This window comes from Carica papaya, chromosome 4, assembly GCF_054855325.1.
Source record: "Carica papaya isolate Zhongbai chromosome 4, ASM5485532v1, whole genome shotgun sequence".
Taxonomy (NCBI): Eukaryota; Viridiplantae; Streptophyta; class Magnoliopsida; order Brassicales; family Caricaceae; genus Carica; species Carica papaya.
Window position 1 is genome coordinate 25,018,013 of NC_142312.1, and position 135,949 is coordinate 25,153,961.

A 135,949-nucleotide genomic window follows, 5' to 3' on the forward strand; every position below is an offset into this window, starting at 1 on the left:
GTTGAATTTTCCTTGAAGGTTTCAAAATTCTGTCAGGAAATCTTCTGTTTCCATATTTTTTGATTCAGTCGTGCTGATTTCTCAATTGCTTGAAATGTAAATTTGGAGAGTTAATTGAACAGAATGGCAAACGTTTAGCTTTCTTCTTTAGGTGCATTCGGCTCTTTTTTTTTTTTTTTTTTTTTTCTAAAACTGTTTTATGGTTTATTTAGCATATTACTTACAAGTTCTATATCAATCATAATTTTTGCTGTTTGAAAATCCTGAAGACAAGGGCATTAATGATAGTTTTTGGTTCTTGAAAATTCTGAAGAGACAAATCCAAATGAGAAATAGAATTGTAGGATTGATTTATTTAGTAAATGAGATTTTAAATTATATTTTGATTAAAATATTTCAGTAATAAATTGATAAATTAAACTTAATAAGTGTAACGATTTCGAAATGTCCAAATAAATAAATTATAACTTAAATGCGGAAGTGAAATAAATAATTAAGATTTATATTTTTTATACATAATTTTAAAGTTCTAAATAGTGTTATTGAAATTAATCTTTTGAAGGAAAAACAAAAAAAAATAAAGAAATAAATAGAAAATAAATAAAACTGGTATTCTACTCGCAACCCTCTTTGGATTGGGCTCTGCATTCTGGTCCTTTTGATCTGAAATAGTTAAATAAGGAATGAGCTATACTATCCCAGTAAAAATATCACGCTACTCATCGATATAGAAATGAAGGTTGGTAAAAAACTAAAATAACTAATTGAGCACTTAATTAAACAAATACATTTATTAATAATACAACCATTTACCATCTACTTACCGCAACGAGATTTATAAAAGTAACCTATAGAGACAATAACATAACACTTATCATGATTCCATATGCAATTGGTAATAGGCACACATTATAAATCCATATTCAATAAATCAAACAACAATCTTTCCTTTTATCGGCCTACTGGTATTCATGGGGGTTCATAAGTATGTCTCCGCTACGCGTGAACTCTTTCCTTCAACATTATCAATTAAAGGACTATTCCCATACTCCATCCACTATGAGCGTCAAACCACTAAACTTCAATACCCCGCTCGGTATAAGAATGAAACGGGTTGTCTCCATACTCTGTTCAGTATGAGCGCCAAATTACTAAGTTTCGATACCCCGTGCAGTATAAGACAACGTTCACAGTAGGGTTCCCTATTGTACCTAATCCGTCCACCATCTCTTAAGATATCCAGTAAGGCTGTCGTTTCATCCATTTACTTAATCACACAATTTTTTCATTTTCATTTAGTCTCCATTTTTGAAATCAACTGTAATCACATAACTAAACAAATATGCATAAGGGAATGCAATCATATCTCGATTTTCTAATTTAACATTAGTCACGTAAGGCAGCATTACATGCATTCAAACCATAAAATTGATAAATCAGATAATATCATGCATTTAAACTATAAAGTAAATCAACAGAAATCAATAAAAAATAATTTCTGATTATGTCTCCATTAGTAACTCATAATTAATTATAGATATTTTTTAAGTTTCACGAAATACCATATTATTTAAAATTAAACTTCAATTCCATAATAGAGGATAGAGTGAGGGATTCTTACTCAAATTTGATGCTTGAAAGGCTAAACTGTTGACTGCACCTATTGGCAATCCCCGGATACCCTGAATTTTTCTTCGAAAATTAAAACGCGTTATAAGTATCTACAAATATTCTAAAAAATTAAAAATCAGCCTCAAGGTCCAATTTTAGCCAATTCCAGAATTCCAATACGGCGGCTCCGTCGTGCTCTGGCGATGGCGTTGCCGCGACCGGCGACAGTCTGCCTTATGTCAGTTGTTTTCAACTGAATTCAGCCGATTTTACATCGATCCTTATAAGAAAACTAAGGGGCCTCGGTTGGTCTAAAAAACACAAAAAAAATCAAAACTCACCGACGGCGGGGCTCTCCGGTGCGATGACTCCTCTGGCTCACATTGTGGTTGGGTGTTTTACTCCAGTCAACCTGTAGATAAGGAAACGGTGATCATAATGGTGGAAATATTATGCTGAACGGAAATCGGAAGGGGCCTCATTAGAGGCGTTTTGTAAAATTTTCTACGACGGCGCCGTCGGGATTTACCCGCAGTTTTCGGCCAATCACTAGTCATTTTGCTTCGATTTGGCCATATGGGTGTTTAAAATTGAATTCTGAGCAAATAGGCAATTTTCACCTATTTTGACAGTCGGAAAGGGCTCCAGTGCGGTGGCAGGTAGCGACGGCTCTCTTTCCCGGTGGCTGAGTCTTCTTTTCCGACAAGGGCGACTGGCGGCTAGGGTTAGGGTTTGGTATGAAGAGAGTTATTTATACTCGTCTCCTTTTAATCTGGACCGTCCGATCGCGATTAAATAAGGAGTTAATATGAACCGTTCATCGCGATCCAATCTGGATCGTTCATCCCGATCTAATCTGGACTGTCCGATTATGTTTAAATCTGACCGTCTGATCGAGTTTGGGGAGGAAATGTATTTGGACCGTTCATGCGCGCGGGAACGGATCTGAGCCGTTCGATCGCAGGCACGCGGATCGCCCACGTGGCCTCTCGCGTGGTATCGCATCAGCGCCTGTTGCCACCCGGTGCGTCCGAATTTGTCGGGGCTGCTGACCGGGCATTATACGCGACAAAATTTTTCTAAATTGTATTTCAACCTTCAGTTTTCAATATTTCTTTCAAAACTACATCCATAACCTAAATTTTCTCCAATTTTTCTCAAAATTGTTTTCAATTTCATCATCCATCAAATTTACTTCATTTTTACTCTAAATTAAAATTAAAAAAATTACATTTAAATTAATTTAATTTATATTAAATTTAAACTTAGGCATTACAATAAGTATTTGAAATTGAACTCTCCTGTTATTGTTATTATTAGACCAAAGAATTTTCATATAGTAGTTATCAATTGTTTTATTTAAAGTATAAGGCTTTATAAAACCTCTTTTGATTATTTTGGATTTGAGATACTTTGGGTCTTAAGGAAAATTATAATTTTTACCAGTTGTTCAAAAACAATTGAATAATTATTTTTCTAATATAAATACTGAAAATAATTAACTAAGTTTTGCATAATTTTAACCTTTGTTATTTATTAGTAAAAAATGTCAAAATAATTAATTATAAAAATTTTTTCTCTTAAAAATTTATATAATTTAAGATTGGCCAAGTCAGAAGATAAAACTGTAATTTGTTGTAATACCCAAACTTTTTATTATTTTTTTTTTATTAGAATTATTTTCATTTTATTTTATTTTAATAATTAATTTATTTTGTAATAATTATATGTTTTAATTTAATTTAATTTAATTTAATTTAATAGAAATAAAAATAATAATAATGATAAATGGGGTAAAATTATTTCTAGGATTTAATTGAAATTGATTTTGGAAAAAATGGATAAAAATTTGGATTCTAAGGGTGTTTTTGAAAAGAAAATCTAAAATCGGAGGTCAAAATATAATTTAAAAAAATTACGCCAGGTCAGCAGCCCTAGCCAACCAGGACACGCCGCGTGGCAAGGACGCTGACGCGGGAAGCCACGCGGGACGGAGACACGCTGGCGATCTGCGTGCACGCGATCGGACGGCCTAGATCTGTTCCCGCGCGCACGGACGGCCCAGATCAAAAGCACGCATGGACGGCCCAGATCTCACGCGTGCGGACGGCCCAGATTTGATCACGCACGGACGACCCAGATCGCATCGCGATGGATGGCTCAGATTTATTTCTAATTTAATTGCGATCAGACAACCCAGATTAAATCGTGATGGACGACTCAGATTAAAAAGGGAAGGTTATAAATAATCGCATCCACACCCAACCCCAAACCCTAGTCGCCAGAACCCTCGCTGGAGAAGACGACCTAGCCACCGGAGGAACCAGCCGCCGCTACCCACCGTCGCACTAGAGGATTTTTCGGCCGCCAAACGAGGTAAAATTTCTCTCATTGGCTTGTTTTTCGATGTTGAACCTCCATGTTGCCAAATCGGAGCTAAACCACCGGTCAATTGGCCTGAAAATACCGCCGAAGTCCAGCGGCACCGCCGCAGGTTTCCTCAATTTTTACCTCCGATGAGGCCTTTCTCGGTTCTTGTTCGATGTATATTTTATACCACTGTAACTACCGTCCTTTTCTCTACAGGTTGACCGGAGAAAAACACCAAATCGCGACTCGCACCAGAGGAGCCGCCACACCCGAGAGCTCCGCCGCCAGTAAGTCTTGGTTTTCTATAATTTTTTGGCCCACCGAGGGCTCTAGGAGTGTTTTATCAGAGGAACCAATGCAAGTTTGGTCGAATTCGGCCAGAAACGGTCGACCCGAAGCGGCGGCGCCTTCACCGGAGCACGGCGGAGCCGCTGTGCCAGAATTTCGAAATTGGTCGAAAAGGCCCTGGGTCTGATTTGGAGTTTTTTGGGGACATTTGCAGGTACCGGAAGTGTGTTTGAGTTTTTGGAGAAAAAATTCACGAAATATAGGGACTGCCTGTATTCGCAGTTAGAACCCGATTTCAGACTCCGAAACAAGTAAAGATCTCTCACCCTATTTTCTATTACGGCATTAAAGCTTAATAAATGATAAAATGGTATGCTATGAATTAATAGATATGTATAATTAATTAAGGTTGCTAATGTAGCCCGAATCTGATGTATTTGTCGGTATGTTCTTGTTTGATTTATTTTACAGTTTTGAATGTAGTATGGTGTTTGATGTGTTTATTCTATGGTTTCGTATGCATGAATCACGGTTTCATTTATTATGGTTTGAATTATTGTGAACCCGATGTTGTGTTGCCTTGTTTGGTGTCCATTACTGGTTTACGTATTTATGTTTGATTGAATAATTGAGATTAAGAAAAATGAAAAAAAGTATGTGAATTGATAAATAGATAATGTTGGCAGCCTAACTAGATATCCTGGGAGATAGTGGATGGACAGGGTCCATAGGGAACCCTACCGGGAACGTGGTCTCTCATATCGGACGGGGTATGGAGATTTTATGTATTTTGGCGCCCATACCGGACGAGATATGGGGACGACCCGTTTCACCCTCATACCAAACAGGATATTGAAATTTATGGTTTTGGTGTCCATACTAGACGGAGTATGGGCACGGGCCTAGAATTAAGTTATTAATGTGAATGGTTCACGTATAGCGGAGACCCTCTTTGGATCCCCATGGATACTAGTAGGCTGATAAAAGAGGATATTTGTTGCCTGATGATTGAAATACAAAAGTACGATATGTGTTATGTTACAGAGTGTGCATGATCTTATGATGTTTATGATGTTATTGTTCCTCATAAGTTATTTTCATAAATCTCACCGAGGTAAGTGGACAGTAAAAGTTTTTTTTTTAATTATTGATAAATGAGTTTGTTATAAATTATGCTCTATTGGTCGTTTTTGTTTTCTACCAACTTTTACTTCTGTGACAGTGAGATAGTGTGATATCTTTACTGAGCTAGTGTAGCTCATTCCTTACTTAACCATTTCATATCAGGAAGACTTGGTTCCCGAGCCCGTCCCGCAGGAAGATGACGAGTAGATGTCTAAAGATTTCATAATTTTATTTATAACATTCATATCTAGTATTTACTTTATTTAGTTTATTCTTTTATACGTTTAGTACGTTTGGATTATTGTGTAAGGGATATTAAAGAAAAATTTTTATTCCGCTTCCACAGTTAGAATTTTTCTTATATATATACATTTTTCTTTAAAATTACGGGGCCGTTACATTTGCATTATAATTTCATTGCTTATATTATTTATTTATTTTATTTTTAAAATAATTTAATATTAATCAATTAATTATTAAGAATATATTTATTATTATTCTTAATTTATTAATTAAAATTATTTTTAACTTGTTTCTTAATATATTGAAATATGAGTTAATTATGTTACATTTTTAATTAAAAAATACATTATTATAAAAAATATTAAATATCAAATTATAATAGATAATAAATTTTTTAAAATTAATTTAATAATTTATTTTATTAATTACTATTATATTGATATTATTATTTTAATATAATAATGCTCCTAGTCGGCGGTCAAAGTATTTTCCTATGATGTCAACAGCTTATAAAATTCAATAATAACCTGCACGCTTTCTTATCCCATCTCGCGCGCATATTAATATTACTTCAAAAACCCTAACCCCTGTAAGCTTTTTATTTCTCTCCCGTTCTCCGATCATTCTCGCAAGTCTCTCCTTATTTCAGTCCCGCTTCTGCAAGGTATTGGTCCAATCTTATTGTGTGTTTTAATCGATTTCTTGAACCAAAGACATCATCTCAGTTTTGTTCTTACTTTATTCTTTGTTCCGTTGTATAGCCTCTGTCCAAGTAATATCTGATCAATGGATCCGCAGCCAGAGCCTGTGAGCTATATCTGTGGAGGTACTGTTCATAAAATAAAAAACACTACAAGTTTAAATCAACGAAGCTGAAATCGATATCGTTTGTTTATTGTTTTCGATTATTTTGGCACAACTAAGAGAATTAAGGAAGAGTGTTGGAGAATCTTGATACGCTAAATTTGATCTTTTACGTCTTTTATGGTGATTTAACGTAAAGAAATCACATGACTGTATCGGCTAAGGTTTTGTATATAATATTGCGTTTGTCCTTTTTAATTGTGAATTTTTTTATTGGCTTGAGTTACTCTGTAGATTGCGGGCAAGAGAGCACTTTGAAGCCTGGTGATGTTATACAATGCAGGGAATGTGGTTACCGCATTCTGTACAAGAAGCGGACCCGTAGAAGTGAGTATATTTCTATAATTGATTAATTTAATTTTTTGGTTCTTTGTTTACATCATTTATGTTTTAAAGCTCTCTGGTTCTTAAATTGATCTTTCATATGTAAGCACATGCATAAGCTGTTCTCTCTCCGTGTTTTATAAGTTTCAAGGACATGTTTGTAAATAGTTTTCTATATGTTCCGATTAGATTTTCTTTTTTTTTTTTAGTTTACTAGTGACTATTTGCTTTCCTATGTACCATATATAATTTTTGCATAAAAACTACTATATACGATGATCATTTCAACGTAGCGATGCTGAAATTTACGCTTATAACACTATGGATGAACTTGAGCTCTTTTAGGGAGGTTGCTCTCTTGCTGAAATTTATGTCTATAACACTATGGAAGAACTTGAGGTTTTTTAGGGAGGTTGCTCTCAGGTTCCAGTCAGTGAGAGGGTGAGTTTTGAGAGTGAAAATCAATTTATATAATAATATTTGCGTGGTTGTGTCCAGACCTTTAATCAGAAGTAGTGACTACTCTGTTGGATGGAGTTAACAGCGGATGTTTAATAGAGGCAGCTTCTGAGTGAGGCAAGAAGATCCTTTGAAGATAGTAGCGACTGTGTCCAGCTTCAGTGCATGCCTATAGAGAATTAGTAGCTGGGTAACTCTGGTAGTCAACTAAAAGTGCAGTCTGGTTACCCACTTGGACCAGGTTGGTTGTTAGGTGGGTACCTAAATGGAAGGATGTATTAATGGCCCTTCCTTACCATACATAGTAAGCAGTAGTAAGGTTTGACCTAGGTAGCTGAAGTCAAATCCTTTCCTGTTGTTTTCCTTCCCAGCTCTGTCATAATTCGCGATTTGGATCCTTCTTGTATTTGGTTGTCCTATTCTATTATCTCTCTTTGTTTAGGATCCAAGTGGAGTGGCTAAGAAATTTGAGAGCACTATAACAAAACTTTTATGGTCTGGAGCTGGTGAAGTTTCAAGATTAGATGAGTTCTGCTTACCTCCAAACATGAAGGCAATATGGTTTTTTGAGAATCCATGTTTAAATATGTCTTTTTTGGCCAAATGTTTATTGTACTTTCTGTTGGAATCTTGTTCTTTATGGCATAGGATGAAAAGAATAAATTTCAGTTGCAATGGAATGGTTGACATTCTAAAACTAGGAGTACCACGACTCTTAAGTGTTCTTGAAAAGCCACCGGACTATTTTATGACCTCCATTTTTTTTTCTTTCTTTCAACTAAGTTGGTGTCGTGTGGTTGACCAACCATTGCACCATCCTTTTCAGTTCTACTAGCTGATTTTCTAAGGTCACAACTTTTATCTCTATTGAGCACCTGAGTGAGATTGCTATAATTCTCTCTAATAACCATCTACATTGACAAGGGTTAGGTAAGCCTTCTCTTGAAGAGGTGTTGGCCCTCGAATTCTTTCCCTTGCTTGTTTTTTTTTCTGATTGCCTTCTCTTCCCCATCCATATATGTGTGATTATCCTGCTTGCAAATGATGCCAAGTCATTTTGAAAATTGTTGCAGCTAAGGTAGCAACAGAGGCTGGCTAGGTTGGACAGATGGTCAAGGTGGTTCTTGAACATCTACAGCAGAGATATTTTTTTTAAAATAAAAAGTATGAACTATATATTATCATTGTACCATAAAACCGGGGGTACCGCCCCTATACATAAAATTTTACAATATAGTTAGTGAATTTATGACATGCCCAAAATCCACATCACTAATCATGTCATGCCGTAATAACAAAAACAAAAAATAATGCATTCAACTATCACTCAACCTATACAAATCAGTAGGTTTATCCTCGAAAGCTCTAGAATTTCTTTCATTCCAAAGAATCAACCTATAAATGGTGCTCCATAAACCAAACGCCATCGGACACCGCAACAAAACATGCCTGCAAATTTCTGCATCAGCCATACATAAATAACGTCTGTTGGGAATAAACAGCCCCCGAGCAATTAAGTTATCAATTGTCAATATGCATTCTCTACTTGCTTCCCATGCAAAAAAAGCAACTCTAGGAGGGACATTAGCCTTCCAAATCTGTCTAGAAGGGAGTAATAAGTTCATGACAGTGTTTCTGTTAGTTAAATGCTTGTACTAAGATTTAACAGAGAAAACCCCACTTTTATCCACCTTCTACAGCAGAATTTTATAGAGAGTTCATTCTAAGTTGTTCAGTTAGTAAACGGGAGGTTTGAGAGACGAGGAATTCAAAGGAACGAAAATGTCCCTCCTCTCTTAATGACTATCTCACTTTTTTGAAAAAGTAATTATTCCATCGAATAAAGTTCACTTTGTCATATTTCATATATGCAACTGTCTAGCAAGGATGAGAAGATTCTTTGAAGAAAGTGATGGCTCTCTTAGCCTCAATTTTTGCTTGTCAAAGATTGTCCTTTTGGTGCTGGACTTTAAGGAACTGAGTAAATCTTTATAGCTAACTGCTAGTGACAGGGTAGTTGTTAGGTTAGCTTGTCCTTTTGGAAGGAATGTATTTTATGGATATTCCATGTAATAAGCTAGTAAAGATCTTTCCTTGGGGCCGTCAGTTAAAGTTGTCAGCAGGGAAGTAAAATTGGGTAGGCTTGTATTCCCAACTTACCAAGGGAGCAATGAGAACAAAGGCAAGATGAATATTGTGGCTTGATCTTTATTCAGTCTTTCAATGAAGGAAGTTTATGAATCTGATTGAAATTAGTAGGCAGTGGAAATTTGTGGAAGAGTTAGCAGTGAAGATTTTCTTCTTTAAAGGAAATCATATGAGGGCAGAGGTTTCAGAGGTTTTGCCTTGCAACTTTTCCTTCTCCACTGCTGCCTTTTCTTTGCCTTCTGAACATCGAGGAAGCTGATCAGAATCTGGATGTGTACCTACATTTAATTTCTAATGAGCCTTGGTAGAGGGCACAAGTCATTGGAATCTTCGGTTTAAGGATTAATTTGGTTAAACAGTATGCTAATGGGTTTACTTGGGAGATATTTCTGGTCTTTGCTTGATTTACGTGTTTAAATGTGTCCTTGAATTTGTTAAGACTTTTGATTAATAGGTCTTTTCTGGATGCTAGTTCAATAAATCTTCAGGATTAATTAAAAAAAATTCATTTCATTTCCACACGTGGATATCAGCATCATCTTTATCTTTGTTTCATGAGAAATCTATAATAATTCACGTAAAGATTAGAGTTTGGTATAATGTATATCTGTGTTCTCTTCCGATTTAGAGAACTTAAATGGTTACTGCATCATGTGATCATCAAAATTTTAGTTTGTTGTAATACTTGGAATGATGGATTTCCTTTTGTGCAGTTATTCAGTACGAAGCACGCTGAGAACAGAAGCTTACTATAAAGCAAGCATGTGATTGCAGAAGGTTTAAGCAACAGTTAAATTACAGAAATCATCATATGTATCTTTTGTGACTCTAGTTTGTGTATATGACTTTTCGTCGGTTTAGAATTCAAACATTTTGTGCTGGGAAAGTTAGTTGAATTACCAAAATGACAATCTAGTCTTCTTTAAGTTGACTTGTGGTCTTATCAACTACATTTTGGAATCCAAAGACATTAAATTACAGTCTGAATGAGTCAAAGGCGTCCGTAGGAACGTATGTTAAATGTGGGCAGGCTGACACAACTGGCTGTATAAATCCAACCTGTTACAATTAATCTAGAGTTGTTGTATATAAATGGATCAACAAATTTAGTTTAGTAGGGACCAAATAAGAAACTTAGTTATCCAAGACACATTAAATCAAACTGATACATGTACGTACAAGGTCAAAAAACACGAAAGTACAAACACATGCATGTATTTAGTAGCATTTAATCATACAAGATACAAATTAAAAGCACACCTGTTAAAACACAAATTAAACTAGACCTAGTCTTTTACTTTATTATTACATCAGGGTGGTGAAAGATGATGAGTAGGTAATATAGTAGGGTAAGTAGAAGTCAAGCTCCAAAGGTGGTAACTTCCAAACCCTTGATGGGTGTGGCCATGGGCGCATCGAATTTGCTGAAAAGCTTGTAGGATGAAATTAGGGAAAGCACGGCGTAGAAAGCAACAACCACAAAGGTGATGATGACCGACGCCGTAGCCTTGTGGCAGAACCCACCGAAAGTACCACAGGCTTCACTCCAGGCTATGGCCGTGTCACCCTTGTGAGCCAGGTACACCACCTCTGTTGCCACTGCTCCCGCACCCAGAATTACATACGTTAGCACCTGTACACACAGGCGCGTGTAGACACAAAGTAGTCAGTTCATGAATGCTCAAATTCTTGGTGTAAATTAACGCTGGAGAAATTTGTTAACCTGATCAAGGAAGAAGAGAGTCCAGGCTCGGGGCATGGTGGGAGGGCGAGGCATGGCTGCGATGATAGCTGAGAGAAGGGAGTAGCCTGCGCATATGCCATTTGCATGAACTAAATACCTGCATACTAATACTGAAATTTGTCAAAATATAAAAAAGCAAATTGGATCATTTAATTTTAATCGGACCAAATTGAACTCAACCACTGATCAAATTCATTTCATGATTTGATAATTAACATTTTTTTTTTTCAATTTGATGTATCCAAAAGCTGATTGATTCTTCAGCTGGGTATACCCAAAACAATCAATTTAGATCCTGATTCTCCAATTATGGTTCGGACCCAGCAGGATATATGTGATTATAAGGTTCAATAACTCATCAATTCAAAATTTTAGTAAATCAAACTCCTGTAAGTATTTGTCCTCAATATCATAGTGTATCTTCAATTCTTGCTATGGTAGTTCTGAAATCTAATTAAGTAGGAAAATTTGCTATCAACTGAATTGTTATAATCAATTGACAAAGAATATGTACTTCAAGTGGTATGATATTCTATTTTATGGGTTGTTCTTTAAGTTTGAGTCTTATTTTCATGTCAAAGGATAAAAATAAATAAGAATTAGTTTATGTATATAAGAAAAAGGATTAATAAATTTCAAAGATCTTATTAGGTAATAATCTTTGTGGTAAGCAAAAACTACTATTTCAAAATTGTGTGTAATTTAGGGCACTTGAGGAAATAATGAATTAACATTAGGGTTCATACTTCTAGTTAAAGCTCAGTGATAAAAAATTATAGATCTTGCAACAAAGGCACAGGTAGATATGATCTATCCCTAATCAAATTAAAACTTGACTTTAAATTAAAGGCAAATTAAACCTTCACCTATTTTGAAAAGATAAGAAAAATCTTGATGGTCCGATTTCTGATTTAATTCATACCCTTTCCTTTTTGGGTAATAATTTTCAGTCTATGGTTTGATCATGTAAATAAATTAATGAATTGGGGTTTATTCAAGTTCCATATAAAACAAAACCAACCATGAAAAACAAGAAATTAAGAGTAAACATCCATGAACAGTATAAATTCAATTAAATCAACGAATAATATCATCCATTAATAAGAAAACAACCTGAAAGCGCCAAGGTCAGAGTATGAAACCGACCCAAAATCACTACTCTCAGAGCTCTTAAGCATGACAACCAGCGCAGAAACACATAGAGCCACAGGCACCAACCTCAGCATCGTCTCCGCACTGCGCAACCCACCACTCACCTCCTCCGTCTCGACGCCGCCTGAACCCATCAAAGCAATTGGCGAGCTCCCAACAACACTACCTTTTTCTCTCTTCTCCATGTGATCTATCACCTTACCTTTTATGATCTCTCACATATACACGTATACATACAGTTGATGTGCAGTTTTGTTGTACACAAGGTTTTGGCGATGGTGGTGGTGGGTGATGTCGTTTTAATAATAGGGTTATAGTTGAGGTGGGTGGAGAAGCATTGAATGTGATATTCATGGCTGCAGGCCACACTTCCCTAAGTGCGTACAGATAACTTTTCTATCATCTCTCTCTCTCTCTCTCTTTCGTCTCATTAACTTTAATATTAATGAGCAGGTTTGATTGATCTCTATCAGGCCATGCTTACTGTAAATGTGTTATTGAAGGTGACGGGGTTATTTACAGTAAGCACTAATACACTTATGTCTATCACATATCTCCATTTTTTTCTTTTTTAAGAAAAAGAAAGATGTGATTACGTTATTATCCAGGAACTATGCGTGTGATATATATATATATATATGTACATATTATTTTCTGTCATTGCGTGCTTACATAAATAATTGTTCAATGAATTAGGATGAACTACAACCGATATATATACACATACATATTATATATATATATATATATATATATTGATTGCCAAATTCATTGTCAATTTTCCATCCGCTTTCAATTTGGTTACGTCTTTATTAATTTTGGATATGTGAATTAATTGTGATAATAAAAAATTAAAAAAATGATTATTATAAAATTTTGTTAGTAACCCATTGACTACGGTGCATATATATTTAGGCATTGGCTAAATTTTGTTGATTAAATTATTTAAATGTTTTATTATTAAATTTTATTTAAGAGTTACGATTACTTGTAAGTAATATTTTATTAAAAAATTGAAAGAAAAAGAAAGAGAAACTAGTAAAAAGACTATTTTTAATTTATGTTAGTCTTTATAAATGTTTAAGTATATGAATATATATATATATATAAGTATTAACATAACTCCTAAAATTCTAAATATATAAATTATAATTAAGTTAATATATGAACTATTTAGAAAAATTAAAAAGAAATATATATTATTATATTTGTAATTTATAAATTATTATTTTTAATATTTACTATTTTTTTAAAAAAATTTAAATTTGAAAGTAGTTAAATAGAAGAGGTAATTGGTATAAAATTTTATATGCGTAACATATGTAGATTTATATATTTCTACATCAGCGAGACACCCATTCGAACGAAAAAAAATGGGCAATTATTACATTTCTTTCTATTCCAAAAATGCTCAGCATATATTTTAACCCACACAAAAACTGTATATAAAGCAAAGACTGAGAAATCAACGATAGAAGGTGGTGAAATGAAAACTAATATTTATAGAATTATAAAAGCTGTAATATGATCATTAACATACCCATCAAATTAAGTTTGAGATGACATCTGGAAAAGATATCTCCCGAGTCTCGTACATTATGCATATATTTGTACGTATACACATACATATAGGAGAGAAAAGAGAGCGAGATTGAACCAAGGGTGACTTCCCAGATAACCCTTTTAACGATTAATCAATACTGTCACTTGATAAATTCCTGGCAAGTCATCCTTGGCTCAAGCCCACTCTCAATCTCTTTAATCATTTCTTCCTGTTCTAACTGTATGTATACTATACATGTATTTATAGGTGGAGATCACATACACCCACATATACATATACATATATATATATATATATTCTTGAGTGGGATCTCTAGGCTTTAGCTAACACCACCATTGTTATCATTATATTCCATGCACGAATAAGTAACTACGTACCGATAGAAGATTAGAAGGAATTTTGACCATATTTTGCCTCCCACTAGAAGCTTCCGCACAGTATATTGAAACTCAGCTTCTTCATCACCCAGCATCTCTGTAGGGGAAAAAAGCTGTTTGATCGATTTGCTTCCATGCATTTTCCTATCCACTGGAATAATTAAATAGAAGAGAGAGAGAGAGAGAGAGAGAGAGAGAGAGAGAGAAAGCTTGATTGATAGTTTGGAGAGCGAATAGAATCTTTTATCAGATATGGTTTAAAGTGATATCGTATGTGAAAATACGCAGAAGGGGATCCATCTATTTCTTCTTTCAAACTCATACATATACATACATACATATGTATATATGTATAATGCAGTATAGTCATGCGAAAGTCAACTGTATCGATGGTGGAAATCTTTATCAATCGCTATGGGATGTCATGCAACTGTAGCTTTTAGTATTCCGCAAAAGTCAATCATCATAAGCATGTACAAGCTAACGGAAATTTGAACGCCTTGTAAAAATATGTATATATAACATATAAAAAATAGTAAATAAATTGGAAATTGATGAATTAATTACATGTTAAAGTCTTGAATTTCTTTAAATTACCTTTTATAAATATCAACTTCATAAATTCTAGATTTACTTTCCTATATAAATTTTGAAGAAAACCCTCCCGGTATAAGAATCTAAAATGAGTGTTAATATTAACTAATTTTCTTGTATGAATAGATAATATGTATATATATATATAAGAGTTGGATAATTTTTTTATAATTTCTATATGATTTTTCTACAATTATTTCATTGCTTTATCAAATTGCATTTACATATATATATATATATATATATATGATTAGAAAGCTCTCGTTGAAAACTTTCCATTTGTGTTTGGGTGCATAACATTAGTGTTTGGATTTATTCTGATAAATAAATAAAAATTATGTGATTATGGGTGATATAATTAACTACTTTTTTTGAAATTGAATTGGAAGTATTAGTAAGGTAAGCCCAAATAATTAAAAGAAAACCCGAAGCCTCAGCCCAAAACAAAAAGCCCAGTCACAACCCCCATAGACAAAACGGCGTCGTTGAAAGAAACAGACAAGTATACTTGTTCCATCCAATTAATCACTAATTAATTCCTGATCTCTCTGTGTTTCCTTCTCCTTCTTTTCAAAGCCTTGTCAGCCAAAGCGATTCGTACTCATGCCAAAAGGGCTTGGGCAAGAAATCCAGGAGAACCACCTCATCCGCCATTGTCGAAACCAAGAAAAATCACAGCTAAAGGAAAGATAAAAACCAGTAAAACTCTTCTGTTGCTTGGGATAATGGAGAAGAAATTTTCAAAGTGGTGATGATAAAAATCCACCTCATCTTTCATTTTGCTGACTGAGAACAGTGGAAGAATCAATAATGTCAAATCAGGATTTAAGAAGCTTTTATCTTCAACCTTATTTTCTTGTTTTTGGATAAAGAGGAATCTCTATATTAAAGAGGACAAAAAAAAATATACAGTGCATATGTTAAAATAATAATAATGATATTTACATCAAAGTACTTAAAAATAAAAATATTAAAATATTAACAAATAAATGACTTAAATTAAAAAAATAATATTATATCATTTACAAATAATTATTTATTTCTTTTCTTATACTAGAATAGAAAATCTATATATATAAAAGATATAATATTCAATAAAATATATATGGATCAAAATTAAGACACATACGTTATGACTCTATTAATTTCTATCGTAACGGAAGAAAGAAGACTTTTTACTCGAAGATAATTTGTCTAGTACACACAAGAAATTGACGTGACGTATATATCCTCGCCACAACATTGATAGACATCTCACCAAATCCACAAAAGGAGACCTCCTTTATTCCTTAACAACAGTAAAAGACTAGAAAATTACAGTAGTTGATCAAGAACCTCTTTTAATCAATACTTGGAGGACGAACCCTAATGGAAATGGAACAAGGGTTTTGAAGTCTCTCAAAAAAGTCAAATCCCAAGAGCCTTCCTGAGTTCCAAAACGAAGCCGTATACCTTATCTTGATCAGGCAGAGATTTTGAAACACTCCTTCTCCAAACACCTTTTCACCCAACTAAACAACTTAGGGCATTCTGCTTCTATACTCATCTTCCCAAAACTCTCATACACACCGAACCAACTGTAGAATGGGATGAAAGCCAAATCCACATACCCAAAACTCTCCCCACCAAAATAAGCCTTTTCCCAAAGTTCTCCCTCCAAAACCTCCAAGATTTCTATCAACTCTTTCTCAGCTCCCTCCTGTTCTTCCCCTTTTGCTGTCCAAACCCTCGTCCCACATTCATACACCTGTAAATACAAGTCAAAGCTTGTGAGAAACCAAGCCAGTCAGATGGGTTTTACCAGAAATTAGAAATGAGCAAAGGGCTTTACCTTCTTGTCAATATAGTCAGCCCAGAACCTGCCTTGAGCTCTCTGGTAAGGATCAGAAGGAAGCAAAGGAGGAGCCTTGTCACTCCACACCTCATCTATCTACTGAACCTGTATCAAAGACTCGCAGATGGGTTTACCATTGTGGATGAGAACCGGGATTTTCTTGTGAACCGGGTTCACTTGCAGGAGTAAGGGACTTTTGTTTCTTGGATCCTCTTCCTTGTACTCGTAGTGAATATCCTTCTCAGCCAACGCGATTCTGACTCTCATTCCAAAAGGACTTGGCCAGAAATCCAAGAGAACAACCTCGTCCGCCATTTTTTAAAAACAGAGCTCTTCAAAAAATGAAACTTTCAGTTGGTTGTGATAATGAACATGCAGTGCCAGGTGCTTGTATATATAGCCCAATGCACGTTCTCTTTTTGGTCAAGAATTGTTGTAGATTTATGGTGGAAGTTCTAGGCCATTCGATCTTTATTACGTCACCTTTACGTAGAAGGTTCTGCAGTACTTACGGGCGCCCACAGATAGAATGAACAAATCCGATAGTCTTTATATAGATACAGAAAGAGTATTGTTATATACAGTCCCGCCCTAATTTAATTTAATAACTATTCTCAATTAAATTAATTTTTCATTTACAAAGAATTTTATTTTTCTAAATTCATTTATAATAAAAAGTATACGGAAAAAAAAAATGAGTATGTTTGTGCCACCGGGTGAAAGTGTTAAAAGGTTTCGGCTGGGAATTCATGAAAAATATATTTGGATTTGAATATAAAATAATAATCATATTTATATCAAATCAAATATATTTATATTTGAAACGGAAACGAACTTAAAAATATAGTGGAAGAAAATTATACATCAGATAATAAATTTTTTAAATTAGTACGTAATCTTTTAAAAAAAATTTATTATCTCTATTTCTAATAATATGATATCATAATAGAAAGCACTACGTGAAATTTGAGAATCATAACTGCATATTTATAAGCAAACACGTCTGTTAATTTTTTTTATTCCTAATTTGATCCATTACAAATTAAAAATTATAGATCTAATCTCTACCCAAAAAATAGTTCACACTTTAATTTAATATATTAAAACCCGATACACCTTTAACCATATCAAATCACTTTTAACCGAGTTTAATTAATTTGATAGTTTTTTATACACAATATTTTATACGTATAAGCCAATATGGTATATTAAAACCCAACATGTAAAGTTTTCTTTACTCGAGCCAAAGAATGATGAAGAAAATGAGTTAGGTGGCTTGTTTTGTGACACGTGTTGTGTGCATGTGTATATATATATTTATATATATGTATTAGGTTAAAGATAGAATTGATAAGGTGTATTGAGTGTACTTATATATCTTTTTTTATTGGAGGTATAAATATCTCATTTTTACCCTTTTAAAGTATCTAAAATCAAAGCCATTCAAACCCTACAAAGGTTTTCTCCTTAATCATCATTTGCTCTTCAGCTTCTCTTAATTTTCCTTATTTTTCTTACATTCCCTATTCATTTTTCTTACAAATCCTAATAGGTCTTGTCCTACAATAGTTTTATCATATTTTCTTTCAAAAGGAATGCGATTGGTATGGAGAAAAGCCATAGAAGATATTCAACAAAATTCTACAAGAAACCTTCATTAACTTTATAAACCTGAGGAAGAAAAATGCAGTGAGAAAATAGCAAATTGTTGGTTGTGGGATAAGGAAAAGCGATAACAATCACCGCGTTTACAATAAAACAAATATTGGTTTCCACAATACGTTTGTTTTTATCCAAGAGATCTTTGCTAGAATGGTCGTTGGATTATGTATGAGTTCTCTATTCGAGAGGTATATATATGCAAACTTTTGCTCTTCGGAAAGAAATATAAGTACTTTTCGTAAAGTTTATGGTTTTTATGTTATTATAGGTAGATGATCATGTCATTTGCAAAATCAAAAACAAAAAATTCAAATACTTAGTCTAAAGTAACTATGGATAAAGTTGAAGGATCTAGAGTAGATTAGACAATTCAAAGTGATTAATCTTAACAAGCAAATATAATCGAGTTACGAGAACTAATTCATGAAGAAGATCAATCATAATACTACAATATCTTACCAACACAACATTTTATGTTGAAAATAATAGAAATTACCAACACTAAAATCTCCTATACCACAATAAAAATATATGTAATGACTCGTGCTATTGATGAAGTCACGAGCGTCCATTTATTTTATCAATTAATAGATATCATAACACATTTATATAAAAGGAAAATAAGTTAAAATTTTTATATTTCCATCCCTTGCATCGATAACAAATATCCAAATGTTCAACAAGTTAGTGAGGTGTTGTCTAAATCAAAAACATGATAATAATTATAAGGTTTGAAGGTTAAATTAACACTTCTAAGGATAAAACATAACTCACGTACATATTAGGAAGTTCTTCATTGTTCTTGCTGATCTTGGTCTTACTCTCAATTTTCCTAATCTAAAAAATGGAGAAAGATGAGCTACATAAGTTTAATAACAAAAAACTAGTAATCTAACTGTAAATAGTGTATTAGTATAATTACTTAATTTAATTTAACCATTACTAGGTCCATTTTTAATTATTTATTATAAGCTACATTATATTCTTTCATTCCCATACTCTAGAAAGTTATATATGTGTGAAATTTTGTTTTCTTTCTCAACTCAGATCCTCGAGTCTGAGTACATATAAACTCTATATTCAATTTATCTTACACTATACATACTTTTGATTTATTTGCAAAATAATTAGAGTATTTTACTGCATTGATATATCTAACAGTATAGTTTATGTTCACAGTTCACAATAACATAATTTCACACTTTATCAGTATACAGTAACAGTAGGGTTCATTTTCACAATTCAAAATATAGTATAATTCACAATTTTTATACTTAAACGTAAATATATTATTGTACGATGTAGTTTTAATTGCTGTCATAGGGAGTAATAGGAATTTCCACTATCAAAGGAGATACAGTCACAGTAACAGTAAAACAATACAATATAGTACTTGCAAATTTTTACATCCATAAGATGGGGTTCACCAATTGACCAAATTTCGGGTATACACGCACCCGTCTCTCTATGGATACAATAGCAACAATAGTACAATTGATTTTTCAGTTCATGGAATGAGGTTCACTAATAGACAAAAATTTGGTCACACATGCACACAATCATCCATGAACACAGTAACAATATATGTAATACCCTTAATTAATTTTAATGTAATTAAAATTAAAGTATAAATATAATTTTTTAGTTTTTGAATTTTTATTTAATGTAAAAATGAAGAAAATTAATTGGAGGATGAAATTGAAAACAATTTTGAAAAAAAAAAAGGTTAAAATTTGAGTTATGTAGGTATTTTTGAAAGAAAAATAAGAAACTATGGGTTAAAACATAATTTAAGAAATTTGTGCTACGTAGGATGCCCAGTCAGCAGCCCCGACGAACCAGAGCGTGCCGCATAGCAAGGCGCGCTGACGCGGTGCCACGCGGGAGGTCATGCTGGTGATCTGCGTGTCCGCAATTAGAAGGTCCTGATTTTTTCCCGCGCACACTGATGGTCCAGATCCGTTCCCTCCTCAGACGCGATCGGATAGTCACAATTAAACACAATGAACGATTCAGATCTACTTCATATTTAAACACGATCGAACGGTCCAGATTCACTTCCTATTTAAACGCGATCGGACGGTGCAGATCAAACGTGATGGACGGCCCAAATTAAAAAGAGATGGATATAAATAATTCTTTTCATACCAAACTCTAACCAGCCGCCAGACCCCCTGCCGAAGAAGAAAACCAGTCACCGGGAAGGAAGTCGACCGCCGCTCGCCGCCGTGTTGAAGCCACATCCGATCACCAAAAGAGGTAAAAAAATTTTCATTCGCTCGAAATTATATTTTGAACACCCCAATATCTAAATCGGAGTAAAAAAACCGGTGAATAATCAGAAAACTGCGAGAAAGCTCGGCGACGCCGCCTTGGAAAAAACAAAAATCACCTATGATGTGGCCCTTCCCAATTCCTGTTTCGTGTAATTTTTCTACCATTGTAATCACCATCTCTTTTCTTACAGGTTGACCGAAGTAAAACACCCAACCGCGAAGGTGAGCTGGCGGAGCCACCGCACTGGAGAATCCCGATGTCGGTAAGCTTTGGTTTTTCGACATTTTTCAGCCAACCGAGACCCCTTAACGTATTTTCTCATAGGGACTGGTATAAAACCAGCCGAAATCAGCTGAAAACAACTAACCCGAGGCAAACTACGTTCGTGGATGGCCGTGCTGCAGTTCCGAAATTAGCCAAAAAGGATTTCTAACATTGATTTTAGAGTTTTTTTATGTATTTCTAGGTACTTGAAGCGCGTTTTAATCCCTGAAGGAAAATTCAGGGAACCCGAGGACCGCCAGTAGGCGTAGTAAAAAACTTAGTGTTCGGACACCAATTCGAGTAAGAATCTCTTACCTTATTCTCTGTTATGGAATTGAAGTTTAATTATAAATAATGTGATTTTTTGTACAAATTAAAAAATATTCGTAATTAATTACTAATGGAGCCAGAACCATGTACTTATTACTGTTTACTATATTTAACTGATTGTCTGATTTTACATTTTTCGAATGCATCATAATACACTGAAGTTGGTATGATGATGCGATTATGTTTCCTTCATGCATGTGTTGCTTGTTTTATGTGATTACGGTTAAATTGAGAAACTGAAAATTAAAAGTAAACGTAAAATTGTTTGATTAAGTGGATAGATGAATGACAACCTTACTGGATATCCTGGGAGGTGGTGGATGGACCGGATACATAGGGAACCCTGCTGTGAACGTTGCCTCATACTTGATAGGGTATCGAGGATTGGTAATTTGGCACTCATACCGGACGAGGTATGGGGACGGCCTGTTTCACCGTCATACCAGACAAAATATTGAGAGATAGTATCTTTTGACACTCATACCGGACAGGGTATGGGGACGGCCCATTATTTGAAAATATTGAATAAAGATTCACGTGTAGTGGAAATATCCCTATGGACCTCCATGGATACTAGTAGATTGATAAAAGAGAAAAGTTGTTATTTGAACTGATTGCATATGAGATTATGGTACTATTTATGTTCTTGACTCTATAGATTAATTTTAAAAATCTCACTACGGTAAGCATGCGGTAAATAATTTTATTTATGATAAATAAATTTTACTTAAATTAAGAGCTCATTTAGTTATTTTTTTCAACAAACCTTCATTTCTGTGTCGATGAGTAGCGTGACATTCTTACTGGACTAGTGTAGCTCACTCATTTATTAACAATTTTATATCAAGAGGACTAAGATCCAGAGCTCGATCCACAAGTTTCGAGTAGGATGTTCAATTATTTATTTTCTATTTATTTCTTTGATTTTTCGTTATTTCTTTTAGAATGGTCATTCCCGTAACCCTATTGGGTATCCTGAATTATTGTGTAAGGGATATAAACCCTAATTTATTGTTTTATTTTCGCATTCAATTCATAATTTATTTCCTTTCTAGTTCACGGGCCGTTTTAATATAATTGATTTCCTAGTCATGAGATGGGTTCATTGATCGACCGAATTCTAGTCATACACGCACACACTCTCCGTGAATACAATAATAATAATAGTACAATTAATTTTCCTTCCACGTGATGGAGTTCATTATCAATTCCTTCGATTGAATCTTGTCAACACACACATACACCTCTCCTAAATATATACTCAAACAGGTTTAAATACTTTGACACATTATACCGATTCATGATGTAATGCCCTAATTAATTTTTAATTGTAATTAAATTTAGTGAATAAATATAATTTTTTTATTTTTTTTATTATTATTTAATGTAAAAATAAAAGAAATTAAATTGATGATGAAATTGAAAATAATTTTGAAAAAAATGAGTGAAAATTTGGGTTTTAGGGGTATTTTTGAAAGAAAAATAAGAAACTGGGGGGTCAAACAGCAATTTAAAAAAATTGTACCACGTAGGACGCCGAGTCAGTAGCCCTGACAAATCGGAGCGCGCCGCGTGGCAAGAGACGCTGATGCGATACCATGCGAGAGGCTACACTTGCAATCCGCGTGTCCGCGATCGAAAGGTCCAGATTCGTTCTCGCGCGCACAAATGGTCTGGATCCGTTCCTTCCTCAGATGCGATCGGACAATTACAATTAAATGCGATGAATGGTTCAGATCCACTTCTTATTTAAATGCGATCGGACGGTCTATAACAAATCACGATGGACGGTCCAGATTCACTCTCTATTTAATCGCGATCGGACGGTCCAGATCAAACGTAATGGACGGTTTAGATTAAAAGGAGATAAATATAAATAACTCTTTTCACACCAAACCTTAACCCTAGGTGCCAGACACCCCACCGGAGAAGAAGAGCCAGCCACTGGGAAGGAAGCCGCCGGTCGTCCGTCGCCGTGCCGGAGCCACTTTCGACCGTCAAAAGAGGTAAAAAATTTCTTCTTTGCTCGAAATTCGATTTTAAACACCCCAATGACCAAATTGGAGCAAAAGGACGTGCGTATTGGCCAGAAATCGTGAGCAAAGCCTGGTGGCGCCACCGCAAAAAATTACAAAAAACACCACTGATGAGGCACTTCCCGACTCCTGTTCTGCATAATTCTTCCACCATTATAATCATTGTTTTCTTCTCTACAGATTGATCAAAGCAAAACACTCAACTGCGAGGGTGAGCCGGTGGAGCCACTGCATCAAAGAATCCCACCGTCGATAAGTTTCGATTTTTCGAATTTTTTCGGCCACCTGAGACCCCTTAACGTGTTTTCTCGCAGGGATTAGTACAAAACTGTCCGAATTCAATCGAAAACGGTCGAAAATAGTTAACCCGAGGCAAACCACTGCCGCGGGCGGCGGTGCCTAACATTGATTTTAGATTTTTTGGGATATTTTTAGGTACTTGATGCGCGTTTTAATTCTCGAAGGAAAAATTCAAGGAACCCGGGGACCGCCAATAAGCGCAGTCAAAAGTTTAGCATTTCGGACATCAATTTAAGAAAGAATCATTCACCTTATTCTCTGTTATGGAATTAAAGAGTAATTTTAAATAATATGGTATTTTTTAAAATTTAAAAAATACTCATAATTAATTATAAGTTACTAATGGAGCCAAAACTGGTTATTTACTATTGTTGCTATATTTAACCGATTGCTTGATTTTATAGTTTTCGAATGTATGATGATACCCGATTGATTAATTTTATAGTTTGAATGCATGTATTGTTTGCTTTATGTGATTATGGTTGAATTGAGAAACTAAAAATTAAAGGTAAACGAAAAATATTTTGATTAAGTGAATGGATAAAACGACAGTCTTATTAGATATCCTAGGAGATGGTGGATGGACCGAGTACATAGGAAACCTTACCGTGAACGTTGCCTCATACCGAACGAGATATTGAGGTTTGGTAATTTGGCGCTCATACTGGACGATGTGTGGGGACGACTTGTTTCACCCTCATATCGGACGGGGTATGGGAATGACCTGTTTCACCCTAATATCGAACGGAGTATTAAAGTTTAGTAATTTAGTGCTCATACCAGACGGGTATAAGGACGGCCCATTAATTAAAAATGTTAAAGAAAAATGGTTCACGCGTAGTGGAGACATCTCTATGGACCTCCATGGATACTAATAGGTTGATAAAAGAGAAAATTGTTGTTTCAACTGATTGTATATGAAATTATGACATGTGTTATATTATTGATTTTATAGATTGTTTTTATAAATCTCGCTACGGTAAGTATGCGGTAAATGATTTTATTTATGATAAACGAATTTGCTTAATTAAGATCTCCATTAGTTTTTTTTATGATTTCTACCAACTTTCATTTCTGTGTCGGTGAGTAACGTGATATTCTTACTGAAGTTCTTACACATGACTTTTAAATTTACACTTTATATTAATTCATTTTCTCTTATTTTATTTCCAATATTTCATTGAGATTTACTATTACATATTCACTTTAAGATATGTTTAATTACTTTTAAATTTCTTTCCAATAGATTATGTTTGTTTTATACCCTTTTCATACTTCCAACCATTTACGTTTTAATTTATTTAATTCAATCCGTATTAAATTCTTCAATTCTTGAACTTATTATCTAAATCTTAACTTCACGAAAAGCTTAACACACTTGTATTATCATTCCATTAGAATTTCATATTTCCTAAACATTTTTTATTATCCTTACTTTGTTTACTATTTGCTTGTGTAGTTTTGCCTTGTACATTTATTTATTATAATAGTAAGATGTTTTTTATTATGTATTTGCAACTTGATTCATTAATATATTTTTAGTTTAATTTATTAAATTTATAAAATTTGGATGCCCTTCTCAGCCAAAGCAATTCAGACCCTCATGTCAAAAGGGCTTGGCTAGAAATCCAGGAGAAGCACCTCATCCGCCATTTTTGAACCCAGGAAAGTTGACGGTTGAAGGATTAAAAAAATATTTAGCAGATAAAAATCAGTAAAACTCTTCTGTTGCTTGCGATAACGAAGAAGCAATTTTCGAAGTGGTGATGATCTTCCATTTCTTGTGGGTTTGAGAACAGGTGATTATTTTGCTGACTGAAAATATTGGAAGAATCAATAATGGTTTAGAAAAAGGCCAAGTCAGGAATTGAAGTAGCTTTATGTTCAACCTTATTTTCTTGCTTTTGGATAAAAGGTATTAAGTATGTTAAAAGTTGAAGAAAATAAAAGTACTAAAGAGAAAATAAATTAAAGTGTTAAAGAAAAAATAAATTAAATTATTCAAGAAAAATAAATTAAGATATTAAAAAAATACATCAAGGTGTTAAAAGAAGAAAGAAATTATAATATTAAAGAATAAAAAAACTAAAATATTAAAAGAAAAAATAAATCAAAATACTCAAAAATAAACAAATCAAATTAAAAGATAATATTATATTATTTGTATTTTTTTTTTGTTTTTTTTTTTAAAAAAATATATATATATGCAGCAAAATTATTCTTAAAAAGATACATACATTATGACTACATTAATTTCTATCATATCGGAAGAAAGAAGACTTTTTACTCGAAAAATAATTTGTCTACAACACACAAGAAATTGACATGACATATATATCCCCACCACAACATTGACAGACATCTCACCAAATCCACAAAAGGAGACCTCCTTGATTCCTAAACAACAGTAAAAGACTAGAAAAATACAGTAGTTGATCAAGAACCTCTTTTAATCCATACTTGGAGGATGAACCCTAATGGAAATGGAACAAGGGTTTTGAAGTTTCTCAAAACTCAAATCCCAAGAGCCTTCTTGAGTTCCAAAGCGAAGCCGTATACTTTATCTTGATCAGGCAGAGATTTTGAAACACTCTCCTTCTCCAAACACCTTTTCACCCAACTAAACAACTTAGGGCATTCTGCTTCTATACTCATCTTCCCAAAACTCTCATACACACCGAACCAGGTGTAGAATGGGATGAAAGCCAAATCCACATACCCAAAACTCTCCCCACCAAAATAAGACTTTTCCCCAAGTTCTCCCTCCAAAGTCTTCAAGATTTCTATGAACTTTTTCTTAGCCGCCTCCTGTGCTTCCCCTTTCGTCGTCCAAATCCTCCTCCCACATTCAAACACCTGCAAGTACAACTCAGATCTTGTGAGAAACCATGCCAATCAAACCACTATAAGCGACAAAACTGAAAATAACATACATAATAATTAGAGACATTCAAGGGGTTTTACCTTCTTGTCAATATAGTCAGCCCAGAACCTGGCATGAGCTCTCTGGTAAGGATCAGTGGGAAGCAAAGGAGGACCCTTGTCGCTCCATACCTCATCTATGTACTGAATCTGGATCATAGACTCACAGATGGGTTTACCATTGTGGATGAGAACCGGGATTTTCTTGTGAACCGGGTTCATCTGCAGGAGTAGGGGACTTTTGTTTCTCGTATCCTCTTCCTTGTACTCCCAGTGAATACCCTTCTCGGCGAAAGCGATTCTGACTCTCATTCCAAAAGGGCTTGACCAGAAATCCAAGAGAACAACCTCATCCGCCATTGTTAAAAAACAGAGCTCTTTAAAAATCAAATCTTTAGTTGATTGTGACGATGAACATACAGTGCCAGGTGCTGCTAAATATAGCCCAACGGGCGTTCGCTTGTCAGTAAAATTTTTTCGTAGATTTATAGTGGAAGTTCTAAGCCGTTCGATGTTTAGATAATAGCTTACGTCACCTCTCGTAGAAGATTCTCCAGTATTTAAGTGGGTCCACAAGTAGGATGATAAACCCAGTGTACATGGAAAATATGTAAAACGTGGGAGGGAAATATGATGAGATCAAATAATTTTCAGTGTAGTTGCTAATTATTTATCCCATCATGTACAGGGGTTTCCTTCTGCACCCAAAAGCTGAAAACTTTAGCTAAAATTTTGAACTGTTCCTATTGTGACCTATCATAGGATTCACCCTGCCTGTGTGCCCGAATTCATAATTTAAGATAGACTAGAACATGATCGAGATATGAGTATACTGTATGTACATTTGTTTTCTCAATATTTTCAGAATTCTCATTCCAATAGTTAACTAAACATTCTAATAAAAGTTTCTCTTTGTGATTGTTGGCTCTCAACAAGCAAATGTAATTGAGTTATAACCCTTGTTCAAGAAGAATATCGATCACAACACTCAAATATCTTACCGACACAACGATTTATGTTGACAAGAATGAAACTCTACCAATACTAAACTCATGATCTTGATTTCAACATATATTTCATTTCTTCATATTCACCGCAACACATAATATAAGAGTCCGTTTTTATTCTTTAAATGATCGTATTTATCTATGCATCATCAAACATATATCACTAAGGACTTTTGAAATTAAAAGAAAATAATAGTACACAATTACAAATAAACCAAAACATAAACTTATCACTGCAAAAATAATACAATGGATCCTCTGATGTAATTGACGATGATCATGTTCTTGCAACAACAAAACCATCATCGATAAGTTTGACAAATTACAATATTCAGTATATTGTTCCTTCACTATCTTCATCAAATTCAAAGACTCTCTCCAACTTACTTCAACTCACAAGTAATTGGAATTAAGATTAGTTTAATTACGATATTGATGTGGGGCCTTCAAATATTCATTAATAGTAATTTGTTTTATTAGGAATTTTGTTTTTCTAGTGTTGGATTTAGTTAAATTTGAAGTTTAATTAAATTAGCTTGATGAGAGCATGAAGGATCACCATCTCATCACTCGTGTTATATAATGAATTTTCCATTAAATATATAAAAACAAAACGTGGGTGTGGTGCGTTTAAGAAGCTGGTTATTGTTACAACAACGCAGTAATCCAACAAATTTAAATCTTATTTAATCTCAAAATCAACAGATATAAACACAAACACGAAAGTTGTTGAAAAGAAACAAATTATTTTATCTAATTGTTATAATCAATTTACACAGAAACAGGTTTCTATCAATGATACTCCTTCAGATAAACTCTCCTTAAATGGTATCAAGATTGCGTTATGATTTACGTTCTTGAATATATACTATAATATATGTTTTGTACTAAAACCTACGAGTTTAGTTTATTTTAAATTTAGAAAATATTATTTGTGACAAATTTTTGAATGCACCTATAAGAAATAGGATGACCAACCAATTAGATAGTTCGAGTTAAAAAAAAAAATTTCTGCTTAATATTAATAAATATATATATAATTGAATTAGTTTTGACGAATAAGAAAATTATGTGATCTTTAGTTGATAATTTAACTTGATTGATGTACTTGTTTTAATTGAATTGGAATTATTAGTAAGACAAGGAACTTGTAGATTAAAAGCCTCAGCCCAAAGCAAAACAAACGTGCCCATTTAAACTCGAAATAAACATTCTCAGCCCAGAAATACCAAAAGCCCACTCACAATCCAAGAGGCAAAACGGTATCGTTTAAGGTCTTGACTATTCTTCCTCCTGTTTCCCAGAGAGGAAGAGTGAGGTTTGAAAAAACGAAATAAAACAGGGAAAAGTAAGGAGCAGGTGAAGTGGAGGGCCACAATTGACGGTGAGCTGGTGAAGAAAGAAATTAAATTACTAACCATTAATTAATTTCTGGTCTCTCTGTTTTTCTCTCTCTTTCCCACTTTCCTGTTCTTCTCCTTCACCCCTCCAAACTCTCCTCTCAGTGTCATATACCTTCACTCACCCACACATATGTATAACCCAGTACAAAGTAAGGTTAAAAATAGCCAAAGCTAATTGTCTGAGATCATGGTAGTGAACGACAAATCTGTGTTTACCTTCTTTTCAGCATAATCAGCCAGAACCTAGCTTGGGCTCTTTGGTAAGGATCAGAGGGAAGCAGAGCAGCAGATGGGCCTTGTTCTTAACCAGGTCTCCCTCCTTAAGCTCGTATTTGGATGCCCTTCTCAGCGAAAGCGATTCAGACCCTCATGCCAAAAGGGCTTGGCCAGAAATCCAGGAGAACTACCTCATTCGCCATTGTTGAAGCCAAGAAAGTTCACAGCTAAAGGTTGAATTAAAAAAAAAGATTTAACAGATAAAAACCAGTAAAACTATTCTGTTGCTGGTGATAGTAAGGAAGCAATTTTCAAAGTGGTGATGATAAAAAGCACCTCATCTTCCATTTCTTGTGGGTTTGAGAACAGGTGATTATTTTGCGGACTGAAAATATTGGAAGAATCAATAATGGTTTAGAAAAGGTCAAGTCAGGAGCTTTATGTTCAACCTTGTTTTCTTCTTTTTGGATAAGAGGTAGGTATCACATTTTTCTAAGGTGCATCCGGTAGTATACGATATTTGTACTACCGTATATAGTCTTTTAGAGGAATTGAGTGATTAGGGAATACGTGGGGAATGAGATATGAACATGGGAGGAGACGTGCAAAAAAAAAAAAAATAAAATAAAATAAATAAATAAATATATATATATATATATAAAGATAGATAAAAAAGAGAGTGAAAAAAATTATAGGTAAATGATTACATTATTTTAATATTATTAACAGATTTATAAATATTTTATAAATGAGTGGTACTCCTTGGTGCCTTTTTAATATAATTATATATTTCTTATTTTAAAAAAAACACACCCATTATATCTATACATTTCTAACATACATATGAAAGAAAGATTTTATTCAAATATGATTTGCCTACAACACACAAGAAATTGACGTCACCACAATATTGATAGAAATCTCACCTAATCCACAAAAGGACACCCCTTTATTCCAATACAACAGTAAAAGACTGACAAATAAAGTAGTTGATCCAGAACCTTTTTTAATCAATACTTGGAGGACGAACCCTAATGGAAATGGAACAAGGATTTTGAAGTCTCTCAAAAAACTCAAATCCCAAGAGCCTTCCTGAGTTCCAAAACGAAGCCGTATACCTTATCTTGATCAGGCAGAGATTTTGAAACACTCTCCTTCTCCAAACACCTTTTCACCCAACTAAACAACTTGGGGCATTCTGCCTCTATGCTCATCTTCCCAAAACTTTCATACACACTGAACCAAGTGTAGAATGGGATAAAAGTCAAATCCACATACCCAAAACTTTCCCCACCAAAATAAGGCTTCTCCCCAAGTTCTCCCTCCAAAGTCTTCAAGATTTCTATGAACTCTTTCTTGGCCCCCTCCTGTTCTTCCCCTTTAGTCGTCCAAACTCTCCTCCCAGCTTCATACATCTGCAAATGCAAGTCAAAGCTTATGAGAAACCATACAAGTCAAACCATCATAAGCGACGTAAAAGGAAAACAACATAGGGGTTTTACCTTCTTGTCAACATAGTCAGCCCAGAACCTGGCTTGAGCTCTCTGATAAGGATCAGAGGGAAGCAGAGGAGCCTTGTCGCTCCATACCTCATCTATGTACTGAATCTGGATCAAAGACTCACAGATGGGTTTACCATTGTGGATGAGAACCGGGATTTTCTTGTGTACCGGGTTCATCTGCAGGAGTAAGGGACTCTTGTTTCTCAGATTCTCTTCCTTGTACTCGTAGTGAATACCCTTCTCGGCTAAAGCGATTCTGATTCTCATTCCAAAAGGGCTTGGCCAGAAATCCAAGAGAACAACCTCGTCCGCCATTGTTGTAAAACGGAGCTCCTAAAAGATAAAATCTTTAGTTGATTTGGATAATGAAAATGGGAGTGCCAAGTGCTGGTATATATAGCCTAACGCGCTTTGGTCAAAAAACATTGTAGGTTTATGGTGGAAGTTCTAGGCCCTTCGATGTTTAGATAATTGCTTACGTCACCTTAGGTAGAAGGTTGTACAGTTCTAGGCCCAATATTCCCTTTATATACTTGTAGAAATAGATTTTTGTTCTTGTTAATGGATATTGGGCTGAAAGGAATACGTCGAATGCCTAAACCCGCAGTACACGGGAGACCCAAATACCACGTTTTATTAAATGCATGCAGAGAATGATGAGATACGAGCATACTACTATTACCTTCTCTTAGTTTGCTCAAGGTATAAATACTTTTGTATTTTTTTAGAATTCTCCCATAGTGAGCATGCTTTGTTCTTTTTTAGAAATTTAAGTATTTTTTCGTCTTTCTATCATAGTTTTCTTGATAAATTTTAATAAATAATAAGATTACACATTAAGATACCGATTTCTAATTTCTAACAGTTACATAGAGTCTCTCCCTACAATATTTTACCAATACAATAACTTTATGCTCAATAATAAAACTTTACCAATACTAAAACCACCACAATTGCTATAACTTAACCCATCACATTCGATTTTAATGCAAGATTCTTCATGCTGGAAATCAAAAGTTTGATATGAACCTACTACAACAGCTTGTTCTGATCTAAAATTCTTTATTGAATCAATAAAATGAAACTTGAAATTTTTATTTCAACATACCGTTCACCTTTTTATATTCACCAGCAATATATAACACAAGAGTCTATTTTAGCTTTTAAACAATTATATTTATCTATGCACAATTGAACACAAATCATTAAAGAATTGTAACTGAAAGAAAACAGTAGTATAAAATTACAGATGAATCAAAATATGAACTTACTACTGCAAAATAACACGATGAATCCTTCAATATAATTGATAATGATCACGTTCTTATAGCGACAAAACAATTATCTATTTTTTGATAAATTATTGTAAATCAAATATTTTGCATTCATTATTTTTATAAAATTCAGAGTCTTTATTCAATTTACTTCAACTTACAAGTAAGTTTTATTACTATGTTGATGCGGAGCCTTTAGATATTTGTCAAACTATTTCATCTGCCATGGTTGAAACTGAGAAAGTGTAGAGCCAATTTTTTTTTTTTAAAAAAATTAAATAGATAAAAGGCAATAAAACTATTCTAGTGATGGTGATAATGAAGAAGCAATTTTAGTAGTGGTGATAAAGAAACCACCTCATCTTCCTTTTTTTTTTGTTTGAGAATATATAATTATTTTACTGACTGAAAATATTAAAAAAATCTAATTTAAAAAATTTGAAGGTCAAATTAGGAATTTGGTGTATTAAATAACTTTATTTCAACCTTATTTTCTTATTTTTGGACAAGAGGTGCGTATATACATCCAATATGTACATATTAATTTCTAGCATATCAAAACAAAGAAACTTTTATTCAAAGATAATTTCTCTACGATACACAAGAAATTGACATATATATCATCCCCACAACATTGACAGTCCTCTCACTTAAACTACAAAAAATGAGACTTCTTTATTTCAATATAACAGTAAAAGATTAGACAAATACAGTAGTTGAAGGTCAAATTAGGAATTTGGTGTACTAAGTAACTTTATTTCAACCTTATTTTCTTATTTTTGGACAAGAGGTGCGTATATACATCCAATATGTACATATTAATTTCTAGCATATCAAAACAAAGAAACTTTTATTCAAAGATAATTTCTCTACGATACACAAGAAATTGACATATATATCCTCCCCACAACATTGACAAACCTCTCACCTAAACCACGAAAAAGGAGACTTCTTTATTTCAATATAACGGTAGAAGCTCCTTTAAACAAGAGATGTAGGATGAACCCTAAGAAAATGGAAGAAGGGTTTGAAGTCTCTCAAAAGTCAAATCCCAAGAGCCTTCTTGAGTTCCAAAATGAAGCCGTATACCTTATCTTGATTAGGCAGAGAATTTAAGACACCCTCCTTCTTCAAACACCTTTTCACCCAACTAAATAACTTAGGGAACTCAGCCTCTATGCTCATCTTCCCAAAAGTCTTATACACACTGAACCAAGTGTAGAATGGGATCAAAGCCACATCCACATACTTCTCTCCCCACCCAAGTAAGGTCTCTCTCCGAGCTCTTCCTCTAAAACCTTCAAGATTTCTATGAACTCTTTCTTAGTCGCCTCTTGTTCTTCCTCTTTTGTCGTCCAAATCCTCATCCCACATTCATACACCTGCAAATGCCAGTCAAAGCTTGTGAGAAACCATGCGAGTCAAACCATCAAAAGAGACAAAAATGAATAAAATATAAAATAATTAGAGACATTCAGGAGGTTTTACCTTCTTGTTAATATAGTCAGCCTAGAACCTGGTTTGAGCTCTCTGGTAAGCATCAGAGAGAAACAAAGGAGCCTTGTCGCTCCATACCTCATTTATGTACTGAACCTGAATAAGAGATTCACATATGGGTTTACCATTGTGGATGAGAATCGGAATTTTCTTGTGGACCGAGTTCACCTGTAAGAGTAAAGGACTTTTGTTTCTTGGATCCTTTTTCCTTGTACTCGTAGTATGTAATACCCTTCTCGACTAAAGCGGTTCTAACTCTCATTCCCAAAGGGCTTTGCCAGAAATCCATGAAAACAACCTCGTCTGCCATTGTTGGAAAAAGGAGCTCTTAAAAGATCAAATTTTTAGTTAATTTTGATAATGAAAATGGGAGTGCCAAGTGCTAGTATGTATAGCCAAACGCGCGTTCGGTTTTTGGTCAAGAATTAATGGAAGCTTTAGACCATTCGATGGTTTGATAATAACTTACGTCATTTTACGTAGAAGGTTCATTAGTATTTACATGGCCCTCGTACGTGGGACCCACAAATCTAGTAGTCTCTTATTTATAGATATAGAAATAATATTTGTTATTGTTAATAGATAGTGGCTGACTGGACTGTCAAGAGGACAAAGATGAGATATAAATAAATATTGTGTGCATTTATTTTGTCTAAAGTATAAATAGATCGCATCCGATCCTTTGATTATAAAATCCTAATAGGATTTTCTCTATCATTTCAAATATTCATTAATAATAATTTTAGATTTAGTTAAGTTTGAATAGTTCCTTGTGGCTTTAGTTTTGCTCCAAAAATTCAAAAGAATAAGTTTGATTAAATTAGCCTAACAAGAGCCTGAATGATCACTATCTCATTACTCATATGACATAACTAGACGTAATAAATTTTCCAATAAGTGCATAAAAACAAACAATGCAAACAATCAAAGGAAAAGAAAATATTTTTCTCAAAAACAAACATTAAAAGGAAAATAAACATGGGTGCACTGTGTTTAAGAAGAGTTATTATTATGACAATGCAGTAATCCGATATATTTAAACCTAATTTAATCTCGAGATTACCAGACTTATTTTCAGCAGAACAAGCAGGAAAGCTACTGAAAAGAACAAATTATTTAATCTCACTGTTCTCATCAATCTACATAGTCAACAGGCTTCTATGAACAATTAAGTAGAGATGTTTGATTTTCATCTATATGTAAAACGAATCTTTATTCGGTTTAGGAAAAACTCAAGCAGACTGAACAAGAAGATCCAATACCGATCTCCGATTAGGCATGCTAGGAATGGCTCCCTTCACTTGAACACAAAGAGAAGCAGCTGCAGCTGCATAGGTTAAAAATGGTGCAACAAGTTTGTGATTACATTAAAATATAAAGAAATAAACAAATTGGTGTATAATACAATCTTAAGACGAAAGGAGAATACCAGCAAATCTCAAACATTCCTCTTTCGACTTGCCCTCCACTAGAGCCACAGCAAAAGCTGCTGTAAAAGTGTCACCAGCTCCGGTAGTATCTAGAACTCTTGCTGCTGATATAATAGGTTGCCGAATTGGTTTTTGTCCTTCTACAAATAGAGCTGACCCTTTTGCTCCAAGTTTCACTAGCACTTGCTTAACACCCTGAAAAACAAATATGTTCAATCAAGTTGTAATGTTAAGCAAACTACAAAAATCTTACGGCAGACACCTAGGTTGCCATCGAAATGAACTACTGAGTTACCATGTGATGGCATTTTGCCACAGCTTCACTGATCTGTTCGAAACTCTCAGTTGGCAGTCCAGTCAAGCGGCCAAGTTCAGATTCATTGGGGCTTAAGATGTCAATGAAATTCAACAATTCTTGAGGCACTGGTGCATCCATTCCTCCAGCATCTAAAATTACTGGAACACCAACATTCCTTGCAGCCTAAGGATATGATGGCTTCAGATTGTTTAAAAATAGTCATTAAAAAAAACTATTTAAAGGATATGCCAAACTTTAATCACAGTGAAGCCTAAAATGACAAAGATAAGACTTCCTCGTGGAAAAAGGTCAACTAAACTTCAAATCTGCACATTTTAGCTAATAAGAACACCACATTATTCACTCTCATTATATGCTCTATTAGCTCTTGTTACAGAGTTTTGAGAACCTATCTGGAATGGCATCAACAGAAAAGTCAACATTCTTTGAAATGGTATGAGGACTGTGAAAAATATTGCTTAGTATCCTCTAAGTGCTTAGTCTATTTAACCTTCTAATGATATATGCACCTCAATTTAACCATCATTTTTACAGCTATCCTTAATCTTGTACTTAGTTTTTATCTGACTCTAATGTCAACTTTCCTCTTGGAATTGGAAATGCAAGCCACTGAAAGGTAGGAAACTAGACTGAAAAGCTACGAGGAATGGGGCAAAAAGAAGACAATTTGATGAAGCTCATGCAGAGTAAGGTACCGCCTCTATTCTTTTTTTTTTCTTTTTTTAAAAAAAAAGAAAGATACTGCTCCAAGATGAACTCTGACCACTAGCACAGTTCATTCACAGGATTTATCTCATGGGTGTTTAAGGATGCTTCTCTTAAGTGGTACACTAATAGCCTCTAATGTTAAGCATTGAAACTTAGAGTGGTTTTGGTCCGTCCCTGAAAGTTTGGTTTCATCAATCTACTTTCAAAGGGGATGCACAAAGCAATCAGAATCCTTTTTCCAAATGAAAGTGAAGTGATAATATTGCTCATATATGGTGATGGATTAGGAATATCAGGTGTTAAAATATTATAAAATATTCTCTATACATAATAATATAATTATCTTTTTAACTATTTAAGCGTAATTAAAAAGAAAATAATTAGAATAATTTATATTGATTACCATATATAAATCCGTCTATATGTATACATATCCATGTTTCTCATTTTAATAATAACACAAGAATTATTCACTATTTTTCTTTTTTAATCCTTTACATGATATCAGAGTTAAGATTAGAGTTGAGATTTTAGGAGTCAAATCGCACCGGAGGAAGACAACCACCAATCTCCGGCTAGTTCAAAGTGCAGCCAGCACAGTGGTGCACGCGGGAGAAGCAGAGGAAGCAGTTTGTCGACGGTTTGAGGCTGCATGCGGCGGGATAGCCGAAGGAGAGCATTCTTGTGCGTTTGGGCTCCCATTCGAGGATAGAGGCAACAGAGGAGTTAGGTCGGCCAATTCTATACACGAAACCAGAAGGCCGAAGAGGGAAAAGGCACGGCGGAGCAAATCGCGAGACAACAAGCAATTCTTCGCTCTCTGACGCGATTTGGGGTGTTTCTGCGAGCGCCATTCCGGATTAGGCCTGGCATTGAAGTTCTGTGATGATTTCCGGCTGAAAGGAGAGTGTTTGATGGTTTTAGGCAGCGGCGTGTGTAACTCTAGCAGCAACGGTAGTGGCGCGTGGACTCCGATGGTTGGCAATGAGGTCCTAGTAACATTGTTGATACCCATGCATGAAGAGGTCCTCTATTTTCTCAGATTTTCTGGTATGTTTGTAGTATTTTTCAGGTATCTCTGACTGTTGTGATTTGGGTATTCTAAGTGATATTTTTTTGTAATTCCTGAATTGAAATCAATGATAATATTGTTTGCTATTACTGCCATGAACAAAAACATATAAAGCGATACTGTAAGAAATTACAGAATTACAATTAAAAGACATAAACTGCTAATATTGTTGTTGCTACTACTAGTTCATTTACTAAGAGAACTGTTATAATTTCAGCTGATGAGTATACTAAATTCACTCAATATCAGGAATTTTTGAATAAATTTTCTACTCTTATTGAATTAAAAAAAAAATTGTCTTATCTCCTCCTCAAATAGATGAGTGATTGATTCTGATGCTACAAATCACATGATAGATAAACTTAATATTTTTTTTAGTTTTCGACAACACAAAGTACTTATTTCTATAACTATTACTGATGGGTCAACATATAATATTGTGGGTTCGGGGACCACAAAACCAACAATATCTATTACTCTGTCATCTGTATTAAGTCTACCTAAACTTGACTTCAATATGATTTTTATGAGTAAGTTTACTAAAGATTTGAATTGTTGTATTATATTTTTTCCTGATCACTGTGTTCTTCAATATCTTATGATGAATCAGATTATTGGTAAAGAAAATATGTCAGATGATCTTCACATTCTTAATACTTTGGTACCTCGATCAGTTGTCTGCTCTAGTATTATCTCTCCATTTGAAGCACATTATCAATTGGGACATCCATCTCTACTTGTGTTGAAGAAATTATATTATCAGTTTCATGATGTATCCTCACTGGATTATGAGTTATGTCGGTTTGCAAAACATCATCGTAGTCCATCAGGTACAAGGGTCAATAGACGAGCTGAATCTACTTTTGAGTTAATTCATTCTGGTGTTTGGGGAATTTGCCCTATTCTGTCCAAAACTGGGTTCAAGTATTTCGTTACCTTTGTCGATGACTGTTCTCGCATGACTTAGATATATTTTATGAGAAATCGTTTAAAAGTATTTTCTCACTTTTGCACTTTCTGTGTTGAAATCAATACACAATTCAATGTTTTTGTGCATGTATTGAAGAGTGATAATGTCAAGAAATATATGTCAGATTCATTTTAGAATTATATGACTCAATACAGGATCTTTCATTAATTCTCGTGTGTTGATATACCATCTCAAAATGGGATCGCTGAGAGGAAGAACATATATTTACTTGGACAGCTTGAGTCATCTTATTCCAAACACAAGTCCCTAAACAATTCTGAGCTGATATCGTTTTTACAACTTATTTCTTAATTAATCGTATGTCATCTATGATGCTTGATGGGGATGTTCCTTACAGTCTCATTTTTTTCGAACAAATGTTTGTTTCCAATACAGCATAAGATATTTGGTAGCACCTATTATGTTCGAGATGTGCGATCTACTGTGACAAAATTGGACCCAAAAGCCTTGAAGTGTGTATTTTTGGGGTATTCTCGCCTCTAGAAAGAATACAAGTATTACTCTCTAGATCTCAATAAATATTTGGTATCAACTGATGTGGTTTTTTCAAAGAATATGTCGTTCTTCTCCTCATCGTCCAAGTCTACAAGTTCAGAAGCGAACAACAAGTGGTTCATTTATAACTTCATACCAAGTGCCTTTACTGACCAAACAAATAAAAGTACTCCTTCAGATGTTGTACCTCCACCTCTACTCGAGCAAATTGACGATAATGTTCGTGTGCCTCTAACCTAAGTACCACCACCAATTGTTCATGTTTATTCCATAAGATAACAAGTTGATGATACATGTCCTGTTTCAGATCCGTCATCATCTGATTCTGCCATATAGGACCTTAATCTTTCCATTGGTCTTCATAAAGGTAAATTTCAGTGCAACATTCCTACACCAACTTATCCAATTGCTAATTTTATATTATATCACAATCTGTCTCATTCGTTTAGTACTTTAATTATTTTTATAAATTTAACCTCTATACCCAAAACAGTTAAAGAAGCTCTGAATCACCCTGATTGGCATAATGCTATGCTTGAGGAGATAAATGTTCTTGATGATAATCATACTTGGGATCTAATAGATTTACTCAAAGGAAAAAATGTTGTAGGGTGCAAGTGGGTATTTCCAATCAAAGTGAATGCAGATAGCTCTGTGGCAAAACTTAAAACTCAACTGGTAACGAAATGCTTACTCAAATTTATGGGGTGGACTATTTTGATATATTTTCTCCAGTGGTTAAATTTACCTCTATCCGTTTATTCATATTTATTGCGGCTTTCCGAGATGGGCCCTTACACCAGTTGGATATTAAAAATGTATTTGTTCATGGTGATCTCTTAGAAGAAATGTATATGAAACAACTACCTAAGTTTATTACTCAATGGGAGTATAGGAAAGTCTGTCATTTGAATAAATCTTTGTATGGTCTGAAGCACAGTCCTCGTGCGTGGTTTGACAAATTTAGTGAGGTAGTATGTGAATTCGAATTGAAAAAAAGCAAGTGTGATCATTCAGTTTTCTATATACAATTAACAACTGTTATTATACTTTTTATTGTTTATATTGATAATATAGTGATTACAGGAGATGACCCTGCAAGAATATACTCTCTCAAGTCATTTTTGCATACCAAATTCAATACCAAAGACTTGGGTATTGAAGTAACAAGAAGTAAGAAATGGATTCTGTTATCTCAAAAAAAGTATGTACTTGATCTACTTGCACAAACAAAAAAGTTGGGAGCTAAACCATGCAATACACAAATGGTACAAAATGTACATTTTACTAAAGATGATGGTGATCTTCTTGATGATCCAGAGAAATATAGGCGAGTTGTTAGGAAATTAAATTACTTTACTGTGACTCGTCCAAATATTACATATTCTGTCAGTGTTGTTAACCAATTTATATCGGCACTTACAGTCAAACATTAAGAATTTTGGAACAGATTTTGTGCTACCTAAAAGGTGTCTCGGGGTTTGACATAGTATTCAAAAATAAAGGACACTCACATTAAATGTTTTACAGATGTTGATTGGGCTGAATCTAATATTGATAGGAGGTTTACTATGAGCTATTGTATTTTTGCTAGTAGGAATCTCATATTATGAAAAAATAAGAAGCAAACAGTTGTATCTCGCTCAAGTGCAGAGTCCGAATATAGAGTTATGGTTCAGTCCACATGCGAAATCTTATGGATAAATCATTTATTAGATGAAGTGGGTTTGAAGTCCACATCTCCTACAAAACTCTGGTGCAATAATCAGGCTACACTTCATATTGCCTCAAAATCCTATATATCATGAGAGAACTAAATATATTGACATTGATTGTCACTTTCTCCAAGAAAAGATTCAACAAAATTTTATATCTACTAGTTATGTAAAGACAAGAAAATAATTTAGTGATATATTCACAAAACCTCTGAATGGAAAACAGATTGAATATCTTCGGCATAAGGTGAACATGATTAATATCTATTCTCCAACTTGAGGGAGAGTATTAGAATATTATAAAACATTCTCTATACGTAATAATATGATTATCTTTCTAAATATATACGCGTAATTATAAAGAAAATAATTAGGGTAATTTATGTTGGTTACCATATATGAATCTGTTTACATGTATATATATCCCTACTTCTCATTTCAATAATAACACAAGAATTATTCACTATTTTTCTTCCCTAACCCTTTACATCAAGAAATGTTGTCAAACTCAAAAGGCCTAGAAAATCTGAGGAGATTATGTAATCAATTCACATTAGATAGAAATCATAAAGATGAAAGTAGTATATTGGCAGATTAATCATAGGAAGGGCAATCGTCATCCCTCCAACATTTCAAGTCACTCGTAAGAAACAAAAAGTCTTGAAGTAGGGATGTGAGTAATGCATCTTACTTCACCTAATAAATCAAACACACCTAACTTCTCATGTATTGAAAATCAGAAAGATATTCCTTCAATCTTCAGCTTTTTGTTTTTACCCCGCCTAACAGCCAAACAGGTCAACAACCATTCTTCAAAAATGGATGAATGAAATTTACAAAGATGCACATGCTTTCTTTTTACATAAAGAACAATATTATAGAGAAATAAGGAGAAAAGACATATGGAACAATATCCTTCTACAACATCACAGACACAGAACAAGAAAACAAGCAGATTGAAGTACAAGATAGCTGCACAATAACCTTGGAAAAATAGGTAAAGAGAACCTTTGGAAGATATCATGACCATAAATCCAAATGAAGCTGGAAACACCACTCTGTCTGTAGCAATGAGGAAGATTGAAATGATCTTTGAAGACTGGCATTGTTTTACCAGCACAAAACCCACAAACAAACAAAAATAATCCCTCTCATAACATTGTCTGCCCCTTCTTTCTACCAAACATGCACAGAAGAGGTGATGAAACTTTCAAGCAAAGAGGCAAACCCAACTCCCACCGAAGGTATCAAGGCACCCAGTTCAAAGCCTCCTAGCCACATTGCAGGGAAGATGCAGATGGCTATGGGACCCAGAGTTATGGAAGTATATGATAAGAATACCTGATTAGGTATGCAGGCCTCAAGCAGTCATTACTGTTAACCTGGTTAGAGGCAATAGTTGAAAAGAACATCCTTAGTCCTAGGAGGAGCATTCACCTTCTCAGGAAATAAATATATATAAGATTCATGATCAGTAACTCAAAACCCAAGAAAAGCATTTGGCACTGAAGAAGGAAACAACCACCCCAAGCTTTAGGGTGGTGGAGAAGGGCTCATGCCATATTTTCGATTTGTGCTTTCTCTAATGTAGGCTTCAAATATGCTATGAACATGGCTAAAAGGCACATCACATATCAAGACCCACTAACCTCAAGGACAAGGTGATTTCACCTAGCCCTTTTCTCTTTCCTCTATAACTCCCAGACACCTGGTAATAATCTCATAATCAATCTAACTTCCTAAAAATCCTGCTAGTATCATCAGTTAAGTTCACAGCAGATCGACCTGCAAACTTAAAAACTACTACAAAGCAATCAAAGTCCCCCAAAAATCCAACATAAGAAACATGCAAGGCCCTCTATCTTGTGCAAAGTATTCTCTAAGAACCAAGAACGAGGCTGTAGCTAGCTAAATGGATATTTTAATATTGTAATCAAACTCTTGCTTCTTTATCTGATACCATATACCTTATTTTAAGCAATTAGTGTGTAGCCAGCAAATTTTTTCGGCTTTTACAAGCTTCACATGAGTTACAATCATTTTTGTATGTTAAAAAAGTACTATTACAAATAGTCAGAGAGATATGCAATCACAAAGGACTAATATCCTCCATAAAGAAAGAAAACAAAAGTAAAAGAAATGGAGAAACTATGCTTAAGAGATGGCCGTCAGCTAATCTCTGTACGAAACAGACCATTAATAATCTTTTTAGAAACTTAAGTGCCTTTAACCAAAGGGACACCCAAAAAGACACCTATTCCAAGGAAGGGAAAAATGAGAATCATGGTCTCCAAAAAGGAAACCACAAGAACCATTTAGCCTCTTTTAGCCAATAAAGACAGGCTTCTACCTGAAGAAATGTTCCCAACACATAAACCCCATTGAACTTAGACGAAAACATGCGCACGCACGCACGCACACGCACACGCACGCGCACGCGCATGCCCACCCACACGCCCCCCACAACCGACACCCACCTACCGACCCACGCGCATGCGCATCCACACGCACCCACCCACACGTACACACCCACACACGCGCACACGCACGCACGTGCACACACACGCACACGCACGCACGTGCACACACACGCACACGCACGCACGTGCACACACACGCACACACGCATGCACGTGCGTGCACACACACACACAACTCCCCCTAAGAGCCACTTGATCCAGACCAAATAAAGTTCCTCCAACCTTGCTAGGTCATTCTTAGCCAGGAAAAATGAACACTTGCTGGAGAATAAAGAAATAAGGGAAAAAGAAACTGATATCTATCATGACTTCAGAAAAAACTAATGCAATAATAACAATAACATTATTCCAAATTTTGAACACTAATACAGAAATAACAAAGACATAAAACTCAGAATAACAATTTAATTCAGTACACATTATAAACTCCTTCCATATATTATATAATTGGCCTTTTTTCTAAGGAATTCACAGTTATTTCTTTCAGAAATAAAAAGTATGAAAAGTATTATTCACAAAAGTACCAAAGGGTATCACTCATTTACAAAAATTTACAGTTTAGTTAATATACGAGGAATCCACAGTCATAACAAGTTCAAATGCCACATGATGCATTACATTATTTACAGAGAAGTCATTTCCTTGATTTATTTCCAGACAGCTACAATACTTTGCAAATTAACTCACATTGACACCTGAAAAGATACACAATCAATTGGTTTAATCAGACCCACACTCTCTCCACTATCACATATTTCGATGACCAAACCCGCACAAACATTTATCACTGGCTTCCACCATGGTGGAGTGAAGGATAGAGAAGAAGGGGAAGGTAGGTGATTTTATTTCCCAGCCCCAAGTAAAATACCCAAATCTTTCCAAATCAAACTACATTTCACCCTATGTAACCCGAAATAAAACATCTTACTACATTGCCTATACCTAATTCAGCATAATATAAAGCTCAGAAACTGACCCTAAATGACACCTACAATATGATTAAAATATGAATATAAATTCTGGTAGCATCCTAATAAACTGGGATAGAGGATACAACAAAAAGTAGTACAAAAAATTGGGAAAGCTCTTACCTCCGCAACCTGAATATTGACGGAATCAGGGACCTCTCTCTGGAGCAAAACAATGCCAGCTTTTCTCACAACCTCCAGATCCTCATCAGAGAACTGCTCAGGCCAAGAGCTCATGTTTGCCCCACCAACAATGATAATAGAGTTCTGCCCATCAGACTGTAGCATCACCACAGCATGCCCAGTGGGCACACCAGTCAAACTCTTCACATAATCCATGCGGACACCACAATCACCCTGCAAAGCCTCGGTGATCAGCTTTCCATGGGCATCTTCTCCAACCTGCCCCACAAAGTATGTTGGGTATGAAAGCTTGCCGCCACATGCAGCCTGGTTGGCTCCCTTGCCTCCTGCAAGAGTCTGCCCACTCTTGGCTGAAATAGTCTCACCTTCCTTGGGCAATCTGTCGATTTCCACATAGATATCTGCATTAGCGGATCCGACAACCACCAGTGGTGGTGGATTGTTTGGGTTGTGGGTTATTGGGTTCAAGTTGTTTTTGGATGGATTGACTGAAAATGAAAGAAAAGGGTGTGTAATGGCGGATGCGTTTTGTGGGTTGGTGTTGAAAATGAATTGAAGTGGACTGGTGTTTACTTGCTTTTTTAATCTGAATTGGGTATTTGGGCACCAATTGTTTGATGGTGAAAGGGAAATATTTTTCATCTTTCTTCTGCTCGGTATTAGATCTGTCTGACAATATTTTCGTTATGACAAAAGACCTCCTTTCTTATATTTTTTTTTCCACCGATGAAGTGCAGTGGGAGTCTTCTCAGTTTCGGCTAGCAGCAAGCAAGCCTGGGAATACACGTCAACAGTTATGCAGTTTATTTGTTTGATCCATTTACTGCTGCTTGGATTCAATCTTTTACCCTAGTATTCAAATTAAAAGATTTTAAAGTAAATTTAATCAATTTAATTAATACTATAATGAATTATCTATTATTTTGAACTGATTTTATTTGAGAATTGAATATATCGAGTATGCTTATGAAAAACAAATCTAATTATATGGGTGTCTGTAAAATTAATTTTTTTTCTCTATAATACTAATTAATAGTGGTTTTTTGATCACAATAAGATAAAACTAAAATTTTATTAAAAAAATAATTATGAATCTCATGAAAAAAACGTATGAATTGAGTAATGTGCAAGAGCATTAAAATAAATAAATGAATTTAAGAGATAAAAAGGGAATTAAAATACACACACAAAAAAAACTAATCCAATCCAAAATGATATAAGAAAATACAATGACTTGAATTAAATTAACAATTATGTGCCCGTGATATATTTATAAAATAATTATTTTAATAATATTTAAATTTCTGATTTTTAAATAAAACACAATGGTATTATCCATTAATCGAGGCGATGTTGTCTGCGTGGCCTACACAAAAACCAATTCTATCTACTCTGCCCCCCTTCACGCCACGTGTAAACCCCAAATATTCTGATGGGATCCAACTTACTGGAGGCTGATCGCCGTGCACTGTCCATATCCCCACATGATAACGTCACTGTTGATCATCAATGAAATCAACTGCTCTGATTTTAGAAATCACTTGAATCTTTTCCTTTTTTTTTTTTTTTCAAACCTTGTTAAATTATCTGCTTGAAAATATTCATTCAAGTCGGCCATGGCTTCTCGTAATTTAAGCGTACCAACAGCAACACTCATTTCTTCTTCGACATCGTGCATCGACTCTGGAATCAAATCCAGTTCCTTTGTACTAACAAGATTTCCTCCTCTTCAGAAGCGCGCCAGTCTCTTCTCCTGTATTCGATCAATGGGCTCCTCTGCTTCTTCTCAGAAACCAGATAGCGTCCAAGGTCTCTTTCTCTCTTTTTCTTTTTCTCTACACACATACATATACGTGATAGACTACCTTTCAACTTTTGATGATTGGCCGAATTGTCTCCCTAATTGCTTCTACGACATGTTCGTTGGTGTTTTCTGTGTTTGCTGTGTATAATAATCTAGGCAGGTTAACAATTTAATTTAGTAGAAGTTAGGAACAATATTGAATTTTAATTAACTAGAAGAATCAACGAATTAATCAATTAAGAGTTGCTCCAGGAAGATGATATTTTATCGTTCTGAGAAGAAGGAACTAGTACAAGATAGTGAAGAGAATAGAGCTAACTGAGTGAAAATGAGAGAAGAAATTGCAGGCGGAGGAAAAGAGCAGAGACGAATATTCCGAAGGAGGGAATTCAGTAAATTGTATTGTTCAATCAATTACCACATAGTGTGGCCATATGTAGCTCCTAATCATATGTCTAATTCTGACAACCTTACTTGCAGTCCTATCATAAGATGTTATATACTATATCTGAAACAAAATCATGATTCCAACCAACTCTTGATTATTAGGTAAATTTCTTTACCTCATACTAGAAGGTTTCTGGTGTTCACAACCTAAGTAATGCAGAAGAAAGAACAAATTGTCTGCATTAAAGAAGTTCATGGTCAAAGTGGATTCATATTTATGCAAAGTCGCCTACTATTGAAATGTAATACTACTATTACATTCTACTGTACTTTTAATAATTTTAGAATTTTGGTGTTATTCATATTTACTTTTCTATTCGTATTAGTAATATTATTTTCAAAGTTTATTAGTATTAGTATCTCTTAGTTTATTTGTTAAGCATTTGTAATATGAATTATTTAGGAAGTATTATGAATATTACTTTCAAACTCTATTAGTATTTCGTAGTTTATTAGTTAATAAAAGCATCATTTTAGTGAGTTGGATGAATGAAATGCTTCTCCTTGTGTCACTCCTTTGTTGCTTCAAATAATGCCCAAGGGCTGTTGAAATATCCTTTTCTGCCCAATTATAGTCATTTTCCATTCTTAACCAAAAATCTAAATTGCTAAATCCTATATGGAGTCCTATCAAACATCTAGTGAGTTATACTGAATTTATGATTTGTATAAACTGAGAACATATCTTTACTCTCCGTGTAATTTTAATTTCAAACTTACATCTTGCCCGGTCGGGATTTTTTTTTTGGGCTCTGAACTCATTGTTGTCCAACATTTGAACTGGTATTGAGCTATTAAGGATTTAGTTTCCTTGTACAGATGCTGGCAAGATTGACTATGCTTCTTGGACTGATGATGAATGGAAGAAGCGGCTTACAGGGGAACAGTTCTATATCACCCGACAGAAGGGGACGGAGAGGGCTTTCACTGGGTATGATTCCCAAGTCATATTTATGGGCCAATTATAGGTGTAGCTTGTTAAAGATTTTTTTTGTACGTAAAACTGAACTAGAGGATTGCACCCCAAACAGCTCACTTCATTCATATGTATAAGTGTATTGAAAACGAAAAATTCTGTAGCTCAAAACTGCAGGGGTTGCAGGATCTTGTTTCAGGTTACCAAAAGCACACTTAACTGAATTGAAATTGTATCCTTCTGTTTACCTAGGGATAACTGAGTTGCTTTCTCTATTGATATGTAATGGCAAAATGGCATGCGAGAATTTTGTGGTAGCTTTTGCATCATATATATCTGGGATATTTGGTGCATGGGATTAGTTTATGGCAACAAATTTTTCATCACTGTGGCTCTAAACTATAAGTTTGAGGAAGTGCAAAAAAGCAGTACACTTTCCTTTAGTCCCAGATTAGCAAGCATTTGTAAGGACATTAAAACTCTATGACTGGAGTATTGAACCCATGGTTATCGAAAAATCTTGTCGGGATTGTTTATGGGGTTATGTTCAGGATCAGGCAGATGGTGATTTATGTGGCAATTGTTTGTCTTGCAATGACCATAAACCTGCTAGTGTGGTATGGAGGTATGTGCATGGAATGTGGATGGATCTCATCCGGTAAAGCCCCATAAATTTCTGATTCTTCTGATGGATGCACTCGTACATTTATTTCTTCATCATTCAGCTATGAATCATTTTTCTTAAGCATTTGTTCTTTAACCTATGATTCGACCTGAGTAACCACTGATAGAAAATTTTTAGTTTCTCTACCAATGATTTGTTTGATCTGCTATAACATCCACTATTTCTCTAGGGAATACTGGAACACCAAAACCCCTGGAACATACCATTGCATATGCTGTGACACTCCTCTTTTTGAGTAAGTCATATTTCCTTCCTGTTTACTTATTCTTGTTTATGTTAACTAGGAAACTCCTGCTGCACAACATTACTGTAATCTGATTAATTCTGAACTGTTCTCTAGATCCTCAACCAAATTTGACAGTGGAACTGGCTGGCCATCTTATTATGAACCTGTTGGCAACAATGTGAAGTCTAAGCTGGATCTCTCAATAATTTTCATGCCGCGACAGGAAGTTCTTTGTTCTGTTTGTGATGCTCATCTTGGCCATGTATTTGATGACGGTCCACCGCCGACAGGGAAACGATATTGCATCAACAGGTAATTGTTTTTCCCCTATTTTCTGGCTTCATTTTTTAACTGTTTACTTGAATTTATATTGACTTAATTCTCATTACTAGTGCTGCCCTGAGACTGAAACCGAAATCAAAGTAGCAAAGATTGTCAAGGTTCTTTGAGAGAACCCTTTGATGTTGGATTAGCAGCATTGTACTGGTCCAACCTTTGGGTAGTAAATTCAAGTAATATATAACTGTTGAGAATACCATGATTATCATTTAATCATTAGGGTATCTGAGTGGGTTCTCACATGGTGCCTCCTGATTATTCTTAGTGAACTTGCGTAGCTAGTGATGTGTGAAAAAAAAAAAAAAAAAAATTGTTGTTACAGCCCACTCCAGTCGTATGGGTTCTTTCATAGTTTTGTTCGTATGTTTAGTTTAAAAGAAAAAAAATGAGAAAACGGGGAGAAAAAAGGAGAAGAAAATAGTTGATTTTATTGTGTACCCTATTTTCAAGTAACGTATAAAAAACTTGTATTTTTTAGGGAAACTTGTATGATTATTTCTTAAATGATAAATAATAAATTAGAATTTAGTTTAAAAAATATGTAAGAAAAGAGTATAGATCCCTGGTTGAGTTATTAGGGCTAGGGATATTTTGGGATACTCCAATTATACTTAAAACAACACTTCAAAAAAAAAAAAAAAAAAAAGGGATATGGTATATGGTGGCATAAAAAAGGAGCAAGAAAAGAAAGGTAAAAAATAAATAAATAAATAAATAAAATTTTATTCGTAACTACTAATGCACAATTAGCGAAAGTGTCGAAGTAGCAACAAATTGGACTATTTTTGACTGAATAAATTTTTATGTCAGATGTTATATTACAATATAATTTATAAAAAATATTTTATTTTTTTTGAGATAATAACAACTTAAAAATCAACAACATCAAATAATAAATAATAATTTTTTTCTCCAATTGGGCGACGTCTCCTTTCCCTCTTCCCCTCAGTCATTTGCAAGCTTCCATGGAAACTCAAAAAAAAAAAAAAGGCAGAAGGATTAATATGAATATTTAAAAATAATATAATAATTAATTAGTGTCCAATAAAAAATATTGAATAAATTTTCAAAAAATTAAGGTATTTTAACTTTATATATATATATATATAATTATGAGTTTGAGTGTAAGAATATTTTTTAATAAAAAATTAATTGTATTATTTTTTTTTTCAAAAAAAAAAAAAAAAGAAGACAATTGACAGTATAAGATATGTTTTTCATCAAAAAGCTTAACAGATAAAAATTCACAAACTTACAATAAACACTTTTTTGGGATGATAATTACAGAAAATAATAATAATAATAATAATAATAATAAGAAGAAAGAAAATGGTCCCTCAACTGTCAAGCCTTGAGCCTGGACGACGTGTTGATGCAGTCAAGCCTTTCAACCACACTCTCATGGTCCCTCCATCAACAATGCATGTGCTTTTGATTATTACTTGTTCCCTACCTCAGCATATACTTACATATACACATACATATACATACATATATGTAGATATTAAATATCATAACAAGCCAACACTGACAACAGTTTCCTTCGTACTACAGTTTACATTATGTGCATGTGATGCATTTATCCGTATGTGCATCTATATACACATATATATATATATGTGTGTGTGTGTAGAAAGAGAGAAAAATATTCATTTTATATATATGTTAGCCTCTCGATTATGGAATTAGATAACTTCCATATGTTATGTGTTCTCATATATTCAGAGAGAGAGAGAGAGAACTATATATCCATGCATGTTATAAATGGAGACCTCCCAAAATTAAAAAATATATTTACAGTTTTGCCTCTCCGATATCTGTCGATAAATTTACGTTTCCTCTCTGCTGACATCTATCGTGCATGAAGCAAATGGCTTTACTTTGCATACATATACATATACATATACATATATGTGTGTATATATATATATATATCTTGAGACACAAAAAAGAAAAAAAAAAGAAAGATATGGATAGTAAATTCCAGGAGGAGACAGGGAGAGGAGAGTGGAATGAATATTGCGGCTCAAACTTGCTCTTCAATTTTCCAACATGCCTCTCCCTTCCACTCATGACCGCTGACTTTGACCAAGGGACTTGGTTACACACTCTGGTCTTTATTATTAACACCATAATTTAATTATTAAAAATTCTTAAATTTTATTTAAATATTATAAAATTAAACTATTTTTATGAGCTTACGAACTTGTTGATATGAACTTATTATTTTTTTATAAAATAAAATTTAAATTTAATTTATCAGTAGTATTTCGATATCTAAATAGTAATGAATTTTATCTTAATAATTATATATGTATATATATATGTACATCGGATATTATGTGTATAAAATTTTAAAAAAGAAAGATCTTAAAATTATTTTAAATTATTAAAATTATTTATTATTTTATCTTTAAGCTTAATTTTTTTAAAAAAAATCTTATATTAATCAAATTTCTTCAATCCCAAACTATAGCAGACCTTAAATTTCATTTTTCATATACTTAAATTTAAAATTGTAAAAATTTAGATACCCACAAAGATAATTAGTAAACTACAATAGTTTTAAAAGTAAAATTAGTGATTAATAGTAATATTGAATGAAAATTACAACTTCTTTAGTGGTCACATTCTTCACAGGTTAATTATAATTCAATTAACCAGATAATTTAATAAATAATCATAAAATATATTCTTGATATTAATTGTTAATATCGAATTTTATAGTGACTTGATAATAGAAAATTTTCTTTACTTAGTTATTATATGTCATCTTGATGTCATCTATATTATATCTTCTCATATATTATATTATATTATATTTATATTTATTGTGTTAGATATATTAAAGGATACTTTAGATAATCTGATTTATTAAGCACTATATTATTGTTTTAGAATAACGTGATACATATAGTTCTTGCATTTAAGTGTTTAAAACTGAGATCTCTAATCTAATTGAGAATTATAGATAACTCTTGATGAGATGTAAAACGTGATGATTATTAGATAAAATTTATGCACCATGGCTCAATGAGATGTAAGACCAGGTGTGGTGATCAATGAGGCCAAGTTTTTGGCCTGAGACATCAAGGGTTTGTGTGGCCGAAACTCAGTATGTTCTGAAACCTGTCTTTTTTTCTTCTTGGGATAAAATTTTTGGTCCCTTCAGAAAGACTTGTGCAGCCACAGAACGTTGGCTTTTCTCCACATTTCACCTTTTTGAATTTGTACGGTCAAGACAAGACAAATTCTTTCTGAACATTTAAGCCCAAATTAGTTAAAACCAAAGTAATCTTCTGTTCTTTTCTGAAGATCTTACATATGTGAGCTGTGTTACAGTATATGCATGTATATATATATATATGAGTGTGTGTGTGTAATTTATTTAAAATAGAAAAAAGATTTGGTTAATTAATATGCCTTAAATTCATGGTATCTGCAAGCAGCAACTATATATATATATCTCTGATAAAGTTAAATGGGTTCATGCTAGAATTATTAGATTCAGTTAATACTTCTGAAAATATACTTACCCTGTCTTTTCAAAAAAGAAAAAAGAAAAACCATTAGAGCGACTGATTAATCAGCCTAATATAAAAAAGTATGTGGTGCTTTTTGTCATATCCTTGCCTCAAAGTATGTGGTGCTTTTTGTCATATCCTTGCCTCAAAAAGAGAAATCAATTTCAAAGGACAGGCATAAAGATTTCATGAAAGGCATATGCTTAAAGGCATTGATTGTTGCTCAACTTTGTGAGCCCACATGGTAACCGACCAAATGAAAGCTACAACCCAATCCATTCATATGTAATAATAATAATAATATATATGTACTCTTTCATGTATACATACATATATATATGTATCTAGTCACTTCATCTTCAAACTTGTATAAATTCATCCCACTACTCCTCGTTTTAGTAACCCATCTTTCACTCTCCTAATCGTCCACAGCTTGCTTATCCTTATTTTCTACATATATATATCTGTATGTACACATACACATATATATATATATATTAATTCTCATTTTTCATGTCAACCTTCTGTTATCATTGCTCTAATTTCTTCTGAAACTTCGCAATAATAAACAAAATGGCCAAGGTGCAGGCTGCAAGGATCATAACAGAAGTTGCTCCACCAAAGTTTATCCCGGTGGCCAGGCGGCCGCTGAGGAAAATGTTGACTACCATTATGGAGGAAGAAAAGGATTATACTGACAGCTTATCATCTTTATCTTCTTCATTTTCTGGCTCGTCCGCTGCATCCACGCTGCAGCTTACCAGAAAGATAGAGAGATCATTCCTCCTGAACAAATAGTAGGATAATAATATTAATCAAAATCCCACCTCAGCATTTCTTTTGTCTGCATGAATAAAAGAACCAATGATGAGATTTATATGCTGATCATGGTTTCAGTAGTTGAGCAGATTATGAAGATTAAATAAATAGTATAGGGAGAAACAGCAAAGTGATTATATATGTTGTTTTTGCCTTGCTTCATGTTTGTTTACATTTATTACTTCTTTCTTTTTGTTTGGGTTTGTAAAATTTTTGACCTCTTCAGAGTGTAGAATCGGCAGTTGAATTCCTTTTTTAGCCAGCATTGGCATTATGATTAATTATTTCTCTTCTCCTTTTAGCTTCTTGTATACATCTTTATCTTCTTCTTCTATCTAACCAGATGCAGGTTAATACTCTTAACAACCCAATGTTTCTTTTAAAGTAAAAATATATACATCTCATAAATAGATGATATGTACGCACCATGAGGATAAACAGGAGTATACAGTTCAACTCTAACCCTTAACTTTTTATTGATTGAGGGACATATCATCCATCCATTCAATGACTTGTCCATAATGTAATATTTTTTGTTAAGGTGAATTTCACACAAGTACAAATCTTGGAGTAATTATATATAAGATACTCCTTTTTATTATGGTAGACTGTTTAGGGAATAACGTCAAGTTTACAGAGAAGTTTTCCACCATGCTTAAAGGACCTAGAAAAAACAGAGCATACCCAGAAACCAGAATGACTAGTAGTCATCTCCCACAGTTTATACACCTAAAAAAGCCCCTTAATTTACTGTTATTCAAACTTGCTTCTTAAGCTCCAGAAAAAAGTTATGAACCTTATGCTGATCAGGCAGGTACTTGGCCACGGTCTCCCGCTTCATGCATCTCTCAGCCCATGCCACAAGCTTAGGGCACTCTTCTACAAACCTAAGATTCCCAAAGGTCTCCCATGCATAAAACCAGCTATAGTAGGGGATGAGTGCTATATCCACAATCCCAAAACTCTCTCCTCCAAAATATGTCTTCTCTCCCAATTCTCTTTCCAGCACCATGAACGATTCCATCAGCTCTTTCTTTGCAGTTTCTTGAACATCCCCAGTAGCTTCGCACACCGGCCGCCCAGTCGAGTAGATCTGAATATATATCATCAAAGAATTAATTTTTATATATGGGTACTTTAAAAGACAACTCCTTTACATGCCTTGTTTCAGAAATGTTATAATTTGAAGTCACTGAACTTGAAAACTACTTTTTGGTTCAGTTTCCCCAAGATTTTCTTTTTCTTGGCAATCAGACAATAAGGAAATGGTGGGTAGAAAAATAGAAGAAAGGGTTGAGTAAAGCAATCACCTTTTTGTCAATATAGTCAGCCCAGAACCTTGCATTAGCCCTCTCAAAAGGATCATCAGGTAACAGACGAGATTTATGATTCCAGACCTCATCAATATACTGTATTATGTTGAGTGATTCACACACAGCCTTCCCCTTGTGGATCAAAACAGGAATCTTCTTATGGACAGGGTTCATCTTTAGAAGCAAATCACTCTTGTTTCTCAAATCCTCTTCTCTCCAATCGAATTCCACTCCCTTCTCTGCCAGGGCTATCCTCACCCTCACCCCAAATGGACTCAACCCCAAGTCCAATACCACAACGTCTTCCCCCATTGTTAATACCCTTTTTTGTACGACTCTTAATTTGGACTAGTTTCTCGGTTTGATTTGTGAATAGCAGCTTACACGTTGTGTGTATATATATAGAGCAGAGATATGATTAGAGTTGTGGAAACCATATACGTTAGTGCAATTTTCTTGGAGCATTTTCAGATGCTTGTTGTAAGTGCTTACGCACGTAAAACACATTTTTCTCCGATGTTGTCTTTAGGTTTAGAAGCGGTGTCTTTTGGTAGTGTCTGAACCTTGGGATGTCAGTGCTTGCGTCAGAAGTTGGATTTTGAACAAGGATATGTTTCTTCACGCGATCTTTAAGGATATGTTTCTTCACAACTTTTGACCGTTTGGTATCATTGATTTACACTAAATAACTAATTATTGAAAAGATTTGGGTTTGAATTTAAGTTATTAAGAGCAAAGGCTTTAATCAAATGAATTCCTAATAGTACTGATATAAAATCCAAGCATTTCGGCGTCCATATTTTTTTAACTTCTTAATTTGTCTACACTTGATTCTGCCATTTGGACAGCTTCTAAATTCTCCTGCAAGCTAACCCATTTCCATTTTGATAATTTGACTGGTGACTGATCATTCACAAATACAAAACATTCAGGCAAATTTGGGCAAGTCCAAACCACCACAACACCTCTCCTCTCCTTGTAAAAAAAATACCATAAAGGTAAGTGTCGATTTACATCAAAGGGCTAAAAGGGTAAGCATGCAGGCGTGCCATAAAATGAAGGAATTTGTGCCAAGGTATATAGTTTGATGGAAATCAAAAGGCAAGTATATATGGAACTAGAGAATAATAAGAAGGCAAGAAGGGTACAACCATGTCAATTTTTCAGATGGATAAACTCAATTACATCATATATCCACAAGGTACTATCCGACCACATTTTGATGGAAAAATTGTAATGCATCCATAAAATGAGGGAATTTGTATACTACCAATACTGCAAAAAGAGATATGTTACAAAATGAATAAGATTCCAGACTCTCTCTCTGCCAAAACCCTAAGCCTTGAGGGATGCAATTTTCAGCAATGCTTGAATCTTGAAAATGCTCATCTCAGGACCAACAATCCAGCACCTATGAGTATAACAGTTGCCAAGAAGATCAAACCGACAAAGTATCATGTCCTTGCCAGCAGTTGCTTAAAACTTGGGATGAGATTCCCATGTTCTCTCTCAAGAAATGTAACCTCCTTGATACAACATCAATTAATGATACAGATTATACACCATGGCGCACCAGCAACATTTGTCAGGAGACTGTAGAAAATATAGACAGTAACGGCAATCTTTATGTGCCTAGCCACATGATATCAGTATTAGAATAGTGCATTCATAAATATTGCTTCCATACATACCATTTAAGTCGATCCAGAATGCAGAAAGTCTTGTTTCTCCTGGCTAAATGACCGTAGCTGTTTTATAAGGTTTGCTTTCAGTGATTCTGGTATCTGTGAAGTGAAAGTCGATTTTGCATCTGCTATCAACTTTTTCCTGCATTGCAGTGGCAGAAAAAGAAATCAATAATTTGCGACACCCTTGTTCTTGTTTAAGGGTCATCCCTCTCTTTAGAGAAGAATATTGGGGACCTTCTAGTCCCAGATATTCCAACTAACTTGTAACCATTGTTTTGTAAAGCAGTGATAGTTGGAAATCAGTCATAGGTGACTTGATTTCAGCGCTTTTTCCGTTAAGCTTCAAGGAGATGCACTTAACTTGAAGCCCCCATGATAGTATTATCCCAATCATATGAAAGTAATGAAACAGCCATTTTCTGACAATTCACAAAGTAGTTGTAGAAGGATAATACAGAAACATTCAGACATAATTTACAGTAGTTGTACAAGGGATAATTATCCTAATTCACCAGAAAACAAGCACAAGCATCTGGATCTCACATGCAAATTTGGATTGCATTCCAGGCTACTGGTCATAATATTTACTTGAAAATAGGATTAATCAGGAAGCTCCATAATTACCATTTAGGGGTATATAAACATTATTCTTCCCAATGAGACTAGGAATTTGTAAGTTTTAGGTCTTTCTTCCCGATGAGCAACGTAGCAGATAATGTAAGAGACAACAACCGATTCGAGAGAATGCTATGGATTATAAAAGCTAGGCAAATTTTAAAATTCCTAGTGCTATATCACCTTTCACTCTACAAAAGAAATCCCAGAATCTACTCAAACAATAGTTAACATTAATCTAACTTATTATGATTTATACAACTCATACTCTATACAATATCACATGACCTCTATTACAACCATAACTAAGTTCTATAGGCCATAGGGAGCTTGAACAAAATACTTGAAAAAATTAATAAAGAACCACACCAGAGATCTTAGATCTCAAAAATATCTTTATAATAATCATAAAATTCTGCTTAAAAATTAAGGTAGGTACATTACCTGTGCACACCAAACATAATCAAAACAAGAACTAGGAATCTAGTAAATATAACATAAACTAACTAGCAAGCCTATGATAGAGAATAACTAAATAAGCTCCTACCAAATGAGAAATAATTAACCTACACTAATAATAGACCTATATTTTGATAGTTCCTAAATAAGCTACATACTCAATATTGTCAAATCACCTACTGAATGCACACAGATTAAAGTAAAAAAGAGAGAAAAATAGAACAGAGAATTTTAAGGTGGTTCATCAATGTGCCAACTCCATGAAGCTACCAGCAAAACTTTTCACTATGAAGAACCACCTCTAACAAATAGGATTCTTTCGATATTCAGAAAAGGAAAAAATCTGATTTACAAGAATGCCCACCCTAGGCCCAAAAATATTAGACCGTAGGCCACTTCACCCCTTGCATCATCAACAAACCCGCAATCAACTGCACTGAACCATCTCTTTATCAGGACCTAATTATGAATGGCAAATCTTCCGAATATGAGCCATTACTCAACACTTAATACTATGTAAAGATTATAATTCTAGTATTTCTTAATAGTAAAATATAACTTAGGTAGGACTGGAACATCCAGAAAAGGAACAAAAACAAAACTATGAATTATCAGTATTAGTGGCCAAAAAGAATTTGGTGGTCACTTGAAGTAGGGCCTCTTTCCTCTTTATGGAGTCCAAATCAACTAGAATATTCCAGTCCTCAGCATGGAAAATGTCATTGTTTGTTACAAAATCAGAAGATCCATCATTACGTGAATCATTACAATTAGTAGAAACCATAACATCTTTCGTAGTCTCTTTTACTGACTCAGTGCCCTCACCTACCTTCATTATTTTCCAAGACCATCACTTAAATCTTACTCATTAAATTGTAGGGCCTTTATGATGTGGTTCCAAGATCAAGATCAACTCATTTAGTTTGAAATAAGTAGAATTAGGATTCAAGGCTCATTAGAGAATAACCTTCTGTCTCTAGATTTAAGTACTCCATATTTTTTTCTCTATAATTATTCTCTAGTGATTTTATTGCTGAGTACTGGGTCCAAATAGCAAAGAGTCAACTGACTTTCTAAAATCCTAGGATCTAATCACTATATTTTAGGCTTAAATTCACTCTCTTCTATTAAGATTCACATCAAACAAGTGATATTGACGGACAAAACAGAAACTTCATCTTTGATTTTCCTGAATACAGTTTATTTGCACATGTACATCTAACAAAACCCTCATATAGTCAGTTTCCACCTTTAACCAAAGTACCTCTCAAATATCAATTCACCAACTACCTATTATTTTGGCAAACCACTTGAAATTATCCTCTCTTCTTTTGGAGAAAAGATTATATTTCACATCCTAAAGTTGCTTCGATTAGAAAAAGAAAGTAATAACACAGGGCAGAATTTTTAAGAGCTTATCTCAATATATTAGTATGGAACCAGTTCAAGCATGAGATTGACACCAACTAAGAAAAGCATGGTGGTTATAACACAGTGCAGAATTTTCAGAGCTTATATCAATATCTTAATATGGAACCAGTTCAAGCATGAGAATTACACCAATTAAGAAAACTTTTTTTTAGAATAAAAAGAGATATCATTCCAAAGATACCAAGGGGATACCGCCCAATATACAACAATTACAGCTCAATCAAATGATCCAGAACCAACCACAAATCCTCAAAATCCTGAATATCATGTCCCAAGAATAAAGAACCAAAAAGATGAAACCATCTATCCTTGATGCTGTTAAAATCATTTTCTATCCCCTCCAAGGCTCTTGAATTTCTATCTTTCCACACAACCCACATTAGAGAGAATGGAATCAGCATTAAATATTTTTTTTCTCACACAATCTAGCCCATGCCCACAATTCATCCTTAACCAACCCTGCTATAACCCATTTGATTCCCAACATTCCATAAATAGAAGTCCATAGATCATAAACCGGCGGACACCACAATAATAGATGGTTACAAGATTCAGCATAACATTTGCACATATAACATCTATTAATCATGCATCTCCCCCTCCTCAAGAGCATATCTGTAGTTAAAACACTTCCTCTGCATGCTTCCCATACAAAAAAAGTCAATCTTGGAGGTGCTTTAGTCTTCCATACTTGCTTAAACGGAAAAACAGATTCAGCTTTCATCTTTCCACCCCCAAAGGTGACAATATAAGGATTTCACAGAAAAAATCCCACATTTCTCCATCGTCCACTGTTTATAATCATCCTGGCCACCCACTTTTTATTCAGATAATAAAAGATATAGTTGCTGAACATCATCAATCTCCCAATCATTCAAATTTCTCTTCACCTACACATCCCACCAGCTATGGTCTCCATTTTCCACATACGCCTCCCTTACCGTCATATTTCTGTTCTGTGCAATCTCGAAAATGCTTGAAAATCTGTCTTTAAGTCTAACATTTCCAACCCAAATATCATCCCAAAACCTTATCTTTAAACCATTTCCAACACACCATCTAGTACGTTCCTCAAATGCTTTCCTACCCTAATATATTCTTCCATAAACTACAGCCATGGGCTCTCCCAACCAAACTCCACTCATCTCTCCCACCCTTTGCGCCCCACCTAGCCCCCACCACTTTACACCATAATCTGTCACCTTCCCTACAATTTCTCCATACCCATTTTCCTAACAAAGCATTATTCATTTGAACAATAGATCTCAACCCCAATCCTCCACATTCCATAGGGGTTTTTACCATCTCCCATCTTACTAAATGATATTTCCTTTTACCCATCTCATCACCCCATAAAAATCCGCATTGTATTGTTTCCACCTTTTTTACAACCTTGGATGGAATAGCTAACACCGAAAGATAATAAATCGGTAAATTAGCTGAAGTACCTTTAATTAGCGTCAATCTTCCACCATTTGACAGAAAATTCCTCTTCCAGCCCGCCAGTCTCCTCTCAAAAATCTCCACGACTGTATCCCAAGTTCTAGGGTCTTTATATTTTGCCCCCAAAAGGAAGACCAAGGTATTTCAAAGGCAAATCACCCACTCTACAACCCAGCACATCTGCCAACTGTCTCTCCTCTCTCCTATCCCCAATTTTTACCAATTCCGACTTTGCCATATTAATTTTTAATCCTGAAACCATTTGAAAGCACAGAAGTATACATCGAAGATGAAGCATGGTCTCAATACTTGATTGACAAAAAATGATAGCATCATCCGGAAAAAACAAATGCGATACCTCAATTTTGGCATTCTTTTTGCCAACCAATACCCTTTTTACCATATTAAGTTCCTTAGCCCTTTCCAACAATCTACTAAAAGCTTCCATGACGATAATAAACAACAACGGAGACAGTGGATTACCCTGTCTTATTCCACGGGAAGCCTTAAAAAAGGAAGAAGCTCCCCCATTAACCATCACAGCAAACAAAGTGGTGGAAATGCACTGTTTTGTCCAATTTCCTCCACCGATCTCCAAAACCCAATCTGCCCAACATATAGTCCACAAAATTCCAATTTACATGATCATAAGCTTTTTCCATATCAAGTTTGCACAATATACCTTCCCTTTTGTTACTTACCAATTCATCAACCACTTCATTTGCCACCAAAACAGCATCAAGAATCTGCCTACCTTCAACAAAAGCATTTTAACTCTCTCCAATCACTTTCCCAAGCACCTTTGCCAATAGTTTATATCACAAGACTAAAAGGCCTATAGTCATTTATACTTTTTGCCCCATCAACTTTTGCAATCAAGGAAATAAATGTAGAGTTTAACACTTTGACAAAGGACCCTGAATCATAAGTACGTCCCAAAATTCCTGAAGAAACCTCATGTTAAATCCATCCGGTCCTGGAGCCTTATCTCCATTACACAAACAAAGTGCCTCATGGATTTCCTCCACTGTAAACCTTTGTTCAACATACCTTCTATTTTCCTCATCCAGAGTACTGAATTGAAGGTTATTCAACCCTGGTCTCCATCTAACATCTTCCTTATACAGTTGTTCAAACTGGTCTTTTGCATGCTCTCTCATCTCCCAATTTCCTATTATAATTCTCTCATTGCATACGAATTTTGCAATATAATTTCTTCTTCTGTAATTTGCTAACCCACGGAAATATCTTGTATTCCGGTCTCCCTCTTTTAACCACTTTTCTCTAGACTTTTAACGCCATGAAATTGCCTCAAGATTCAGTTTGTAAGCAACGTTCCTCCTCAATTCCTCTCTTTCAATTCTGTCCTCCTCCCCAACAGTACCGCACTCCTCAAGTTTATCAATTTCAGAAATGCCCATTAACCACTTTTTGAACTCCATATCCAATCTCATATCCTCATCTCTGGCCCATATTTTTATTTCACTTTTAACAGCCTTCAATTTTTCCGAAAATACAAAGCTAGCCTTTCCCTGCACCCCATTCTTCTCCCATACTTCTTTTATCAATTTCCTGCATGTCTCAACTTTTACCACTTGTCAAATCTAAATGGTACGGGGCCCCATTTAATTCCATCTGAGGAAAGACAGGTTGGAAAATGATATGAGATTGGTCTTTCCAGCACTGACTGTTTTGCCCCAGCAATCTTCAACAAAAAAAAAATTGTCTGAAATGAAAAACCTGTCAATTCTTCAACATGATGGATTGCATCACATATTAGTCCATGTCCACTGCCCCCCCCAAAATCAAAGGTAAATCTACCAGATTAAGACTGATGCCTAACATATGGAAGATTAATACGGGGAAATGCGAGCTTGTTTCTCTCTGGGGTGGTGTGGATGCACCAAGCATAATGAGAGTAAGGTCCCATCTTTACCTATGAAATAACTGGGCTTCATGCTGGGTGCAAAGTTTAAAGAGAAATTTGTTTGGGATGTAGCTCAATTTAAGAGAAGACTTATGAGTTTGAAGTGGGGCTTCTTGTCCAAGGCCAGCAGACTTACTTTTGTTAAGATTATTCTTCCCGGTTTGCCTCTAGTTGGCGGCTTGGAATGTGGTTAAACAATCCAGCATAAGTTGGCCTTGGCATCAAGTCCTTGCATGATTGAACAAGTGCTTTGTGGAATTTCATGGCTTCATGAAGTCGTGGTAAGATGATTAGGTCAAAGTTTGGCTGAATAATTGTGGGTGGAGGTGAAATCACCCTAGAGGCCAGTGTTTGAAGGAGGATTGGTAGTACTTAGGAGGTTATTGTTGACAACACTAGTATCAAGGTGTAATCCAGATCGAGAGCTAGGATTTCTGAGTTATGTCTAGTATGGAAATACTTCTCTTGAGGACAAATTTCAAAGTACTTCCTGCTTGGTTAGAAGAAAAGGAGCCTTTGTGCCTAAATGTTATCCAATCACTGCAAGGTAAGTGGTCTAGAAAGTGGATCCTGTTGAGGAACTTGAATGATTGGGAAGATGAATATATCAGGCTACTTGGCTAACTTGCTTCCACCAAATTCATCCTCTTCAAGAAGATGGTCCCATTTAAAACCTTAACTTGAAAGCTTCTTCTCAGCAAAGCCTTTATTACCATACAAGCTCCTCCTGTCCTTCTATATAAGCAAATATGGACGAAGAATTTCTTCCCCCATGTGGTTTTTTTCATGTGGGAGGAGCAGTGAAGATAACCTCGTTAATAAAGGTAAAATTCTTGCAGATACACTCTTTTGGTGTAAAGCAGCTGAAACCAGATGCCCTACTGTGTTGAGGAGTTATTTCACCCAAGGTTATGGTGTATGGTTTTTGACTTCTCCAAAGTGCAATATGTGATGGCAGATTCTTTGAAGGATGAGATATGGGCTTGACATGGCACCTGGGGGGATAAGAGCAGGGAAAGCTAATCTCTCTCATCCCCTTGGCAACCATTTACACTCATTTGGAAGTAGACCAACAAGAGGGCATTGGGGGAAGTTCTTAAATTTGTTGACAAAGTTAGAGACATTTGGTTCCCGAACTTTTTTTTTCTTTTTGGTTATTTTTTAAGGGCAATCTGGTTAATAAGGCAGAAGACTTAGGGAACTCATTGATAATCTGAACAGTTCCTAAATTCTTCTTTCATATTTGGGTTGCACCCCCCTGGTGCCACCCATTTATATACACCCTATATTTTTCCTATTAAAGAAGACTATAATTTTATGGGAATGGTTCAAATAACAAGAAAAACTATAAATGACAACATAAGATTCAAATATGCACTATATTCATTTGCATGCATGAGGTAAACACGTCCTCTAAAAATAAATAACTCAAATATATTGGACATCAATAGTCGGTGGCAGCCATCACAGATCATATGCATGTGTCTCATATAAAGACCAAGAAACTTACTTTAAGTCGCTATCCGTTAGCGAGTTTCCCCCTTCTTGTGTACACAGTTTCTTTCTTGTGCGCATGAAATTGTGAACTTCTTCAGACCAGCCACATGATTGCAAAACCAAATATGCTTCTTTCTGGAGGCTGTTATTTATGGGAAAGGCAGAATGGGAAAAACGAACAAATCAATGAAAAGTTTCAACTGATTGGAATATAATAATGGAAAAATGACGTGGCCAATAATCCAAGCGATATTAACTCAAGAAAATGGATAGCTTTCACTAAATAAAAAAACATATATCAACAAGAAAAAATCTTATGCAGGTATTCAGTTCACGTCCCAAAATTCAAAAGCAGGAGAAGCATCAGATGCACATGTTCCACTGTTCCATCAGAACTGACTGCTTTTCTTATTCTCTTTTCCTTCATTTTTCTTCTAATTTTTTTAGCTTGGATATTGATTGTGCATATTCTATAATGACATCCACATAATATCCTGAAGATCATCTTATTATCTAAATCAGGCCATCATAATCAGGAAGGAATATAACATGAGGGAACAGTTATTCAAGGCCTTAGTTACTCTGACAACATCAAAAGTTTTATTTGATTATCAGTGACAAACTCTGGCTAGCTCCCTTCCAAAACACATGGGAATAAGGATGTACAAGAGATCAGTTCCAGAGATTAGTTCAGGTCAACAGAGGTCAGTTCTTCAATGTTAGACATATCAGCACATATTTCAATAGCAACTGAGTTGAATGTAACATACATCTCTTTCAGTACTTTCCGTTTCTCCTGAGATTGAGCATCCTGTCCGAGCAAAGAGCAAGATCCCAATTCTGATTTTCTCCTGGAACCCGAGAGATCAGATTGGGAATTACCATTCTCCACTTCTTTGTAACAAAATCCACTGCCTATTGTCACACTGCTGCTTGTACCATTACCTTCATGGTGATTTGTTTTTGCTGAATATTTAGTTTGTATACTGCCATTTTCATTAACTAATCCAAATGATGAACTGTTGCCAATGCTGACCTCATCTTTTCTATTTCTGTTGGAGCCATTCTTGTTTATTGTCAAAGATACATCTTTCTCACTTCTCTTTATATGGTGTGAGTCTTTAATATTCCCATTCATGAGTAAGTTTTGACCCTTATGAGCGCCAAGTTTTCCATTAACAGCAGCAGGAACTCTTTTAAAATTAATATTTTGAGAAATATTAAATTTTGTCCGTTGGCTCGAAAGGACTTTTTCTATCCTAGAACCCCCTGATGTATCATTTGTTTTTGTGTTAACTTCTTTTGACCGCAGCCCAGCTTTCTGTGCTTTTGGTATCTCACTTCCACCATCAAAATGCTTAACTCCATTGGAAGCCAGTGCACTACCTGCAGACAATGGCCGCTGGTTGGCACGAGAGAAGAATAGAATGTAAACCTTCTCTGACAATACCTCCTCCTGGGTTGATAGAGATACATAAGAATCATTACAGCAATACCATCGTCCCATTGCATCCTGTATCCATCAGGAATCAAATATCAGGATATATTTAGCATAGCAGCTTTGCCAACCTCTTATATTAAAGAACTTGTTAGCATATCCATGAGATGTATGGGTTTATGCGAAATAATAGAATAATAATAATAAATATGATTTATTGATACTGTAATTTCTATTAGTAAAAACTGAATACTTTTGGAAACCTAAGAACAAACTTCCATAAATTAACTTGACATATAAACACATGGAAAATTGTTAGTAATATGCAAATAGCAACATACATGCAAATTTAGGCACACAGATGATCACATGGCTTCTTAGGTAAATTGCAACTGGCACATGGCTCCAGAAAAATACTAGTGCTACAGATTAATAAAAGGACAGTTGAAGAAGAACCTTTATATAAGCATAATAGTGCCCAGATTCCGGTGAGAATCCCGAGTGGACAATGGTACCAAAAAGGTTATATACTGGTTGTGGGTCCTGCACCAACACAAAGAAAGACAAATGCAGTGATGTTATAAGTGAATGCAGTTAGCAGCTCTGAAACAAAGTTTTGCTCCACAGATTTATAGTCATGAACAAAGTATTACATTTTTCATTCTTGCTACAACTACAAAGGAAAAACAAAAACATACTCTCGGCATATTCAAATAAAAAAAACACCATCAACAACTTTCACAGATAAAACAAGAAATAATATGTTAGCCATTAAACAACAGAAAGCAGAAACAACACCACCAAGGAAAGCAAACAACTCTCTAAATATCCAGTGAGTGTTGGGTGGCAAACTGAATAATATCTGCCATTCTAAAGCATTTATCTTCTGTAGCAATTATCTAAAATACTTTTGACAGGTCAATGTTCAAACAAAAGCCTGACCCATAATAAGGCTCTATCCTCATAACCTCATTAAGCACGGGAATTTGTAACAAGGCTTTCTTTTTTATAGAATTGTACTAGGACTTGGAACCTGAAACTTCACATTGTTTGCTGGGCTCCGTGTAAATATGGAAAGGAATGAAAATCCAACAGTCAACCATACCCCCAAGTCCTAAACTAAGGAAAAATGAGAATATTTTAAATGAACAACCAACATCTTGAGGAGAAAAAAATACAATTAATGTGGCACTGTTATTATTAAACTCAAAAGGAAACATGAGAATACTTCGAAAAGGCAAGCAAGGTATTGAAAGAAAGAATGTCATCAATGTGATATGAATGCCACAGAACTGATGGCGGATCACTGGGTTCTGATATCCAGTAAGTAGCAATATGCATTTATCGTTTCATTACCATCATTATGGTTCAAGATTCTCCTTGATATTATGGTGCCCTGCGGCTTATGCAATCTGATCTATGATTTATAACCTTTTGGGTGTTAGTTGGGTGATGTCGGGTTCGGTTAGGAATGACATTTGGGTGTGGGAAGGTTTCTGTAAAAAAAAAGAGACTAATAAAATTGATCCCTTTGACTGTTTTTTGGGTTATTTGGAAGAAAAGAAATAGTAGGGTATTTGATGGGGTGGTTAGTGACTGGGCAAAGATTAAATATAGATAGTTTCATCTCTTTGGATCCATTTATCTTGGGCAGAATTTGCATAGAGAGGAGGATTTTGGGTATATAATAGATAGCCCAACAGAAATGTAAATATTTTTGTATAAGGGTTGCACCCCCTTTTGGTGCTGTTTATTAATATATTTTCAATCTTGTTATTTTGAAAAAAAAACATTCACCTTGATATAGGTGGCAGTTTAGCCAAGACACTGATATTTTTGGGTTAGTGCACACGCAGAGCTTCAGTATAGTCTTAATTGTGCTTGAATTCAAAAATATTATCACCTAAGAGACAAAAAGAAAAAGATTGTAGGGGAGAAGAATAACAGATCCTGTTGGAATTTCGAATGTAGACATTAAAGAGTCTACTTCTTAAAAAATATAAGAAAATGTAGTAGCTCAAATGAGCTTCCACAGTCAACAGGATGAAAGACTTAGCAGTGATAGAGAAAAAGCAGCAGGATGAATACAGGTTCAAGGGTTCATATGGAACTGGTACAATCCTCACTGAACAGGTAGTGAAGCCCAGAGGGTCCGCTTCATCTTATTAATAAGGGGAACAAGAAACTTTGATGTTCTTCAGTTTCATCTTGGAAAGTGTGGTGGTGATGATGTAAGATTTCCTGCCCAACAGATTTGGAAAGTTAAGGCACCTCCAAGAATTGCTTTCTTTGTTTGGGAAGCTAGTCAGGAATGCATTCTAACCACCGACAAGCTGACGAGAACGGGTAAAATCATGGTTAATGTTTGCTACATGTGCATGAAAATGGCAGAATCTTGTAACCATATCCTTCTTTGGTGTCTAGTGGCTTATAATATTTGGACAATGGTTTATGGACTTCTGTGTATCAACTAGGTGATTAAGGAAAGGTTAGGGATGAACTTTGGACTTGGGTTGGAATTTGTAAGAAGTCAAAAATTGTAAATCTTATACCTTTAACCATTTTATGGGTGGTATGGAAATAGAGCTACAACAAAGTGTTTAAAGGTGTGTGGTGGATTTGTCTAGAATTAAAAATAGGTGGATTCATACTTTTGAGACTCTAATGCCGAGGCATGATCTCTATGGGTGGAATGATTTTGAGAAGGTAATTGATGTTCTAACTGAGTTTGCAAATACTGTGTTGGCACCCCATTGGTGCCTTATACATAATACACATTATTTTTATCTCAAAAAAAATCTAATAATAAGACTAGAACAAAACAAAGAATCAATCAAACACGGAATCAATGAAAACATAAAGAAACTCGTTTATTTGCATGAAGCTTTCCAGGGGGTCATTGACTTTTTACTTGAACTACTATTCTGCAAGGAATAAAATCCTCAGTTTGAGCTCAAAGAAAAAAAAGATTTTTGACTTTTATGGATCATCCAAATAAATTCAAAATTAGATGAAACAAATATCATGTAGTTATAACAGGTTCGTGTAGACGACGGATACTTTTGTCTTTTGCAGATCACAAAATCATTACAGGAAGGACACATTATAATTGTCCACATTCATGCACTATCTTTGGCAAAGTAGTTGCTTCTCGATCATTAAATACTTGCGGAAACAGCAATCTCAAATAGGAGCAATCTTTATGAAATTCGGAACATAAATAAACAAATATCATACCCACGATCTAGAATAATACCAAAAACTGAAAGCGAGAGATTTAAGAAAAGGAGAGAGATCTTTAAAGAGAATAGATACAATCCATTCACCTTCCGCTAAATATTAAGGTGTGCATTTTTTTTTTGTTGAGAAAATGTTATATCTTATATGATACAAAACGTGCCAGTTACAAACATTTCTGAAGGAATTCGCGAGTTACTAAAGCAAGCAATCATGATTACAAACTTTCAATATCACTAGCATAAACATGAGACATCATGCCAAATGAGGCGATTCAACTCAAAGAACAGTAGGCAAGACGAAATAAAGAATGCCAAGGAGAAACGGTTTTCTGATTCTCTATATTAATCCAAATCAGGTGAATCAGTAAAGGGTCTAGAATGCCAGGTAGTATCCATTTGTGCAGTACAGGTTCCAAAATTGTGTTACCATAACAAAATTCTAGAGGTTCTCCATGGATCCTTAAAGAAGCACCAATATTTCGATTCCCATTTTCTACGAGAAAGATGCTACCACAAGAATGACAAATATGCAGAAAAATGCTGAACTTCATATAGTTCTATTTACTGCAAAAGATAAGGACAATCGTAATAGCAGTCGACGTGGCACGCCTAATGGCAGTTACTTCTGAGAAATAATAGTTGACTTATAAGAGTTATTTTTCTTTTAATGATTATGAATTACGTAAAGTCCAAAAGTTTCAGACTATGAATAAGGAAAGTAAATGATCGACAATAAAAAATAATAATAATAATGAGCGTCATATAAAAGCTAAACAAAATGTAAGGTTATCGATTGTAGCAATCAAGATTCCTAACTATAAAGCCTATTAATATTGAACCTATCATATATTCAACACAAAGATGAGGGGTTAACTTCTCCAGCCAAAGTTCTTTCACAATAGTTCCTTTTCTTTTCAATAAAGAAAAAATATTAGTATGGAACTTTTATGTTGCGAGTAGTTCCACATGGTACTTCAATTTATGAGATTGATAAGCATGAGGCTCAATAAAAAAACACGAATTTCAGAAAAGGAAAAACAACACTGACAAGGGGACAAAAGGTCATTGGTTAACTCGTGATTCCCACCAGAATCCCATTATTGATACTACGGAACTTTATGTTGTTAGTAGTTCCTCATGGTACTTCAATTTATGAGATTGATCAAGCATGAGGCTCAATAAAAAAACACGAATTTCTGAAAAGGAAAAACAAAACTGACAAGGGGACAAAAGGTTATTGGTTAACCCGTGATTCCCACCAGAATCCCATTATTGATACTACGGAACTTTTATGCCGTTAGCAGTTCCTCATGGTACTTCAATTTATGAGATCGATCTAGCATTAAACTCAATAGAAACAAAAAATAAATAACTAAGTTCATCTTATTTGTACTGTCATACCTGGCTTGCTTTGGACATGACATTTGAAAGAACCAAAACTTCTTCGAATGCAATAACCTTATCGATCTTCCCGCCAAATATTCCTTCAAATCTCTGCCAACACAATCCAACAATTACTCATTTTCTCAAAATCAACAAATACCAACTCAAAGCAAGTACAACTCTTGATAACAACTTAAGAATTAAAATTAATGAAAATGGATAACACACCTTCAGTTGGATTACAAGGATATTAGGTGCTTGATGTATAGACATTTGCTTCCTTGCTTTCACCAACTTTTTGCAACTAAACAAGAAGAAGATTAACAAAAAACACAGAATTTCAGTGGCAGTTGGTAAAGAATGAAACCAAAATATTAGTGAAAAGACTTACTTATCACATCTATACTTGTTGTTTCCATCTAAAATCTCTGGCTGAAAAAACTTTTGAATTGATTCCTGAAGGGAACTACTATGCATGATTTCTAGACTGATATCCATAATATCATCAACTTTATTGGACAAGGCACCGCAAGACAAGCACTCCACCTGGCTCTGCAATGCACCCCCAAAAATCTCCTTAACGACAGTGTTGTTGCCGTTGAAAGGCTCGGTGCCTTTGCGTCGCAACTTCTTGAGGCGAAGGCATGTGTTGTGGCAGGCATCGATTACATACCGCAGGAACTCATGGGCGTCCTCTTGACGCCCACACTTCAAGTGTTCGGCAAAAATCCTGAGGCAATTGACAATCTTGGCTGGGGAGTCGAGAGCGAGATCAACGCTTAGAGACCGCGCTATCCGTTTCTCCAGTATGCAAAAAGGACAGTCACGTTTCCGCTCCGCATCTGCAGCGGAATCGCCTGCGAAATGCGTTAAACCAGAAGGAAACCGAGAAACAAATTAAGAAACAAAACGCGAAAAAATCAGAAAGTAAAAAAGAAAGGCGAGCATTGAACTTTGAAGCAACGAATTTGTGATAAAAAGAAATTAGAACGAATGAAACAAAGCGAAGGAGATGAAAAGGCAGAACGTACAGAGAGAGGAGTGCTGGTTAGCGAGGCAGAAATTGGCGAGAGGAGGGGTATAAGTGAGGCACTGAAGGACGCTGTTGAGGTAGCAAGAGTTGCCGAGGTTTCTTAACCCTAGAGGGGGACCGTTCTTCCGCTTCTGACTGAGTAAACTCGGCTGCCAACTCATCTGCAGTTGCAGTCCCATCAAAGCTGCATGGACAATAATTCATTGCTCGGCAACGACGACGAGAACGGCGCCGTTGGGGTTCGACAGGCCCTCGACAAGGAGGATCGCATAGCTGTTGTGCTTCGCCGTGGTTGCCTGCTCGTTCTTCTCCTTTGTATATCCTTGAAATTGAATTATTGGACAGTCATTTTGGCATGAATGTTTTTGGGGTGGGGATTTAATTATGAGAGAAGCGAAGGGGCGAAAGAAGAAAGAAAGAAATGGGAGGAACAGGAAGATACTGCAGGAGCAGACCCACACCAGAGTAGCAAATCCCCAAATCCCTTCCTCTTTTTTTTCTTTTTTTTTTTTTTTTTTTTCCTCTTTTCTTTGGGACGAAATTTTGATTTTTGTTTTTAATTAATTATTCACGGTCTATATATATATGTGTAGAGAGAGAGAGAGAGTGAGAGTTTATGACATTCTTGTTTTATAAAATGAAATCCGATTTGGGTTTTAATCATATAAAAACCTAATACGTAAGTATTTTAACAATTAATTTGCTAAATTAACAGTTAATTTTTTTTCTAACTTAATTAAAGAGTTAAGAAGAACAGCACAAACATCTCAAAACCAAACATGATGGTTAATTCAATCTCAGCATTTTGCAATAACCTTTTTTCATTCAACTATCTCAATCTATATAACTCTTACTTGTCACCCTCAAATTTGCATCATCATTTTCTAATTATTACTTTTTCTAAGATTAAAAAACAAAAAATTAGATAAAATTTTTTTAATACTTTATAGTTATGAGAAACTAATTTTTACAAAATATCACTGAAACTTAAATATTGAACCCTACATCTTTATTGTTTATTTTATTTAAAAATATAATAAACTTATATAAAACTTAAATATTAAATTTTACAATTTTAATAAAATTTAAATTCATAATCTTCACATAAAATATAAAGATATTGACTACCATAACACAATGTTATTAATATATTAGTTTTTGGTAAATCCTAGCTCTTAAACTTGTTATTAATTTTCTCTGTTTTTATTTTTAAAAAAATAAAATTGAGCAATCCTGTTTAATTTAAAATAGGCTACTTTTGTTTTAATTTTCAATTTTTCATACTTTGTATCGTAATTCAACAGGTTCGAATATTAATCTTATGAGTAATATATATAAGGGGACCCTTTAAGCACATTCTATTGCATTTCAAATATTAATCTTATGGCAAAATGTTTGTTCATTTCTTTACAAAAGGGTTTAATCTACCCCAAAAAAAATATATATATATAAGGGAAAATAAGGAGTGTTTCTATAACTAAACTCCTCTCTTACAATGTTGGCATCAAAGGAAGTAAGCCACACAAAAATAAGCATCCCAATCTAATATTTGTTTTTAACTTTCCATATTATAAAATTTATAAAAAAAAAAAAAAAAAAAGCTTTAAGAAGTTTACGAGTCCATCTATTACATAAATATTACTTGGTTTTTATTTTCAAAATATGTTTTTTATTCACAAAAATATATATTTCCCAAAATACATCTTTTTCTTTCCTTCTCTATTGATTTTTTATTTATTTAAAATTTTGCCCAAACATAGCCATAGTATTCCTAATACCGGAGTTGAGCGGCTGAAAGATCAGTGAGTCATGAACGTTAATTATATACTTATACGATTCAACTAGTTTAAATCCTATTATCAGGCAACAACTCTCATATCCTCCTCTAATTCTTAGCATAATACTAAACATAACTACAATACTTTTCTACAAAACACCGAAAACAAATTCGCTAATTCAACCATATTTCGTATCATTATTCTCTTTATAATTAACTAACTTGTATAGGATTGAAGACTAAGGGTGACAATGTGCCAAGCCCCACATAACATTATTAGGATTCAATTCAATCAAAAGTCAGCTCTAATTCGGTTAAAATATAACTTCAAAAACCCAAATAAGTCAGGCTCAAATGGTATTGGATTTTTTGTTTCTTAACTACCCTACTTAAAAGTTGATAGCCTAGAGTAATCATAAACAACCAACTTCCAACTTCTAAAACTTCTTAGTTCCCTTTCAACCTGATCTTATTCCGCATTCCTGTTTTTATTATTCGATTCTACTTGTGATAGTCAGACACTCAAGCCTCTTGACGCCTCAATCCTATTCTATTTTAGGGTAATGGAACAATACTTTCATTGACAACAAACAGACAACAGTACAAAAGTTGCCTCATAATTGATAAAGCACGAACGCAAAACAAGACTAGCAATAAATAGAACAGATAAGCCAGCATAAAACAGAGGAAAATTTTGTGAATCCTGAGGAAAACTCAGCCCCTCAAGAAACTACCCATCTGACTACAGGCCATTACGACCTCTCCTCTCCCATGCCCTACCTGTTAAAGCTAACCCCATTTCATGAAACCTTCTATTTTGCAACCATACCTTCAGGACTTAGAAAAATAGACCTGATTAGAAAAATAGACCTGATGGTTCAATTCTGTGCTATAATATAATGCCAACAGAAGTAAAGGCTTAACAGTCAAGTAGACCAGCTTCCAGAATTCATGTTGCACATTGTCACCATCAGATATACCTTGTATCCAAGTCAGTGAAGGGGATTTCAAATGTATCAGTTTCTATCGGAATAATTTCTTTCAAAACAATCATCTGTGTTCTACAGCACCTTGATATTAAATACGCCTTCCAGTAAATTTTTCTTTTTTCTGATGATACAATTGGGATTTTCCATCTTTACAAGTAACTTTCTCTACTTCACTGGCTAACTCAGCTCCACATTAGAACAAGAAAAAACATAAAACCCCAGTACAGAACCAGCTGCAATGACCAAGGTAAATAAATGTCTTATAAAAAAACAATTGATCAAACCGTTAATCAGGGCTTAGGATCTAGTTTTCAAGCAATGTAAATAAAAAACCACAATTAATTAAATTTATAATCACATACCTCATGTTATCTGTTAGGAGTTGCAGGTGGAACCAATGCTACAGATTCAGCATCTTGTGAGTCACTGGAGCCACCTCTAGTAGCTTCCTTTTTCAACTTGTGATTATTATATGCAGCTACACCAGCAATGGCTGCATATGGTTAAAACAAAGTAAGACAAATGCTGAAGCATATTAGGCAAGAATTTTTGCGTTAGTTATGGAGTTAGCATCTTATTATACTAAGAGTAGGTGATTAGCTCCAATAAAATGAAAGAAATGCCTCGAGGGAATAAGATCTAAGGTTAGTGATAAAATGAGAAACAATTCTTATAGAGATACATGAGCATCATAGTAAAGGTTATGAAATTAGTTCTAACTGTAAAATAGCAGACATACAAATTGATAGGACAAAACACTATTGATGAATTTTCAGGTACTTACCAATGGCATAACCAAACAGATTTATTACAGTCAGCTTTGTATCAGCAAACAGAATGGCAGACAGCAAGACAACCACCCAATCCTTGACAACTCCAGCAACTCGAATGGTGAGAGCACTTGTATGGGAGATAACAAGAAAAACCGATAAGTTGAGTGCAAAAGTACAAAGAGAATTGAGTGTTAACACAAGGGGTTGAAAGTTCCATGTCCCCTGTGCTTCCATTTTTGGTTTCTCTAAAAAGATCCATGGTATGAACAAGCAAATCGCACTGCAAAGTAAACAAAACTTCAGTTCATGCTCACATGAGTTCTGTTATGCAGAAGAGAAAAGAGATGCTTTCACAATTATCGTGGGTACATACCTGCAGGGGCTAATATAATACATTACAGATACAGGGTTTAATTTTAAACCCTTCCTCTTAACCAGAATCTCCATGAATATAAGTCTTAGAGCTTCTCCAACAACACCACCCATTTGGTAGACAACTCCAATCCAGCTGATATTGATTTCCCCATAAGAAGCCACCAGAACACCAAAACTTATCACAGACATTATCAAAAGCATTCTGCAGCTCATCATCTCAAGTCCAGCAGCTACTCCGAGAACAAAAACAGCTACTGGCACTGCAAGTCCACCAATAAATTCAGTAATATATCTCTTACTCAAGACATCTAATCTCTAGGAACATTAGAAGACAACGATAATTCTTTATTTTAAAACAAGAGAAGAGAAAAAAAAAAAAAAGAAAAAGGAAGAAAACCTCAATGTTTATATCTCCTCTCACTGACTAATCCAACACCACGATGAATGCCAATTAAAATACCTGGGTATCAGACATAAATCTAATGTCTGGCATACAAGAAAAGAAAAAGGAGAACACATACAAGATACTGAAACGATTTTCTGCAGGATCTAGAAATCTAGCTGAAAAGAAGAAAACTAAAACAGGAACTTACTAATGGCCTTCAACATTTGTGCAAACGCAACAGAAATATACAGATAGGCAGTGTTTCCAAGCCAGAGAGTCATCGCAAACATTGCACCAATAGGAACAACTGATGTAGTATATCTGAGTACACAAATTTGGATTGACATCAGTAAAGACATTTGTAAATAAATAGACATAACCTGATAGAAAATAAGAAGAAATACAAACCAATCTCACAAAAAAAAATGATACTAATGTAGAGGAAGTAATTTTAACCATTGAGTGTGCAACAGCTTGGTTGGTTTGACTAGGGTAAAAAAAGATATGCCAGATTATGAGACATCATTAGTATATCTCCTTATACATAAAACTTGCTTTCAATTCCATCATGTGGATTAGTTCATGACATACCCTTGAATAGTTCAATTAACCCTGTAAAGCTTTTAATCTCATTGTCATTTTTCATTGCCTTCATTGGTAAAGATGCTCTACTGGTGAATGTGTTATACCATTTAGAAGAAGTTGTTCCTGTCATAATACCAAATTCATGGTGCAACTACTGTTTTCTTCTCAGATCAATAAGCATATGCTCGTTATAGATTCATGAAATTGCATTATCTATATCTTCTGGACAACACCCGTTGTGATTTACATCCTACTATATTAAGAAAAAGAATCTTCCAGAACCAAAATCAATCTCTTCAGCACCTGAAGGTTGGTCAACAAACAAAGAAATAACATTTCCATGTTTTAAATGTGTTGAAACATGTCAATGTTAATACTGCTGTTCAAACATTTCCATCACTGAACACACTAAACAAAAGCATTTGTATCTTTGGACATTACAAGTACATATGTGTATCCCGTATATTTGTTCAAATTCACAGTGCAAGATTTGGGAAAAGTGACAAAGGGCCTTTGAAGAACACTTAAACAAAGACCAGGCTATATGATTTTTTTTTTCTCCTACCTGCAACAATGTTCATCATATGATTCTTACCTTTGAGTTCAAGTAAGATGGTTACATAAAAACGTTCCATGTATTGTGTTACCATAAGATGCAAATAAATTAGGAAGTAACTATTTGCATTTTAAACAGACTGGACCTTTTTTATAAGATAATCAGTCATGACATTGCAAATCAAACATCAAGTATGTAAGAAAGTGTGCTACTTACAATTCTAGAGTCATTCCTTCCTCAAGCTTAATAATCTGTGAAGAACCAGAAGATAAAAAGTTCAGAAAGAATTAATATATATAAACATGTATCTGTAGGCATATATATATATATATATTGCCTGATTTCACTGTAACATATCATAATCAGTTTTCTTTTGATACCTTGAACACTTTGGTGACTATGAAACACAAAACAGATGAAAAGACCATGTGAAGCAAAGTCAGTCCAAGAGGATAAGGAAAATTCATTTCCTTAGATGACAAAACCCACTGCAATTTACAATATGAAGAAAACATCATGTCAGCAATTTCTTGCAAATTTCTTAACTAAGTATTCCACATACAAAGATGGAGCAGAAAGGAATCACAACAATATGGTCCAGGTGAGAACATATACAGTCAAACATATGGGAAATAACATTTAATTCATTTCCAAGAACAATAGGCAGAATCATCAGGACAGGATTAGGTTAAAGCAGAAAATGCAGTAAGGAAAGAGACTTCAGCAAGGGACACCTATAATACCACTCACCAGCACCACCACTTCATCATAATATGCACCTATTGGTGAATAATTCTGAATTTAGGATCAATAATGTGATGTGTAAGAGATGAGAAAATCAAGTGACCACAATTATCATCTACAAGTAGTGCCACGAATAAATTAGTTGGGCATCGAAAAACTGCTCAAACATCGCATCATTGGAAGTCACAGTTTCATGCAAGTCTTGTCAACAATAGCCACACAATTACAACCCTATTTAACTCTTTCCTTTTACATGTCGGCTAAGAAGAGTAAGATAATCCTAAAAACTCCAGTTTCTGCCCGTGGTCCACATTTATTAGAAGCTACCTTGAGGATCCAGCTAAAAGGTAAAGGGATCTCTATATGAATTCTAAGAAGTTTTTAAGTAGATTTGTCAGAGATATGCCGTAAAATTGTGATAACATCAAAGAACTTACCAAATTGTCCTCATTTCATCCATAAGCCAGAAAAATTAGTGATCAGATAAAAAAAAAATACATAGAAGCAAGAGAATCATTAAGAAAAATGAGACAGGAAATAATGTGATGACTTGAACCTCACCGGCAAGATTTCCAGACTTAAGTCACTACCCAGTGAAAATTCTCATGAAATGAAACAATGCATTGCTCTGGATAGATATTTAGCTGCATCTTTCAGTACACAAAATTATCTAAACATACATCCTCATAGTACTTGGAGATAGATAAGAAAGCTAGAAATTCTTCTATGAATGTGATCTGGCCTTCATAATTACCTTCTCGGATTCTTTATACCACCAAATGAATAATTCTTAGATACCTCATCACGACGAATTTTTCCCTTCATATTGTTTTTAGTCTTTTATAACACAAATTCCATATATCATCACATAGTCCTAAAGATTTGACCGCTATTACATCTAATTCACAGTCCAGAACAATATCTGACTGAATCTACTGTGTCAGCGAATACACAAATAATAACGCGATCTCCTATTCAAGCAAGGCAGTGGAGCATAAAAAATGCCATCTATTTCTCTAGGACAAAATGACTGGCAAAGTAAAAAACCACCCACCATAGAATGGTTCAAAAACAAAAAGATTGTTATGAAAAGCGTAGAAAACGTTTTACTGAAGCGAGACCTGAAATTTGAGAAAATCCTACCTCAGTTAGCACCAGACAAACTTCTTAAATCTTTTTATCCTCTAATCAATTTCTTCCCTCGTGCATTTCCAAGAAAGTAAGTAGTTCATTTTCGAATATGATTCGTCCGTTAAACCATATGAATTTCATTTCAAGTATGATCAAGGAGCGAAGTGAATAAACAAACGCAACCAAATCTGCCAATATTCACAGATCCAACAAGGGATAAATTAACATGTATATTTGTCTGTGTCAATATAGAATAATATGTGCATGAAAGTTGACCTTGTTGAAGAAGATTTGACCGCTGGAGAGAGCGATGTATAAGAGAATGTAAGCGTAAGTCAGAACTTCTTCTTTCAAAACCCTTCTGGTCGGATCCGCCATTTTCACAAACCGAAATTCGCAGATACTGAAACAACGTTTGCTCGCTTAACCTTCTTCCTTGTTTCTTCACATAGAAAAAGAGGACAAGCCTAAAGAGAATGGGTGGGTCCCTTTTGATATTTTAAGACGCTTACGGTTTATGTGAGAGACTAATAAACTAATATTAAACGAGTTCAAGAAAAATTATGTCAATAGAAGTCGGTAACTGTAAAAATATTTTTTTTTAATTTTTTAATGTAACGTAATATATATATATTCACTCTTATTCAAGGCAAGAGTCCAATATCTAATCTTTATTATTGTAAGAGTTTTAGATTATATTATAAAATTATTTACTTAATCATATATTGATAATAATAAAATCCTAATAATTTTACATCATATAATACAATTATTTACTCAATCAAATATTGATGATGATAGAATCTCTATTCTCACTACCATATAATATAATTATTTATTTAATTAAATATTAATAATAATAAATTTGATTATTTTGTTATCTCAAATTATACGAATCTAAAATTTTATGTTGATTTTAATAAAAATAAATAAGTATTTTGATAGACTATTTGAATATTATACTATCGATGTTTAAATTAGGTTAACACTTGATAAAAAGAGAATATTTAGTATTTTTAAAAAATAAAAGAAAATTGTAACTTTTTATCATAATAATCGATGAATTTTTATAAAAGTCAATTAGTTATCGTATGCTAACTATGAGATTTTAAAAACTAAAAATAAATAGTTATTTCTTTGAATATTATGTCTAGCATACTTCTTTAGTCATATTATCATTGATAACCTGTTTAAGTGGGTAACCATATAGCATTAGTTACTTATTGACTAGTCTTGTGTCAAATGTATCACTTTATGTTTGTTTATAATTAGATAGTATAAGATATAATTAAACATATAATATTAAATATTATCTGGTGATAAGTAGTATCTACTAAGATAATTAGTGATAAGTGGTTAGTTCTCAATTAAGTTTATTTTGGTTAATGAAGTACAACTCTAGTATCAATTAATTTATCTAAGTTACTCTCTTATGGTTAAACATGAAGATGTGGCAGAGTTTTTCTTTACCATAATTTTTTTTTGAATTACTCGATTCTAATATGATTAAGTTTTTTGAATTGTTGAATCCTACCCAATTTATAATTATTTTTCATCATAGATTCATATAAATAAACCTATTTAAAACTTCATTTTTCATTTTTCACTTTACACTTTGAAGAAAAATATTCAAAGAGAAAAATGTTAAAGCTCTCTTTTTTCTTTTAGTATATAGAATGTTTATACAAAAATATATGTATTTATATATATTTTTTACTAGTTAATTTAATTATTTGATCAACTAGTGTTTTGTATTGTTAGAGAGATATTGTTAGTATCTTATTACAAGATGTAGTCAACGTTTCTAAAATGTCTTTTAACATCTCAGCTAAAGATGTTGATAACATTTGCAATGAGATGTACCTGGATGTTTCTGTGTAAATGTATGTAGCAACTCTAAGGAGATATTTTGGAATATGTATAAAGACCTCATATAATATATCTTAAAGTAGAGATCTATCATGTTTCTAATAAAAATATTTTTTTGGCATCTTTGTTCATGTAGGACTTTAACATCTCGAGTATTTGCCTTTATATTATTTATTTTAAAGTTATATTTTATTTCTTTAGAGATTACCAAATATTTTATATAAATTTTTATTATTCGACTTATCTCTATTTCAACTTAGTTTTTTTTTTTTAAACTTAGCTCTTGTCCATCTTATAAGAAAGATGGCAAAAAATAATAACATTGACAACATAATAACTGTGACATTTAAGGTAGGATTTATGAGTTAGTATAAACTATATAACATTTAGTATCTTGGTTGGAATAAGAAGTTCAAGATTTGATAACATTCCTCTATTTTAAGATCATATAAGGGGATTGTTTTCATATTTGTTTTTTGATTCTCTATTTTAAAAATAGTATAAGATCTATTAGCTCACGAAAGTATTGTTTTAACTAAATGTCTCTTCATACCTAAAGTTAAGTTATTGGATTTTTCTTGCTTTATGATTAAACTAAAGTATTACCCTATCGGACATTATTCTCATACTTCTACAATGTTTATGAGAATAATTTATGTATAAAAAAATGAGTTAGTTCAGAAGCACATGGAAAAAATAATTCAAATTGTTAAACAATTTATATTTTACTTCTATGACATTAGATAAATTAAAATTGTCTAATTTATGATTCAGTTAATTCTTACTAAATCAAGACAATTATGATCGAGGAAGTAAAAAAGTCGCCAAAAAGGTGAAGATCATAAAAATCATACTACAACTTGTCTTAGCATTTTCTCAAGAAATTGGCTTATTTATAATTATTGTTTTATATGACAAGTTCATTTTCATACCCCTATATTTAAGGAGATTTTTATTCCATTACCTGCAAGATTTTTTTTTTTTTTTTATAGATTAAAAATCTTATCATAACTAAGATATTTTCCTCATGATATCTAGTGGTTTGTCTTCAAAAATCTTCAATATTCTACGATTTAATCACATGTCATGTGTTGGGATTATTATTACAATTTATTTTAAATATAACTTTAAGATAGCCATTTTCAAATAGTGAAAAAAAAAATTCATTTCTTTTATCATATGTTGCTATGCGTGAATATTTATTTAAATATGAGAAACATCTAATAAAATGTGCAATATTACATAATAATGCAATCATAATAATGAGATACATTAACTTAAACATAATTCATGAATATTATACTTAATTACTATAGAATGTTTTACTTATGTTGATAACTCATTTTTGTTAAATCTTTAACCTATAAAATATAAGAAATAGTTATTGTAATTATTTGTATTAGCTAGAAAAAAAACTAAATAAAATAAATAAATATGTAATAAAATAAAAAAGTAAAAAAAAAAAAATAGAAATTTTCATATCAAATCATAGAATTCGATCTGACCAAATTTGGCTTCCGTCTATCTTTTCTACTAAATAGTAAGTTCAGGGAGACTCAAGTTTATACTGGTAGAATAAGCATCAATGAGATAAACTAAATTAGAATTTAGCTTACCAAACTTTGTCCAACCCTTATCCAGTATATATATTTCAATTTTTATTAATATAAATATAGGTATATTTATACTACAACTATAATTTATTTATACTAATAAACATGATTACAGTATATTATTATATATAAATAATGTATTTTAAATTTTTTATTAATTTAAATATACTTATATCTATATTAATATAATAAAATAATTTAGTTGGATAATTTATAAACTCAATATAGTCGTAAAAGTTAGACAAAATTTCACATTTATTAGAAATTTAGGATAGACTCAGAGTTTATATTTTATAAACACATATCAGGTTGAACAATTTGGATATAATGAAAGTTGATTCATTATTATCTCTAATAATTACATTATAAAATAAATAATTTAATGAATAAAATAATATTCAAATTAATTAGATATAAATATATCATGCATTATAATATAATCTAGAAAAATAATTGGTGAATGATCAAATCTTAATATAAAACTTGATAATATAAAGAAAAATATCTCTTATCTCTTATCATCTTAAAAAACATAATCATTTAATTAATTTTTGATAAAATAATATGATAATTGTTACAAAATTAATAAGATAAAATATAAACCTAAATATCTTTTTCATCAAAGAGTATCAAATTGTGATAAATTCAAATATGATTTACATAAAAATTATATAAATTGATGATAAAGAACTATATAGATGTGGTTATATTTTTAGACACATGTATCATATATATCTTTAAAAACAAAAAAAAAATCTAAATATTTATTCCGCATGTATTGGCAAGTGATGCAATTATTTTTATGAAAAAAACTATATAAAAATATATTTATATTACTTAAAAATCATTTTAAAATGCCAATTTTTATTATGTTTGTTTTTTAAAATTCAACTTCTTGTTTTTTAGATGCATTTTTATTAAATTTATTATTTATTTAATAAATAGAATTAAAAGTAAAATAATATATTCTCCAATAAATTAAGAAGAATACGCAATTAATGTAAATAATTTTATAATTTCTTTGGATTATTTTTTCTATTATTAGATATCTAATATAGGAAACAAGAGGAAATAGTACTGTTAGACTAAATTCAAGCCCGACCCACGGGCGGCTACTTCACCAATCACCGGTTCATCTGCTCTACAAATTGACAGAAAGGGAGAGGATGGAGAAGCTCGCATGATGACCCAACTGATCTTGTCCTTTTCCTTCACCTTAGCTTCTTGGTTTATGTTCTCTCCTTTTATGGGTTTTATCATCTCAATCCATTTTCATTATTTATATAAATCTTTTTTTTGGGGATGAGGGATGATAATGAAGGAGAAAAGCTGTGAAACACACAAATCTTGTGTGGATGAGAAATACCCAGTTGCTTTGATAGGATTTAATCTCAAATGCTCACCTCCAAATCCTCATCCATTCACAATTTTAATTCAATTTTCCTCTTTGGGACGTGATTTATATATGACCCACACGTAGTTGTCTTCATTCAAACCCATATATATAGCCTCTTGCTTATTTCTCTGTAACTTCTGCTTCATCTTAACTCAAATCTCTACAGCTATTATTCCTTTCCACTGGTTTCTTCACATGCTCCATCTTGCATAGTCTTCGGAATCCAAGGTCAAGTTCTGTCTACTCTTGATTTTTCTTGCCTATTCAACTGTGTTTCTAAATTTTCTCCGTAGTCTTTAGTTTGTATTGCCTTGTATTTTGTGTAGGCTTCTGGGTTGTACTCAATTTTGGTTAAAAGATTTAAAGCATTTCCCATGTAGTTTTCCTTACCATTTATGTGGGTTGAATATCATCTTTCTATGATGAATATATTCTGTTTTCAGTGAAAAATGAAGGAATATAAGTATCTGGTCTTTGTACTTGAATATAGCTCTTACCATGTTATTTGGTATCCTAAAGAGAATCTTTTTTCTTTTGGGTTGTAAGTAACTATGATAAGTTTGTAAAGGAAGACCAAATGTTTAATCATGCGTCAGTCATAAGATTTTATTGCTTCTTTATGTATCTTAAAGAAGTATGCACTGTTTCTTATGAAGAGCATTTAGTAGTTCCTTACTATACCTTCTTGTATATTATAAACTCGAATTTTCTCTTATGAGTATTTTAATTTTCAACAGAAGTGGGGAATATATTAAGTGGAGCGAAGAGTCTTACTTCAAAGTCCTCTATCTGTTTGTTTAGTTGCATATATGGACAGCTTAAGTTCTGATTTAATATTTTTCATCTTTAGAAACACGAAAAGTAACAACTAGCTACGAAGATGGAGATCACAAATGTCACCGAGTATGAGGCAATTGCAAAGCAGAAGTTGCCCAAGATGGTTTATGACTACTATGCATCTGGAGCAGAGGACCAGTGGACTCTACAAGAAAACAGAAATGCTTTCTCAAGAATTCTGTAACCTCTCTATCTTTAATGGCCACACCTCGTAATATATCATTTCATATTCACCCCAATCACTTGAATACCATAGGCAATTCTTATCTGTCAATTTACTTCAAAAATTGAAATAGAAAGTGAGATCTTTTTTCCAATTACAGGTTTCGTCCCCGCATCCTCATTGATGTAAGCAAGATAGACATGACCACTACTGTCCTGGGCTTTAAATTATCCATGCCAATCATGATTGCCCCAACTGCCATGCAGAAAATGGCCCATCCTGAAGGTATACAGTTCTTACTTCTCTGTTTGAAAGGGAAATTTTGGAGCTTAATATATCAATATGGGCAATCTCTATCTCACCATAATTTTGTGTATCAATTATATGAGCAGTTTGGGAATGTTACTCTCTTTACTATATAAATACACTGCTTAGTTTCTCTATCTGTTTGTTAATCAACACCTGGAGTAACAAAAAAGAATGTTGGAATGTTTATAACTTTTCTGTGAGAAAACGATAGAGGTAGTGCATCTCTATTTCTCCATTAATTTTTTTTCTTTAATTCTTTTGCTTTAGATTGAAGGCCTTTCAACAATGTTCATTAACATACCTTATGTGAGAACAAGTAGATTTAGAAAAAGAATTATGTTCACTTATTTATTGGTAAAAAAGAAATGTTTTGATAATTTTGACGACTCTGGAAGGTAAAGTCCCATACATGTCTGATATGCTTCAATTATGACTCTTTGTTGGTTTTTTGTTTCGTTCCCAAAACGAATTTGGTTTCTGCATTTGGTTCAAAACATGTGTTGTTCTGATAATATGCTTTAACTCTTGCAGGGGAGTATGCTACAGCTAGAGCTGCATCAGCTGCTGGCACAATTATGGTTTGGCTCTTCAACTTTTTGTTTCCACCTAAATTTGTCTCCTTTGTTATCCTAAGTTCTCGACTTCTTGAGTAGTATTACTTGAGAACTTTCAGAAACTCAGTTGTTGTGTTGGCAGTGATTTCCAAATAATATAAAGGAAATTCTAGAGGAAAAGAGAATTGATGTATATCCGTTTGGTTGTCCAATATATACTAGCCAATTAAAAGTATTTCACATCCGTTTAATGGATTTTGGCTCACTAGTCTTTTGAGTCATGTTTTGCCGGTCCTTTCAAATAAAAGTAACCAACATGGTAACCAAAGGAGATTTTTAGGATTGAACGAAGACCATTAAGGAAAATCTCAAGTAGATAAGCAATATATTCCTCAGAGGTGTTACATGCTTTGGCATTTTTCTTCTCCAAATCATGAGCTCACCGTATTGTTAATTAATTTGCCAGAGTTAGAATTACTGGTTTTAATCATTTATGACACCTTTCTTTGGTGCTGTCAAGTTCTGTAGTGAAAACTTTTTCACGTAATCTTTTCATAAACAGTGATGCTCTTTGTGATGATCCTGTTAATTCTTTTAATGGATTCATACTCTTTATTGTGAGATGCTTTGATCAAAATGTGGTTGAAGTTTTAGTTCAATGATGAGTTCATTCTGGATTGGAATTTGTTTCAGACTTTATCTTCATGGGCTACTTCCAGCGTTGAAGAGGTTGCTTCAACTGGACCTGGCATTCGCTTTTTCCAGCTCTATGTAAGCTCAAGATTGTACATTGGATATTCATATACTGTTTAACTGTGAAGGATGAGATAAACAGGATTCATGGGAAATACCTGGTAAATTGCTTGTGATGTTTAGGTCTATAAGGACAGGAATGTGGTTGCCCAACTTGTGAGAAGAGCTGAACGGGCTGGGTTCAAAGCTATTGCTCTTACAGTTGATACCCCAAGACTAGGTCGCAGGGAAGCTGACATCAAGAACAGGTACCTTACATTGACATCACTTTTGATATGTTTTGCTTGCAAGAAAAGGAAAAAAGACAATATAGTTTATAATTTATTGTCAAGTTTTAAATGTCAGAGCTAATTTTCACTTCTAGAAAAGATGCTGATTTTGTTCTCTTGCAGATTCACTTTACCACCCTTTTTGACATTGAAGAACTTTGAGGGTTTGGACCTTGGCAAGATGGACAGAGTAAGCAGCACTTCTAACTGAAAAACTATATATTATACTAATAAAAAATTCATTAAGTTGAAGACTTTCTTGGATAAGTTTTAATTGTTCTACGGGGCCATGCAGGCCAATGATTCTGGACTTGCTTCATATGTGGCTGGTCAAATTGATCGTTCTCTGAGCTGGAAGGTAAGCAAATAGGATCTTATGGTTTTTATACACGTAATGATGTAAATATATTGGGTCTGAATATGGTTTGTGCTAGTTAAAATTACAGCTGATGAAAAATCATAATTCATTCAAAGGGTGTAACAAGAAACAGGATGAGAAAAGTTTTTATGTTTCCCAATGGACAGGCAAATTTCTAAAAGATGCCAATTTTAGGAGCTGTATTGTTCTGAAAAGTTTTTGCATCAAGTGATAATGTCAGGATCCAAATTGTTTCCAAATATCATTTAGTTTGATAAGACTAATCAGGGATATACTCTCAAAGATGAGATATTGAGATCAAAACCTGTTTTGACAATAACTGTCACTCTGAATGATTTCCTTTGATTTATAGGATGTGCAGTGGCTTCAGTCAATCACCAGCCTGCCAATCCTTGTGAAGGGAGTGCTCACAGCTGAGGATGGTAAGAGCAATGTGATTACGCTTCATCTTCATAATTTTGGTACAATACCTGAACTACTTTGCTACGTTGATCATGCAGCCAGGATAGCGATCCAAGCTGGAGCAGCGGGGATTATTGTGTCAAATCATGGAGCTCGCCAACTGGATTATGTCCCTGCCACTATCATGGCCTTGGAAGAGGTACATCCCTGGGATTATAACTAATTGTTGTACCTGATGATATGAATACTAACTTGAAGTGAAAAACAGTTCCAAATCCAACAATATACTTATACCTTGTATCTTTGTGACTCAGGTTGTCAAGGCTGCCCAAGGTCGAGTGCCTGTCTTCCTGGATGGTGGTGTTAGGCGAGGAACTGATGTCTTCAAGGCCCTGGCGCTTGGAGCCTCAGGCATATTTGTAAGTGTTAAGCTGCCATAGAAGTGCTGATTCCATCTATAAATCTAGAAGGGCATTGATTAACTTTAAAAACTATTTCTCCCCTTGCTCTATTTTCTGGGATAATTTTGAATTCGGCAAGGATCCACTTTAGTAAGTCATGAAAGGGGAGCATGAGCATTGACCTTATTATAAAAGCATTTACGAAACAAACTGCTTCATCTTCCCCTCATTATGATTTTGAATCTCAGATTGGACGACCTGTGGTTTTTTCGCTGGCTGCTGAAGGGGAAGCTGGTGTCAGAAAGGTGCTGCAAATGCTGCGTGAGGAGTTTGAGCTAACCATGGCTTTAAGTGGCTGCCGCTCAATCAAAGAAATCACCCGTAATCACATTGTTACTGACTGGGACCAACCTCAGTCTCGTCTTGCACCAAGGCTATAGGCAACTACCCCAAGGACATCATAACCAAAAGCAAGAAGAATAATGATCACTATTTATTTTGTACCTTGAGCGCTTTATTCTCTTTGGAAACTCGTTACAGTTTCATTTGAGTTGAAAATGTTCTAAAGTTTTAAGCTTTTGTAATGATATCGATCAAGGCTACTTCTGCCTTCATTGTATATTCTTCTTTCTTTCGGGAGACAATTTATATACATATGAAGTTTTTGCTTGATATGGACCAGTTTCATCTGTGAGAGGTGGAAAAGGAGCCGAGTTACGATCACTGCCGGAAACAAATTTAGGAAACAGGATTAATTAAGCATTTTCAGCAGGTAATAATCATCTTCTTAATTTTTCTTTTCAATTTCATCTACTATTTTGTAACCAAGGAAAGCTTGTTGTTGTCTTGTTCTTCGGCGCTGAGGTAAAGAAAATTTTGTTAGCATTTCGAATAATAGAAATTATTTTTTGGTTTCTATTACAAATCAGTCTAAAGCCTGCGTTTGGTGGCAGAAAAAATTGGTTAGAACAAAAGAAAATATCAAGATTTACAGAGCTGAATTATTTACTTTCTATCTGGGGAGACAAAGTTGTTTCCAATTTCTAAGGAACTTAATTTTTTTGAACTTTTCAATATTGTTTTATATGTTCCCATAATTTCTTCATAAAATGTTCTTATTGTGACTGAGTCTCATTATAATCAGTGCCAAACCGATGGCTTTATAACAATCTTTGAAACATTCCTTTCTTATCCACAATATTTTTACTGACCAAGACACTTGTATCATGATGAGGGAGAGTAGAGTTACCAAAATTAATAGAACACTTTTGAGGGAGAGAAAAATTTCTAAAGAATTTTATAAAGATAAATAGAGTCCCACCAAGATTAAGATTTAAAAGGTAAATTATGTTGATGAAGATGCAAGATGAGATTGGAGATGTCGAGAAAAGATCATGACTCGGAGGTAGAAGAAACATTTGGCGCGGCTTGATCCTTAATAGAAAAATAAATTAGTTCAAAATTTTAAAGGGCAAGAACTGTTAGTGACAGAGCTTTTTCAGTCGGAGAAATTGACAAACCTTATCCATTGCCAATAACCAGTTTATTCATAGTACTCAAATTTGAATATCGGGGTTTAACACAGTGAGAGACAAAATTATCCTTGTACCATCAATGAAGTTGATTAATCGAAATAAAGTTAGATAGAGGATAATAATTAGAGGTTACCAGATTTGAAAAATGTATTATACAATTAAAAACTTTGTGTTTACTTAAAATAAAAGAATCTATATATATATATAAGTCGAGTATGTAAGTTAGATGACATAAGCAGTCGTACAAGGCTATTAGAGTTGCCACGTCGAGGCTTCACGTAAATTACCATTGTCATGCATGATTTCACAACTTCACCACGTAGTCACTCGCACACACACGCACACACACGCACATGTATATATAATACATATAAATACATACATATATATATATACTCAAAAGGGTGGGAATAAGTGTGATAATGACGAAGGAAAACCACCGTAAAAAACGTACCCAGATGGTATTTAAGATTATAGACAAGGGCGATGTACAGTACAATCGATACATGTATGTATGTATGTATGTCACTTATACAAGTTATTCGTGTTGCTGCGTATAATTTTTCGGAATTAAATGCTGATGATGCATGAAAGTGAGGATGACATTAGCAATGGAAGAAGCAAATGGAAGATTGACACGTATAAATTCCTCTGAAAAGTTGTATTCTTACGAACTTCCATGGCGGATGACTGGGGACCTCACCATCTCCAATTACAGGACACGTTACCCACTTGATCATCTCCTTCATTTTTGTCTCTTTCCTTTTCACACACTGGATTCTTAGAAAAATCAGCGCAGCTTTTTCTCTCTTCAACAACTTTTTGTTTTTCAGATTGCCACCACTCTTCCGCTTGCACTACTTGTGGGTCAATATATATCGTAGATTCTAAATTAACACATATGTTTATATATATATATATATATGTATGTATGTATAGGTATGTACACGTTTATTTATGGCTAATAAGAAATATCCCATCATCATCATTCTCATCATTTTTAATTTTCTTTTGTTGCATTCTTGAAAAGGTACTGTCGCTGTTGTTTGCCCTATACCCTATATATATACATATATATTCCATACTTCACCTGATAACCCAGTTTTTGTTTCCTTCACTGCTGTCTCATGTCGGTCTCCTTCTAGGACCAATGAGATTTAATCAGCATATATTTTTCAAAAGCTCTGTTGAAAATGATAATTTAAGTAAAAATTTTATCTTATTAAAGAACTAAAATTAATAACTTATAAATTAAGAACATTTATTTGTGTTACTAGAGAGTTAAAAATAATAATTTATAAATTATTTTATTTAGAAATTAAGGTTATAAATATATATGTTTTGAATTTTTTTTTTTATGTAATTCATGTCTTAAATTTAATTATAATTATAAATTAAATTTAGTTACGATATATGTATTTAAAATTTTAAAAATTATGGTAATATTTATATATACTATAATGTACTTAAAATTTTTTTCGTAACAATCACAAATAAAAAATTAAGTATTTCTATTAATCTTTCCATTCTTATTCCTCTCATTTCCAACAAAAATTAGCTAGAGATAATTTATCTCCTAAAATTTTTTCAACAAGCTCTTACATAATTGGATGATACATCTTTATTTTTCAGTAAGAAATTTTGAAGTTGCAATATCGTGCATTTTGATTAAAATTATATTTTGTAATATTATAATTAATATCTGTCTATAACTATAATGCAAAACACAATAACTTGTATTATAGTTTGAAAAGATATACACACACACACACATATATATATATAAATATTAATTAAGAAGAAAATAAAATATGATGCATATACATATATATATATATATATATAAAGTTGGGCAATATGTCAGCATGATTGATCAGTTATTTGAAGGTGCTGGAAAAATGAAGTGATCAAGTAAAGTGATTGTGGTGTCCCGGATTGAGATTGAAAGGGCAGGAGAGGAGAGGAGGTATCTTAGGAACCCATGTGAAATTGCATGCGTTTGATAAAACTGGAAGAACAAGCTGAAATCGCGGGAAAATTATACTCCATGTGATGTTGTAGGCGACATGACAGCTTTAAATATTATATTATATTACATATCTATGTGGTCAAACAATATCTTCCTCTGACACAATGCATGTTGACTTTAAAATGGTTCCAAAAAAAAAACTTCTCTACTTTACTGCAAGATCAAGAGAGGCCGAGCGACAACTCAGAGACTTCACTCAAGATTTTTATTAACTTGGTAGTGAGCAGAATAAAAAAAATGCTGAAAATTTTATCTGATTTTATTATTTCCAGCCAGCAAATTCATACACCAAAGTTGAAACTAGAAACTCACAAAATCAGCAAATAAATACTCAGTGATAAGCACGTTCCTAAAATATCTACTACTTACCCACTGTCCACAAGATTAGAATAATTAATTTAGATTACTAAAAACATAAAAGATCATGTGATTAAATAAAGAGAACATACGATTTACTAATTTATGCATTATATTTAACATTCTCTCATAATGTAAAAACTTATAAAACCAATCATTTGTCTAAAATATTCAAATTTTTGCCAAAGGAATAGGTTTTGTAAACATATTAGCTAGTTGGTAATTTTTATTGCAATATGCAATCTGTATGCTTTCTTTTGCCACCAATTCTCTAATAAAATGATGTCAAGTCTCGATATGTCTCGTGCAATTATGATAAATAAGATTCTTCGCCACAATAATGGTCACTGATTATCACAATAAATCATAGTTGCCTCTTGCTTTTGCTTCATGTCTTCTAAAATTCTTTACAACCACATTGCCTAAAAAGTTGTTGAAGTTATAACCATGTATTCAGCTTCCGATGATGATAAAGTTGTAGATGCTTGCTTCTTTGAGCTCTAAGATATGACAATTGATTCCAAACTAAAAACATATCTCGTGGTACTTTTAGGATCATCAACACAACTTGCCCAATCATTATTCGAATATTCATGCAAATTCAAATTATCGGTGCTATAAAACAAACTGTATGAAGTTGTTCCTCTCAAGTGCCTTAACACTCTTTTTGTTGCCCCATAGTGTACCTTGCTTGGTTTTTGCAAAAATCTGGACAAAAGACTAGTAGCTTGTAAGATGTCCGATCTAGTATAAGTGAGATAGAGCAGGCTTCCTACCAAGCTTCGATAAACATGAGCATAAACTTGTTCTTCTCCATCTTCAACACTTAACTTTTGATTAGTTGTGATTGGAGTTTTCACCATATTATAATCTTGCAACTTAATCTTGCTAAGAAGATCATTTGCATACTTTTATTGACAAATAAAAAATCCAGCATCACTTTGATATATTTTTAGTCTTAAAAAATAGCTCATCAAATCTAAATCAATCATATCAAATTCTTCAATCATAATCTTTTTGAGATCAGTCAACAATGAAGGACTATTGCTAGTGTGGATTAAATTCTCTACATAAAGGAAAACAATAAGTACCTCATCAAAACCTCTTGTTTTCACATACAAGGTAGGCTTATTAGCACTTTTTTGAAAACCATTGTTACTGAAATGTCCATCAATACTTGCATATCAGGCCTTTGGATCTTGCTTAAGGCCATATCAAAGGCTTTTTCAATTAGCACACCTTTGTCACGTGCCTTTTCACCTCATAAACTGGTGGCTGCTCCACATAGATATACTCATCCAAAAAATAATTTAAAAAAGCTGATTTGACATCAAATTGATAAACATTCCACTTGCAATGTGCAGTTATAGCTATAATAACCTTTATAGTGTCAAATCTTGCCACCAGTGCAAAGGTTTCTTCAAAGTCAGTACCTTCGCATTGCATATAACCACGAGTAACCAGTCATGCTTCATATTTTTTAATTGAGCCATCAAGTTTGTGCTTCAATTTATAAACTCATTTCAATCCAATTACTTTTTTATCTTTAGGCAATTCAACAAATTTCTATGTCTTGTTTCGTTCCAAGACATTCATTTCTTCATCCATCGCATCACACCATTCTTTTGAGCTTGCAACTTCTTTGAAGCAGTTAGGTTCTTGAATTTATGCAATTTGACAACGTTCAGTTCTTTGATAAATTTCCTTCAAATATCTCCACTTCCTTGGAGGTCTATCACTTGAGCTTGAATTTGTAGATGCACTTGTTGATGGGCTGGTTGGTCTGGATGAATTAGAAGGATCTGAAATATTATCATTACTATTCACTAAAGCTGCTGGACTATTACATACATCATCACAAACTTCAAATAATTCTAGACAATCCTATTTCTCATGCCAACAATACTGATTTTTTCTCATCAAACACAGCATCACAACTAATAATTTACTTATTAGTGATAGGATCGTAAAAAGTGTACCAGTTTGTTTTATTGTTATAACGCACAAATATGCATTTGACATTATTTTCATCAAGTTTATGTCTTTTTTTAGAATGAATATGAACATAAGAAATACAACCAAATACTTTGAAGTGGGTTACCTTTGACTTCTATCCATTCCAAGCTTTAAAAGGTGTTTGATTTTGCAAGGCTTATGTAGGGCTCCAATTGAAAAGATAAATACTCATGTGAGCAGCTTCAGTCCAAAAACATCTTGGAAGAGCTTTTGCACTATACCTGCACTTTGCCACCTCCAGTAAACTTCTATCTTTTGCTCTGCCACACTGTTTTGTTGAGGTGTATAACTAGCTGTCAATTGCCTTTTGATGCCACAATATTCATAAAAATCATTAAACTCAGTTGAAATAAATCACCTCTTCCATCAGTTCTAAGAATTTCAAAGTGTTCCCACTTTGCTTCTCAACATAATTCTTAAATTTCTTAAAGATAAGCAAGGTGGCAGATTTTTTTTTCACAAAATAAACTCAAGTCATCTTGTTACAATCATCAACAAACACAATAAAGTATAAGCTATTATTTAAAAAGGAAATTCTCTTAGGCCCGCACAAATTGGCATGAACTAACTCAATGGGACTTGATGCTCTCCTTGCCAAGTTTTTTGGAAATGTATCTCGATTTTTTTTCCAAACATATAACTTTCACATATGTCATTCACTTAATGAATTATAGGCAAACCATCCACCAAAGCTTGATTAGACAAAGATTTCAAGCTGTTAAACTTTAAATGCCCATATTTGCGGTGTCATAACCAGTCATTATCATCCAAGGAGATTGTAAGTGTTTGATCTTTGCACTCTAAAAAGAGACGAAACATGTTGTTATCAGCCATAAGTATCTTGAACAGCAAATGCTTCTTAATTTTATAAGAAAAAATAACACATGTCATATCCTTTATAACAAGTGCATACCATTATCTTAGAAATTGCTCCACATTCAACAAGTTTGAATCCAATTCAGGTATATAAAGAACATCTTTAATGCAGCTAAAATGATGAAAATTTACTTTGACAGTCCATTTTCCACATGCTTCACGAACCATATCATCTCTTATCTTCACACACTTCTTGATTGTCTTATCTAAACTGATGAAAACATTCAAATTTGTTGTCATATGATTACTTACAGCCGCTATCCACGTACTAAATATTTGACAAACTTTTACTTCCAGTAACATAAGCCATAAACAAGCATTCGGTCTCATCTTTTTTTTCCTTATCTTATGTAAATTTTGCTTGTTCAGCTTTAAATCGACAAAACCTTGCAATATGACCAATTTTCTTACAACAAAAACATTGTAGCTTCTGATTTTGAGCTCAAACATTGTTCTTGGTATTTTGGTTGCGATTATAGCTTCCACGACCACCACCTCTACCTCCTCTTCGACAAACATAGCCTCTTCACCTATGTTTACTACTTGACTCATTAAGATTTTTAGAAAAAAGCATCTTTGTGTGAAACATATTTTCAGCATCACACTCTTTATATTTGTTTAGCCTATCTTCACGAGATTGCAATGAGCCACGTAATTCATGAATTGTTAGTTGATTCAAATCTTTGGATTCTTCTATGGCAGTTACTACGTAATCATATTTCTTTGGAAGACTTCGCAACACTTTCTCAACAATCTTTTACTCTGATAGTTGATCACCATATTTATGTATCTGGTTAACAACCTCTAGTATTTTGTAAAAATAAACCTCTATAGTCTCACCATCCTTTATGGAGAAGTCCTTAAATTGTCTTCTAAATGTTTTCAATTTGACAGATTAAACCTTGGCAGTCCCCCTATAGGCCATTTATAGTGCATTCCATGTATCTTGTGACTTTGCTGTAGCTGCGATTTGTGAAAAGATATTGTCATCAACAGCTTGTTGAATAAAAAAAAGAGTTTTAGCATCTCTAAATTTTATACATATTCGTTTTTCTCCTCCCATTCCAGAATTTTAGCAATATATATTCAGTCCACAACAAATATATCTGGAGGGCTAATGGCCACAACTTATATAATATATGTATATGTATATATGAAGAAATGCAGCTATCTTAGGTGCAAGATATATCCTTTTACTTTATTTAATTCATAAAAATAATTAATATTTTGCTCAAACATGTGGTTTAAACAAGTATAGAATGCTACCCTGCAAGTATATATATATGTATATAGATATAGATATATATATATATATTTGAATTTAGAAAGATGTATGTTATGCTGAGTTACCCTTTTCCACGATTATTATATATACTATAAATATATTATGAAGGATTCAAGATCAAAACTTTATTAAGATGGAGCAGAAAAATGTGGAAAAGTTCTAGATTATACAAGAGAACTCTTTTAAAAATTTCTAGAGACATAGTGATTCATAAGTTCATTATATGATCCCATCATTGCTAGCTAATTAAATGTTCACCTTCTAGATGGAGAAGGCTTCGTCCTTATACAGCTAGCATTAATTAGCTACATACCCAGCATATATACATATATATGTATATATAACCAATAAGTATACACACACATATATATATATATATATCTTCAGTTATATGTATATTATAAGTTCTTAATGGAGAAGACTTAAAATTTCAACACAGCAGACCTCTGTTCCGGATTAACATCTTTAAATTGATTGAAAATTTGTTGTTTGAGTTTAAATTGAAATTTCAAATACCTCATATAATAAACTCTTTAGTTAACTATAATTTTTATAATATTAGCCTAGTAAACTTAGGTGTCCGAGAGCATATTAATGTTTAAATAATGGAACATTAGGTCCTTAGCCAATGAAAACTTAAGGAAAAAAATATATTCAACTAGACCTAAACCGAATATGAAAAAATTCTAACTAGAAAATTAGATCATTTCTCAATATAGTAAGTCCAATCTAAACTGAAAATAGACTATAGTTAAGATTTAATTAAACTTAATATAATATGAATATTATCAATGAGGTTAAATACTTTTCGAGAGTAAACAATGTTTAAAAAGCTTTTAACTAATTTGTTAAATAGTTTAAGTAGATATAATTTGTTGTAGCCTTTAAACTTAACTAAAGAGTTTATTTTACGAAATGTCCCACAACTAAGCTAGTAAGCCTCGATCAACTTAAATTAAGAAGTTTATTAATTAAGCTCAAAAGTTAATATATATCACAATATAGGCCCAAATATTAATTAAATAAAATTTTTAATCCAAAGGCTAAAATATCTCTTGAATAGAATTAAATTCTAATATCCAACTAAAGTCTCCTATTCAAAGAGTATTTCATCCAAACATTCAAGTACGAGAGAAAAGTTCTCTTAAAATTGTGTGTTTGGGCCACACTTGATTTTAAGGGTTTATATTTTGTTGTATAATTAAACTTGATTTAATTAACATTGAAAATTAAAACTTCAATTAATTTACAATAAAGAGGCGAAAGATGCTTCGGCAACAATAAAGAGGCGAAATATGCTTCGGCAACAATAAAGAGAGCCAAAGGTAAAGCAGCAACAATAAAGAGAGAAAATGAACGACAACAAAAAAGAAGGTGAAGACAAAATGGCAATCTTTCTACTTGTATAAATAGATTTATACAAAAAGGAATAGATAAGTGTGTGAAAAAGAAAAAATATTTGGAAACTAAGGTGAAAAAAAATAAATAAGAGTTATTAGCTTTAACAAACAAATGCATAATGAGTTTGGGGTATGAGATTTTATCTCTTGAGTATTGTAAAATTTATATTTTTTCTATCAATGAAATATTAAGTATTTTTTAATTTATAAATTTATTCTCCAAGCAATTACAACAAAATTAAATTGCCAACATTTGGTGTCAGAGTATAAAGTTTGATCAATATAGCTTCTAATTCAACAACAGGAGTTTAAATTCAACAAGTGCAGTCATCAATTTTTAAGTTTGATGGATAAAATAATTTTGCGATATGGAAGAACTTAATGGAGCTATGTTTGAGAATCAATGGTTATGATAAAATTTTAGATAATGGTTTTGTTGAAAAGGAAAAGTCGTCAACAGCAGGTTTACAAGACTTGGTTCATAATCATTCGTTAAATGAGAAGACTTTACTTTTAATTTGTCAGTTTGTGGAGCTATCAGTTCTGAAAAAAATATTTCATGACAAAACAGCAAAAGGAGCCTAGAATATTTTAGTCAAAACATATGAAGGTGCAGATCCAGTCAAACAAACTCTATTGCAAAGATTAAAAAGGCAGTTCGAGCTAATGGAGCAACGCAAAGACGAAAGTATTCATGATTACTTTTCACGAATGGAGAAATTAATAAATGTGATGAAGAATGAAGACCAAATAAATGAGAGAGATGTCATGGAGAATATTTTACGTACATTGTCAAGTCGATTAAACTACGTGATGACAGCTATTGAAGAGTCCAAAAACTTGGACGCCATTACCCCTATTGATTTACAAGCTTCATTAGAGTCACATGAGATCTCAATGAACAAAAGATCCCTAACCACAATAGAACAAACTTTAAAGACTAAATTAAATTTAAAGTATGAGATACCTAGACCACAACATTGTCAAAAAGGTTCAATTTTCAAAGGTAGAGGAGGAGAAAATTTCAGAACAACTTTAAGACAAAGAGCAACAGAGAATGAATTTTCTCAAGGTAAGTCTCGCATCCAATGTCATAAATGCAAAAAATATAGTCATTATTAATCAGAGTGTAAATCACATATTCAGTACCATATTTGCAAAAGACATAGTCATTATCATAAAGAGTGTCATGCAAAAAGATTAGAACATAAACAAAATTAGGTCGGCGTAGCCCAAAATAATAGTGTAAAGACTTTATTAATGACATCTCATGATAGTAATGGAAATAACAATATTCAATGGTTATTAGACTTAGGTTGTAGCAATCATCTATGTAGAAATAAGAAAGTCATCTCTGAGTTATATAAATTATTTCGTTCTTCGGTGAAACCTAGCAACAACCATAAAGTCCCAATTTTAAGAAAAGGAAGAATTGTCATTAAATTAAACAATGGGTTTGTTTATTATATTTTCGAAGTTTACTATACTCTAACTATTTATCAAAACCTGTTAAGCATGGGACAACTAGTAGAAAAGAGTTATGATTTGTGTTTCAACAAACACAAGTACACTGTCAATGACACAAAAAAGGAATAATCCTGAAGAGAAAGATGTCATCCAACCATTTATTTACAATGCATATCAATTATGGAAATGCTTCTAACTATAATTTTGTGATTGTCAATGATAATTGGCTATGACATATGTGACTCTAGCACTTGAATTTTGGGAGCATCAAATTTCTTGCAAATAAAGAGCGGGTTTTAGACGTACCAATTATTCAAGTTCCTAACCAACTTTGTGAGCATTGTGTCTTAAGAAAAAAGCATAGAGATCCATTTCCTACAAAGCAAGCATGTAGAGTTAAAAACCCACTTGAGCTTGCGTATTCAAACTTATACTACATGGATGCTTCTTCTAATGGATGTAACAAATATTTCATTACTTTCATTGATGATTTTAGTAGAAAGACATGGGCATATTTTTTGAAGTATAAATCGGAAGTATGTAGAATAGTTAAGAATTTTGTGGCATATATTGAAAGACAAAGTGGTTACTCTCTCAAAACTTTAAGAACTGATAGAGGCACGAAATAATTGTTTGTTATGATTTCTTAAGGAAACATGGAATTAAACATCAGTTAACAGTTAGGTATACTTCTCAACAAAATGGAGTTGCAGAAAGAAAAAATAGAACTATTATGGATTTGGTGAAAAACATGATGCATTGTAAGAAGTTACCTAAAAGTTTCTGGGCAGAAGCAGTTACATGTGTAGTTTATATTTTAAACAGATGTCCTATTAAAAGTATTCATGATAAAATACCACAAAAAGTATGGAGTGGGCAAAATCCTAATTTAAGCCATACGAGGGTGTTTGATTGTACTATTTATCACATGTACTCGATGAGTTAAGGAAGAAACTTGATGACAAAGTAAAAAAATGCATCTTCATTGGTTTTAGCATGGAAACGAAGGGCCACATTCTGTACAACCCAAAGATCCAAAAGGTAATCATTAGTCATGATGTTACTTTTGATGAATATGGAGTTTGGGGATGGTCTAAAGAAGAAAATAGATCACTATCAATTCTGGTGCTCATAAATAATGAAATAGAAACAAGTAATCGCATTGGTGAGCAATCTTCTCCTCCAGTTTTTGAAGAACATCTAGTGTCACTCCAGAAGCTTCATCTCCTCCTGCACTAAGATGTTCACAACGTGATCGTCGTCCACCTACCTATTTAAAGTATTATGAAGTCGATAATGATCGCACTAAAGATGGAGATGTTGTCATTATGCTTTTTTTGTAGATTTTGATCCAATAGTGTTTGAAGAAGCGTCTAATAATGATCGACTGATTAAAGCGATGGATAAAGAATTTTTTGCTATTTAGAAGAATAATACATGAGAATTAACTACTCTACCGAATAGGAAGAAGCTAATTGGAGTAAAATGGGTATACAAAACAAAGTACAAGCCTAACGAAAAAGTGCAACAGTTTAAAGCGAGACTAGTTACAAAAGGATATAAACAAAAGTAAGGTATTGATTACTTTGAAGTTTTTGCTTCTGTTGCTAGATTGGTTACTATGCGTATGATTATTTCACTTACTACCCAAAATTGTTGGAAAATATGTCAAATAGATGTGAAGTCAGCATTTCTAAATGGTGTCAAAGAAGAAGTGTACGTTGAACAACCACCTAGTTATGAAAAGAAAGGTGAATAACATAAAGTTTATCGGTTGAATAAGGCTTTATATGGGCTTAAACAAGTGCTAAGGGCATGGTACACTCATTTTGACACCTGTTTTCTTGATTATGGTTTCCAAAAACGTCCATACGAATATACTCTGTATATTAAGACTAACAAGAATGGAGATCTTGTTGTTGTTTGCCTTTATGTGGGTGATTTGATCTTCACCGATAATAATTCAAAACTTCTATCAAAATTCAAAGAGAATATGATTTCCCACTTTGAGATGACATATATGGGGTTAATGTCTTACTTTCTTGATATTGAGGTAAATCAAACAGATAAATGCATATTTATTTCTCAAAAGCAATATGCAGGAGATATCTTGAAGAAATTTAATATGGAAGCCTACAAATCAATACTAACACTAGTGGAAGAAATGTTATAATTTATAAAAGATAGAAGCGGTGATTTAGTTTATGCAATAAATTTCAGGGGACTTGTTGGAAACTTGAGGTGCTTAATAACAACTAGACTTGGCATTGTTTATGGAGTTGGTACAGCGAGCATATTTATGGAGTCATTAAAACAGTCTCATTGACAAGCTGCAAAGAAAATAATGAAATATATTAAAGGAATGCTTAATGATGGCATTCTTTATTCAATCACTAAAAATGTAACACCCGCAAAATCTTTTTGTTTTAATTAACTAATTAGTAAATCGAAAAACATGGGCTAAAATGTAATTTCGAGAGGTTTCACCACGTTAGACGCCCGGTCAGCAGCCTTGACCAACCAGGATGCGCCAAGTGGCAAAGACGTTGATGTGAGAGGCCATGCAGGGGGCTACATAGGTGATCCGCATGCCCGCGATCGAACGGTTGAGGTCTGTTCCCGTGCGCATGGACGGCCTGGATGCGCTCCATCCCAAAACTGATCGAACGGCCAGATTCAAAGGCGATCGAACGGTGTAGAGTGAATCGCGATAGGCGCCCCAGATTGCATCGCGATTAACGACCAGATTCACTCCTAATTTAAACGGGATCAAACAATCTAGATTAAACACGATAGACGATCCAGATCAAAAGCGGATGAATATAAATAACCTGCATCCGCACCAAACCCTAACCCTAGCTGCTAAAACCCTTCACCGAAGAAGACGACCCAACTACCAGGGAGCCGACCGTCGCCACCCACTCCCGCACCGGAACCCTTTCCGACCGTAAAAAAATGTAAAAACTTCCCCTTGTACACGAAATTCAATTTTAAGCTCACTCATGGTCAAATCAAAGCAAAAAGACCGGCCAATTGGCCAGAAAATACCGACGAAGCTCGTCGCCGTCGCTGCGGAGAATTTCACAAAACGCTTCTGATGAGACCCTTCTCGATTCCCTTTTTGAGTAATTTTTTTACTATTGTGATCACCGTTTTCTTCTCTACAAGTTGAGAAAACAAAACATCCAATTACAACATAAGCCGGAGGAGCTATCGCACCGGAGAACACCGCCGGCGATGAATTTTTACTTTTTGTATTTTTTCAGCCAGCTGAGACCCTTTAACATATTTTATCATAGGGATCGATAAAAAATCGATCAAAAATGGTCGACCCGAGGCGGACAGCCGCTGCAGGCAGCGGTGCTGACGCCGGAGCACGGCAGAGCCGCTGTACCGAATTTTTGAAATTAGTCGAGTGGGCCTTGAGACTGATTTTAGGTTTATTTGAAATATTTTTAGGTATTATTAGCGTGTTTCAGTTCTTGGAGAAAAATTCGAGGAACCCAGGGACTGCAGTAGGCGCATTAAACAGTTTAGCTTTTCAGGCGTCAAACCGAGTAAGGAGCTCTCACCCTATTCTCTATCATCAAACTGAAGTTTAAATAAATAATAATGTAGTATTTTGTGCGATTTTAGTAAACATGTATAATTAATTACAGGTTGCTAATGGAGACGGAACCGAAAATTATCTACTACTATTATTGATTATTTTTACGGTTTACCTGCGTGATGGTATCTTATTTATTCCTTTTATGGCTTTGAACACATGTATCATTTATTTTAAATGTTTACTACTAAATTAGGAAAAATGAAGTTTAAACGGTAAAGAAATTGTGTGATTAAATGATTAGATGAAAATTTAGTCTTACTGAATATCCTGTCTCCACCACAGTATGATCTGGAGCCCCAGCCACAGTATCACCCAGCACCGCTACAGTACAATTCAGTGCCCCCACTGTATCAGTAAGTACCACCGCAGAGGCCCCCAGTCTATCCTCAGCATGGCCCAGTCCCTCTTCCACGAGACCCAGCTCCTCCCATGATTGACTCAGGCTACAAAGAGAGGTGTAAGAGATTAAACCCATCAACTTTTGTAGGGGATTCTTTTTTGAAGATGCCGAGTACTAGTTAGCAGAAAGAAAGAAGGCCTTCAAGACCCTGGGACTGACTCCCGAATAGAAAGTGACCTTCGTTACCTACATGCTTGTGGCAGAAGCAGACCACTGGTGGGAACTCAAACAGACCTCCCTGCCTGTTCTAGTTACTTGGGAACAGTTCCTGGCGACTTTTCCCTTCCAGAGCATCTCCGACATTTGAAGAAGATAAAGTTTGTACAGTTGGTCCAGGAGAACATGACTGTGTCAGAATATGCTCGCAAATTTCTAGAGTTGGGTCGATATTCGCCTGAGACATTGTTGGATGAAGGCAGGAAGGCTAGGAAGTTTGAGTGGATTCTCTACCCAGAGATCAGACAGCATTTGTTTGTGCTGGAGCTAAGGACTTATTCGGTCATTTTGGCCAAGGCACAGCTAGTGGAGAGGAGCTTTCGCACCCTCAGCTCTACCCCGTAGACAGCACCTACTGCGCCTGTTTAACACAACAAGAGGCCCAAGCCGATGATCCAAGCTCCCCCTCAGGCTCTAGTGGCAGGACGCAGTAAGATCTGTCAGCATTGTGGTAGGGATCATAGAGACCAACCATGTTATCACCTCAACAACACCTGTCGCATATGTGGTAGTGCCCAACATTATGCGAGGGAGTGCCCAAGGAACTAGAATCAAGACAGACCTTCTATCCACCGCAGAGCTTACAATCTCACCAAGCAGAATGCAGAAGCCAACTCAGACGTGGTATAGGGTATGTACACTATCTGTAACTATCTTGCTCATGTTTTGATTGACACTGGTGCTTCGCATTCATTTGTTTCACCTGTTTTTGCATCAAAATTTAATGTATTATCTGATAAACTTGATTTTATGTTATTTGTGTCTACTGCTGGAGTATGACAGTATTGGGAGAAGCTGTCTACAGGGCCGGTGGCATAGATATAGCAGATAGAAAATTGAGTGTGGATCTAAAAGAATTAGACACGGGAACTCTGATGTAATTTTAGGAATGAATTGGCTAGTCGCGTATCACGCCACTGTAGATTGTTTTAGCAAGAAGGTTGTATTCAATCCTCCTAATGAGTAACAATTTACAAATTAATAAAATCATTTAACATTTATTCCTTCATGGCAAATTTTCTTATTTGTCAGGTATTTTAACCATGTTTTTTTTTGTAACTAGGCAAATCTAAAAAAGATATTTGTATTCAAGAGATTATGGTAGTTTGAGACTTTTCATATGTGCTTCCGGTTGAACTATCCAGACTGCCAGTAGAGAGGGAAGTCGGATTCACCATAAACCTCCAACCAGGCACCCAACCTATTTTGGTTGCCCTTTACCTCATGAGTCGTGTTGAGATGGAGAAACTGAGGAAAATGATCACCGAATTGCATGACGGTTATTTTATCTGGCATAGTATGTCCCACTGAGGTGCCGGAGTCACCTTTGCCAGAAAGGGAGATGGAACGTTGAGGTTATGTATTGGTTACAGATGGTATAACAGATTCACAATAAAGAATAAGTATCCCTTCCCCAGGATTAATGACCTCTTCGATGAGTTGTAGGGTGCTTAGGTCTTCTCCAAAATAGATCTGCATTTAGGTTACCATCAGGTGAAAATCAGAATAGAAGACATCTTCAAAACAGCCTTTCGAACCAAGTACGGACACGATGAGTTTCTGGTCATGCCATTTGGACTAACCAACGCCCATGCCATCTTCATGGACTTGATGAACAAGGTTTTCAGATAATTCTTGGATCAAGTTGCTATTGTATTCATCAATGACATCCTGATTTATTTAAAAAGTAGAGAGGAACATGCTCACCATCTAGCTCAGGTTTTGTAGGTTTCAGAGAAAAAAAAACTGTATGTAAAGTTGAGCAGGCCACCAACCTCGGACACATCATATCAAAGGATGGAGTATCAGTGAACTCTTAAAAGGTTGAAGCAATGTTCGGCTGAGAAAAATTGACATAAGCTAAGGAGATCCGTAGCTTTCTAGAGATGGCGAGTTATTACTACAGGTTTGTAGAAGGGTTTTCGAGTGTAGTTGCTCCCCTAACTCGACTCACAAAGAAGAATATCAAGTTTGAGTGGAATGAGTACTGTGAAAGACGTTTTTCAAAACTAAAGAAGTAACTGTCTACTGCACCTGTGTTGGCATTGTCGAGTGGATCGGAGGAATTTACAGTTTATAGTGATACCCCCTATCTAGGCCTGAGTTGTATTTTGATGCAGCATTGAAAGGTCATAGCCTATGGGTCTAGACAGTTGAAGAGTCATGAAAAAAACTATCACACCCATGACTTAGAGCTTGCGGCAATCATACACGCCTTGAAGACTTAGCACCATTATTTATATGGAGAGATTTTTTATGTTTATATTGATCACAAGAGTTTAAAATATCACTCAAAAGGATCTCAACATGCGTCAGAAAATGTGGATAGAACTTCTTAAGGACTATGATTGTAACATCTTGTATCACTCGAGTAAGGGCAACGTGGTAGTCGATGCACTCAGCCGAAAAAATACAAGTACATTAGCCCATTTGATGATTTTAGAATGCAAGCAAATTGGGGCCACACAATAGATACGGTTTCAGGGCTTGAGGAGGGTCACATATTTGGGTCACCTGACCGTTTAGCCTGAATTAATCCAGAGAATAAGAAAAGCTTAGTCCGCTGATTCCACCCTAGTAGCCCTCAAGAAAGATGCAGAATGAGAAATTAGCTCAGAATTTCGAGTCTCTGCCGATAGGTTATTCAGATTGCAGGACATGGTGTGTGTTTCAGGTGACAGTGAATTAAAGAGAGACATCATGACAAAGGCCATAGCTCGAAGTTTGTTCTGCATCCCATAAGCACTAAAATATATTAAAGTATGCGATCCTGATTTTAATAGAACGGGATGAAAAGAAATTTAACTGACTTTATTTCTAAATATTTGGTATGTCAGTAGGTCAAAGTAGAACATCAACGCCCAGGCGGACTACTTCAGTCATTACCAATCCCGGAATGGAAGTGGAAACATATCCCCATAGACTTCGTGATAGGATTACCTAAGGCACGCTCAAGACATGATGTCATCTGGGTAATTATTGACTGGCTTACCAAATCTTCCCACTTCTTGGCCATTAGGATAGTCGATTCCTTGGACAAGTTGGCAAGAATGTATATCCAGAAAATAGTTACATTACATGGGGTGTCAATGACTGTAGTTTCCGACAGGGACTCCAGGTTCACTTCACAGTTTTTGTATAGCTTTCAGCAAGCCATAGGAACGAAGCTATCCCTTATCTGATGGACAGTCAGAAAGGACAATCCGTACACTTTAAGATATGCTCAAAACTTGTGTCCCTAACTTCGGGGGCCATTGGGATGACCATGTACCCCTGATAGAGTTCGTCTTCAACAACAACTTCTAAGCGAGTATTGGCATGACCCTATTTGAGGCGTTATATGGGCGGCCATGCAGATCGTCGATTTGTTGGAAAAAATGAGTGATAGAAAACTGTTTGGTCCAGATCTAGTAGAGGAGACTACATTCAAAATAGTTAAGGTCAGGAAGAACATTCAGACGGCTCACAACAAGCAGAAGAGTTATGCAGACACCCGGAAGAGAGATTTAGAATTTGAGAAACGCGATCGGGTGCTCCTTAAGATCACTCCTTTCAAGGGAATCGGTAGGTTCGGTAAGAGGGGAAAACTGAACCCCTGATTTATTGGACCATTTGAAGTGTTAGATAGAATTGATACCGTTGCCTACAGACTAGCACTGCCTCTAAAACTTTTCAAGGTTCATAATGTGTTTCATGTGTCCATGCTATGCAAGTACAATCCGGACCCCTTTCATGTCTTGGCTCACGAGCCTCTTCCACTCCAGGAGGGTCTGTCCTATGAGAAAGTACCGGTCGGCATTGTAGATCGAAAGAGCATATTACTCTGTAATCGAAAAATTTCCTTTGTAAAGGTCATATGGCAAAACCATACATTAAGAGAGGCTACATGGGAGTTAGAATCAGACTTTAGAATCCAATATTCCCAGCTATTCGATTGAGAGTGAGAGATAAATTTAAAGGATCAAATTTCTTTTAGGGGGTGGAAGAGTTGTAACACCCACAAATTTTTTTGTTTTAATTTAATAATTAATAAATATAATTTTTATTAATTTATTTTATTTTATTGTATTTTGTTTTATTTAATTTAGAGTAAAAAATGAAATAAAATTGATGGAGGATTTAATTGAAAATAATTTTGGGAAAAATGTGTGAAAATTTGGGTTTTGAGGGTACTTTTAAAAGAAAAATCAGAAAACATGGGTCAAAATACAATTTTGGGAAGTTTTCCCACGTTAGACGCTTTTCAGCAGCCCTGACCAACCAGGATGCGCCAAGTGGAAGAGACGCTGATCCGGGAAGCCACACGAGGGGCCACGTGGATGATCTGCGTGCCCGCGATTGAACGACTTAGTTACGTTCCCGCGCGCACGGACGGCCTGGATGCGCTCTCTCACAGACGCAATCAAACGGCCAAATTCAAATGTGATCGGACTGTCCAGAATGAATCGCAATGAACGGCTCAGATTGGACTCCGACGAACGGCCCAAATTTACTCCCTATTTAATCGCAATCGGATGGTCCACATCAAACGCGATGGACAGTCCATATCAAAAGTGGATTGATATAAATAACCCACAGCCGTCTCAAATCCAAACCCTAGCCGCCAGAACCCCTCGTCGAAGAAGATGACACAACTGCAGGGGAGCTGACCACCACCATTCACCGCCGCACCAGAACCGTTTTCGACCGCCAAAAAACGTAAAAACTACCCCTTTCGCACGAAATTTAATTTTAAGCTCACCCATAGTTAAATCAAAGTAAACAGATCGGCCAATTGGTTAGAAAATACCAGCGAAGCCCAGTGGTACCGCCGTGGAGAATTTCACAAAATGCCTCCGATGAGGTCTTTTCCGATTCCCTTTTCGCGTAACTCTTCTATCATTGTGATCACTATTTTCTTCTCTACAGGTTGACCAAAGTAAAACACCCAACCGCAACGTGAGCCATAGGAGCCGCCGCACCGGAGGGCCCTACCATCGGTAAGTTTCGATTTTTCGTATTTTTTTGACCAACTGAGGTCCTTTAACATATTTTTTTGTAGGGATCGATGCAAAATCAGCCAAAAACAATCGACCCGAGGCAGGCTGCCACCTTGGGCGACGGCACTGACGCCGCAACATGATGGAGCTGCCGTACCGAATTTTTGAAATTGGCGGAGTGGGCCCTAATACTTATTTTGGGTTTATTTCAAATATTTGTAGGTATTTTTAGCGTGTTTTAATTCTCGAAGAAAAATTCAGGGAACTTAGGGACTGCCCGTAGGCGCAGTAAACAGTTTAGTTTTTCGAGCATCAAATCGAGTAAGGATCTCTCACCCTATTCTATACCATAGAACTGAAGTTTAAATAAATAATAATGTGGTATTTTGTGTGATTTTAGTAAACATGCATAATTAATTACTGCTTGCTAATGGAGGCAAGACCAAAAATTATCTACTGTTGTTATTGATTATTTTTACGGTTTAGCTGCGTGATGGTATCTTATTTATTCATTTTATGTCTTTGAACGCATGCATCATTTATTTTACATGTTTATTGTTGAATTGGAAAAAATGAAGTTTAAACGGTAAAGAAATTGTGTGATTAAATGATTAGATGAAAATGAAGTCTTACTGGATATCCTGAGAAATGGTGGACGGACCGGGTACATAGAAAACTCTACCATGAACGTTGTCTCATACCATACGGGATATAGAGACTTTATAATTTAGTACTCATGTCGGACAAGGTATGGGGACGACCCGCTTAACCCTTATACCGACGGGGTATTGATATTTAGTAAATTGACGCTCATATCGGACGGGGTATGAGGACCATAATTGAAAATGATAAATGAAAGAGTTCATGTGTAGTGGGGGCATCCCTATGAATCTCCATGGATACCAGTAGGCTGGTGAAAAAAGTGATAGTTATTATTTGGTTTATTGATAATGGATATGAATTTATAATATGTACTATGATGGCTGATTATGCATGAGATATTAGTCTGTATGATATTATTGTTCTTAGAAGTTATTTTCATAAATTCAGCAATGGTAAGTGAACGAGAAATAATTTTATGATTGATAAATGAATTTGCTAAATTTAATGCTCCATTAGTGGTTTTCGATTTTATACCAGCATTTACTTCTGTGTAAGTGATATAGTCTGATATTCTTACTGGGGTAGGTAACTCATCCTTTATTTAATCATTTCACATCAAGAGAACCAGGTTCAAGAGCCCGATCCCCAAGAAGATTGCATATAGATGCTAGATATTTTCTATTTTCCGTTTGTTTCCTTATTTCTTGTGTTTCTTTCAAAGAATGAATTCCGTAATATTGTTTAGTACTTTTAATTTATTGTGTAAAGAATGTAAACATTAATCTTTTATTTCGCTTCCGCGCATAAGTTATTATCTATTTCCTTTTGGATTTTCGGAGTCGTTACAAACAATATGGAATTAGTTGGGTATACAGACAATGAATGGGCAGGTGATACGAAAGAAAGGAAAAGTACTTCAGGTTATGTGTTTAATCTTGGTTTATGTGCATTTTCTTAGTATTCTAAAAAAAAATAGGTAGTAGTGTTTTCAACAGCAGAAGCAGAGTACATAGTAGCTATAAGTTGCGTTGCTCAAGTAGTTTGCTACGAAGGATGCTTAATGAGTTAGAATATCAACAAGATGGTTCAACAACAATCTACTTCAATCAACTATTTCCTTAACAAAGAATGCAGTGCTTCATAGTTATAGCAAACACATCGACATCAAACATCATTATATTCGTGACTTAGTGAAAGATAAGAGATCGTGGTCGAGTACTGTGCATCTAAAAATCAAATTGCAGATATTTTCACAAAATCACTTAAAGCATATATATTTATCAAATTAAAGAGGATGTTGGGATTAGTTAAATCAAGTTTAAGGCAGGATGTTGGATAATTAAACTTGATTTAATTGATGTTGAGAATTAAAACTTCAATTAATTTACAATAAAAAGGCGAAGGTGAAGCTGCAATAATAAAGAGAGAAAATAAACGACAACAATAAAGAATGTGAAGATAAAACAGTAATATTTCTACTTATATAAATAAGTTTAGATAAAAGAAAATAAATAAGTATGTGAAAAAGAAAAAATATTTGGGATGTGAAGTGAAAAAAAAAATAAAAGAGATTTATTAGCTTTAACAAGTTAACGCATAATTAAGTTTAGGGTATGAGATTTGATGCTGTGAATATTGTAAAATTTATGTTCTTTTTATCAATAAAATATTGAGTGTTTTTTAATTTATAAATTTATTCTCTAAACAATTACAAAAAAAAATTAAATTGTCAACATATTTTAACTAATTCTAATTAATTCAAAATTAAGATATTAACTCATAATTTTAATGCTATTTATTAAGTGATTTCTTTGACTAATCTCTTAACTCTAGATTAAATATAAAGTCAAAGATGTAACTATATACTAGATTTTATTTTATTTTTTGGCTATAATTTAATTCTTAAACTTATAAAATCAACAATTAATAATTGAAGAATAATACTCAGTAGGAATTAATCAATACCTAAAAATTCTTGTCTCGATGCATAGAATTATTAAGCCATGGGTTTGAGTTTATTTTTCTTTTTTTTTTTTTTTTTTTTTTTTTCTCTTTGGATTTTGTTTAGTAAGTGTGGTTTTCAGGGTTGAGTGTGTTGATCTTCTACACATAAAACTCTTGACCATATATACATATAAATTCATAAATTATGAATTAATTTCATTTTTAAGTGCTACACCATATAATTTATTATTATTTTATTATTAGGCTTCAAAAAGGAAAGCTTGTCTGTCTATATATATATATGATAAAGTGTCTGTTTATACATGAGGAATAGCTACGTCATCCTCTTCGTCATATATTCTATAACATAATGTCAGATTTTCTTCTTGTCCCTTTTATTCCTCTCCTCCAACTAATTATTATTATTATTATTATTATTATTATTATATTCTAAGCTATTTTTTAAGTTATTTAAATATAATATTACCATTTTAACTTTTTTCATAAAAATATAAAGAAACTAAATATTTAAAAACAAATAGAAAATATTAGAAAATAAATTATAACATACATCAAACATCAAAAATTAATAACTTGCAAGTGTTGGTTGTAAGGACTAGAAAGTAGAAAGAGTAGAAAAAAAAAATAAATAAATAATAAAAACGACGTCGTTTTAGAGAGGGGAAAAACGACGTCGTTTTGAAAGAAAGAAAAACGACGTCGTTTTGGGATGTAGGAAAACGACGTCGTTTTGGGATAGGCTGGCAGAGTATAAAAGGAGGTCGGGAAAGGGAGAAGGGAGGAAGAGAAAAAAAGAAAAAAAAAAGGGAAAGAAAAGGAAAAAGAGAAAAAGAGAAAAGGAGGGAAGGAGGACAGCGGAGACGAAGAAGAAGAGGAAAGTTCCAGAAGGAGAGAGGAGAGAGTCGGGGTGGAGGGGAGCGAGAAGGGAGAGGGAAGGAGGTCGTGGACGGACGACGCGACCGGCAGGAATAAGGAAGATGGAAACGGGAGGTACGGTGAAAATTTGAGCTGTTGGTGCGGTGTGTGTGTGTAGAGAATTTTGTGCAGGTGCGGCGTCGGCAATGGCGCGATGGAGTGGAGCAGTGAAGGTAGGCCGTAAGCGTGGGGTTGTCCCGCGCGCTCACGGAGGTGATCGGGGAAGGAATGGAAAGTATGGCGGTGTTGGAGGCGTGTGGGGAGCCGTGGGGAAGGATGGGGGTGGTGCGGGTAGAACAGAGTGAGGAGGATGTGAGAGAATAATCTAAGGGGCGCGGGTGGGATAAAAACTCAAGAGGACAGAAGAGGTGTGTGCGTGGTGTGTGCGTGGGTGAGGATGTGGAGGGAGCCGCTAATAGGCGGTGATGTGTTTCCCCGAAATGCACGGTGGTGAGGGCGTGTATGTGGTGTGAAACGGTGCAAGCTGAGAGGTTAATCGCCCTAGGTAGGCAAAAGTGTATAGGAACCGGGAGGAGGCTGGAGGATGGGGGAGGTAGCGGGTAGGGGGCAGTGGGAGAGGGAAGGGAGCTGGAAGGTACGGCAGTGGGGACTAGGAAACAGGATTTGAGGGGGATTGGATGGGAGAAGGGGAGTAATGTGGTCAGTAGGAGTTAGCAAGTTAGAACGCTTGGGACTAGCATGGTATAAGGAGAGATGGGAGCATGCGGTTTGGGAGGGGGAATTTGGAGGCCGTTGGTAGGGGCGGGTTGAGTTGCCGATGTTGGTGGAGCAGGGAGGGGATATGTATGTGAGTGTGGCCTAGCAAGGCCGAGAGGGGTAGAAGGGTGCATGAGTCACGGATGGTGGTGACGGGAGGTGGAAATGTTGTGTGTGTGCGTGGCCCAACGAGGTCGAGAGATGGAGGAGTGAGTATGAGTCGCCGATGTTGGTGACGCGAGACGATGGTATTTGTGTGTGTGTGTGTGGCCTCTTTAGGTCGAGAGGTGGAGGGTTGAGCATGAGTCGCCGATGTTGGTGACGTGAGACGATGGTATTTGTGTGTGTGTGTGGCCTCTTTAGGTCGAGAGGTGGAGGATTGAGCATGAGTCGCCGATGTTGGTGACGCGAGACGATGATATTCGTGTGTGTGTGTGGCCTCTTTGGGTCGAGAGGTGGAGGAGTGAGTGTGAGTCGCCGATGTTGGTGACGCGGAATAATGGTGTGTGGGTGTGTGCGTGGCCTATTAGGTCGAGAGGTGGAGAAATGGGTATGAGTCGCCGATATTGGTGACGTGAAATGAAGGTGGTTGGTCGGGGTTTGCAGCGATAACTTGGTATATCTACTATACGACCATTAACTAAAATATGTCTATGGTTAACTAATTGGCGGGCTTGAGGAATAGTCAACGCCATGTGTGTGTGTGTGGCCTCGTGAGGTCGGGAGATGGGGGGAAGAGTGTATGAGTCGCCGCTGTTGGTGACGAGAGTTAATGGATGATTGATGGGTGGGTGGGGTTGTTTAGCCGTGCTATTTCCTCGGAATAGGACCTTGATAATTAGTGTAGGGAGAGGGTTATGAGTTGTTTGGGGGTTGGGTAGGATAAATGCATATAGACATTTCTGGAAATTCTTGTCACTGCATGTTACACTTACAACTTAATTTTTATCGTATTGAGTTATGTGAACTCACTTCTCATCATTCACAGGTGGAGTAAGAACGGAATTGGGATCCGAGCGGCTGGTAACGGAGCCCCGTCGGTAGTGCCATAGGGCACAAGTTTTGTTTGTGATTTGAAGTAGTTTGAAAGGATGGTTTAGTCTGGATATTGAATATCTAGGAATGTTTGACATTGTATTACTATGTGTTGTGGAGGTGGAGATGTATGTACAATTGATTTGGAACATGGAAGGTGGACCAATTTCTCTTGTGCATGGTTGGAATAATATGGATTTCGGTATTGTGTTGTATGAGTGCTTTATCGTACACCGTTAAGAAAAAAAAAAAACGGGGTGTTACATTGGTTCTAATCATAAACATATGTATGTACGTATGTATGTGCCAACAAAATTTCGCTACTGACTTTTGAGGCCAACTTCATATCCAATTAAATCCCAATAGGTTTAATATAACACTGGTTTAATTAACATCTTAATCACACACACACACACACACACACACACACAAAAATCAATTAATTTAAAATTTCTAATTTTTAAAATATCATGATCATGAATTCTTCCACATAGAGGTTGTGCATTCAAGTTAAGTCGGGTGTTCTCGTTGTAAAATTATGACGTTACTTATTATGTTATTAATGATCTGTAAATTTTATTTAATTATTAAAATATGTATTATTTTTATTTTCAAAAAAAAAAAATCATTGTATATCTAGTTAAGAAATTTAAGAAAAATGAATAATAAAATATCTTTAACATAAAAGTTATGTATATTTTCGAGGATCAGATTATAGATGTAAATTTTTGGTACTAAGTTAACATAAACACATATATTAAGTTAGTTGTAGTCGGAGGAGTATTATTGTAACCACATAAAAATTGTATATATTTGTAGAGGAGGGAAAGGGGATGATGAGTAGTGGGAAAGAAGAAAAGGAGTGGGTTATTGGTTCCACTAAGGATGGATAAGTGGTGTAGGCAAGTTGAAAGGAGAGGGACACATTAATTCCTCTTTTGGTATATTATTATTAGTATTTTTCAACGCTTTTCCTTCTCTTAAAATCCATTATTCTCCCCTTATTTTATATTATTATTTCTCTTTCTTTTTCTTTCTTATATATATATATATATATACATACACACACACATATGCATTACCTTTTTCCTTCATTAACTTTCATGCAAACGTAACCCCCACATACATACCATTAACTGAAACAACTAGCTAACTGGGTTACTTTAATTTTATTGAATTTTGATTAATTTTAAAATTAAGCAGTCAAATTATTCTCCACAAAGATATATGCACAATGTCCCTATCCCTAGATAAATATATATATATATATATGTACATACATATAGAGAGAGAGAGAGAGAGAGAGAGAGATCGGAAGAGTATATCCCATTAAATAAATGTATATATGAAGGGAAAATATTTCGCATAAAAAAAAGAGGAAAAGAAAATATAAATAATTAAAAAAAAAAAAAAAAGAAACAGGAGAAAACAACGGGATTACAATGAAAGAATGGTTGCTTTATTGCAAGTAGCAGAGGGGACAGAATGGGTTAATTACATGATAAGTCTGACTGGAACCCTCATGTCCAATGTCAACTTCACAGTGGCATGTATAGATATGCATATGTATATAATAAAGGAAGACGATGACAATATGAGCTCCCACTATCAACCCAACAAACCAACCCCAATGTTCTTGTAGACAAGACACTATTAACTCATTATACTGATCAATGTATACCTCCCTATATCATCACTACAGAAGTCTTCACTTTACATGGCATTGATATCCCTACCTTTCTCCTTTTATATATACATATAGAGCATATATATATATATATATATGTATGTATGTATACTTGGTGGGTAATATGAATTTTAAACAAATAAATCAAAATAAAGATTGAAGTGATCAATACAGCTTCCGTTAAAGTGATAAAACTTCCATTTAAAATTATAATCTTTCTTAATCCCCAGTCCCAATATATTCAAATATCATTATAAAATAGCAAAATCAACTTGATTTGAAAGAATATTCTAAGGGGAAGAAAGAATTTGAGACATTTGAATTGGGATGCGAATATATGTATGTATACATACATACATAGATACATAAGTGTGTGTGTGTGTGTGTGTGTGTGTATTGTTGAGGGTTGTAGGCCCTGAAAAAAGTAGATGAAGCTTTCAACAAATAGGACGACAAGTATGTGCTGTTTGCTGCTTGAATTGGTCTGATCCTAATAGGCCAACAGCTGAATAAAAAAATATCCTTGAATAAAATTCATTCCCCATCATATATATATATATATATGTGTATAGGAACATTGCGTATGCACCCATTAATTTGCATTTATAAAGAAATAATAATCACCATCCTCAATCTGCATTCTACTTCAGAAGACATAAAGGGTTACAAGAAGCTTTGTTAATTTTCATGGAAAGTTGACTTTTTTATGGTTTTTATCACGAGAGGGGGGAGATTAGACAGTTATTATTGAGAGTCAAATCAGCAAGTGTAGTGTTGGATTTTGTCAAGTTTTCCATTACGTACCCACTAATTAATACAATTATTAATAATTAATTAATTAAGATTAATGTCCTTAGTTCCTGATTGGTCAATCCTCGAACCTAATAAGCCTTCCCAATCACACCTTGCCACTATCAATATCCCCTCCCCCCCCCCCCCCCCCCCACCATTTCTAACAGGTGCAGAACATCTGATGTGATATTCCCAAGAATCTTACATCACTCTTCAATCTCCTTTAATAACTCTACAATTACCCAATTTAATTTTCAGGAAAATATATTTTCCAATAATTGTTAAAAATCTATAAACGAGTAGGAGACTGGGGAGGGACCAGAAGAGGAAAGATATAATGTCATTTCATGTCATATGTGGATTAAATTTTTATATCACATTTATAATTGACAAATTTTAAAATTGGAGAGATGTCCAGGTGGTGCTTAATCCAGAATTTTTTAAATGATTTAATAATTCAACGTGGATTTTTGTTGTTTGTTCATTGCTCCAATTCTCTCTCTCTCTCTCTCTCTCTCTCTCTCTCTCTCTATATATATATATATAAATATAAATATATATATAAAAATAGACCAACCGTCAAATATCTCTAGAAATAGACCTATGACAACCTGTTGATACAAATAAAATCTCACTTGGGTTTTGATTATATATATTCTTATTTTCTATCATACCCAATTCAAAATTAAAAGAAAATTGTCTAAAATTGTAAATTTGAATCAATAATATATACATTTTTAATTTGACAAAAGAAAATTTCACGTGGGTTTTTTTATACATTCTTATTTTTTATCATACCCAACTCAAAATTTTTTTAAAAAAAAAAAATTATAAAATTCAATTCAAACCATATAAACTTTTTTACTTAAACAACATATTAATACAAATAAAATCTGATGTTGGATTTCTATTATATACCCTCATTTTCAATCACACCCAATTTAAAGTTTAAAAAATGTATAAAAATTTGTGAATTGGAGTAGAATCGGAGTAGAAATGAAAATTGGGAAATGGTAAAATGGAGGAAAAGAAATTGGGTGTATTGACAGGAGGAGAAACAGAGACTGAAATATGAACATACACGTGAGATATACACTGTATTGTGAAATTAAATAAATGGAGAAAAGTGAAGGAATGAGCGGAAGGCAGCTGAGCTCAAATGCTAACTACACCCAAAAGCTACAAGCTGCTCCACCAAAACCCTTCACTCTGTAAGTAAAATCTAAACAATATAATGCCAGGAACAGAGTAAATCAAATAAATACAGGGAGGAGGAGGAGATTCCGGGGACGTATATGCAGAGCATCCCTCTGGTAAATCTCCACTTTCACTATTCAATTTTACCTATCAAATTCAAGCCTGTTTCTCCAAATCCTTGGAGGAAATAAAGGTTCCGTGAAACCCATATGGAACTCGAGATGGAAGGCTTACAACCGCTTCCAACTGTAAATTCATGGCGTTAACAATCTGAAGCTCTGATTTCCATGTCTTCTCGTCGTGTACAAAAGCTAGAATATATCCATCATCTTCTTTCTCAGAATTAGGGTTAGGGAAAAACAGAGGTTCTCCCCCATACCTTTGTTCGCCGTACATGTATTTTCTTACCTCTCCGGTTGAAAGTTCAACTTTTGCAAAGCCTGAAACTTTTGGCCATGGTTCCGCCAGAGCTAAATATGCGAACTGGGTCTTTCTTCCAAGCAAGTTCCGGTTCACCATCCCTGCTTCTAAGTTCACCTGTTCAGAACCGGAGATAATCGGCCGGCGAGTTGATTTACCGGTTTTCAAATTCAGTCTGATTTCTGATAAAACACTCTTTAAACTCTCATCACATTCGTTAAAAATGGAGTCCGGTGGAGTCATGCAGGATCCAATCACGACTACTTCATCTGTTTCCGGCTCTTCCCAAGCATTCCAGAGATGGAAACAGAAGCAATCAGGAGCCTCGATCCATTTCAGCTCAGAAGAATCAGTCGCATTCTTCTTCAATATCCCGAACCTTGACATCTTGTTCTTGTCGTAAATTACAGGAGACCCACCTCGAATCATTTCAGGCAACTTGAACACCACCTGCTGATCAGGAATCACCACCAAGTTCTCAGTAATGGCGAAATCATGCATCATTGTGGGTTGATCAACCGGAATTTCAACATCCGGCGACTTTTTCCCGTCGGGAGAGAACCGAAAATATTTCAGGTACGGCTTCTGTACGACGTCGTAGCTCAGAGCGAAAAGCTCGCCAGAGGATGGGTCGACTTTCGGGTGAGCGATCATGGTGGATTTAAGCTGCCCATCGAAATCATATCGGCCAATGGTTTTCAGGTCGCCGGAAGGAGTGACACGAACATGGTAAGGTAAATCATCTTCAGACATGGCGAGAAGATGACCGTTAAAATAGACGAGTCCGGCGTTGGCGACGCCAGTGCCATGGCTGGGATCAACGAGGCCGCATAAGCCACGGGCGTAGAAGAGAAGGAGCCTAGCTATGCCGGAGTGGCCATGGAGCTCGCCGATGGCTTTAGGAAAAACAGAGCGACCCAGAGCACGTTCTTGAACAAAACGGTGCGTTTCGGTGAACCGGCAAGCGTAGCTGACGGAACCCTTGTCAAACCGTACGGCATGGACCATTCCGTCACCGTCAAAGAAGTGGTGACCGGCGATCGGTTCGTGAAGTGGGTTAGCTCCGTTACGGACGTAGACGCCTTGAATGCAATCGGGTATTTTACCGGTGACGGGGAGGGATTGTCGGACAGGTTGTTCTGGGACGGGAGCAAAGTTTCCGGCGATTTGAACAGTAGGGTCAGCAGTTTTGGGAAGTGGGTGTTGACGCTCGTGGGAAACTAAAGCAGATTCTAAAGAATCCAAGGCCATGGCTGCTGCTTTTTGGAGGAAATTCGATTGTTGAGAATAAGAAGAAGAAGAAGAAGAAGGGGATTTGTCTTTTGGGTGTTTGGGAGGAGAGACAATTGGGGTAGAAGGAGATGGTGGGTAAGTAGGGGATTGTTTGGGGAAATGGAGAATGGAAGGAGTATGAAGAGAGGAAGATATGTTGGGCTTCCTACTGGGCCTGTTGAAGGAAATGGAAGCAGAGGAAGAGCCCATATTAAGCAATGAAGAAGAAGAAGAAGATGATGATGGTGATGGTGATGATGATGATGATGACAGAAGCTTACCCTTAATCCAAGTAGTAGAAGTAGGCGCAGGTGAAGCCATGGCGATGAATTAGATTACGACCCAGAAGAGAGAAAGAAGAGTTGCAGAGACCCAGAAGAGAGAAAGAAGAGCTGCAGTTTGGAGAAAGTAGTTTTGCAGTGTGGATTTTGGGGAAGGAGGAGAGAGAGAAGAAGGGTATATATAGAAGATGGAGAAGGGGGAAGAAGGGGAAGTGTGGAGATGTAAGAGAAGACCACGTGTTGGATTGGTGGAAAATCAATCACATAATTATATAAAAACCAAGTGAGTGAGAGAGGGGGACTTTAAGAGGTGGACTTGCGGGACATAGCTGCTTAATACTTTGACACGACCACATACACTCTCCTTTCACCCATCATATAAATGTATATATGTACATGTCACAAAACCCATATCATTCTCTTATGTCTTTTAATGTATTCATTAATTTAATTTTGTTTCTTTATTAAAAAAGAGGATTAGAAGAAGAAGAAAATGCTCCTTAATTTTAGGATAATCAATATGTTACATACCAATTATTCTATCATTATAATCACAAATAAAACAAAAATTTTATACATTATTCGTTAATTCCGTCAAATCCATATTTGTACTGTTATAATTATTTTAGTTATAAAAAAAAAATAATAATAATAATAATAATTAGAAGATATTATTTTGTTCCATTAAAATGCAATAAAACATAATTCGATAAATACTATTAAAAAAAATTATTGGGTAAATAATAATAATGATAATTTAGTGGAAAAATTATTAAATAATAACAAAAAGTGAAGATTTTATGGATTTTTAATCTAATAAAAAATTATTAAAAAAACAAATGAAATGACTGTATTAAAAGAGAATACTATTATTTTTCTAGAAAATATAATAATATTAAAATATATATTTTTGTCGTGTAATGTGATTATACACGTGGTGGGTAACTTTAAATTAGTAGGGGGATTAGGATATAATAATAGATGGGGATTTGGATTAAGAGTGGAAGGGGGGGTGATTGGCAACTTGGACACGTCTAACCCCGCGTCTCTCCCTCTTAAGGAGGCTGTTTGCCCGGACACGTGGTGTTTTCTCCTTCACCCTGAAATCTAAGGTCACATCAATTGTCCCACGCGCTTCTTTTTCATTTTTCTTTTTTATTTTATTTTATTTTAAAATGTTTCTTTCTATTGGTTAATTAATTATTCCTCTTTGTAAAATTTTCTTTTCAAAAAATGTGAATATGTCACTGTTATAAAAAAGTCCTCTTCCTTTTTTTTTTTTTTTTTTTTTTTTTTTTTTCCTTGATGGGAATATATTTTTCTTTATAAACTTTTATGTTCTTGTTTTTATTAATATATCAAATGTGATTTAAATAGTTTTACCGTATGATTTGCTTTTCAAATTTTATAATTTTATTATGCACCAATCGTCACTGACTAATATACTTAATTCAGTTGGGTTATTGATTTTATTGATGAAATTACAGTGATATTTTTAAGTTTAAATAATTATAAGGAGTAAAAATATTGATAATAAGTTTTTCCAAAGTTTATGGGGGGGGGGGGGGAGAAAAATGATAATCCAAGAGTCCCACGTAGAATATAATTAACAAAATTTAATGTTTTTCAATTTAGATTATGTGATTTATTCTTTTTCTCTAAAAGGTGAAACATGTTTTCCATGGAATCCCATGAAAGATTTGAAAAGTTGTTTTGTCAGCTAATCAACTATAATATTGACTAGTGTAATTAGCCAAATCAAAGGATCTAGATCAATGGGTAAATAAATAGATTATTAGGTGAAAGTTTGGTTTCTCTATATTATAAATCTACCTATATAAAATGTGTATATGTAAAGGACATTGTTTGATAAATTCGGTCTATACATTCATTGTCATAATAATAATAATAATAATAATAGTAGTTGATGATTTTATGGGTATGAATCAAAATATTTGTTTTCATATTTAAATTCTTTATTATAAGATATATTATGTTATTATTAATGTATAAATATTGTTTAATTATTAAAATAAATAATTTTTTATTAAAAATAAAAAAAATATTATCTCAATATTCGAAAACTGATCAAATAATAAAGTTATTGTTTAAAATTTATGAGTAATTATTTTTAAAAAATAAAAGTAAATATATCTATCAATTAAATAAATAAAATATAATAATGTAATTCGAATCAACAACTTATTGTAAAAAATAATAATTTACCAACTATAAAGTTAAATATGAATTGACTATATAAATAGTTAGGTACCTTATTTAATTGGATGAAGTGTTCCTAATCGGTTCACGTTGTCATTTTTCTTGGCAGCATATCTATTGGTAAAAGATTTTCTCATGTTCATATGAGAAATTAATTAATAGTTAATGTAATGATCGTATAATATATATGCATATGTATATATATACTTTAATTAATGTGGGTCTTTATTTTTAATTAATTTAATTAAATTGTAGGTAGAGATTCCTTCCATCAAAAAGAGAGATCACATTGTTTAGTATTAATTAGGGTTTTAAACTACCAATCATAGATTAACAACCGTTCATGTTCTACAAATATTATATTACCCCCGAGTGGGATAACTAGTCCTCCTTAATGTCATGGATGACCTTAAACCATATAAAGTGATCTTAATTAATTAATTAATATTATAAATCATGCATTAAACCGTCAATTTCACGATTCATGTTTTTTTTTTTTATTTTAAGTACATCGACCTGTAAATTTATCCCCTTTCTAAAACTATATTTTTTTTATTAAAAATTTTATTAATGAGAATTGGTTTTGTTAGTTAGAGAGTGTAAAATAATATTCAATTTTAAATTATTAATTTATTAAATTATATCAAATGTAACTATATTCTTTAAATTAGATCTGAGTTATATTTATATATATAATATTTGCATATATATATGTTGGGTATCATAAGGAGATCGTGATAATCTCTTTTTAATTATTAATTATCATGTGATAAGCAAGCTTTATCTTCAATATTAAGCAATTATAAGCAACAACAAAAAAAAAAAAAAGGGTTGGTTTTAACTGCCTTGTACATATATATATATATATATATATGTACAAGTACATGTATGTATGTATTGGAATTAACGATAATCTTGAAAAGGAATAATCTATTTTCATAATTAAATCATCAAAACGGCGACGTCGGCAGGTTTTAATTAAATCACTAAACACACGATCATTAGTCAAATAATGGCACTAAACAAACCATGGTTAGCCCCTCCTATATTTTTATAAGTATATACATGTTAATGCCCGCATACAATTATATTTATAATCAACAATATAAATAATAATATTGTTTATTTTTTCTTACATACATATGTATATATATATATATGTCATCTTAAATGTATAGAAGTATTCTATAAATTAAGCACATATACACATATATGTATGGGTGTGCGTGTGCGTGTGCGTGTGTGTATACATAAATATATATATATATATATATGTAGGGGTGCATCCAACTAAGGTTTGCACTTAATAAAAAGAGTCATCAAACCGACCCACTTCCTAAATTCCACATTAAACTGTGTAAACATCATAAAGCACCAACTGGGTGCATCTCACGGGGTACAAAATTACAAAAATTAATTGTGTATATATCATGTCACTTCATTAATCCTCTTGATAATTTTAATTATTTTTGTTAATTACAAATTTAATTGGTCCAAAATGAAGAATAAAATTTAGGGTTTGCGTGATTAAATTTTTTCATGTTAGTAATTATTATTGAATAACACAATTATTAGAATATTAATTTAATGGTAAATATCGTATGTGAGAAAATAATGCATATGATCCTCAAGAAGTGGGAAATTCACATGATTACAGGATTCTACAATTACAGTTATTTAATATATATATATATATATATATCATCAAATATGATTAAATTATCAATATTGAGATTTTGAAATTAATGAGGTAAATTAATTGGGTCGGCTTAATTTAATCATTAATCTTGGGACAGCATGCAGCCACATGAAATGCACATAGTTTTAGGATATATGCATAAATTCACATTAATTAAAAATTATATAGCAAATCATGATTACTTAAGAAGTGACTAATGATTATATATTTAGATAATTAGAGTGAGGACACGAGTAATTAGTATTATCATACATACATATATATATATATATATACATGATTGAATATTTTATAAACTAATATAATTTAGGATTAAAACAATGAATCAATTTTGAGATCTTTCTCAAGATTTTCTTAAAAGTTTATGTAGTTTCACATGGCATATCATGATTGAGTTTCTCTTCTTTTTTTTTTTTTTTCTTTTAATTTCAATTGCTAACAAACCTAATCAAGTAATTAATAATCTGATAAGATATTTGTCTTATTTTTCTTTACCCACTACAATCTAGATATTTCTATAATTTATTTTATTAAAATTAATAATATACAATTTTTTTTTATTTTTTATTTGTTTATATAATATTATTAAGTTCAAATCAAATTATATTCTCATATACATCATCATTTTAATGTTATTTACTTGATATCATAATTAGTATATGCATATCACCTAATTGATAAAAAGAATAATAATAAATTAGTGTAGATATTTAGCCGTGATAATTGCTTAATTAAGAAATAATCAAGCAACATAATTGTTTTCTGTTGTTTGTTTTTTTTTTTTTTTAAAAGAAGAAGAATAAGAAATTATATAATTGGTTTGCGGCAATGGTGCAAAACATAATTGAGGTTTAGGGAGACATAGTGCCGCACATGTAACACGTGCCAAAGGAGCTTTTATAGGTGTCTTACTGTCATTGGTTCACATGGGCACATGGTGATGCCACATGCTTTTAACTCTTTCTACTCACAAAAATTATTATTACTACTCCAATTATTATCCAATCAAAAAGTGCTTATAAAAAAAGAGTTAATTAAACAATTAAAGTGCTAATTTTTTATTCCAAAAATTTTTAATAAATATTAAAAAATAATGATGTAAAAATTAAATTTTTTTTTTTAAAAAAAATATATAATAAGAGTTGAAATTGAAATTAAAAAATGAAATAACCGGGGGAGGATAAGGTAGAAAATTAATATTGCGCACAGGTGGGAAAAGAAAAGAAATAATTGAAGGGCCAACTAACTTTACCAGAAAAAACTACCAACTGCCAAGACCAACGAACCTATTGCAATTAATATTTAATTGTTTAATTATATATGCCTACATGGAATGGCTACAGGCTTCGATAAAAAAAAAAAAAAAAAAAAAAATAAAATTCCCACCCACTATTTTGGGGAGGTTCCTTGGATTCCCAACCTTTTTTATACTGTGACTTGATGGTAAGTGCATGCACTAATTCCCTTTTTAATTACGATTAACAACAATATCATGTACATACATACATACATACATATATGTAAACGTATATATAGGTTGTGTAATTGAGTGGGGTTGAACTCAATGGTTGGGAGCTCCACCTAGACACATCAATTTAATAAAATTATATATTTTTATATACAATTAAAAAATAGCATAATTTTACTCCAAATTTCAAATGTGATTTTTGCATAATAACCAAATAATGTGTTGTCTGATTTTCAGTTCAAAAATTCTGATCAGATTCTGAAATATAATCCAAGTTGGATTGGTCGTGTATATTTATATAGTAAATTAGGATTAAATATTAAATTAGTGTTAATGTATGTATGTATGTATGTATGTATGGATGGATGGATGGTATGCACATGGGGAAGAACATCGAATTGAAAGACGTGAGGTAGTAAGATATCTGAAACAGGGTGTGGGGCCTCCTTTGTTGTTAAAGTATGTGTAGGGGCCAGCATTCCGCATTCATCCATACATCCCCATCAATATTAATTTTTACCACCTACATTTTTCTTTAATTTTCCCAAATGGATACTAATTCAAAAAAAATCACATTGAATTTTGTATTCCTCTCCTCTTGATTTTTTTTTTTTTAATTTCTCTTTAAATATCAATTAAAGTCTTTTATTTTTATATCCGAATACTTTTTTGATATTATTTTAGTGGAAGTTACTGGTTGTCAACGAAAATAAAATAAAATAAATTTAAAATTTAACATTATTTTTTATAATCAATACTTTATTTGACGTTGTTTTTTAAATCACTAATGAACTTTGTGCATTCATTTGCTTTTTGAAAAGTACAAGAATGTAAGAATCACTCATTAAAAGTTTATCATTTTTGTTAATGTGTATAAAGGAAACTAAAGTTTACTCAGAGCATTCATACACTTAAGTTGGAAACTAATTTTTTTTAAAAAAATAAGCTTTTGTTATATGACTTGGCCTCTTCAAATACTAGACTCGTATGCATTCTCCATTGACTTTAGAAAGAGTTTGATCTTTTTAATTTTTGAATAAATTTATATCTAGATTGATCACAATGATCAAATCCACATTCTACTTAAGGGAGTTATACCATTAGGTGTTGTGAGTAAAATTTGTCAATATTATATATTTTATATTCTTTAAAAAATATATTTAGTTGACGAAATATTTGTAACTACATATTTATAGGGTTTGATTTAGAAAATTTAGCAATAAATTTGTCATTTTAGTTGTGCTTTCAATGTCTACCATCGATTCTTTTAGTTACACTATATATAATTGACTAAGTTAATGTTATATAATCGGCTAATAATTATATAATCACAACATTTTATATATATATATATATACATACGTATATCATAGTTTTGATATTAGGTTAATGAGGAATTAGGAAAGAGTATTAATGTGTCTTTCCTTTTTAGTTTTGGGTACATGATTATATGCAACAAGAGCCACAAATTTGGATATATGTACATATAAGCATGCGTATATTCGACTTTGCCTAAGTCTCGCTTCACTTTACGTACTTGAAGTAAACAAGTAAATTAGAAGCCGAAGAAATTATCGTGCAAATAATATAGTCGAGAATAAAATGCCAACAAATAATTGCAAAGTTGGATTGGTCAATATTTTTCCATATTTATAATGCCCATTTTTCCTCCTCAATAATTTTATTTTTTTTCCATGGTGGCCCAAACGCGGAGACCTTGTAAGCTACTTACCTCGTTAAACATCTTAGTTAATTAATTATAATAATTATATAGAGGCACACATATATATGTACACACATTCTCTATAATCATAATTAACGTATGTTTGATAGGAAGCGTACACGTTTCGTGTTAATAATAATAATTATATTTTAAACAAAATTAAGAACACGATTTTCTTAATCTTATTTACTTAATTAATATCGACACCAAAATTGACCACACATTTACATTTAATGACAATTCATAATCATAATAATAATTATTATATGCATTTAATTTTATTCTTTATGCGTATTAACATATATATATATATATACACACACAATATAAATAATAAATAATTTTTAAAAAAAAGTGAAGTGTAGAGCGTTTCCCGGTTACGTGGGTGGTTGCCACGTGTAGGTGTGAATGTTTAATTGTTCATATAATTGAAGGAATTGGATAGGCCGTAGAATAAATAGTTTTTTTTTAGAGTTATTTCAATGTGTGTGTGTGTGGGGCCAAAGACATACAGGAGCTTACGTGGAAATTCAATTTGTACAGCTCCCAACTTGGCCGTCCACTATCATTCTCCCTATGGACTTCCATCTCTCTCCCTAATCCACTTTACATTCATCGGCTCCATTTTGGTATTTTTAAAAATTTTTACCGAGATGTAAATTTGAATAGAAAAATTATATTATGTCTTTGGAGTCTAATAATAAGTAGTACAAGAATATTCACTTATTATCTATTAACTATATATTTTGATTTAATTTTATGTCTTAATTTATTTTTTTATAAATGAATTTTATGAAACACAATCTCTATATATATAGTAATAACATAGTAATTATAGTAAAGAATTTTTTTAAATTTAAATTAAAAAAAAAAAAAAAAAAAGGGGAAGGAAATCTTACACCTACATTATGTGAAAAAAATGATGGGGTAAGGGTTAGGTCAAATCAGATGCATGTATGGAGAGAGGGGAAAATGGCCGGTTCCTTTTTTTGGTGTTCTAAAACGAAATGATGTTCTTTCCATATAATTGGGGGTAGCAGGAGAAGACAAAAATAAAGAAATTAAAACCCAAATGGGCTAGGAATTGTGGGCCCATCTTTGTCACATATTTGTCTGGGGGGTCCACATTCTTTCAATTGGGACATAACTCCTGCCAATTGGCAACACCACAGCTCTTCTCTTCATCTCACTCTTTATATTTGTCTAAACGGCACCGTTTAATCAATCACCTCCTAATGCCCCCTAGGAATCATTCATTAATCATCCTTTTTGTTCAATAAAAATACAAGAAAATGCTAATCTCTGTGTGTGTTATAATAGACGAGGAAAGGTGAGAATATCCGAAAAGAAATGCCAATCTAATCAAAAGGACGCCTGGCAACATTATCTTCAACAATTTGCAGTGTTCATCCCGACAATCTCTTTTTTATCTTCTTCCTTTTGTGGGACATTTTTAATCCCACACCCTTCCACCTCAGCCATTTATATATATATATATTTTCCATTTTTCTTACCCCTTCATATTATATATATACATGCGAAGATTATTCTATACTACCCAATTCAAATTAGTAACGTAAGAATTAAAGATTATATCCATGTATTTGTATATGAATATAATTAACTAGAATATCTTATAATCATATATATATTTTTTTATTATATATGTATAGCTAACATATAATAATGTGATATATCATGTTGGCGGAAATTTTATTCTGCCCTTCAATTTTTATATGCCAAACGTGTAATACCCATCTTAAATAATTTCTACCCAGATTTAGAATTTGATTGCCACCCATGTGTGTGTGTGTGTATAATTAGCCAAATCAAAATAGATTTGGGTGCTTTAGAAATATATACATAATATCAAACATTAGAGGCATGCTTGACCCTACAAATACCTACATAGACAGAGATACACGGTTAGATATATAAATATACAATACATAAATAATAATACTAATATATATATATATATATATAGTAAACGTTGTACCTAAAAAATAATTGATTATAACTTCCATTAAGACTTGTGTGGGTATGAAATTGTTGTCGGTCCGTCCCCGTGCAAATGAGTTTCTATTCACATTCAATGTCGTATACCCGATAAAGACCTTTAAACAGTTTTCTTCTTTCTTTATAGTATACATATACATATATATATATATGTGTGTGTGTGTGTAATCATGATTATATTAATAAGAGTGATCTAAGGCATTACTTAAGCAAAAGAATGAACTCGAAGCTCCCTCTCCTATACCTAACATTATTGACTTCATCACCAACCTAACATCTTTTTCTCAAGTTACACGATCACATATTGGGCAATTTATTATTCAATTAATTAAAGATTATCTTCTTATTTAATCCTTGTTTGAGTTCTTTAAGCTTGCTTTTTGGGTAAATTAATTCTCGTGATATAAATTAAGTATTAATTAATTGAGTAATGACGTATGGGTTTATTCAGAAATTAATATAAATATAGATAAGGTTTTTGATTAATTAATAAAATTTAAAGCAATACTTTTGGACCCATTTCGTTAAGATTTATGAAATTTATTCAAAATTATACTTTTAGTTTGATGTAATCACCACATACTAATTATTAATTAATTAAAATTATTATTATTATTTAAAAATACTACAAAGTCCCTGTCACGTGGCGTCGTCATCTCCAATTACTTTTTAATACCCTACACGATGGTTTTTAATTAAAACAAAAACCATTATTTCTTAAAATTTATTATTATTTTTTTAATATATGAAAACTTCTTTTAAAACACATATATACACGTGTAGTATATATATATATATATATATATATATATATGTACGCGTACTAGTAATAACTATTAGGATCTGATTTGTAGGTTTATTTTCATTGAAGTTATAGAAGTATTATGTGTTTAAATTTAAATTTGATTAAAAAAAAAGTAATATAAATAAATAAATAAATATAAAAATTATTCAAATAATAATAATTAACCTTCCATTATCTATCTTTTTATAAGTTCATTTACAATCCTATACGTATCTCTTCTAATATATATTCAAGCAATCTCACTGTACGTAACTGCTCGAGTTGAATAAGAATCCAAGGTGATCTTATTATCAAACTTATTTTGAATTGTGATTTACAATATTATCAATTATCAATTTTATTAATCTTTCAAGTAATATGTAAAACCTAATTTTTCTTGTAAAATTTTGCCAACTTTCTTTTTTTATAATTTAATAATACAACTAATATAGTTTCTCAATACATTTTTATCAACATTTAATTTCATTCAATTGCCAATATGAGACCAATAATTTATTTATAAGAAGTCTTTCTCTATTTAATTATTGAAAGTTAACTTCATATTATATAAAATATACAAACTAGAAATTCATAATTATCTCCCTGATGCAATTCTTTGTTTCTAGTTAAGGCTAATAAAATTTAAATTGACTCATTTGCACCGCATATTAAATGCAAAATTCAATGTTTGGTTTTACCATAAATTAATTTCGGTTCATTAATGTAAGAAAATCTAAATCTAAGAAATTATTTTTCATTTGATTATATAAAATTTTTTATTTTTATTAAAATAAAAAAAGAAGTAAACTACTTGGTGTGATCCACCGCTTAATTTTATATGCATTATAAAATAGGAACAAACTAAAAAAGAATCAAAATTTTTACTATAATAAAAATTTTTCTAATTCAATTAAAAAAAAAAGGAAATTTTTTAAATCGGAAGGTTTGATTTTTTGATTTTAATAAATTGTAAAATAAAAAAGACATTTCTTCTTAATAATTTGATAATTATTAACTCCAATACATATAATAATTTTTGTGATTAATAAGTTAATTTGTTAAAAAAATAAATAAACTCTTTAGAGAATGAATTGATACATGATGTTAATTTGAGTCTAATCAAATGTACATTGTTTTTGTTAAAGATGTTGGGCGTGTCAAAATCTTAGGTATTAAAAGCACTAATTAACACATAACACGTGTCATTAAGCATAATCCGTGTATTTTCACTTGATTACATCAATTTTAAAATAAATAAATAAAAGACAAATTAAGATTTTGTTATCATTACAATTATAACCCAACTGTTCAACGCCTACAAAAACCTGCCGCCTAAATGAATGCCACGAAAGACGAGAGATTCTTCCCGACAAAATCACCACATTGACTGACTTCTAACCATTGAGCACTCGCCAAGTATCCGAACGCCGCGTTTTGGCCCCCCACTTCCTCCAGTTTCGATTCAGTCAAAAAGCCCTTTAAATCAACCGCACTCAGATTTTCATTTTTCTTTTTCAATTATTAATTTTACTTTTTAACGTGACCATTTTTAGGATCTCATTTATGCTTTCCATTTTAACATGTTTTGACTCCTACGAATTTGTCAATGTAAAAATTGGGAATAAATACAGAATAAATTTATAATTTAAATATAAAAATAAATAATAATGTTATGAGTTTAAATACCTTACATAATAAATTAAATTACCTAATAGTAATACGAAAATGTCACTATTACAATTACTCGTAAAAATAATTAAAAATAATAATTTAAAACAAATATATAAATATTTTAGGGATTAACTTTCGCTAGTACTTGAATGAGTCTGAAAAATAAACTACTTACAGCTTTCTTGTTAATCGGTATATAGATCATAGTCATCTTGATATAAAATAATTAATAAAAATGTAAGCTACACTAATTTAATAAAAATATCACGTTAATCACTGATACAGAAAATAAAACTCGGTAAAAATCACAAAACAACTAATGAACCCCTTAATTTAGGTAAATTCATCTATCACGGAGAAAACCGTTTATTCCATACTTACTGTTACGAGTTTTCAAAAAAACAACATATGAAAACCAATATCATACAACTTTTTAATTTTACGCACAAGTGAACAAGAAACGACAATTTTCCTTTCTTACTTGTTTATTGGTATCTTTGGGGGTCCATAGAGATATTTTCCTATGTGTGAACTAAATATCCAATTTTATCAATTAACCGGTGGTCTCTATACCCCGTCTAGTAATGGGCGCCAAACATTCTATCGTCTCGATACTCCGTCCAGTATGAGGGTGAAGTATATCTCCCAAACCCTTCTGGTATGGGATTTCTCAGCTCCATTCGACTGAGGTAACGTCCACAGTAAGATTTCCTATGTACCGGGCCAGTTCACCATTTTCCAAGATACCTAGTAAGCCTTTCACATAAAGATCCACATCAACAAAACAAACACTAAACGCATACTAATATCTCATATCATATTCACATATTAATTAAATGACATTTATGCAAATAATACAACTTCATACCTTAATAACCAAAAAACGTACTCAGTGCCTTTATTTTCAATAAGTCATTCATATCAAGAAAATAACGGTTAGAAAGTCAATAAACCAAAAAATGATTCAAAGCAATAACTAAAGCACATGGCAGAGTAATAATCAATTTAGCCAACATAGGAAAATAAACAGGCAATACAAACAAACTAGGACAAATATAAGCTGGCCGGTTCCGACTCCACTAGTGACCTATAATTATTTTTAGTATTTTTTTAATTTCTTACAAAATACAACTTTATTGATTATTAAGCCCCAATTTACCGTAACAGAAAATAGAGTGAGGGATCCTTACCTGAATCGGTATTTTGAGACGTTGCACTATCTATTACTCCTCTTAACGGGGCGTAGATTTCCTGAAGAAATCTAAAATACTCATCACACCACTAAAAATACCCCAAAATTCTTAAATCGGTGTCAAAATTTCTTTTCGACCAACTTTAGGGTTTCGGCATGGCATCGTCGCCATGCTTCGGTGCCGACACTGCTGTCCATGGCGACAGTTCGCTACAACCTGACCGATTTTGATCGATTTTATATGTACCTCTGTGAAAAAATATGTTATAGGGCCTTGGTTGGTAAAAAATTACAAAAAAACCAAACCTATCGGCGGGAGGGACCTCCGGGTGCAGCAGCTCCGCCAGTCCTCCTTTGCGGCTGTGATTCTTTCTTCAACTAGCCTCCACAAAAAAGGACAGTGAATATAATATCCAGAAAATAAACAGAAAGCAAAAAGGGGCTCATCGGAGGGATTTTTGGGTTTTGGCCGCAGCGGCTCCGCGGGCTTTTCTTGCAGTTTCCAGCTCACCTCCGTCATTCTTGCTCTTATTTGGCCACATAGATGCTCGAAATCAAATATCTAGTGAGCATGAGAAATTTTTATTTTTTTTTTGGCGGTCGGTGGTGGCTCTAGTACGGCGGTGGTCAGTGGTTGGGCTCCTTCTCCGGCAGGGGCTGACGGCTAGGGTTTGGGTTCAAATGCGACACAAAGTATTTATACCTATCCCACATCGATCTAGACCATTTATCGCGATTGATCTCATCCGTCCAATCGTGTATAAGGATGAAACGAATCTGGATCATTCATCGCGATTGATCTCGTCAGTTCAATCGCGCCTAAAGAGGGAACGAATCTGAGCCGTCCACGCGTGCGAGATCGATCTTGGATTGTCTGATCGCTGGTTACGCGGATCGCTCACATGGCCTCTTGTGTGGCACCAATGTCAGTGTGTCTTGTCACACAATATTTTTCGTTTCGTCGAGGCTATTGATTGGGGCATTCTACGTGATCGAATTTTTTCTTTTTGTACTTTAATCCCCTGTTTCTAATTTGTTTTAAAAAAATACTCATCAAACTCAAATTTTTTCCCTTTTTTTCTAAAATTATTTTCGAGTATATCGCTAACATATTTATTTCAATAATTTAACAAAATAAAATTAAATTAATTTATAAATAATTTTTTTATCTATTTTTAAATTGTCAAAATTAATCCTGTGCCAAATTTAGAGGCTGAGTATTATAACTCTCTCACCCTTGAGAATAATTTGGTCTTTCAAATTTGTCACCCTCTCATTTAGTCAAACAGTTAGGGATACTAGGTTTTGAAGTTCGATTCTAGGTCCGATGGGGCCTCTTTCTGTGTGTGATTTTGTAATAGGACCTTGACGAATGAAGTTTCTCTTTTGTGGAGTACTCTACTTTTTTTTTACAATGCCCACTAGTATCTCCTCATGGGATAAATTCTCCTGAAGTGAAGGGGGCTGGTGGGGCAGAATGTGTGAAAGGGTCCGAGTTATACTTGCGTAACATTAATACATGAAATACATTATGAACCGTGGATAGCTCTAGAGGTAGTACCAGTTTGTAGCCAGCCATACCAATTTTGTCTAAGATCTCAAATGACTCAATGAACCGGAGATTTAATTTTTTCCTCTTGCCAAACCTATTGATTCACTTAAAAAATGTGACCTTGTAGAACATTTGATCACCTTTCTTAAATTTTAAATCCCTACTCTAGGTGTTCGCATAACTTTTTTGTCTGCTCTGAACTGTTTGGATATTCTTCCTGATTTTAACTATCTTATTTTTAGTCTCATTCACAAGATTTAGACCAAATAATTTTCTATCACCGATCTCTTTCCAACAGATCGACGAGCTGCAGGGACGGCCATACAATGCCTCGTACGGAGCTATGCCGATGCTTGTTTGGTACTTATTATTGCAGGCGAACTCTATTAAAGGTAGGTGATTATCCCAATAGCTACCGAAATCTAGAACACAAGCTCGGAGCATATCCTCCACCATGCGAATTGTATTTTCTGATTATTCATCGGTTTGAGAGTGGAATGCAGTACTAAGGGATAACTTCATTCTCATGACTTGCGAAAACTAAACCAAAACCCAAAAGTGAATTTGGAGTTTCTCTCGGATATAACTGTCACTAGAACTCCTTGTAGTTTGACTATCTATCGAATATATATTCTTACTAACTTATCCAAAGGGTCGGTCATCTTGATAGCCAAGAAGTAAGAGAACTTGGTGAGCAAGTTGACAATTATCCAGATAATATCATGCCCCTTACGTGCCTTAGGCAATCCTGTCATGAAGTATATTATGATATGCTCCCACTTTCACTTCATGATCGGTAATGGCTGTAGTAACTCGTCTGAGCATTGATGCTCGGTCTTAACCTATTGATATACTAGATATTTAGAGATAAAGTCGGCTATCTCTCTTTTTATCCTGCTCCACCAAAACTGGAGTCACATACTTTGATATATTTTAGTACTTTAGGGATATATGACAAACTTTAAGCTGTGAGTCTCTATCATGATGTCCTTTTTTAGTTCACTGTTATCTAGAATACACATCTTGTCCTAAAACCTAAGTAACCCATCGGCAGTGACTCGAAATTCTGGATATACTCCCTGTTCTGCATCCTTTTTTAGGGTGGTTATGGTAAAATCGGTTAATTGTGCTTCTTTTATTCTCTGAATCAATTCGGGTTGATGAGTCAGGTGGGCCAAGTATATAACTCTCTTCAAATCTTGAAGTCATATCTATTTTATGGTCTCTGTTACCCTGCATTCAGAAATAATTAGGTGTACTAACATACCTGTACTTTGTCTGCTAAGCGCATCAATTATTACGTTGTCATTGCTTAGGTGATACAAAAAATTACAATCATAGTCCTTGAGGAGGTTTATTCAATGCATTCGACGCATATGTAGATCATTATGGGTGAATATGTACTTTAAGCTGTTATGGTCAGTATAAATCTCAAAAGATTCTCCATACAGGTAGCGGTACCAGGTTTTCAAAGCGTGGATAATGACGGCAAGTTCTAAGTCGTTGGTAAGGTAATTTTTCTCATGACTCTTTAATCATCTGAACCTATATGTTATGAACTTGCTATAATGCATCAGAACACAACCTAACCCAGATAAGAGACATCACTATAAATTGTATATCCACCTGTGCCACTCTGTGAAGCCAACACGAGTGCAGTAGTTAACCACTTCTTGAGTTCTGTAAAACTCATTTCGCAGTTTTCATTCCATTTAAATTTAATGTTCTTCTTTATGAGCTGGATCAAAGGAGCGATAAAGTTAAAAAATCTTTCCACAAACCTGTGGAAATAGCTTGTCATTCCCATAAAGCTATTAATCTCCTTGACCAAAGTCAATTTCTCCCAACCAAGAACTTCCTCAAATTTTTTGAGATTCACTGATACTCCATCTCTTGGTATGATGTGCCCTAGTAAGGTAGTATGCTCAAGTCAGAACTTACATTTGCTCAATTTGGCATATAGTTTCTTCTCCCTGAAAATCTGTAAAACCTGAGTCAGGTGGTGAACGTGTTGTTCTCTACTATTTGAATAGAGTAGAATATCATCGATAAGTATAATGACGAACTAATCTAAAAATTATCTAAAAATCTTGTTCATCAAGTCCATAAAAATGACAGGTGCATTGGTTAGTCCAAATGATATGACCAGAAACTCATAATGTTCGTACCTAATTCTGAAGGCTATCTTAGGAATGTCATCTACCATGATCTTTACTTGACGGTAACCCCAACTTAAGTCTATCTTGGAGAAGACTTGGGCACCCTACAATTAGTCAAAAAGGTCATCAATTCTGGGGAAGGAGTATTTGTTCTTGATTGTGAGCTTGTTCAATCCCCTGTAGTTAATATATAATCTTAACATCCCATCTCATTTCCTTGCAAATGTGACTTCAGCATCACAAGAAGATACACTATGTCAGATGAATTCACTGTCCTGCAATTCATTGATCTATTTTTTCAGTTCTTTCATCTCAACACGACTTATGCGATAAGGGACAACTGAGATAGGCTGGGTGTCAGGCTGAAGATCTACGATGAACTCAACTTTCCTATTCACTAGTAGTCCGAGTAGTTCATCAAGAAATACATTTGGGAAGTCTCAGATTACCGAGATCTCTTGAATACAAACTTCTTTCTTAAGTTTACCTAATGTAGAAAACATACTTGAGTTAAAGCACTATATAATAAACAAGTAGTGTTCTACTTCTAGGAGTAGATATAAATAATAAAAAATCAAGTCTTTCTAGTGATACATTTAAGTTTTGCATAAAAGTATGTAATACAAATGAATGTAAAATACCAGTATTAATCAAAATATGTGCAAGATAATTACTGGTAGTGTACGTATCCTGTATCACGTCCAGGTTGGCATCAGTATCCTGCTGAGTGAGGTTGTAAGCTCTGCCCTGAATAGAAGGTCTGACCTGATTCTCATTCTGTAGGGACTCTCTTATGTAGTGTTGGGCACTCCCACATATGCTACAGGTATTGTTAAGATAATAACAGGGTTGGTCCCCATGATTCTTGCCACAGTACTGACAAGTCCTACCGCGTCTTGTTACCAGAGACTGAGGAGGAGCCTGAGTCACTGGTTTAAACCTCTTGTTCTATTGAACCAGAGCAATAGGTGTTGGTCTGTGGTATGAGATTCCCCATTGCTGGAGAAAAGATGCGAAGGTTTCTCTCCACTAGTTGTGCCTTTGCTAGAACGGCTGAGTAGGTACTGAACTCAAATACGTACAACTATTGTCTGATATCAAGACGGAGGTCCTACTCAAACTTCCTTGTCTTACTGCCTTCATCTATCATGCTTTCAGGGGAATACCGGCCCAACTCTAAGAACGTTTGGGTATACTCCAACACAGTTATATCACCATATACTAGATGTGCAAACTCTATTTCTTTCAAATATCGGAGGTATTCTGGGAGGTACTCTGCATTGAAGGCTATCATAAACTGTTCCCAAGTGACTGGAACGAGCATGGTGGCCTGTTTGAACTGCCATCAGCGACATGCCTCTCCCACAAGCATGTAGGTGGTAAGTACAATTTTTTGTTTGAGAACCACCCTAAAGTCACAAAAGCCTTCTCTGTCTCAGTTAACTAATACTCGGTCTCTTCAAAAGAGAATGCCCCTACAAAGGTAGATGAATTTAGTATTTTGTACCTTTTAATGTACCTTAAGTCCATCATAGGTAGAAATGGGCCCCGTGGAAGAGGGACAAGATTGTGCTGGAGAGGGACTGGGTGGCCCTGTGGTGGTACCAGATGATACGGTAGAGGTACCGAATTGTACTGTGGCAGTACTAGATGATGCAGTGGAGGCACCAGATTGTACTGTGGTCGTGTTGGATGGTACGGTGGAGGAGGAAGGTTGTACTGAAGTGGCTCCAGATCTTTCCGCTGCAAGGGTGGCTCAAACTGTGGTAGTGGGGGGAGAGTCGAACAACTCCCTCATTTCTTCCTGGGCCTGCTACGCAGAGATAAGTCTCTCAATCTCAAAGAGTCAGTTAACATCATCTCAAAGTGAACCATCTTGAGCTGCTCGATTTAGTAGGAGCCTTCATTTCCTCATATTTTTGTACATGTATTTCACAAGGAAGAGTTGAGCGATAGTTTATTTTTTGGTGTTTTTAAGTCTTTGTGTAAGAAATGATTTCGAGGAACGTGACTCTAATATCAATTGTAAAGGCCCGAAACCTTAAAGAAAATGAATTTATAATTTAAATGCGGAAGCAAAAAATAGAGTTAGGGTTTCATTCCTTACACAATAATATAGAATGCCCAATAGGGTTACGAGAATATCCGTTCTAAAGGTCAAACGATAATTAAAAATAAAGCGAGTAAATAAGCATCCTATAACAACCTTCAAT

At 34.0% G+C, this 135,949-nt stretch overlaps 11 protein-coding genes and 2 pseudogenes across 18 annotated transcripts; 3 read left to right on the forward strand and 10 right to left on the reverse strand.

The window, feature by feature from the left end:
- The first annotated feature begins 6,143 nt into the window (after positions 1–6,143).
- LOC110818360 (DNA-directed RNA polymerases II, IV and V subunit 12) lies at positions 6,144–10,363 on the forward strand. The gene is made up of 4 exons (XM_088218383.1): positions 6,144–6,301; positions 6,399–6,463; positions 6,736–6,828; positions 10,146–10,363. The coding sequence occupies exons 2-4, from the start codon at positions 6,424–6,426 to the stop codon at positions 10,166–10,168; spliced, it is 156 nt and encodes a 51-aa protein (XP_088074509.1). The 5' UTR covers positions 6,144–6,301; positions 6,399–6,423; the 3' UTR covers positions 10,169–10,363.
- A 268-nt stretch (positions 10,364–10,631) lies between these two features.
- On the reverse strand, positions 10,632–12,648 carry LOC110818359 (CASP-like protein F16). Of its 2 annotated transcripts, none has more exons than XM_022047210.2 (3): positions 12,323–12,648; positions 11,156–11,273; positions 10,632–11,065 (listed from the first exon to the last, which is right to left on the reverse strand). In XM_022047210.2, the coding sequence occupies exons 1-3, from the start codon at positions 12,511–12,513 to the stop codon at positions 10,793–10,795; spliced, it is 582 nt and encodes a 193-aa protein (XP_021902902.1). In that variant the 5' UTR covers positions 12,514–12,648; the 3' UTR covers positions 10,632–10,792. The 2 variants fall into 2 exon arrangements, with proteins under 2 accessions (XP_021902902.1, XP_021902901.1); XM_022047209.2 differs by having other exon boundaries at positions 12,290–12,644.
- Positions 12,649–15,953: 3,305 nt separating this feature from the next.
- Positions 15,954–17,224, reverse strand: LOC110818376 (putative glutathione S-transferase; annotated as a pseudogene). Its single transcript, XR_015818584.1, has 2 exons — positions 16,695–17,224; positions 15,954–16,610 (listed from the first exon to the last, which is right to left on the reverse strand). The product of XR_015818584.1 is annotated as a putative glutathione S-transferase (transcript).
- An 8,606-nt stretch (positions 17,225–25,830) lies between these two features.
- LOC110812575 (putative glutathione S-transferase) lies at positions 25,831–26,992 on the reverse strand. The gene is made up of 2 exons (XM_022039389.2): positions 26,531–26,992; positions 25,831–26,422 (listed from the first exon to the last, which is right to left on the reverse strand). The coding sequence occupies exons 1-2, from the start codon at positions 26,846–26,848 to the stop codon at positions 26,081–26,083; spliced, it is 660 nt and encodes a 219-aa protein (XP_021895081.1). The 5' UTR covers positions 26,849–26,992; the 3' UTR covers positions 25,831–26,080.
- A 2,960-nt stretch (positions 26,993–29,952) lies between these two features.
- Positions 29,953–30,989, reverse strand: LOC110812529 (putative glutathione S-transferase). The gene is made up of 2 exons (XM_022039322.2): positions 30,617–30,989; positions 29,953–30,529 (listed from the first exon to the last, which is right to left on the reverse strand). The coding sequence occupies exons 1-2, from the start codon at positions 30,929–30,931 to the stop codon at positions 30,188–30,190; spliced, it is 657 nt and encodes a 218-aa protein (XP_021895014.1). The 5' UTR covers positions 30,932–30,989; the 3' UTR covers positions 29,953–30,187.
- Positions 30,990–32,712: 1,723 nt separating this feature from the next.
- LOC110812487 (putative glutathione S-transferase) lies at positions 32,713–34,341 on the reverse strand (annotated as a pseudogene). The gene is made up of 2 exons (XR_015818585.1): positions 33,379–34,341; positions 32,713–33,272 (listed from the first exon to the last, which is right to left on the reverse strand). The product of XR_015818585.1 is annotated as a putative glutathione S-transferase (transcript).
- Positions 34,342–34,483: 142 nt separating this feature from the next.
- On the reverse strand, positions 34,484–44,492 carry LOC110812485 (pfkB-like carbohydrate kinase family protein). Its single transcript, XM_022039273.2, has 4 exons — positions 43,689–44,492; positions 35,113–35,298; positions 34,817–35,012; positions 34,484–34,714 (listed from the first exon to the last, which is right to left on the reverse strand). Exons 1-4 carry the CDS (start codon positions 44,349–44,351, stop codon positions 34,620–34,622), a joined length of 1,140 nt encoding a protein of 379 aa, XP_021894965.1. The 5' UTR covers positions 44,352–44,492; the 3' UTR covers positions 34,484–34,619.
- Positions 44,493–45,222: 730 nt separating this feature from the next.
- Positions 45,223–52,770, forward strand: MSRB1 (methionine sulfoxide reductase B 1). 2 transcript variants are annotated; one of them, XM_022039393.2, is made up of 5 exons: positions 45,223–45,518; positions 46,780–46,891; positions 47,731–47,796; positions 47,902–48,099; positions 48,180–48,457. In XM_022039393.2, the coding sequence occupies exons 1-5, from the start codon at positions 45,326–45,328 to the stop codon at positions 48,211–48,213; spliced, it is 603 nt and encodes a 200-aa protein (XP_021895085.1). In that variant the 5' UTR covers positions 45,223–45,325; the 3' UTR covers positions 48,214–48,457. The 2 variants fall into 2 exon arrangements, with proteins under 2 accessions (XP_021895085.1, XP_088074510.1); XM_088218384.1 differs by lacking the exon at positions 48,180–48,457 and adding an exon at positions 52,239–52,770 and having other exon boundaries at positions 45,224–45,518.
- A 145-nt stretch (positions 52,771–52,915) lies between these two features.
- On the reverse strand, positions 52,916–54,226 carry LOC110812519 (putative glutathione S-transferase). The gene is made up of 2 exons (XM_022039311.2): positions 53,780–54,226; positions 52,916–53,562 (listed from the first exon to the last, which is right to left on the reverse strand). Exons 1-2 carry the CDS (start codon positions 54,092–54,094, stop codon positions 53,227–53,229), a joined length of 651 nt encoding a protein of 216 aa, XP_021895003.1. The 5' UTR covers positions 54,095–54,226; the 3' UTR covers positions 52,916–53,226.
- A 696-nt stretch (positions 54,227–54,922) lies between these two features.
- UBP25 (ubiquitin-specific protease 25) lies at positions 54,923–70,465 on the reverse strand. 2 transcript variants are annotated; one of them, XM_022039275.2, is made up of 9 exons: positions 69,934–70,465; positions 69,294–69,744; positions 69,131–69,206; positions 68,921–69,013; positions 64,737–64,823; positions 63,613–64,355; positions 62,856–62,984; positions 55,474–55,609; positions 54,923–55,375 (listed from the first exon to the last, which is right to left on the reverse strand). In XM_022039275.2, exons 1-8 carry the CDS (start codon positions 70,112–70,114, stop codon positions 55,477–55,479), a joined length of 1,893 nt encoding a protein of 630 aa, XP_021894967.1. In that variant the 5' UTR covers positions 70,115–70,465; the 3' UTR covers positions 54,923–55,375; positions 55,474–55,476. The 2 variants fall into 2 exon arrangements, with proteins under 2 accessions (XP_021894967.1, XP_021894966.1); XM_022039274.2 differs by having other exon boundaries at positions 69,294–69,759; positions 69,934–70,464.
- A 1,848-nt stretch (positions 70,466–72,313) lies between these two features.
- On the reverse strand, positions 72,314–77,728 carry LOC110812477 (Nucleotide/sugar transporter family protein). 2 transcript variants are annotated; one of them, XM_022039261.2, is made up of 9 exons: positions 77,527–77,683; positions 77,263–77,438; positions 75,756–75,863; positions 75,592–75,626; positions 74,443–74,555; positions 73,848–74,109; positions 73,486–73,754; positions 73,064–73,194; positions 72,314–72,934 (listed from the first exon to the last, which is right to left on the reverse strand). In XM_022039261.2, exons 3-8 carry the CDS (start codon positions 75,840–75,842, stop codon positions 73,070–73,072), a joined length of 891 nt encoding a protein of 296 aa, XP_021894953.2. In that variant the 5' UTR covers positions 75,843–75,863; positions 77,263–77,438; positions 77,527–77,683; the 3' UTR covers positions 72,314–72,934; positions 73,064–73,069. The 2 variants fall into 2 exon arrangements, with proteins under 2 accessions (XP_021894953.2, XP_021894952.2); XM_022039260.2 differs by lacking the exon at positions 77,263–77,438 and having other exon boundaries at positions 77,527–77,728.
- A 4,201-nt stretch (positions 77,729–81,929) lies between these two features.
- Positions 81,930–86,867, forward strand: LOC110812510 (glycolate oxidase). 2 transcript variants are annotated; one of them, XM_088218385.1, is made up of 12 exons: positions 81,930–82,356; positions 82,979–83,145; positions 83,289–83,413; positions 83,969–84,015; positions 84,685–84,762; positions 84,868–84,992; positions 85,137–85,203; positions 85,309–85,371; positions 85,745–85,814; positions 85,893–85,993; positions 86,109–86,213; positions 86,444–86,867. In XM_088218385.1, exons 2-12 carry the CDS (start codon positions 83,009–83,011, stop codon positions 86,633–86,635), a joined length of 1,110 nt encoding a protein of 369 aa, XP_088074511.1. In that variant the 5' UTR covers positions 81,930–82,356; positions 82,979–83,008; the 3' UTR covers positions 86,636–86,867. The 2 variants fall into 2 exon arrangements, with proteins under 2 accessions (XP_088074511.1, XP_088074512.1); XM_088218386.1 differs by lacking the exon at positions 81,930–82,356 and having other exon boundaries at positions 83,034–83,176.
- A 28,231-nt stretch (positions 86,868–115,098) lies between these two features.
- Positions 115,099–117,399, reverse strand: NCED3 (nine-cis-epoxycarotenoid dioxygenase 3). Its single transcript, XM_022039358.2, has one exon. The coding sequence runs from the start codon at positions 117,287–117,289 to the stop codon at positions 115,433–115,435; it is 1,857 nt and encodes a 618-aa protein (XP_021895050.1). The 5' UTR covers positions 117,290–117,399; the 3' UTR covers positions 115,099–115,432.
- Between the last annotated feature and the right edge of the window lie 18,550 nt (positions 117,400–135,949).

Excerpts from the sequence above, each read along its gene's own strand:
- UBP25 (XM_022039274.2), bottom strand. The coding sequence starts at position 70,114 with ATGGGACTGCAACTGCAGATGAGTTGGCAGCCGAGTTTACTCAGTCAG. Across the intron at positions 69,760-69,933 it reads TAACCAGCACTCCTCTCTCT|GCGATTCCGCTGCAGATGCG; the intron begins GTACGTTCTGCC and ends CGCATTTCGCAG. Across the intron at positions 69,014-69,130 it reads TCCTTGTAATCCAACTGAAG|AGATTTGAAGGAATATTTGG; the intron begins GTGTGTTATCCA and ends TTGTGTTGGCAG.
- LOC110812519 (XM_022039311.2), bottom strand. The coding sequence starts at position 54,094 with ATGGGGGAAGACGTTGTGGTATTGGACTTGGGGTTGAGTCCATTTGGG. Across the intron at positions 53,563-53,779 it reads CTGACTATATTGACAAAAAG|ATCTACTCGACTGGGCGGCC; the intron begins GTGATTGCTTTA and ends ATATATATTCAG.
- MSRB1 (XM_022039393.2), top strand. The coding sequence starts at position 45,326 with ATGGCTTCTCGTAATTTAAGCGTACCAACAGCAACACTCATTTCTTCT. Across the intron at positions 47,797-47,901 it reads TGTGACACTCCTCTTTTTGA|ATCCTCAACCAAATTTGACA; the intron begins GTAAGTCATATT and ends ACTGTTCTCTAG. Across the intron at positions 48,100-48,179 it reads AAACGATATTGCATCAACAG|TGCTGCCCTGAGACTGAAAC; the intron begins GTAATTGTTTTT and ends TCTCATTACTAG.
- NCED3 (XM_022039358.2), bottom strand. The coding sequence starts at position 117,289 with ATGGCTTCACCTGCGCCTACTTCTACTACTTGGATTAAGGGTAAGCTT.
- LOC110812510 (XM_088218386.1), top strand. The coding sequence starts at position 83,034 with ATGAGGCAATTGCAAAGCAGAAGTTGCCCAAGATGGTTTATGACTACT. Across the intron at positions 84,763-84,867 it reads TTCGCTTTTTCCAGCTCTAT|GTCTATAAGGACAGGAATGT; the intron begins GTAAGCTCAAGA and ends TGTGATGTTTAG. Across the intron at positions 85,204-85,308 it reads ACCTTGGCAAGATGGACAGA|GCCAATGATTCTGGACTTGC; the intron begins GTAAGCAGCACT and ends GGGGCCATGCAG.
- LOC110812477 (XM_022039260.2), bottom strand. The coding sequence starts at position 77,628 with ATGGCGGATCCGACCAGAAGGGTTTTGAAAGAAGAAGTTCTGACTTAC. Across the intron at positions 75,864-77,526 it reads GTCAAATCTTCTTCAACAAG|TGGGTTTTGTCATCTAAGGA; the intron begins GTCAACTTTCAT and ends TGTAAATTGCAG. Across the intron at positions 75,627-75,755 it reads TAGTCACCAAAGTGTTCAAG|ATTATTAAGCTTGAGGAAGG; the intron begins GTATCAAAAGAA and ends GGTTCTTCACAG.
- LOC110818360 (XM_088218383.1), top strand. The coding sequence starts at position 6,424 with ATGGATCCGCAGCCAGAGCCTGTGAGCTATATCTGTGGAG. Across the intron at positions 6,464-6,735 it reads TGTGAGCTATATCTGTGGAG|ATTGCGGGCAAGAGAGCACT; the intron begins GTACTGTTCATA and ends GTTACTCTGTAG. Across the intron at positions 6,829-10,145 it reads CAAGAAGCGGACCCGTAGAA|TTATTCAGTACGAAGCACGC; the intron begins GTGAGTATATTT and ends CCTTTTGTGCAG.
- LOC110812485 (XM_022039273.2), bottom strand. The coding sequence starts at position 44,351 with ATGAAAAATATTTCCCTTTCACCATCAAACAATTGGTGCCCAAATACC. Across the intron at positions 35,299-43,688 it reads TCAATATTCAGGTTGCGGAG|GCTGCAAGGAATGTTGGTGT; the intron begins GTAAGAGCTTTC and ends TCATATCCTTAG. Across the intron at positions 35,013-35,112 it reads TGGCAAAATGCCATCACATG|GGTGTTAAGCAAGTGCTAGT; the intron begins GTAACTCAGTAG and ends TTTGTTTTTCAG.
- LOC110818359 (XM_022047209.2), bottom strand. The coding sequence starts at position 12,513 with ATGGAGAAGAGAGAAAAAGGTAGTGTTGTTGGGAGCTCGCCAATTGCT. Across the intron at positions 11,274-12,289 it reads TCTGACCTTGGCGCTTTCAG|GTATTTAGTTCATGCAAATG; the intron begins GTTGTTTTCTTA and ends ATTAGTATGCAG. Across the intron at positions 11,066-11,155 it reads CTCTCTTCTTCCTTGATCAG|GTGCTAACGTATGTAATTCT; the intron begins GTTAACAAATTT and ends CTGTGTGTACAG.
- LOC110812529 (XM_022039322.2), bottom strand. The coding sequence starts at position 30,931 with ATGGCGGACGAGGTTGTTCTCTTGGATTTCTGGCCAAGCCCTTTTGGA. Across the intron at positions 30,530-30,616 it reads CTGACTATGTTGACAAGAAG|ATGTATGAAGCTGGGAGGAG; the intron begins GTAAAACCCCTA and ends TTGCATTTGCAG.
- LOC110812575 (XM_022039389.2), bottom strand. The coding sequence starts at position 26,848 with ATGGCGGATGAGGTTGTTCTCTTGGATTTCTGGTCAAGCCCTTTTGGA. Across the intron at positions 26,423-26,530 it reads CTGACTATATTGACAAGAAG|GTGTTTGAATGTGGGAGGAG; the intron begins GTAAAACCCCTT and ends TTGTACTTGCAG.